We start from the raw sequence: 138,706 nt of genomic DNA, 5'->3' as shown, positions 1-138,706 counted from the left end.
TCAAAAGTGCAGAGAGTAGAGCTATCTGAGGATGGCCATACTTTTCAATCTGTACTGTTTTCCCTGGTTTGTGGGATGTTACCATCCAGACCAGAGTCCCATATCCAGTCCTGGGGGGGAGGGGCACTTCACAGGAGGAAAGGATACCATCAGTTCTCAAGGGACAGACCCTGTTGACACTGAGGAAGGGCACTGGAGACCACTGGAGGCTGCTGCGTGCCACAGGCGTCTGATGTCACTTCTCACAGAACTGCTACCTGCGGCCTCCACACATTCTGTACTATGAATCATCTTTTTCTCTCCAAGTCGGAGTTACACGCAAACCTTTATGTATGTAGATGAACGTGTTGGCTGTGCCTTTTCTAGTGACCTGGGTTCTATAGATTCGTATTACCTAAAGGAAAAGGGGACAGGGAAGACTTCAGGGTCTGGGTTGAGGGTAGTGCAGCAGCCTGGAATTGCTCCTGAAAGAAGAGAGAAAGATGCCCATGGCTAGGAGCCCCGTGGCTGCCCTCTGCTGGCCCTCTCTGAGACTCAAACTGCCTACTCTCAGTCTGATCCATTCCCAGAAAAATTACATCTTAAAATAATGGGGACTGGGAACGCAGCTCAGCTGGTACTTGCTAGGCATGCAGGAAGTCCTGACAGGACCTCAGAAACCCAATGTGGTGATGAGTACCTGAGGCCTCAGCACTCATGAGGTGGAGACAGGAGGATCAGAAGCTTAATGTCATCGTCAGCTACATTGTGAATCCCAGAACAGTCTAGGCTATATGGAACCCTGTCACAGAAGTGTGTGTGTGTGTGTGTGTGTGTGTGTGTGAGAGAGAGAGAGAGAGAGAGAGAGAGAGAGAGAGAGAGAAACAGAGAGACAGAGACAGAAGGACAGACAGACAGAAGGACAGACAGAGAAAGAGAGAGACAGAGACAGAGACAGAGACAGAGAGACAGAGAGAGGTTGAACAATACTTGGTCATTGTTTTGTACGTGGCTATACAGTCTAGATGCAAGACAAAACGGAACCAAGAGGGTTGTGTGCTTTGAGATTCCTTTCAATTCCAGGTTGGTTTAGATTTGGCTAAGAAATAAGGTCTGCATTCTTATTTAAATGAGCAGCTCTGTGTGCTTTGTGGTCTCAGTTCCTTCTGCCCTGCTGGAAGCCACCGCAGCTTGTAGGACCTAGAGCCCTCAGCACACTGGTCCCACACTGCTCAGGGGCCTCAGCACAGCTGCCTCCTCTGCCTCTGCCTCCCGCACTGCTCACGGGGCCTCAGCAGAGACTCAGTGGAGTTCCTCGCTCGGTTCAGAAAGCAGGCCAAGGTCTCCTTACTTCTGGAATCTCTTCCACGTGGAGCACACCGACAGTGATGGTCACTCGCATCATCAATAGGGGATTGCTGCCACCCAGTTTGTGAGTTCTGACCTCATGGGGCTGACTCACACTGGATGGATGCTCTGTAAATGTTTATTTGGTGCATTGGTCTGCCCAAGCTGAGAACCCCAACAAGTGGTGGTGAAGGGTGAATGCATAGATGAGCCTCCAGTTCCCCTCACTACCTCAATAAAACTCCATGGTGGCTCTGTTTCCCTTTAGGCAGCCTTCCTTCACAACTCTAGAGACTATCTCATTGCCTCCAAAGCAGGGGGTAGGGAGGGGGGGGCTAAGATGGACACCCCACCCGCCCACTCTCCTGCAGGTGTCCCTCCTACTTGTTCCTTCTCTCCCACTCTGTGCACCATGCCCCTGCTGTGGAATTTCGCTATGTTAAAGTTAAAACTTCCTTTTTGATTAGACAAAAAAAGGGAGAAGAGCTGTGGGCGTCTTTCTGTATGCTGTGAATGTGTGTTGCTCTGGTCGGTTGATAAATACAATGCTGATTGGCCAGTAGCCAGGCAAGACATATAGGTAGGATAAGAGACGAGAATTCTGGAAAGAGGAAGGCCGAGTCAGGAGACGCCAGCCTGCCGTCCAGGGAGCAGCATGTAATGACACCCAGGTAAAGCCACGGAACACGTGGAGACGTACAGATGAACAGAAATGGGCTGAGTTTAAGTGTAAGAGCTAGTCAGTAGTTAGCCTGAGCTAGTGGCCAAGCAGTTTTAATTAACATAAGCCTCTGTGTGGTTATTTTATAAGCAGCTGCAGTACCGCAGGACCAGGCGGGACACAGAAAAACTTTCAGCTACATGCCCCTGCCTCACGAAAGACTCCGTCCCTTCTACCTCTTTACAACGGGGTGAGGCGGGAAAGCTGAATGTGACAGAATCGAAGGAGCCCGTGCCAGCACCATCTCAGGGGCGACCAGTAAGGTATACACACTGCGCTCATGCAGAAACAGTGGCAGTGGGTATTGCTAGGAATTGGCGGAAGTAGTGCTTTCCCAGGGTGCTCAGTGCATTCTGCCTCAGGCCAGCCTTCCTGCCCTACCACAGCTGCCCAAGAAGGCTGGCTAGGGAGGGGCCGCTGGGGCCCGGTGGCATGTCATCTGCTGAGAGGTCTCACAGGTGTGGCTTACAAGGTATGGAAAACAAAAACTTCAAACCTGGTTAAATGATTTATTAGCAATTCATAGAGCAGCAACCCACCCACCCAGAAGACTAGTAAAGGAGTAAAGGTGCCTGAGGAGCGGAGCCGAGCCGGCCTTGCGCGGCAGAAAGGGCCAGAGAAAGCAGATCACAAGGAACAGAAAGCCAACCAGACATTTCAAAAGTTATAGTCCTGATAGGACTGAAACTGTGCTGGGGCTATAACTCAGCAGAGTGTTTGCCTAGCATGCGCAAAGCCTATGATTCAACCCCCCAGTACCCCATAAACTGGAAGTGGCGGGGCATGCCTGTAATCTCAACATTCAGGGCGGGTGGAGACAGGAGGGTCAGAAGTTCAAGGTCATCCTTTATTATCAATGAGGTCAAGGCCAGCCTGTAACACATGAGACTCCATAAACGTAAACTAGTCTCCTTCCGATTAACTGATTAAACAGTTTCTTGTTTTTAAGAAACTGGCCTAAGTAAGAATAGCTCCATTCTGGTTTGGTCTGGTCAGGATCTCAGTCCTGAAAGTTTGGAGGAGCAGTAGAGTGCTGCCTGCCCTCAGCTACACCATCACCCAGTAACCCCCTGGTCATCTCCCTTCACCCTGGGTTCCCTGGGAGCCTGCTGAATGCCGCTCCCTCCTCCACAGCCACTCTGCCTTAGCCTCCCTGCCTGGCTCCCCCTCTCCCCCAATTGCACCCCGCCTTCTTGCCTTCTCTCAACCTTCTCACATCTCCCTGTGGAAGAAGCATGGCCCCATGCTGGCCTTGCAGACAAAGCATTTCAAACACAACTTGGCTCACTCTCACCCAATCCCTCCCAGCCAGCCTCCGTCTCTACACCAAGCAGCCCTGGGTTGTTGGTTCTGTTCAGGCAGGTCACTTGGCCACCTGCTCCCCCTTCCCATAGCCAGTGGTAGAAATGGGCTAATGGTGAGGCCCCGGCTGCACCACGGGGCAGATGAAGCTACTTCTCCATCCTCGGCATGCGCAGACGCCTCCTGACTCCAGCTTCTCAGAAAGGCCCCAGGGAGACAGGAGTAGCAGCCCTGGCTGCCAGCTGCTCTCTTAATTAAGGAATGCAGGGAGTGGCCCCTTTGAACTCACCTGCTAATTTACTCTAGCACACTCCCCCCTGTGGCTGGGTAATTAATGTGGTGTGAACCAGTGATTAGCCGCATTTCTAGGGAGAACCTGCCTGCCTCGAGACCTTAACCCTTCCTTGCACCTGGGATGAAGCACGTCGTCGTTCTTCAGTCTGCCTTTCTCCACCGTCACATAGCAGAAGGGAAGTTCTCCCCTTTGGGGAGGTTATTTTGGAGGATACTTTCCAAGCCTTACCCACTCTCCCCCTTCTCCCTGTCAGCTGACCGGGAGGAGTATGGGGGGACCCCTGGGGACAACCAACTGTGTCCTCCAAAGGAATTAAGCTCTGGCCCACTTTGCCCTACTTCTGCATCCTGCAAACCACGCTCGCTCGTCTTGGTCTTGCGCACTGCAGAATCACCCCCGCACAATCTGACCACGCTTTCAGGTCATCATCACCTCACGGGAAGCCTGCACTGGGCAGCCCAGGAGACGGAAAAAGTGAAAGAGCTCTGCTCTGTGCCATCACCACGGAGCTTCCAGTCTAGATGAGAACGAGGCCTCTACTCTCCCTCTGCAGCCGTCTGTCTCCTGACTCTGGCCACTTGCAGGCCTGGTTAGCACCTGAACCTCACTGTGGACCGTGGTGAACCCTGGCGGGTGCTCACTGTCAACACTAAGAGGGAGACCCAGTTACTGATCCCCATCCCTCCGGTGAGCACACCGAAGCACGGAAGTTACTTTTCTCGCGGCCTCATGGCCACACTTGGGTGCAAGTCTAACTCTAGAGATTGCTTTCAAAACCACTACCCGCTTCCGGCTTGTACTCTAAGACTCACTCAAACACCCATCCTTCAACCAATGCCCCCTCCCCCGAGCCTTCCACCCACCCAGGCCAGGCCAGGCCTTTGCCCTCCAGCTCCCACAGCATCCTGTGCACACTTCTGGCATTGTTCTTGTTACATTGATTGTAATTAATGGGTTACGCATCCCATCTCCTCCTCTAAACTTCGGACTCCTTAAGGGCAGGGGCTAAGCCTTTCATCTCTGTGTCCCCAGCACCTGGCACCTAAATAGATGCTCAATAAATGCTTGATGAATAGATGACAGAATTGACAAGAGAGCCATGAATGAGTCCCCTCCCTTGGCTTCTCTGTCCGACGGCCAGAAACTTCCAGGTTCCACTGGGAACTGTTCAGCAGACCGCCTATTCTCCTTCAGACATTCCCTTCCTCGTTCAGCCCCTCCTGATTCTCGGACTCCCTTCATCTTCCTCTCCCAGCCTGCTCTGCACAAATGCAGCCCCCTGCCTCCAAGCAGGGCTTCTTATGGTGTTCCTTCAGTCCATCGGTGACAATGCTCACCCAGTACTGTGTTTATTAGGACTAAGATTCCTGGGCCCGTCCCCGCCCACTAAGTCAGCATCCCTGGGAACTCAAGCATTTAACAAGGAGAGCCACGGCTCTCCAGAATATCTGAACCCAGTGTTCAACGTGCGTAATCAGACTCCAATCCCCCCTTCCTCTCTTGCCATTTCGCCTTCCAAAGATGGCCCCTGACTGCCCCCTCATGGTTCCTGGAGCCTGCTTTCACTTTCACACTACAGACTCTTGACCCACTCAATTCTCTCTGTGTGTGTTGAAGGCCCGTCAGAACCGCTGGCATCCTTTGTCTCTTCCCATCTAATTCATGCTCAAAGTCTGCCTGCTCGGGAAACAATCCCTGCCCGGATCCACAGACACCTTCCCCTGCCCCTCATTCAATGCTGACTGCCGGCGTGGCTCATTTGTCTAGGGAAATGCCTGTGTGCCAGCAGCCTCCACTCCTCCTGGCGCGTCTGTTTCTACCGGCAGGGACTCTCTCTCCAGCCTCTCCTGCTCACCATCCCATATGTCTAATTTCTGATTCAGTGATACCAAAGCCTGAGACCCATTTGACTGAGAAGCTAGAGACTATGCAGGGCAACAAACAAGGATCCTCACTCGGGATATTTAGGAATCTTTCTCAAGGGCAGCATCTTAAGAAAACTTCCCTGCTAGGGATAGTACTCGGTGGTAGAACATTCCAGGGGCCTTCCCTTCCATCCCTAGTACCGAGGAAAGAAGGAGGAGCAGGAGGAGAGGAGGAGGAGGAAGTGGAGGAGAAAGAGGAGGAGGAGCAGAAGAAGCAGCTAAATAACTAAAGACAGAGAATAAGAGTGAGGAGAAAGAAACTGTGACAGAAGAGACCTGTGCTCTGTCCCTCTGTGACACCAGCAAGCTGCCTAACATTACATTGGCTTTAAATTCGTTCACCAGGGCTACAAGAAGCTCAGCTCTGAGAAGGGTCCTCAGCCTTACATAAAAGCAAAAGGGGTAACCATGTCTCTCAGCCATTGTTATTTATTAAATAATAAGCAAGTCCAGCATAGAAACAAATACAAGTGTTGCTGTTAAACAGCCTGCAGAAACTATGAAGCTATGGCCAGCAACATGTCAAGGGCATAAGGGAAGGGTAAGTGCACATGGGTACAAAGGCTTGCCACTCTGTTTGTAGTCAGGAAGCCTTGAAGGACAGCCTGGCTGGGTACAGAGCTGGCGGGGATCTGCCAGGGTAGATGGAAGAGGACCCCTGCTTGGGAAGCCGATACAATGTGTGCAAATGTCAAATGGGTGGTTCTAAAGAGAGGTGATCCGGCTGGGATGGCCCGAGAGGAATGGGGATGTGGACAGCCAGCCTGGAGAAGTTGAGGAGCCTCACATGCTAAGCTCAGTGTTTAGTCTTTATCCAACCAGCAGCGGAAGGCTTTCAAAGGGTTTTAAGCAGAGGGGAAGTGATGATCGGAACTGTAGCTCAGAGGATTCTCTGTGGGCAGTGATGATGATTAGGCACAGCCATGGGCAGGGTTGGAAGCAGAGAGGTCTGGTGACCATCTGCAAGGAGCCCATGGGCCGTGTGGGTGTGCTTGTCACCATGCTTTGGCAAGCCACGTGCATGGGAAAGAGGCTGACTTACAAGAATCAGCAGCTCCTGAAAGCCCAGCGAGGCCCAGCCCGGCCTGCAGCCAACTTCCACTTTATTCGGGATGCTTTCACTTTCCAGACATCTCGTTTTGAGTCAAGATTCCTCCTTCTGAACATGGGACTTTCCAGCAGGACCACAGCTCCTTCCGTGCACTCATTTGGCCTGGGATGTCCTGGTCTGTTGAGGGAATCTTCCTTCCGAAGGAGGACGTCCGCCATGTGGTCCCTCTGGGGTCTTCTTCTCTGCGAAGGTAAGTGGAGCAGATGGACAGACAGCCTGTCCTCGGGGATCTGAAAGCCCCTCCCTGGCTGCCCTCACCAGACCTCTAGGCAGCTGCCTCCCAAAACCAAGTAAGGAGCTAAGGAGAAGTGAAGAGTTGAAGCAACCTCTGGGGCAACCTAAAGTTGGGTCTTGGAGGAAATGGGGTAGCGGGTGGCGGCACTAGTGGCGTCTGAGTGCAGGAGACACCATCTACTCTAGGGACCGGAGTGGCTTAAAATGATGGCGGCTTTGAGAGAAGGTTGGGTTCAGGGATGATGGGGATTCTGTCAATACTGACACATGGGGATCCTACAGTCTAGGAAAAGGAGGGGAGGGTAATGCAGAGCAAGGTTCCCTATGCTCTGAGGGATGTTTTCGGCAGCCTGTAGGAATGCTAGGGTCCCTCTCTGTGTCCTGTACAAAGGGAGATGGACACTGGTACAGAGGAGAGGTAACAGAAGGTTAAACATGGTCCCTGTGGGCTTGGAAATAGTCTCCAAACTCTCAGTGGCCCCTTCATCAATCTTCCATCAACAAGTAGCCAACGTGACAAGGTCAGCCGCTGCAGGGCCAGGATGGAGTTCACAGACCCCAAGATACTGTTGTATCCTTTGGGGACTCATAAGAACTAAACAAGAGCTCACTGCCTCTTCAGACCTTCAATTGTTTTTAGAGATGTTCTTACTGGCCACAGAGAATGGTCCAACAGCTCGGAGACAGCCTCCCCGTCTTACTTAGGGGAGGAAGGTGAGAGGGCGAAGGTCACACAGATGATTTGTGGAGAGCCAGGGCATGGGAGAACCTCAGTCTGGACTGACATCTCCAGTTAACACTGAAGCTGTGTCCCGACAGGATGGAGACGGCTGGGCCCAGGGAGGGCGAGGATGTGGATAAAGGCTAGGGTTGTGGCCAGCAGAGCGGCCATCCAGAACGGGTCTCCTTATCCCAACTCGCAGCACTTGGATACATGACACATCAGCCCTCACCCTGCCCTGCATCCCAAAGCCTCCTTCTATGCCAGGCTCGGGGCCAGTCCTCGGCAAACTCGGTGCGATTTCCTGAGCTTCTGAAGTCTGGTATTAAACTGGGGCACTGCAAGTACAGATGAAGACATTTGCTCTTGACCTGAAAGAGTTCACAGCCTGGTGGGAGACGCTGATTCAGAAATAGACAATAATGGGATAGGGGTGCTGATCCCTGATCACTGTGGGAAAACAGAAAGAGTGTCTATGCGCAGCCAGAGATGGCAGAGGTTAGAGGTGATGGTGATACTTCCAGAGGAAGCATGAACAAGGCAGAAAAGGAGTCAAGAGGGGAGTTCAAGAAGGATTGTCTTCCTCATATTTCAAACTCAAAACAGTCCTCAAAAAAACGCAGCACCTTGCTGTCATCTGTCTCTGTCCTTGTTTCAGATCACAATAATGATATGTAATGGATCCCAAAGACCTGGGCAGACTCTGAGTTCTCTCCTTCCCTCTCCGGACCTAATCTAATCCCAGAGTTTGTTAATTACACTATTAATCTCTCTGTCTCATTTCTCCCCATCCGCGTGGTTCCCTTCCTTTATTCAAGTTTCCATCACCTCTCTCTTGCATTAATATAGACGGCCTCCGCCTTCCCCCACCTCCAATGCATTCTCCATGCTTCCTGCCATGGCCACCTTAGGCCTGCACTTCATCGCGTTGCTTTCTCATTTAAAACCTACGTGAGACAACACACACACACACACACACACACACACACACACACACACACACACACACACACACACCCTGCTTCTAAGGATTAGAAGCCGAGAAACCAATGCTGCTTTGTGATACAGCGTGATCCCGCCAACTCTTGGTGCACTGCCCACTTCCCCTCCTGAATCCCTCTCATTTCCCCATGCTCTCTCCCTTGTCCTCCTCCTGTCCCTCAGCCTGTTTCTCCTCTCCACCCCTACTGGAGTAGCCCCTGCTTGACTGGCTGCTTCCTAGTCTTCCTTTGAGTTGTATCTTCTCTGAGGCTGCTCCAGGCTAGGTGAGGACCCCTATTAACCTACCTGGCGTTCAGCCACTTTTTTTTCTCATCATGATAACTTCATTTATTTTAGTGGCTGGCTTGAGGTCTGGTTTCTCCATGAACAGAGACCAGATTCTCTTCCTGTTTTGTTTCCCCAGCCATGACACACTCTACTACTACTGCAACACCCTCAACTCAGTGCAGCTGCTGGGTGGCGGAGGGGCCCTAACTCAATTCTGAGCAACTCAGCTGTTTGCCAGGAGTAGGACTAGACGCCCACACAGGCAGATTCACCGCGGTTTCTGTCCTTACAGTCCTCCTTCCCATCGTGGTTATCGGCGGCGTCCAAGTGCTCAGCAAGGTGGGGGACTCCGTGTTGCTGGCGGCAGAGTGCCCTCCTGGCTTCCAAGTGCGCGAGGCCATCTGGCGATCTCTCTGGCCGTCAGAGGAGCTCCTGGCCACGTTTTTCCGGGGTTCCTTGGAGACGCTGTACCACTCCCGGTTCCTGGGCCGAGTCCAGCTACATGGCAACCTCAGCCTGGAGCTTGGGCCCCTGAAAACTGGAGACAGCGGCAACTTCTCCGTGCTGATGGTGGACACCGCGGGTCAAACCTGGACCCAGACCCTGCATCTCAAGGTGTACGGTAAGTGTGCCCAACACTGGTTCCCTGACTCGCCTCCTGAAAACTACCAGGCAAGCATCTGGAGCCAGGGGAGCTGGGGAGGGCTGGGTCCCAGAAAGGTACGGCCTTTGGCCATGTGGCTAAGTCAGAGAAAAGCGGCTCCCCAGAAGTCACATCTAAAAACCGCTTCCCACACACTTCCCAGGTGAGCACCTCATGAAGCAGCTGGCTTCACCAGCCCACCAGCCTCATCTGTACTCCTTTCGTTCTTTCCTTGGCTCAGCAGGCTGGGACAGGATGCTCACCCACCAGACCGTTGCCTCTTTCCTCATTCGTACAGTGAGCCTTATAACACCTACTGTGTACAATCCCCATCAGGATGAGAGCACAGTGGTGTGTAGGGCAAAGTGGACTGTTGATCCCCTCTAAGGTATCATCAAAGCTTACCGGTGGTTCTATTATTTTATTTACCACAAAAAAAAGGCAAAGGAAAAATGTGGCATATGACATAATTAGTTTTTACTGACAAGTTAAATTCAACTTGAATTATAATTATTATAGGATTTTTGTTCTATATCTCTGTTTTGTTTGGGGGTTTTTGTGTGTTTTTATAGGGGTTTTGTTGTTTTGTTTTGTGGAGGTTTTGTTGTTTTCTTTCTTCTTTTTTTTTATTTCTGTTGGTCTAAAGTTAGCACCAAAGATCCAACCTAGGACTTGTACATATTAAGAACCAACTGTATACCAGGGATCTGGACCACACCCGCCACAGCCTTGTTTTTCCTAAAAGATCTTTTAGTTGGGTGGGTAACTCATGCCTCTAATCCTAGCACTTGGGCATCTGAGGCAGGAGGATTGCTGTGGGTTCAAGGCTAACCCGAGCTGCGTTACTTAGGAGTTAAAAAATAGTCACTATTTTTATTTTATTCCTTAGGGTCCATGGGGTGGGCTTTGCTCCACAATACCAGCATCGTGTGCAGCTGCATTTATCCCTGCAGCTGGAGTGGATGAATTGGCTAAGGATAGGGTGAGGACAGAATGAGCTTGCTCTCTCTCAGTTTCTCTCTCCCTCCCTCCCTCTCTCTCCCTCCCTCTCCCCCCCTCTCTCCCTCCCTCTCACTCTCCCTCCCTCCTTCCTCTCTGTCTCTCTCCTCCACTATCTCCATTCATTTCTGCTGCTCTGCGCCTTTATAACACTCCCATTCACCTCATCTACCTAATGTCTTGAGACCAAAATGTGTGTGGCCCCACACCAGCATTTCAGTGAAAACTCAAAAAATGTAGAAGGTTGCAGAGAGTCCAGATTTAAGAATGGAAAGTGGGGATAGAGGCTGGAAAGAGGAAGCAGGAGAGAGAGGGGCCGGAAGCAAACTGGGAAGGATTCTCAAAGCCCCAGAGACAGCTTTTACCTGCCCTTGGGTGAGCCGTTCAGGATGCTGATGTACAGTTAGAGGGTGCACTTCTAGAAGCATGAGGGCCTGCAGCAAGTTGTCCATCTCAGCAGGCAGAATGCTGGCTGGGCTTCAGCACTGTGTAGCGCCCCCACCCCAGTGCCCCTGTGCAGGGAATGACCTCCACAGCCACCCAGGCCCTGGGAGCCTCTCCTCCACGTCTCGGCTGCTGCACACGTAAAACAAGGACATTGAGTGTGGTAATGCAGGCGGCACCCACACCACTAAGCCCTAAAATGCCTTGTTCTCAGTATCTGAATTACAGATTTTAAGGAAATTGCTGTTTTATTGCTTCCAAATACATAGCGTGATTAGAACTAATTGCAGGAAGCTGCCAAGCAGCCGTCCTTAGGAGCTCGGCTCTGACAATAGATAAGAATGATTTGAATTAGCGGATCGGTTACCAGAAATGTCGATGGGTGTTTCTACTGCGCCTGATCGTGTTTGGAGGCAGCTTGTCCTCTTAAGTGGTGTAAATATCCCCCCTGTAATCTCTGTTTATACTATTAGTATGCCCAGCAAATCATTTCTTTTTTCATATCACAAATCCCACCAGATTGAGCTGGCATTAACGAGGTTTGACTCTGCTTGACTTTGGAATGCTGTCAGAGACTCGGCCCTCCTGTGGCCACCATAATGCTCTCCCACTGGCCCCATTGCTAGAGACGTGGGATTTACTCATCAATCTGTACAGGAATGAGGAGCTGCTGCTTAGGATGCCAGGACACTAATTTGTTAGCAGCCCAGGTATCAAACACCAATTTGCCAGCGCTAGAGCGCTAAGGTTACAGCGATGACAGAGCCCCCCACCCCCCACCCCTCCAGGTTCCTCATTCGCTGCCCTTATGATTATTTTCTTGTTCATCATCATCACGTGTCAGTGTCTGTCTCCTTACACTAAACTGTAGGATCCCCAAGTGCGGCGGGATGTGTGTTCTTACCTGAACTAATAAATACTTGTCATCCCTTGTTGACTGACTGGCACACTGTGAATGGAGGGCTTCAAAAAGACACGAACGGGGTGCCTGGAGAACTCTGAGTCCTACCTGAACTATCGGGGAAGGTGTCACAGTCAAGGCATAAAAAGCAGTGTGTCTGACAGGGCAGGGGCGGGAAGAGGGTGTCTTAAAGGATGCATAGGGGGTCCCTAGGTGGGCAAGAAGGGAAAGAATAGGACCAGGCATGGTGGCACACCCCTGTGACTGCAGCATTCTGACAGTGGAAACGGGAGGATTGTGAGTATGAGGACAAGCCACAGTATAGCCTAAGACCTTCTTTGTTTTTCGAGACAGGGTTTCTCTGTGTAGCTTTGCGCCTTTCCTGGAACTCGCTTTGGAGACCAGGCTGGCCTCGAACTCACAGAGATCCGCCCGCCTGCCTCTGCCTCCCCAGTGCTGAGATTAAAGGCATGCGCCACCACCGCCCGGCACCTAAGACCTTCTTTAGAGGAGGCAGGGAGCATTTATGTGCACAGATGAGCCACATAAAAGCCTGAAATGTATGAAACAGTGCCTCATGTTTAGGAGAACTGCAAACCCGTGGACTAGGTGAGGAAGACCCGCCGAGAGTGTAGCTGAAGGGGTTGGCACGAATCATTTCATAAAAGCTTTGGATACCAAGCTAAAGAATCGGCAACAGGGAGATAAATGAGATGGGAGAGCCAAAGAGGCATGGAAGCATGCATAGAACCCAGACACAGAGCTGTGGACTCCGCCCAGCAGCCCCGTAAGCCACTCTGCTCTGCTGCTCTCACACAGATACGGTGCCCAAGCCCGTGGTTCAAGTGTTCACTGCTGCGACGGAAGAGGTTCAACCCCCCAGTACCTGCCAGGTCTTCTTGTCCTGCTGGGCCCCCAACATCAGTGACATAACCTATAGCTGGCGACGGGAGAGGCTGATGGGCGTTGACGTGGAACCGCACAGCCTTTTCTCAAATGGACAGGTGTTAAGTGTCTCGCTGGGACTGGGCGACAAAGATGTGGCCTACACCTGCATTGCCTCCAACCCTGTCAGCTGGGATACGGCCACAGTCACTCCCTGGGAGAGCTGCCATCATGAAGCAGGTAGGCCAAGGACCCGTAAGCAATGGTTTGGGGATTTTGGTGCATCAAACCCATCTCTGACTCTACCCTCCACATTACAGCCTCTGGGAAGGCCTCCTACAAGGATGTGCTGCTGGTGGTAGTGCCAATCTCAGTGTTCCTGATTCTAGCTGGTCTCTTTGGGGCATGGCACCATGGCCCCTGCTCAGGTAGGAGGAGTCTTACAAGCACAGAACATGGGGGAAGTGGGTGGGAATGCCGGGAAGAAGATGGGGCTAGACTCCTCCCACTTAGATTCAGAGGCCTGCCCCTTTGCATCTCCTGTCTCATATCTTGGCCCTCCCCTCACACTTTGGTCTCCAACCAGACTGAACAATTTGATTTTCCTTCTGTGATTCTTTAAATGAGCTGCTCTCTCAGGTTCCCCGCAGGCCTGTGCACATTATAGTCTCTCTGCCTAGGGCACACTTTCTGTGATTTTTCCCTTTCTGTCTGGCCCTCTCTTGCTGAGTCTTGAAGGTGAGTGTGTTCCCGGAAGCCTTCCCTACCTCCCCCTCTCCATGCCTACCTTCAGTCTGATTAACATCCTTCCTTTAATCGCCTTTGCTTACTCCATCCCGAGGACTAATGACCTGTCTGCTCCTGCTGCCTTCTGAGCCAGCCACACAAAAGCAAAGGTTGGGTCATGATGGGACACACCCAGTGGGTCCCTCAAGCATCATGGCTCCTAAAACAGGAACAGCATTGGTGAATAGTTATTGAGGAAAAGTATTGATGAACCCTACTCACTTCTTGCCAACCATTCTTAAGAAAGGAAGTCCCCAAGAGAAGCCCCACCCCCCACCTCTGGCCAATGGCCACAAGACCAACTTCTACAGAAGAGTGATGAAGAAAACCTGGTCAGATCAGGCTCTAGGCTCTACACACAGATAATTATCCCTGCCCAGATGCCCTGTACCTTGCCCCTGAAGGAGCATCGCAGATGTCACAGGCTTCATGACTGTTTTCCTGCTGAGCTCCCTGCCCTTACGACATTAGTTGTGTCCTGGAAAACCAGGGTCTTACTCTGTGACTAGGCATTAGCTCCAGGAGTGACAGGTATTTGTGTATTTTTCTCAAGGGACAGGAAAGTTGAGGTGGACAGCTTACACTGTACTCCATTTAGGGGTCCTGTCTGTTAGGAAGAGGGTCTGTCCCATACCCCTGGCCCCCCAAGATTTGTAGTAAGAAGGTAGAAACCAAGAAAAGAGCTGTTTTTAAAAAAAACTATTTTATTGAACTATAAATCATCCATTGTACAATTCACCTAGTTAAGGTGTACAATTTAATGGCTTTAAGTTAATCCAGAGCTTTACCTCCCACCCACAAGCAATTTTAGAATATTTCTATCACTTCCCCCAAAAGAAGACTATAACCACTTAGTCAACACTCCTCAACTCCCCTGTGCTTTCCCGAGTCCTAGGCAACCACGCATCTACTCTCCTTATCTAGTCGGGACAGTTCATGTGAATGGAATCCCATCATGTGGTTCTTTGCGATAACCTCCTTTCACGTAACCTAACATCTTAAAGGCTCATAAAAGAACAGCTGTGGCCGCCTGGGATGATGTAAAATCTCCACACAATGTGTCCAGGGGCTGGTCTGAGCCCTGCCACACACATTCTTGTCATTTAACCAGGCAGGCACCACACAGCCCTAACTCATGGTATGGGTGCAGAAGGCATGTAGACGTTAAGAAGAATATCCCGCTCTTAACAGACATCTCCTTTTCCATGGCTTTAGAAAACAAGAAGGGGTGATTGGGTTCAGAATATCCAGTGTTCAGAGCCTGGGGCCAAATATGCTGAGACTCCAACCTTCTGGTCTCCTCCCCAGGGAAAAGGAAAAGGAAGGATGCTGTCACTGACAGGGTGGTTCCAGAGACAGAGAATCCCCTCGTGTAAGATACGCCGCCGTGAGGGACAACATAAACTGGTGCTTGGATCATGACCAGACGCCCTTCCCAGCCACATGATGCTCCACACCCGGAAACTTCCAGGATCCTCAGAACTTCCACAAGTCTCCTGTCTGCCGCTAGAGAACAGCCAAGGAAGCCGTCACCCTCCAGGCAAGGTGGACTAAGAGGGTGCTTCCTCAAGAGCACTGGACATTCTCTAGGATCCACAGAGACATTGTCCTTCTATACTACTGTATAGAGGGAATTATTTAACTATCAAGAGACAGCCTCCAGGCCAGGTCCTGGGCCCTAAGAGATACCAGACATTTGAGCTAACCACTGCCAGCTCCAAGCCCAGCCCCTGGAGTCTGAGATCCTTGTGTTCAAGATGTTACCATAAGCCGGGCGGTGGTGGCGCACGCCTTTAATCCCAGCACTCGGGAGGCAGAGCCAGGTGGATCTCTGTGAGTTCGAGGCCAGCCTGGGCTACCAAGTGAGTCCCAGGAAAGGCGCAAAGCTACACAGAGAAACCCTGTCTCGAAAAAACCAAAAAAAAAAAAAAAAAAAAAAGATGTTACCATAAGAAAAGTTACAGAATAAGGAAAGGTGGAGGGAAGGGAGGGCTTTTCTTTTCTGGCATGAAGGACTTTGGCCATCTGAGTTCAAGGCCCCTCAAAGGTAAACTGAGGTTATGGGTGACGAAGGATAGCTGACATGCCATCTTGGGATGGAAGCCATTTTTCTGGTAGCACCCTATTAATAGACATCTTCATCCCCATTGACTACTCTCATGCCTTCTGCGTGATCTGGGGTGGTATTTGGGGGTCTCTCTGTACATTCTACACAGTTGCCAGAAAGGAAAAACAAACAAACAAAACCCAGAGAGTTTGACCCAGCCAACAGGAAAGCCTTGCACAACGGCAAGAGAAGCCTCTAAGTTCAGGGTGAGTCTGTCCTCCTGAAACTGGGAGAAGGAAGAGCCGTGAGAAGCTACATGGGAGGAAAACTGTGGAGGGGAAGGATGGTGAGACACTTCAGAATCGGCCACATTCATTTTCAGATGCAAGTGTGAGGAGACCCACCTAAGTTCAAGGGGAGAGCCAAGTCCCTACCACTCAACTGTAGGATGGTCAAGGTTGCTGTGACACACACCGTAGAGGATACTGTTATGGCCATCCCTGGAAAATGTATCCTGCCATTGAATGATTCTGTCTTGAAAAAGTCTAGGCTGTCTATTGCTGTTTGGGAAAACAAAGCACTTACTGAGTTAAATTTATCCTGGTGAAGGAGCAGCTACTAAGGTCCATGCTTATTCTCATCCAAATGGAATGGGTTTTATCCTGGGGCCCCGCCCAGACCTTGATAATGGAGAGGAAGGAGGCACGGAGGAAGCAGAGATCATTTTGAATATGTTGCCTGGGTGGCTTCAGTCTCTCCACCCAGGAAGTCAGTCCCGCCCTGGCACCTTCCCTCTTCTCCCCACTGCCGAGACAGCCACTTCACCTGGGACAAATAATGGGCACCATCCACTGGCCGGTGTGCTCACATTACACACCTCCTGTCCACTTACCCTGGATCCCCTCTCGCTGGCCTTTCTCAGAGGTTCCTGGCTTTATCAAATTCTTTCATTCGCCTGCCCTCACCTTTCTTCACTCCCCTTTCCTCCAACTTCCACATGCAGAGTGCACGTGCCCACACGGCCTGGCAGCTTGTGCTGCCCTCCCCTGCCACTTACAGGCATCTTCTCACCAACTCCTGGAAAACCAGCCTGTCTATGAAACAACGTGAAAAGGGAAGCCCAGGCTCTAGGGATGAGCCATGGCGGTTCTGGGGTGATAAAACACACACTGTCCCCCACCTTCCCTCCCTTTATCTCCACAGCCTCACCTCAAATCCAAGCACAGGTCTCATCTTTGTGAGGTGGTTTTTATCTACCTTGTGCAGACAGTGGATTTGCAGGGAGCTGTACCAGGGCCACTTGGAACAGGACATGCTGCTCAAACACACTGCTGCTCCCATCCCCAATGACTCACTTGTCAACTAGTAGACTTATTATCCTAACTCTGGAAAACACAAAGTGCTCGTGGGAGACCAGTCTTATTCTAAGAGACATTGGGAAAGATGCTTCAAAAGTTACACCATCCCAAGTATGAACCGAGCATTCAGCATATGCTGAGAACTCTCTGAGGCCCTGAGGAATCAGTTTCGGATGAGCAAAGCCTTTGCCTTTGTAGAGTCCATGTTCAATGGCATATAAATAAATCGATAAGTATATGGTAGATGCTGAGAGGTTCCGTTTAAAGGATAAGGCAGGCTGGCTTTGTGGTTCAATCTTAGAGACCTGGCTACTTATGGTAGATGCTGAGAGGTTCCATTTAAAGGATAAGGCAGGCTGGCTTTGTGGTTCAAGCTTAGAGACCTGGCTACTTGGAAGGCTGAGGTGGGAGGATGGTAATTCAAGGCCTGCCTGGACTACAGAATAAGTTCAAGGCTAGCCTGGCTGGTTTAGTCAGAAACTTGTCTCAAAACAAAATGCAAAAAGATGGGATGGGGAATATAGGTCAGTGGGAGAGTGCTTCCTGGCATGCATGAGGCTCTGGGTTCAATCTCCAGATCCACAAAAAAAGAAAGGAAGGGAGGGAGGAAGGAAGGAGTGAAGAAAAGCAGAAGGGAAGAAGGGGGGGAGGGGGGAAAAGATGGAGGGAGAGAAGGAAGGAAAGAAGGAAGGAAGGAAGGAAGGAAGGAAGGAAGGAAGGAAGGAAGGAAGGAAAGAAGGAAGGATGGAAGGAGAGGACTCATCGAAACTAAGATGTCATCATGCACTGACAGATGAGTGCTGTCAGCACAGAACAGCAAAGCCCTTAAGTGGAAGCACAGTTCACAGCCAAAAGAGACCAGGTGGCTGGATCCAAACAAGGGAGAAATCAGAGAAGGGAAAGGTCCAGAGATAAGGCCTGGGGCCACCTCATGGAGGACTTCAGGGTCTAAAGAGCAAGAGCCTCTTTTCCTTGGAGCCTGGGTGGCAGAGGGGGCCCCAGAGAGTCAAGGTGTCAGTCTCTTTGGGGGATGTATCTAGCATGTGCGTGCTCAGACCAGAACCCTCTCCAGACTGCCTTTTCTCTTCCTTGTTCTCCTCTTCTTTATCTTCAGTGATAGCATTTGAGCCTATTCTTTTTTTTTTTTTATAAAGGATAAACGTGAGATCTGCTGGGACCACGAGGTCAAGTGACAGAATATTAGAATTTAGCTGAGCATGGTAGCTTACACTTGTAATCCTAGCCCTGGAAAGGCTGAAGCAGAATTGCTGTGACTTTAAGGTCAGCCTAGGCTATCTGGGGAGTACCAAGGCAGCCTGGGCTACAGAGCGAGACGCTGTATCCCAAAACTAACATGAGAGGATGGGGGAGAGTGTAGCACAAGAACCAGTTCGAAGAGAGCTTCATTTCCTCCGTGGAGATATAAATACTCAGTGCTTTAAAGAGGGAGGGGGTGGGGAGAATGGCATCCCCACCAGGTCTTCCTTCCACGTTTATGACACAGTACCTGTGTTAACCAGCTCTTGCTGATCTCTCAGGGAAACAGCTGTCCCTTCCGGGCTTGACCCATCGGCTCCCTGTAGCCGTTCTGCATGCAGCCTGGAAGAAAAGTCCATAAAACTCCAGAATACAACCTCCTTATTGACCCATCGGCTCCCTGTAGCCGTTCTGCATGCAGCCTGAAAGGAAAGTCCGTAAAACTCCAGAATACCACCTCCCTAGGTCTGTGGAAGTGTCGGTTGCTGTCTCGCCTTTGGGCTATGTGTTGGAGACAACCAATGGTCAGGAGCGGCAGGCTGACCGTATGAGTAGGGCTATTCGACTGCACAGCTGGCCCGGCTCCCATTCCAGGAGTCATACTTCTAGGGAGATACAATAAACTTTGAGTGCCCAGAAGAGAATGGCCAGAATGGAGAGAAGTCTAGATGCCCTTATCCTATGAGAAATGACTGAAGAAACTGGTTGTGTTTGGTTTGAAACAAACAAACAAAAACCTCAGATGGATGCAGATATACAAATATTTGAAAAGTTTTAACCTAAGCCCAGACTGTATAACCAGGGTCAGCAGAGCATGTTACCAAGATGCCGATGTTGACCCATGTGAAAAATAGGATATCACAGCGAGGAGGCAGGTTTGTGGTTACTGGGTTCCACTTCTTAGGTGGAAAGCTGAAGCCAAAAAGATGTAATTAGTCAAGGCAAGGTAAAAATTAGTTCTAAAATTGGTTCTCTAAATCAGTTCATCCCCTCACACTGCACTACATCACTGGGAAAGAACTTTCCAATTGATGATGAAATACAGTTATGAAATGAGCTGTTTGAACAAATCTGAGTCAGCAGAAACTGTCTCAGAGCAAGATCTGTCTCAGAGCAAGATCATAGACTAGAGATTGTTCATATTAGGAAGTTGTACCACGAGTGACAAATGCATTGTATGTATATACAAATTTCTGTCTTCCAGGGCCGTGTCAGACCCAGCTAATAGATGCCAACACACTTTTCCCACTGAGTCTAGATGCACTGTTGACATTACCCCTACCAATCAAAGATGATTGCTATGATGAAAACTGTTTGCTATTCCTACCCGCAACAATCTATAGCATCCTCCAATAGTGAGAACTCATTACAATTTAAGGAAAGAATGAATGAATAAGCAATGAGACGGAAGAGGCCAGTGGAAGGGTTCTGCTAAGGAGCTGGAAAGCAGCCATGCTTTGTGGAGGAAAATTAATCTAGCTTCTCTTTTCCTGCCATTTTTCTCAGCGTGTTGCTTGGGGGAAATATCAGCACTGTAAGGAGAAAGTGATGGGAAGTAGTTACACCATTACCAAGAAACACAAACCAGCAATCACACAAACAAGTGAATAATACACGCAGCCATTGAAACCGTCATGTTTTTAGAATGTCTAAGAATAAAAGAGAAACACTGGCATTAGTCAAGATTCTTTGGGTCTGTGCAAAATCAAAAACAGCAACAGGGAAAACAAACCTCTCTGGCCTCAACTAAAGCAAATGAGAAATTCATCGTAAACTCATGGGTCACTCAGAAATCCCAAGAAAATGCTGACCGAACCTGGGGTCTCCATGGAATTATTCTATTATACTTTCTGTACCCCAGTTGCTCACTAAAGTTTCCAAATCAGTAGAGTTAGGTCCACTTAGCTGAAGCCAAGGACTTTTCTTCTGGGACAATGGAAGAGTGGTATGTGACATCTTGTCAATAGTTGGTCTAACAAAATAAAGCTTTAAGGGAAAGCTTGAACAGGAATCTGTATAACAGGAAATGAATCCATCTGATCATTCAATAATGAGCATCTGCCACACAGCAGAGATCTATCAGTTACTAAAAACACATCACAGCCCTGCCCTCCAAGGGCTCAAGACCCCATTGTCAACAACAGCACTGGGACAGACATACAGCCTCCACGGTGAGTTCAAAGCTGTCTCCTGATCTGTCTGACCTCCGTCCCCAGTAAGGGCCAGCCCAGTCCACGGGAGAAATGGCAAATGGCATGTAGATGTAATTCTGAATGGTTTTATTAAACAAGAAACACAGAGCCAAATGCAGAGTTAAAAGCCCCAGAGGTCCGAGAGCAGTAGCCAAGAGCTGAAACCAAGACCACCTTCTTACCACCCGCTGCCACTGCCGTCCTCCTGAGAAAGAGACCTACTTCCTGTGTGTCTGTATTTTTATTGACTTTCTATTCTGTCTTCTCATTGGTTGTAAACCCAACAGCATGGCCTCCTCGTCACTGTCTGTCTATACAGACCTCCAGGTCTCTATGGTTGGTATTGAGATTAAAGGCATGGGTCTCCAAACTGACTGTGTCCTTGAACACACAGACTCTGCCTGTCATGTGATCAGATTAAGGGCATGTGCTACCACTGCCAGACTTCTGCTACAGCTTGCTATTAGCTCTGACCCCCAGGCAACTTTATTTGTTAACATACAAATTAAATCACATTTCAGCACAAATAAAGTGTCACCATGATGGCAACTTTGCCTGGCACAGCTAGCAGGCATGGAAGACTGGGTAGCACTGTGATTTCCTGGGCAGGTCTTCCCAAAGCGAAGGATTCTGTTCAGCTATGTTCCCAGAACAGTGGGACATCACAGGCTGATGGGTGACCTTCAGCTTCCCCTCCAAGTGGGAGGAGAGTGGTGCTGGCGCCAGAGCCACACTTCCAGGGCAGGGTGGTCCTGTGACGTGGGGCTCTTGGACTGAGACACTGTCACACTCTGTCTTGCCTTCAAGCACACACACACACACACACAGCCTTCCGGCTGCACTCTCTTACTAGGGTGACTCAGGGATCTCCATGGTCAGGTAAAGTCAGTGAAACTCAGCCTAACTAGGGAGGCAGTAAGGCAGACGACGCCCCCACCCCACCCCCACCACCGCTGCCAGGGTAACTGCAGGAGCTCAGAGCACCAGGTACTTAACCACAGTGCTGCCAGGGTAACTGAGGAGCTCAGAGCACCAGGTACTTACCACAGTCCTGTCTGTCCATCAGACCCAGGAATACCCAGTCCTACAAGCCATGATCCACTGATCACCTGACCCTCAAATATTGCAGAATCCTCCTGCCTCTTATTGATAACAGTAACTTTACAGCCTAACACCCAGAAAATCCCTAACAGTCCCATCGTCCAACACACCCTCAAACACCACACACACACACACACACACACACACACACACACACACACACTCACACACACACTCCCCACACACATACACAACACAGCCTTGGCTTCTTCCTAAGCGTGAGCACATACATCCCACATGCGGTGACACCTCAACATGAGAAGATAAGACAGGATGTGGACTGACCACAGACCTGGCTACTACAGAGGAAAGGGTAAGAGGTACAGGGGAGAGAATGAGGCTCACAGATTATCTGAGACCTGAAGCCTGGGCAGTCAAGAGAAGATTTATGTCTCATCAATGCGCTCATCTGCCAGAGAATTCTATGTCAAAGGCCAGAGTTACCACCCAGAGCTTCAGCTGAGTTCAGGTAGTGGCTAACTCGGAATTTTGTTCCCTGGAGGCTGTGTCCTAACAGGACAAGTGGAGTGGAATGCCTACCAACCCGTTCCCTATTAGTTACCCCTAGGAGGCCATGCTCAGAAACAATATCAGCCTTCACTTCATCCAGATGGCTACTGCTCGGGCCTGTGCTACTGAGGGCCTTCCGTGGCTCACCTCCACCAGCAAGGAGATAAGGGACACTGCCTGGAGTTCACTCGCCCCCTGAACCGTACTCTGAATCCAAGATCCAGAAAGCCCCTGCTCAAACAAAAATTCTGAGATTTCTTTTGTGGATTCACCCTGCCAAAGTTAAGTAAAACCACCCATATATGTGCCCCTAGGTCTGAAGTTAGCTTTGCGGGAGGGCAATGTAGGTATGCGTGGCTTCCGTGTGTGTGTGTGTGTGTGTGTGTGTGTGTGTGTGTGTGTATGTGTGTGTGTGTGTGTAAAGTCCTCCACCATGATGGATGTAGTTACAGGTAAGAAAATAAAGAGTCTACCCTCAGCCCCAGGACAATGAACTAGTTTTACCTTTACTACTACATGTTGCAGAATATTTGTTTACACTGTATGAAGATATATCACTGTGATTGGCTTAATAAAGAACTGATTGGCCAATAGCTAGGCGAGAGAGAATAGGTGGGATTTCCAGGGGGAGAGAGAACTCTGGGAAGAAGAGAGGCAGGAAGATGCCAGGGAGGCACTGAAGAGCTTGGACATGTGGTACAGAGTAGAGGTAACGAAGCCACATTGTTGAACGTAGATTAATAGAAGCAGATTAAGTTATAAGAGCTAGTGGAACAAGCCTAAGCTAAAGGCCAAGCTTTCATGTCATTATTTGTGGGCTAGTGGTCCTAACAAACAGATATGACTACAATCATGCTTTGATATGAAACTCCAAAGTTTTTCACTCCAAAGGTGGCCTCCCTGGTCACTTTGAAAGAAAAATAATAATAACAATTTCAAGTAACAAAATGTTTATTGTTTAAGAATTTTGTATATGCATGTGATATATTTCGATTAAACTCACCCACATTCCCTTCCCTTCACACCCCCCACATCTTCCCACATCCCCCCTATCACTTTCCCTCCCAATTTCACGTGCTTCTTCTTTTTTTAAACCTACTGAGTCCACGTAGAGCTGCCTATGTATGGTGTAGGGCCATCTCTCAGAGGCCACATCCCTGTAGGAAACTGACTCTCCCTCCCCAAGAAGCCATCAGCTGCCAATAGTTCCTCAGCCAGGAATAGGACTTCATGAGCCCTTCCTTGCTCTGTGCTGGGGTTTTGGCTTGCTTGATCACGTGCAAGGATTGTGCATGCAGGCACAGCCACTGGGAGTCCTGTGCAGCAAGCATGGTTTCTCTGCAGATGTGCGCTACCTTTGGCTCTTAGTCTCCCTGCTCCCTCTTCTGTGATGATCTCTAGCAACAAATGTTAAGAGTGGGCTTCACTTTATCCAGTAACTGATGGAAGCAGATGCAGAGATCCACAGCCAAGCACCAGGCCAAACTCCGGGAGTCCAGTCAAAGAGAGGGAAGAGGGAGTCTATGAGCAAGGGTTGGGGGTGGGGAGTGAAATCTACAGAGACAATGGAACCAAGCTCATAGGTACCCACAAACTCTAGACCGACAGCTGTGGAGCCTGCATGGGACCAGACTAGGCCCTCTGCATGTGGGAGACAGTTGTGTAGCTTGGTCTGTTTGAGGGGCCCCTGACAGTGGGATCAGGATTTATCCCTGGTGCATGAGCTGGCTTTTTGGAACCCATTCCCTATGGGATGCCTTGCTCAGCCTTGATGCAGCAGGGGGGGGGGGGGGTCCTGCCTCAACTAAATGTACCAGGCTTTGTTGACTTACCCTTTTGGAGGAGTGGATGGGGGAGGGGGGGACGGACTGTGGGTGGTATGTAAAATAAAAAAAATTGATAAATAATAAAAAACAAAAACAAACGAACACTTTAAGGACTGTAAGGATATTTTTGGCCACTACTGCCTTTTTAAAAACAAACAAATAAATGGTCTCCATTTCTTCTTTTTTTTGGGGGGGGGGGGTTGGTTTTTCGAGACAGGGTTTCTCTGTGTAGCTTTGCACCTTTCCTGGAACTCACTTGGTAGTCCAGGCTGGCCTAGAACTCACAGAGATCCCACTGCCAGGCCGGTCTCCATTTCTTTAAAAAGAGAGAGGAGGGGGTCTTAAATAGGAGGACCCCCTCCCCTTGGGCTTTTTTTCCTGTCATAATTCCTAGTCACTCTCCATAACTCTAGGCGAAACTCCAGCTTTGACTATGGCTCCTAAAGATGCACAGCAGAAGGCTGTGAGTTCGAACTCGGCACGGCAGACTCCGACGTCCCAGCCCACTGAGCGGTGTGTCTTCCGGATCCATTTTCTCAGCTTGCCTTTAAGGAGTGCCTGCTACAAGCAAGGAACCCTGGGAAGGCGGCTGCCAAGGAGACAAGCCTGCCTCTGCCTCTCACTGCGCTCAGGAAGCAGCAGTCCACCTGGCAGAGACAGGCACGGGGCGAGTCAGCGCAAATGGGTGATTAAAACTGTACTAAGTCTCTGCAGAAGAAAATAACTGAGATCCGAGAAAGTAAGAAAAATACGAGGGAGCAAAATATGGCTGGCAGGAAGGCAACTCCCAAAATGTCTCTCTGAGGAAGGGACGTTTAAGCCACAGCCATCAGAAAGAGTGGGAATCGGTAACAGAGCGGAGTCTAGAAGGCCCGCAAGCTCAGAATCGGCAGGTATGGAGAACACGGAGAGCGTCCGGAAAGGTTTTGATGTGTGTGAAAGTCTAAACTTTAGACTCTAAAGGAAGGTCCCTGTGGCCAGTGGGTAATGAGCAAGAGCGGCCTTGGAAGGAGCTTGTTGCAGAGGCCAGGTCAGGCAGGGTCTGGTAAGACACGGTAAGATTTAAAATTTAATTACAAAGGTAAAAGGAGGCCACTGAAGAGCTTTAAGGAAGGAAGTGACATGATCCGACTTGCATTTTTAAAAGACCCGGCTGGCCCTGGGTGAAGAATGGAGCTAAGAGGGAAATAAAAAGCCTTTCAGACAAAGCCACCGGCGTGATCCTGGCAGGAAGTGACCGCAACCTCGAATAGATGTAGAGCAGTGGTGGGAAAAGCAGATGTATCCAATAAGCATCCAGCCCTAGAATAGACAGGGCATTGTGTCCTTGGTTGAAGGAAGGCCAAGACCACCACAGGGATGTCTGGTCTGAGTAGACATGATGGGTAGATGGGGGTGTCATTCATCAAAACTGGTAATACTGAGAGCTGAGCACATTGTAGGAAAGAGTCAAGAATTCCCTCATCCTTAATTATCAGGGGACAGGAGCTAACAAAAAAATATGAGAAGGATGAAAAATATATTGGGTTGGATCATATGAAAATTGTCATAGATACAAGCAATACAGATGATTTCATAGAATTCAACCTAGTAATTTCAACGTAAGTCAGCCTAAGGAAGAAAAATCCCTCCTCCGCGCTGATTCTTCGCCTACCCAGGATCACAGGGATATGCCTCTAATTGGGTACTTTTTGCACTATAGATCTGCCAGGTTCCTTAGACATTAACTTAAGAATTGAGGTTCATGAGGTATTTTTAAGACAAAAGCACCTCTCAAAGAGCCTTCGGTCCAATCTCATCTAGACCCACAATGTCCTTTCTCCTGGCCTGGGTCCTGCCTTTGCATTTTTGCATTTTCAGGAAAAAAAAAAAAAACATTCAGGACCTGAAATCATAATGATGGAGAGTGCTGGAGCTACCTCAGGAGCTATGAGGAAACATCCTGTGACTCCAACCTACCCACAGAGACTCCTGCAGCCTTTGGGTCCCACATAGACTGTCTGGATGGAGTCCCTGAGAGAAGCCTATCCAAGCAATGGTAGTGACATGGACGGACAAGATCAGACACAGTACTTCACTTACTGCAGAGCATCTGTTTTGGTCCACGCTATGATTGTCCCTCTAAGGTGTCACACAGGCCAGGTCAGGGGCACTACAGTATCTTTTCATGGGGGAGGCATCAAGAATTGCTGTCTCGGGTCAGGAAACTGGGGAACAGAAGGTGCAGAATGCCCTTGCAAGACAGCCGGGAAGCTCACTGATGATCAATCAGTGCCCGGTGCCTGCCTGCTGATGGCTGGCAGCTGGCTGCATACAGCAAGGTTAAAAGTAGGCAGGTCACTAGATGCTCAGTCAACTCTGGGCTAGAGATGTCCTAGACACTTTTGAGGGCTAACAGGCTGTCTGGGGAAGGGGAAGGCAGAGATTCAAGAGTATCCCAAGTATGGGCAGAGGAGGACACTGTGGTCTCTCATGTCCTATTCCTTGACCCTGTAGCTGCCCAGTCATCACTATCCCACAGTGGACATCTTACCCACTCACTACACAGCTTCGTGTTGGAAGGACACACAAACATCCCATTACCAAGTTGTCCCCTTGCCTCGGAGTGCCAGCATGGCCTCGGTGCTGTTTTCAGAACTAGGTCTCATTCCTGGAGGCTGAGTCAGCTGGGTTCTACATACTAAAGCAGGCTCTCCTTATACTGTCTGGGCTGGGAATGTCCAGAGAAAATGCAGAGGAAACTGCAATCCCTCAACCCTGGAGGGATGCAGATTCAGTGGACAGTTTGCAGCCAAAAGAAATAAAGGAACCCAGCTTAGAAGATGGGTCCCCGGCTGGGGTGCACAGCAGCTAAGCCAGACAAACCTTCCCCAGCCCTAGACCCAGGGGCCATAAGGCAAAGGTAACAGCCATCAGCAAACCCCACTCACACCCTCTGTTCCAGACAAGCAAGGCTCTTATCTCTCCGAGAATTCTGACACATTCAAGCACTCTATCCCTTAATCCAGGCACTCCTCCCTAACTTCCAGCCTGACATGCAATCCTTCATCCATCTTGCTTTCCAAGCGAGTGATTCAAGACCCAGCCCTGGCACTCCTACCGTGATCTCACAGCACCAACTCTCCCAGCTCACACAGAACTGAATCAACAGCTACAGGCATCGTTCTATAATTTTTCCAAATGAGCTTAATCGTCTCCCTCAGGAGGCGGGCTGCTCCAGGAAGGATTAGGTCTCAGATGCCGGGCTTGTCACACACATTAAGCACATCCCACAAAGCACGCTTGTTAATTAAGAGGTTACTGTGGGGAGCTAAGGGCAGACGGGTGGACAACACATAACCATTGCCACCTAGTCTCTCCACTGAGTGAGCCTAGGGTCTCAGGCTGGGATGTTCTCCTACTCTGCCTCCCCTTCCAGACACCGCAGTCAATAGTCTGAGCTCAGACAACCCTCTAGAGTCTTCACGAAGCTCTACATTCTGGAGAAGGCTGTTTCTCCCCCTAACTTCTCACCTCCCCAGGGACCGAAGTCAAAGGTTAACTCCTCTTGCTTCAAGCAATCTGTACCCTTATCTCTTTTCTTTCCTAGAAAACAGTATCTGTTGAGTACTTTCTATATGCCTGACATTTATTTATATATTTATTATTGTATAAATTTTATTTATTTATTTATTTATTTATTTATTTATTTATTTATTTATTTATTTATTTGTATATGTGTGCACAGTGGGATGTGCATGTGCCACGGCACACATGTAGAGGTTAGAGGACAGTAATATGGAGTTCGTTCTCTTCTTCCGCCTTTATAAGGGTTCTGGGGATTGAACTGTGATTGCCAGACTTGCAAAGCAAGCCACTTTACCGACTAAGCATGTTCATGCCTGTTTTCGAAGTTTAAGTGCATTTAGTGAATAAAGCAGATAAGAACCCCTGCCTTGCACTTCCTCCTCGTAGAGCTGGAAGGGGGGCAACAAGGGGTGAATCAATTATCAACACTCCCCAGTGAGTGGAACAGTATGTGAGATAGCGTGCCCCCAAAGGCTGCCGATGGTCTGCAAATTAAAGAAAGGGGTGAAGGTTAAGGATGACAAGCATAGGTGGAAGACAGACGCAGTCTTTCACAAGGTGGCCATGATGGACCACACTGGAAAGAACACTGTTGAGAGAGATTTGAAGATGGGAACTTGCACTGGGCAGTCTGGAAGAGCCAAGGGATCAGCCATGGTGAGAATCCCAAGGCGATGCAATGTGGCCAGAGAGGAGAGAGCTGGGGAGTGGCGGTGTCACAGACAGTACGGAAAAGGCCTGGAACAGTTAAGAATTTGGACTCTGTAAAGCCATTTCAGAAGTTTGAGAGAGATGCTCAACTATCAGTCTGGCTCCTCTGTAGATACTAGGCTGTGGTGAACGGGAAGCAAGCAGGGTGATCACCCACACATAGTCCCGCTGAGGTAAGCCAGGCAAGACCTGAGAGGTCTCAGGAACTACAAAGCGACAGAAGATTGGCGGGTTCTAGACTTACTCTGGAGGCAGAACCGGGGTCTCCTATGCAGGGGGAGATGGTGGGGAGCAGACAAGAAAGGAATTAACAGACAGTTGTCATCTGCTGGAAGAGGGAGGTAGCAGGATAGATTTAGAGAAGACTATTGACAGTCTTTGGGGCAACACTGAATTGTCTTAAATAAGCAGAAAGCAAGTGTGGGATCTAGGAGAGACGTCTGGCCCAAGTGAATAAATAAATGTGTGTGTTGTTGGTATGCAAGTCTTAGGTGACTGGGTAGGGAGGTGGAGGATACCAATAGAGAAAACTGCTGACTTCTCTATTCCCCTTTTCAGAGTATATGCTCCATTCCTGGAAAGGCTTAATGTTTACTGAAAAGAAGGAATCAGATTTCCCCACAGGAGCAACGTGATAATAGCAGGTTAGACTCGGAACCAAGGACTAGTTGCTCAATTTTTTATAGCAGTAATCACAGACATGGCATTTCCTCAAGTCTTTCACACATTGTAAATGAGAAGTCTACAAGCTGTACAAGGGAGAACTTTGACAGCCTCTTGGTCATAGAGACAAGATCACTATGACCTAGCTGGTAGACCCGGCCCTTGGGGCATGCCTTGGAAGCCCAGAGTCCTGGTAACAGTTTCCCCACTCATGCACCAGTTCCCAGGTACCTTCCAAAAGGATTTGAGAAAACAAATGAGGCCTTTCTGTTAGTTATTTAGCTGCGTTGTGTTCTTACCCTGCAAGGAAATGTCACGAAACACGACAGAATCCACTTAAAGAGTTTATTAGAGTTAAAGGGACAGAGTGCGCAGGCCTGTGGGAGAGACACGTGCCTGGAGAAGAAGAGGGACTGGGAAACATGGCGCTCCACTTTAAAACCGGCTGGGGGCATGGCCAGGTCACGTCACTACTCCACGTGTGTGCGTAGATCACATGGTCACGTTGCGCGCTTACGTGGCCATGTAACATCACGGATCCTGGTCACGCGGGACGCCAGGTATCCTGGTTACGAGAGACGCTTTGACCCGGAAATGGCTATCCTGACTGGAATTGGCTAGGCAGAAGTGTCCGCCTGGTATATGCAACCGTGGGGGCGTGTTGTGAACCCTTCACTTTCTACTCCACTTTGTGATTATTTGAAAATAATCACAAAGCCTTGACTATTGTCTTTACCAAATCGGGAGAGGAGTCGCTAGCACAAACCATGCACCACACTAATTTTATCCATTCGCTGAGCTCCTACATTCCCAAGGGAATCAATGACGAGAAAGGAGGAGACCAGGCCACACCAACCCCAAGGGAAGCCTGGGTTGGTGGAGCTGGAGAACAACAGGACACTCCCCAAACAGAAAAGGCTAATTGAGTAAACGCTCAGGGTCCCCCTGGTCTAGCAGCAGAGAAAAGGCTGGGATGGAGGGGCCGGGCTAGGCCATCTGCTTCCTGCAAAGCCCGATTGAGAAAGGGGTCAGGGAGAAGGAAGGCGGGGAAGCTTTTACAAGCAGGAAAGCTGCCTTGGCCAAGAGCTGAGGCAAGTCAAGGGCTGGGACTAGAAGAGGCTCAAGGAGGTTTTGGAGACTAGAGTCTCAAGACCATTTGGCATCCTGGTAGGATTGGAGAAAGGCAGGGGCAATCCAGAGAATGCTCAGGAGACTAACCAGAGAAGAAGCAGGGTGAATGGCTGTGTGGAGGCCAAAAGAGACCAGTGCTAAACTGAGTTGATTTTCGGAGGGGCGCGCGGGTGAGGGGGGGGCCGGGAGGGCAGGGAATGCAGGGGCGCGGGGCTGCAGCAGCTGCTAATCTGCATCCACCCTGCCCTGTAGGGAAGGCTCCTCCTTGCTGAAAGCTGTGTGAAGAACCCTCTGGAGGAAGGGGCCACCAGGGAGAGGCTGTCACGCTCAGGGTTACAGTGGGCACTCCAGAGGGCAGCAGCTGTGGCCCTAAGTACTAGGAAGACACACCCCAGTCCCGGGAGGCACCAGAGGCTTCTGGAAGCTGGTCCAGGCCCCTGCTCAGCTTGTGTTTCAGGTACTTCCTGTAATTATCAGTATCGCTGTTATTAATGAGGATTGTTGTCAATATTAGTGGACTGCAAGCCTCACAGGCTAGGCCTGGTCCACCTACTTGGCTACTGACTGTTTGCAGAACTCCTTGTCCCTTCCCTCCAGATGGTGACCTGTCTCTTAAATTCAATCCCCAAACATCCCCCTCTGTGGCGGCATCCCTGCTGAGCCGCACCTGGCCTGGCTCCAGAGAGCAGCACCTCGCCCTAGTCCATCTTTTGTTTAGCAGACAGCTTTTGTGTCCCTTGTTGCCCTCTGTGTGAATCCTGACTCTGGAGTCTCCCAAGGATACAGAGGCCTAGGAGGCTTAGTTCAGGAAACCCGGAAAACCTTGGCACCTGAGAAATCGAGGAATTTGCACTTGGCATTGTATTGTTTGGGAGCTCCTTTCAGGTTGTTTTGAGCATGTGGAAATTAACTGGCTAAACTGTAATGGGGAGAAATAAAAATGCCTGAGGCAAAGGAAAGATGCTCAGTCCTTCGAGGCTGGACTGTGCCGCCCTTCCCCCCACCCCCGCCCCTGCCCCGGCAGCCATGAAAGGCTAGATTCATTCTTTTTTTTTTTTTTTTTTTTTTTTGGTTTTTCGAGACAGGGTTTCTCTGTGTAGCTTTGCGCCTTTCCTGGAACTCACTTGGTAGCCCAGACTGGCCTCGAACTCACAGAGATCCGCCTGCCTCTGCCTCCCGAGTGCTGGGATTAAAGGCGTGCGCCACCACCGCCCGGCTTAGATTCATTCTTAAGATGCCTGAGTCTTCTTTCCATGGATCCGCGTGAACCCACACACCCGTGACATGACCACACAGCGACACCCCTCCCTGAAGTCCTCCAACCACCCCAGCCTTCATCCCAACCCCTCTATGGTTAGGTCCAGGCTTCCAGGTCTGCCTTTGTGTGTGGCACATCAGATACAGAGGGCTCAACCACGTGCTGAGTTCCTACTACATAAGTGTGTGTGTGTGTGTGTGTGTGTGTGTGTGTGTGTGTGTGTGTGTGTGTGTGTAATATGCACAACACATCAGATAACCTTCTCCAGGTTCCATTTAAGAAACTGACACTTTGGAAGCCTACCCACCCACCCAGTTCTGTCCATCTCTAAAAGCACAGGCTCCTTTTGCACGTGTGAACAAGGAAAACTCACAACCCTTCATTACAGTTGTTCTATTCCTTCTCTTTTTCTCCTACCCCCCAAGTCCACACAGGACCCGCCATCACTGACTCAGCCTTGATGAAAACAAGTCCAGGGTTTGACCCCAGTCCTCCTCTGCTTAGCTCTTTGCCTTGGTCCAGAACTTCTGTATCTCTGCTATTGCTCAGTGTCCCGTCCAAAATGGCTGCTAAGGGCAGTGGCCACAGAGGCCCAGCAGGCCATCTTGTCTGCTCCCCACCAGTAGGCACAGTGACCAAAGCCAAAGCTCTCCAGATTTCCCAAAGTCGCCACCTCCCCTGCCCTAAGAACAAAGAGATGCTGATAAAGATTTATATATAAAACCAGGTCACGAGCCAGATTTGACCTTCAAGCTATACTTGCCAAACTGTGATTTAGGTCACACTACCTGAGGTACACGGTAATCCCTTTCTGTTTGACTTCTACAACTTTACAGAAGCAGAGACTGTTGTACAAAAATTAATTTAGCAAAGAAGAACAAGGAACTGGATGGAAGTGGTTTTGTTTTCTCACACCAGGAATACATGAAATCATTGTTTCAGATGGGAAAACAGAGGGCAGGATTTCCCAGGCTCCCACTAAATCAGGGAACAAAGCCAGGGGGAAGACCCCAGGAAGCTTAGGAGACAGATCTAAAGTCTTGATCAGTCATTTTATCCCCAGACAGGCCACAGCCTAACCACAGTAAGTGGGACAGACAGACAGACAGACAGACAGACAGACAGACAGACACACACACACACACACACACACACACACACACACACACAGTGGGGAGGGAAAGAGGAAGAATCAGAGAGAGAGAGAGAGTTTGGCTGGACCTAGACTTGACCTAGGGTAGTAGAAATGCAATGGCCAGCCTGGATGGCCATGGTTACCCTCTGAGGAACAAGCAGGTGATTCATAGGATTCCTCTTCCCCACAGGCTTGAGAATTGACTCTCTGTCTTTCTAAGGGCTGGGGAGGGAAGTCAGAGGGGCTGAGTAAGTGAAGACTCAGAAGCATTTCTAGCAGAGAGGCCCCACCATCAGATGTACCAGAAGGCAAAATTCATGCAAATCTTGTGAATGCCGAATGGAGCTTCTCATGGCTATCAAGAGAGTGGTGTGTGTTACCAAGGAGATGTCGATTACCTACATAATTCTTCAGTGACCCAAAGAACTACAATTCAGTCCTGGCAAGGTTGGGAAGAGGTACAAAAGACAGAATCGGAAAGAAGAATGGAAACAGGTGACTTTGTGCTATCTGAGTCTCTGGGGGAAAGACAGACAGACAACAGTAAGTCAGAACTGTCTTTAAGATTGCCCTTGGAGGCAGCGTGTGCACCTCGCCCGCTGTTTGGCTGGTGTTGCAGTCTAGATTAGTAACCAAAGCCCTGGGTGTTGTGGGCTTGATTTCAGTCTCTGCCAATATTGGGAGAAGGCGGAACCTTTGGAAGGCCAAGTGAGAAGAAGGAAGTTAAGACATTCGGGGCTTGTCCAATCCTTCCCCATGCTTTTGCTCTTTGCTTTCCAGCTCGAAGGAATGAACCTCTTCCTCCAGTGTGCTTTCACAACTATGCGCTGTCTCAACAAAGGCCTAAAGGCGAGGAAGCCAAGCAACCATGAACAGAAATCTCCAAAACTGTGAGTCAAAATCAGCTTTTCCTCTTTCAAAATTCATTATCTCAGGAGTTTGTCATAATGATTCAAAGCTGACTAGCAAGAATGGTGATATGGCCCACCTAAATGTGGCAACCCAGCTACAAATCAAAGCTTCCGTGACCCCCCCCCACACACACTCCAGTCCAGCTCACCCCCAAATCCATATTCAACGTGTATAACCATATGTTCCCTCTTCACACACCAAACAGGTTACAAGCAGAAGAAATGAGAGAAAAAGACCCAGATGGTCTTATAATAAAACCAACTGTTGGAAAAGTAAGTGTCCTTCACCGTACACTTAGAAACGTCCCCTAACTTAACACTTAGACTCACCCTAACAGAAATTGTCACCAGGGCCTCACCACTGCCACTGCTCAAATGACAGCTGAATGTAAAGATGACTCCCCTACTGGGGGGGGGAGGGGTAGGGGAGGATGTCACTAAACACAAACAGTAAGCCACTTGGCTGCCTCAGCCCCTCACCACCTGGCAGGAGGCTGGGCTGGCAGTTCCTCAGAGTGGGAGCCACCTTTTCCTCATTTCATCTTCATCAGTCACCTGCCTTAGGGCGAAAGTGTGCCGGGCACAGCGCCCTGCCGAAAAGCTAACTCTATCTACGAATAAGTCATCTGAAAGGCACCCATCAACACCACCAAGTGGTTGCTGGCTTCTGGAGTTCTCTACTCCCTCCCTGCTTAACTCTCCTCCCCCTTCATCTCCATACACCCCCCCCCCAATGCCCATTCCCCGGTCCCTAGGTAAACAGTCTTGGATTCCCTTTGTCCCAGAACTCATCCTCTCTCATCTGTCTTGCCAAGACTGCCAAGGCAGAATGGACAACGCCGCCACCCCTTGACAAACCCCCAAGCCATCTCAGAGGTTTCCAGGTTATTTACTTCCAAGAAGGATACTCTAAGCCTTATGCATACCTACTTTATGTTGCCCTGGGACGGGAGAAGGAAGATTAGGAATGACCAGTTTCTTCTGAGAAGAGAAACCAGAGAAGAATCTGGGCTCTCGGCTAGCAGGTGGCTGGGGAAAGGCAAGCACAGCTAAGCGGCTTTACTGTGCTGTGAACTTGTGAAGATCCCTCAACCCACTAACACCAGACAGGTGTCCTGGGTGGAACACAACCATGTGGTCCACTAGAGGCAGCTGAGTCGAGATAGGACGCTCTGGGCTCCCCACAAGGAGATCTTGGACAAAGAATAAAAGGTACACACAGTCAATCGAAGAAATTTCCTATGAGATCTTCCCAACCAAAGACTCAAGCTTTGGGAGGCAGTGAGCTGGCATGGAAGGTAGGCAAGAAGGGGGTTGGGACAGTCCTCGTCAGGAATGTTACAGAAGGAATTCAGCTATCAGAGAACAGCCTGGTGTCCTGGAATCAAATACTCCTAGACCAAATCCTGACTTGTTGCCTTTTTTCCCCCTTTGACTCAGATGAGATACGTAATCCCCCTGAATCTCAGTTTCTTTTGGGTATAACAGGAATGATGCACAGCCCCACAGAGCTAAAGTTAAGAAGTAAAATAAAACATTTGAAAGCACCTGGCACTCAGTGGGTGTCTAATAAACTTAACCTTCTCATCAAAGAAAGGCTTGCGCTAGATATCCTCAGGTCTTTCTATGACAGAGTCTGAATGGGTTTAGATCCCTTCCTGGCTGCTGGGAAGGAAGGCATACACCTGAGAGAGATAAAGAAGTTCGGATTAGGTAGATGGATGGAGAAAAGGGGATGCTGAGAATGGTCAGGGACCGTGTAGAGGTCACCTCTAACACCACACACACACACACACACACACACACACACACACACACACTCGTTCCCTCTTCTAGAATAAAAGGGGAAACACAAGTTTGGAAAAGTCCGTTCTGAAGGACCCCAGTTTCCCATGTGCTCTGTGAAGGAATAGGACTAGATGACCTCTTCCAGCTGCAGCCTTCCCTACAGTAAGGGGAAGCAGAGGATTTAGCTAGGAGGCAAGGCAGTGAGGAACAACTTGTCAGGGCTCCCCATCCCACGCCCGCCCAGCCCTCTGAGGAACGCGGGACAGCCACTTGGGTGTCATCTTTAAGCTTCTTTATTGTGCTAACACTGTTGCCTCGGAGCTCAGATCTCACACACAGAACAATCCAGTCCTGACCCCCACCTTCCCAGGGCTGGGGGCCCTCTGCCGTGGCTGGGGACACCTGGCTTGTACCTCTGCGGTTCTGGGATACCGACTGCTTCCCTCCCTTCCTCTCCCTGGAGCCCAGGGGTGAGGGAGGGCTCTGAACTGTCTTCCTCTGTCCCCCGCCCCCTCCTAGTTCAGAGCCACAGGAGGCTCTCTGTCCCCCAGGCATCTCTGAGGGAAATTCCCCTGAACTCTCTGCCACCAAGCGGCCGGTGAGAGCCAGGTCTGCGCCTGCCCGAGCCTGTCCCCAGCTGCGGGCGGAGAGCCCCGAACCGCCTGCCAGCCGGGGCGCAGCCCGGTGCCGCGCGCTCACACTAAGAGGCCGTCCTTGCACGACCGCTGCTCGACCTGGGCACAGTCGGCGCAGCCGGCCGGCTCTGCGCTCTTGACCTTGACGTAGACGGGGGAAGGGCCCGCTTCGCAGGCTGCAGAGGCTGTGCGGGGCACTAGGGCCACGTCCTCGGGGCCGCCGCAGGGCGGAGGCGCGTACTTGCGGCGCAGGGAGCGGCTGACGTTCTGCGTCGGGTACCCCAGGAGATGGGTGACGCGGCTGCCGCGCCCGCTGGCCTTGCACCCGGGCGCCTCGGCGTCCACTCTGGAAAACAACAGGCGGGCGCGTGAGCTGGCTCCTCCACGGCGCGGCGTTGGCACGGCCTGGGCAGAGCTGGGGGCTCTTGGCAACCTCTCATCTCCCGCGCCCCCCTCCACCTGCCCCTCACCTCTCTCTCTCTCAACCTACTCTCCTCTCTGTACATTCCTGGGCCAGCGACCCTGCAGCGCCCCCATGCCACCATCCTCATCCTTCAGACCCGCTCGTCCTCGAGTGTCCCAGCAGCTCACGGCGGGCAGCCTCCGTCAGGCGCCCTCGGTCCCTTTCTAGTGTTTGGCTGGAAAGGGAGTCTTAGTGTCGCTCCTTTCCTTGACCAACCCTCACCCTGCGCTCTGGCAAGCTCTCATCGCCTCCTGGCCCTCGCTCTTCTTTCCCTCTGTCCCCAAGGCATTGCAATCATTAACACTGCTACTCTTGTTCTATTTTTATTTCTAGTTTGCGTCTAATATAAGTTATTCGCACTACCGATGTTACCTCTTCTTAAATAGGCATGTTGCCGGCGCAATACAAGGGGAAGGTAAAAACACACGGTCCCTGCCCTCCAGGAGCTTACAGTCTAGGCCAGGGAGACCGAGGGATGCATAGACGACAGAAAGAAAGGGGAAGGCAGAGAGCAGAGGTGAAGACTGGAAGCGGGGTGGGGGGGGTGGGGAGGGAGACAGAAAAGCCATGCGGCGAGTGGGCAGGTCGACATGCTGCAGTCCCAGCACTCCATGGCGATGGTGGGGCAGGTTTGGGGTGGGGTTCCCAGCCGGCCGATGGCAGACAAGGGTGAAGAGGACAGGGCGCCGGTCCCCCGCCGTGCAGCAGCATGCAGCATGCATCAGGTTTTACCTGATCTCACTAGCCATGTCGCCGCAGGCCCCGCCGCCGACCCCGCCGCCGACCCCGTAGCCGAAGGCACCTCGGGCACCACCAGCCCCGCCGCCTCCGCAGCAGCAGCAGATGAGCCCCCAGATGCCTAGTGCCAGGCAGGCCAGCATGAGCAAAGAGCCCAGCACCGCGCCGACGATCATGCCTACACGCTGGGAGTCTGTGGAGAGAAGGGGAGGCAATCAGGCTTCTGACAGTCTGGCACATGCCAGGGCAAATGTCTGTGGGAAAGAACCCAGGGCCCTGGGAAGTCCAGCGAGGAAGATGTGAGAAGGTAAAGGGTAAGCGAATCTGCAGATGGCTTCCAGCTGCTCTAGACAAAGGCCTAGCCTGAGAGCAGGAGAGGAGAGGCAACCAGCTGAGGCTCCAAAATAAAGTCTAGGTACCCGCATTCCAACCCTCCCAGCCAGGGGACTCTGGAGCTGCTGTACCTACCTGAGACTTTCACTTCCACCACACAGACGCTGTAGCCCACATGGTTGGCCACTGTGCACTGATACAGCCCATCATCATCCGCATTGACACTTTTCAGCACCAGGTCCCCATTGCCCATGCCTGAAATTGGAAGAGCGTCAGAGGGACAGGGAGACAGAGATGCCTGATCTCTGAGAGCTCCTACCCTGCCCAGCCCCTGTGGGATGGAGGATGGAACACCACTCTAAAAAAAACAAGGAAGGTGGATGCAAGCATTCACAAGTCCACTCAAATCTAAACACTTCCCTTGCCGAGACAGAAAGACAGGGAAGGGTCCCTCTCTCAGAAAGAAGACAGAGTCACCTTTAATTCTCTGTGACCTCAGGGAAATACATCCTGAGATGCCTGAGCACTGGCCCCCTTATATTATTCAGCTTCTCCAAATGCTAGAAGGAGCATCCAATCCTCACTTGCCAGTGAATGGTAGTTACTAGTAAGTATTCCTTTTTTTTTTTTTTAACCTGTCACAGAGGTGTTAAGCCACTTACTTGCCTGAGATTTACTACCCATCAGCATCCTAGCCAGGACTCAAGCCCAGCTCTTCCTTGGACCATGTTCTCTCCAAACTAACCATGCTGCTTTTGACTGACATCCCATGTATACCTTTTCTCCTTCCCTCAGTGGCAGCTGCTGGGACATGCCCAGATGAGCAGTCTCTCACAGACTTGGTACCACTGACGAGCCATGGACGTCCCAGCAGGCCCCCTTTCCCGATCCACTACTTATCTTCCCTCCCCCTCGGCTGGGCCCCCTCACCTTGGTTGATGGAGCTGTGGAAAGACTCTTGATAGGAAAGCTCGGAGTGGAAGCTGTGCTGGGAGTGGTAGGACCCGGCTCGGTAGGGGTGGCTGTGCCCACTGATCTTGGCCCACTTGTAGGAGAGGGGCTGAGAGCCCCCATTGGCATAGCACTTCAGTACTACATCGTTGCCCTTGGACATGTGGCCTTCAGTCCAGCACATGGGTACCGCAGGACGTGCTGTAACAAGGCAGGCAGGCGATGATAAACCCAGATCCAGGCGAAAGACGGAGCCAGGCTCACAGCGGCCAACCCGCCCTTGACTCTGAAGCCCGGGTCGTACCTTGGACAGTGACTATGACCTTCCTGGTGGCCATGGTGGTCTTCTTTACCCGACATTCATAGGTTGCTGTGTCAGATACCTGCAGGTTCATGAGGTTGATGGAGGCATCGTACTGGCTGGGGTCTGAGGCTGCAAAGCGTACCCTCTGCTGCAGATGGGGGAGGTTACCATGGCCGATCCTCTTGTCTTGATACGTGAGAAACTGTTAAAAAGAGAGAGAGACAGAGCTGTCAAGACAAACTGAGCCAAGGTGGGTCATGTGGGTTGAGTGGGTAGTTCACTGACCTTCTCTAAGACTCAGTTTTCTCAGCTGAAAAAAATGGGAACGAGTAAGAGCTAATGAGATTAGATATTCTAGACAAATAAAAGGTCAGACCAGCAACTTCTAAAGGCAGGGGCCACACTTAATCTCCCCCTTGATGTGGAGTAGAGGGAGGTGGAATCTGTCTGGCTTGATTCCCAGTTGGACAGCTCTTTTCCCTGTTGCCTTGTTCCCTGAGAGACCTTGGAGGAAGTTCAAAGCCTTGGTTTCCTCCCTGGCCTTCTTCTTTCTCCCTCAGGATGTTGGCTTCCCGTCAGGTTTGACATCACAGAGTATACGGAGGATAGAGGATCCTGTGCCAAACACTTACCACATTCTCCCTATGTGAGGGTTCCGAGTTGACTTGCATCCACTCAATGTCCAGACCATTGGGACCATAGTCCTCAGGATCCAGGATGTAGGGGCAGCCGAGCCTCACATTGTCACCTTCCGCCAGGTACATGACCTCCTGGCCATCCCCGTTGATCCTTACAGCAGACAGCAGTGCTGGGGAAGGGGTAAAGTGGGTGAGAGGATGAGAAGAGCGCTTGAGCAGTCAATCTGGACCACTCTGCTACCTGTCAGCCAGAACTCAGTGGGGCGACTATAGGAATGAGGGGCTGCCCGTGTGTGTGTGTGTGTGTGTGTGTGTGTGTGTGTGTGTGTGTGTGTGTGTGTGTGTATACACTGGGATAAGCAATACTTAATAGTGTTTGTTTATTCATATGGCAGTCTCTGGGCATCCTTGTGAACGTGTGTATATATTCTAGGCTTCTGTAGATGTGCATTTGAATACTGTTTACATACATATAGCTCTTATGTTATATTTATGTGTATACACAATTGTGCATTTGAATGTATGAATATATATGCACAAATGTGCATCATATGTTTGAGTCTTTGTAGCTGCAAAGATATTCTTGCACATGACCATGTAGCATATCTACCTATATATTTACATGATGGTGTAGGCAATTTTGTGTGTGTGTGTGTGTGTGTGTGTATGTGTGTGTGTGTGTGTGTGTGTGTGTGTGAAATATCTGAAGTTGTTAAATGTTCCATTGGAAGAAACAGGCTGTTTAAAAGCTACCTGTATGGGCTGGGTTTGGGCCTTATCTGGGTCAAGTGAAGAGCTCCAGCAAGAAGCAGGAGAGTGGATACAGTGACTCCTGGGATCCTTTTCCATCCTGAAAAGCATAAGACTAGGTATATCTGTGTGTGTGTGTGTGTGTGTGTGTGTGTGTGTGTGTGTGTGTGTGTGTGTGTGTGATGTATGATAATGTATGCTGACTATATAAGTGTTCTAAGTGACAGCATACACTTTTGCCTGACAGTGGGCAGCTGTAACCTAGAGCCTGGCCACATTCATGTGCACGTCTTTGTCTATGGCAGCTTATATATGTAGAATGAACCTTGTATGGCAAAGTGTACCATTGTAGGCTGTGTGTCCTCCTTGTGTGATTGTGTGGCTCCCGTAGAGCTGCTCCCACTCGCTTGCTCCCTTTGGGGCCCCTCCTGCCACTGAGTCAGAGCAGGAGCCCTGAGTTTGGAGCCAGGATCAGGAAGCTTAGGAGGGAGCTCCTCCCCCTCCCTACCCTGAAGCCTCAGGCAAGCTCTAGCCCCAACCGGTTAGACCTAAACAAGAACAAGGGGGGAGTGAGCCCAGGACTCCACCCTAGACACTCAACTCCCTACCTCCACAGTCTCTCCAACACTCCCTCTACAAAGCCCCTCACCAAGCTTCTCTACTGATGGCCGTTTTGAGTAAACTTGCTCTTTGAGGTTCCAGCTCTCTCTCTCTCTCTCTCTCTCTCTCTCTCTCTCTCTCTCTCTCTCTCTCTCTCTCTCTCTCTCTCTCTCTCCCCCCTCTCTCTCACACACACACACACACACACGGGGGGGGGGGGGGGAGAGGTATACACTGTCCTAGGCTAAACAAATAGACACAGGCATGTCCTTTCAAGCCCTCAAAATGTGAATATATGCCATGCAGCTCCCACTTTGTTATACACAGACTATCGGACCTATACGCAGACACACATTCACAGGCAGAGTACACATTAATCTATGACACACCCACTGCACGCTTTGTGGCTTCCTGCGCGTCCGTTCAAGACCAGACATATCTGCAGAAGCCCTGAGTTCTGTGTGTAGCCTGGCTCTGGAGAAGCTGGTAAGGGCCTTGCCTTTCCCTCAACATCTCAAGCCTCACCGGACCTGCCCCTCTAAACCATGGCTAGCCCATCTCATCCGATAGACTCTGAGTTATCCTACAACAGGCAGCCTGGCTTCTGGGACTCTAACGGACCTGGAGATGCCTCCTCCAGCCTTAGGCAAGAGAATACCAGCTCATTCCAGATAAGGATCCTGATGCTATCTGCCAGATCCTGAGGCGGCTAGAGACAAGCCAGGGATGAGCCAGAATTCACCTGAGAGCAGAAGCTCCACCCTGGGAATGAGCCACTGGAAACAGGTGACGACAGGGAGGATTCCCTTTCCCCACGCCACGGATGTCAGACAGACAGAGGGTAAGTATTTAGAGAAAGGGACTTGGGCAGGAGGAATAAGCTGGAAGAGAATGCCTCCACCCTGCGCTAGACTGTCTTGCTTCAATTGTCCCAGGACAAGGAACCTCACCCTAGCTCCTCAGCCTCCTTAGATGCTTTCTCAGCCTCCTCCCTAGGGTTCCAGCCTTTTCGTACCTCCTCCCAGCCCTTGGGAAGTTGTTCCTGGCATATCACCCTGGTTTATCTTGCTGTGGCGCTGGGGAAGGATTTCCAGGGAATGTAAGAGAAGAAGGCAGCTTGCGTGCACGGAGAGAAGAATCAGGATGAAAGTGGTATAGAAAAGAGTCCTAGGCAAGACCTGGGGAGAGAGGGACAGTGGGAAGTCAATGGGGCTGTCCAAGGAACTAGTGATTGTCCCTTATAAAATCACCAGGGCTGGCCACCCTGTATGGGGAATATCACCTCGGCCAAGTGTCTGTTCTCAGCTAGGAAATCTATTCTGAATTTTCAAACTGATTTCAGACTGGAAGAGGAAGAGAGAAGAAAAAAAAAAAAAAGGCAGCTCAGAAAGTATCGGCACAGGAAGCATCCAGCCCACCCACCCTCTGCGCGCGCGCACACACACACACACACACACACACACACACACACACACACACACACGGAGATGCCCCCAACTCTCCTGGGACAGCCAGGGCTTCCTGAGTGGGCACTGCCTGAGAGGCCCTCGGCAGAGGAGGGTGCAGCAGGCATCTTGCCAGAAACGCAGCCATCACACATATGCGCACACACAGGCACGCACATTCCCATCCACAGAAACAGGATGAAACGGTCCCCCTTCTCGGTCTCCTTCCTCATACCCTTCATCTAGACCCCAGGAGGGGCTCCATACTATTTTCAGCAACACTTAATAGAACGTCCCTTGCTGGGACTTGCCCAGGCCCCGGGCAGGCAGCCATGGTATCCAAACCTGTGGACCCTGCCTTCCAGCCATGCCCTAGAGAGCTGAAGGGGGCCCTGGGAGTTTACCATCCATCCTCTCAGCCTCATCCCAGAAGAGGCATCACCTATGGACTCCCACAGCACATGGGGCATGGACCAGAGGCCCTAGGCCTGGGTTCTTACTGCCTATGATGGAAGCATCCCAACATGTGGAGCCCTTTCAAGGCAAACAGCTTTCCTGCCCAATGCTCTGGCTTGGGAGAGCTGACCCTTCCACTGAGAAGAACACACCAACAGTCTGAACGAAACGGATCATTGCCTGGCTCCTCCTCAGCCCCCACCCAGAGCTGCTGCTCACCTGACTCATACCCCACCTGCAATGACCACAACTAGCTCCATATCTCCAAGCAAGCCCTGTCTCCATCTCCCAGCATGGAAACATCACAAAGGGCACTTGCACACATATATGAGCCACTCGAACTGTCAATTAGATCATGAAGATCTATTCCGAGGCCTCTGCACACAGACACTGTCCCAAGCCTTCGGGCACAGGCTGTCCTGGGGAGAAGCTCCTTTGGCAGTATCCGAATCAGTGTCAGCAAAGTGAAGGTAGACAGTCCCTACCGGTGGCTCTTGGACCATCTTTGAGGCTCTTCTGTGAGCCCTTGCTCATCCCTGACCTTCTGGCGTAATACTGGACATCCTTGCCCCTGCCCAGCCCCATACCTGGGCTCAGGCACACGAGTAGTAGATGGAATGCTCCTCGAACTCCCATGTCTCCAGGCTTGGTCTTTCCTCTGCCTGAGCTGGGCTCCAGTGGGCTGGTTGGTGGTGGGTGGATGGGGCAGGTGGAGGGAGGGGGAGCAGAGGGCCCAGACACTGCCCGGGGTGGCAGGAAGGTGCAATGAGTGCCAGGCTAAGGAGCAGCCGGAGTTATTTCTATAGGAGGGAGGGGGCCTGGTCCCCGCCTTGGGGAGGAGCCCAAGTAGCCCTAATTAGCAGGGTGACAGGATGGCCTACCCAGGCATTACCCAGCCCTCACCCAAGCTCTTCCCTGTCCCGAGAGTGGTGCACAGCGACCAGCGGGACTTGTAATTAGGCACCTGTTAAACCTCCATTTCCTCCTGACCAAGTCCTCGGGGCGACAACAGTTGCCCCATTTCGCAGCGTCCACGGAGCTCCGCTCACCACTCATTTGTTGCCTGCTTCCCTGGGGGAAAGAGGAAGGGGAAGCCAGCTTTGGGGAGGAAGGATGGCCAGGATTTGGAGAGTTAACACTGACCAAAGACACCCCAGAGCCTGACATGCTCCCCCATGGCAGACCCAGACTTCCAAGTCCTAACCCTTCCAAGCACCTCTTGCTTTCTGGGGGGGGGGGGGATGTGTGGGTCCTCCAGGTCAGATGTTAAAGAGAGTGCACCAGAGAAGGGATGCTTCTCCCATGTTGGGACCTAGGCCTGGAGAGAAAGCCCAGGGAACAGGGGATACTGGAACGTAGCTTTTCTCTTCCCCTTCAAAGAGAGTGGGGCCTCCTGAGCTGACAAGGGAGAGAAAGGGTGTGTGTAAGAACAGGGTCTTCCCTTGCTACTGCTTCTCCATCCTTGCTGACACAAAGGGCATCCCCAAGTTCCAGGACCCCGGAGAGAGCAGGAGGTGCTATGATGGGTCTAGATCCTACCTACCTCCCACACAAATCTAAATCAGTTTACCAAGGCTCAAAGAAGAAGGAAAGAGGAGTTGGGGCATTTGGGGGGAGTGAGGGACTTTGAAGGGTGAGGGAATGTTTGAGGTGGGCAGGGCAAGAGAGGTGATGTGAGTGTGTGCATCTCTCGCGGGTCTGAAGAAGGTAGGAGAAGGGCTGAGCTCGGCTGTGTGCTTTCTTCGGGGACTTCTTGGGATCTCAGCCGGGCCTTGAAGGTTTGATGCAGGCCCAGTGTTAACAAGGGTCATAATTTCCTAAGAACCAAGACCCTCAAAGCCTGGACTGTCCACTGGGCAACTCAGTCATCAGGGTGACTAAGCCGTCGCAGTTCTAGGCGGTGAGGTAGAAGCTGGGGTGGGAGGGTCTTAGCCAGCAGAAAGGGGAAGGCCAGCTGCTGTTGGCAGATCTATGGGTTCAGAACAGTTCCTTAACCTTCCTTCCCTGGATTCCAGGACCGTCCAACAGGAGGCAAGTCATGGGAAGCCTCATTCTACAGCCTGGCTCCCACAAAGGATCCCAGAACCCTCTCCACAGCTGACCTGGGACTCAGGAAGGGCAGAGGGGGAAGAGTCTTCAGGAGAGTTATGGGGCTCAGGAGGGCTGCCAGGGCCCACCCCCTTGGAAGAATAAGACAGAACAATGAGGAAGCTTAAGGAGTCCACGCGGCTCTGTGTTCCAAAGCCTTTTACCCAACCTGCCAACAATAACAGGTTGCTCGAGGGCCCACCAGATCTACACAGTGGCTGTCCTTACTTCCTTATCTATTTTGAGATTTATGGGGTTGTTCTGAGCCTTCTGGAAAACAGGGGTCATTATCTCCATTCTACGGGTAGGGAAACAGAAGCCGGGAGAAACAAAGATTCAGTTCAGTTGCAGCTACTGGCTGAGTAGGGGACAGGCAGGCATCATGACTCTCAGCCCTGAGTGGTCCAAAACAAGGCTGGATGGACTACTGCCCATCAGAGGAAAGGGTGGAAGGTCAGTGGTGAGTGGAGGGGAAAGCAGGCAGGACCAGGAAGAGAGAGAAGCCAAATAGAAAGGGGTAGAGCCGTGGGTCCACTAAATCGAGGTATATGCTCATTCATTTGAGCTCTGGATTTGAGCTAAGGTGCCGTGACGGCTGCCCCTGGGGTAAAATTGGGGGCTATTTGAAATTATGGATGAGATTGGGGTCAGGTGTGAGGCTTGGATTGAAGTTAAGGTCAGTGTTCAGGTTAGAATGACTGCTAGCTGGGTTGAAATTGATTTAAGATTTGTTACAAACAAGTTTGTATTAAGTTTGGGGTTTAAGTCCAAAGAGTGTGCAGCTGTGGTTAAAAGATGGGTGAAAACGTATGATCAAGAGGGTTCAAGGTAATCAAAAAATGAGAATTTACGGTATAGAAAGATTCCAGCCCCCCCTCCCCCCCCCCCCCACACACACACCCTCCTGTTAAATCCAGGTTTGGCTCCGCTCTGGAAACGTACTAGTGGTACACACTGATATACCCAATATCTGAGGGAGGGATTCAGAAATGCATGAGCCCATATGAAAGAGGATGAAGCAATTTGATCCCACAACAAATGTAACCTCTGAAGTCCTGCTCTACCACCTGCTCACAGCCTAAGGAAGCTTCCAGATGCAGGAAGCTATGAGTAACCAGTGGAGTTCTGTCGCCGAAGGATGAGGCCCATCAGACGGATTTACGGGAGAAGGGATTGTGGAGTTTCAAAGAGGCTGAGGTGGAGGGGTTGAGAAAGAATAAGGACCTATTAATAGATGCTTCTAAAAAAAATACTTTCGAGGGGATCACAGAGGGTTTCTCAGAGCAAGAAAAAACAAAAACAGAGCATCGTGTTTGGTGCCCCTTGACCTACTGGAGCCTAATTGTCACCTGCCTGCAATCTGCAGCCTATAAACAAAGCTGTAGGTGTTCCTGCCCTGTGCCACAGGGGCTTGGGGGCAGGGTGGCAGGGAAAGGGGACCAGGCATAGATCCAGCCTAGCGTTTCCACTTTCTGAGACCGGCCCGCAGCCCTGTGCCTCTCTGGGCCTCCCCCTCAGCAAAGGAAGAAGGCCCCACTCCTGAGAGGCACCCCGCTCTAACTCTTCCCTCGCCTCCCCCTCACCATCTGTCTCCACCCTAAACTAACTGTTTTCACCCTCTACTTCCTTTTCAAACCCCATAAAGGTCCAGGCTGACCTCAGAAAAATCTCGGACTTCTGTGCCAGGAGAGAGGGGCGACAGCACTCACTTCTGTTCTAGGACAGAAATAAAAGATGAAGACCTAGCAAAGAGTGAACAGAGACACCGAGGAATGGAGAAGGCCAGACAGGGATTCAGAGAAGCCAGAGCCAGCTTCTGAGATGGGGTGCAACCCAACCCCAGGTCCCTTTAGAATACAGGCAGCCTGCCCATCTTCCAAAGCTACCTTCTCAGCAATTCCACACAAACTCCTTGCTCTTCTCTTCCTCCCTGACTTGCCCCAGCTCCTCCCCAGGCTCCCTAGGTACACCCTAGGGTGGAGACTACACCTTAACCTGCTTCTAGACCTCCCTCTCTCCCAGCCCCTCTGCCCCTTCTCTACATGCCTCCATGTAGACCTAGAGCTCAGCCCCGAACATCTAGGGAAGAGTTACCCAGCAGAGAAGGTCTCTGAGGAGTTTGGGAGCAGAAGTTAGGACCTACCACAGAGAGACGGTATCCTGTAGGTCTTAAAGCAAGATGGCCGCAGAGAAGCTGGATTCTGGATGCCAAAGGGCTAGAGCAGCTGCTGACTTCCCACCAGATTTCAGTGAAGGTAATAGGGTGAGGGACTACCAGGTGAGGCCGAGGGCAGGGGCTCAGAGATTGTGCTGGTGGCATGAAGGGCTCACTGTAAGTTCTGATATGAAGGGTTAGAGTCAGGTGGGAGAAAAGCAGAGAGGTCTATGTGAGTGCTTCAGTTTGAAAGTGTGGGGGTGGGGCTGGAGACTGCAGTGCAGATGGGGCTTCAAGCACTAGCCTGAAACACACATGACCCACAGATGATCTGGGCCCGTTCCCCAGCTCCGGAGTCTCGGGGCTTCCACTGGCTCACCTCAGCAAGAGGGCAGCTGGGTATACCCAAGTCCCTCCCATCAAGCAGTACCCTAGGGCTGAGCATGGGTCACACAGTCTTCTGAAGGAGTGGCCTGACTCACCACCACTTTCAGCAAGGCTCACGAGCCAAGAGTGGGTGACTGGATGTCATCAACTGAAATTGTCAGGGGGCCAAACAAAGTCAAGAGGGAGCCCCTTGTAAAGAGTCTGTGGAACCCTGCTGACAGAGCTGAGGAAGAACTGAGAAGCCTGAAGATAAAAGTGTCTTTGGGGCCGGGCGTTGGTGGCGCACGCCTTTAATCCCAGCACTCGGGAGGCAGAGCCAGGCGGATCTCTGTAAGTTCGAGGCCAGCCTGGGCTACCAAGTGAGCTCCAGAAAATGCACAAAGCTACACAGAGAAACCCTGTCTCGAAAAAACAAACAAACAAACAAACAAATAAATAAATAAATAAATAAAAAGTGTCTTTGGCTACATCTCCATCCCTCGGACCTCCCTGCACTTCCCTAACTGCTGGACCTCATGCAGAATGTGGAGATAAAGCAAAGGAGAGACACACAGCTCCTCTCCTACAGCATCCCCACTGAGAGACACGGACAAGCTAAGGGACACTAGCCCACGGTGTGATAAAAACGGTGTAATAATTCACAAGGTCCTTCGTGGTGGAAATAATCTTTAAACAGAGATCCAAAAGGTTATTGATGATGTGCCCCTAGAGAGAACTAGAGGACCCCAGAAGTGACCAGAGTTATGTCTCAGTGCTTGGGAAGTAAGCCAGGGTCCTGCCAGACACAATTCAGAAGAATGAAGCCAGGAGTGACAGCTGATGATTATTCTTCGACAGAGGAGATAAGATCCTTGAGAACTAACCCTCTTGGATCCTTCTACTCAATTCCTAAGAGGACTTCGCTGGGATCATAGCCAGGTCCTCAGGATAGATCCTACAACTTAGATTGATTGGCCTGGACCATGTGCCCCTGTGGGTGAAGACAGATTTTGTGATGAATTAATCCCTATGTGTCCAGTGGGACTTTGGCTTTTGGACTTGTAGGAATAAAATTTTCTTTTGCTTCAATGCTTGGATTTTCTGACCACATATCTTCAAAGGGAAGCTGTGGTCCCCCTCAACCCCCAGGGTGGTCCCAGGCCTGTCCTGCACTGAACCACTGCCCAGAGAGGTAGGAGGTGGAGAGAGGCATCAGAAGAAAGCTGGTATCGGGTTCATAGCTCTCCTCACTAAGCCTGACCAGGCAGGCCCTCACTCTGCCCTCCCTGTTTGTTTCCTGTTGCCTGGAAACTGGGATAAAGGAGAGAAGGGCGGGCAGCTCTAGTTCCGCCAGGCCTGGCTGGAGAGGGAAGTGTTAACCGTCAGGACAGCTGTAAGCCCTGCCCAAGGATGAAGAGGAAGCCCCCCCCCCCACCTCCTTCCAGCACTTGCCCCGGAAGCCTCTGCAGAGCCCTGGGTTCCCAGATTGCAGGACCCTTTCTGACATAACGCTCACTGTGCAGAGTGGGGACAGCGGGCTTCGATCTCATAGAGGGGAGAATCTGCGCCTGTTTTGTGGAGTCCCGAAGAGTGAGGCTAGGGCTGTGCATTTGATGCACGGGAAGACGCAGGTGGACTACAGACTGAGCTTTCTGGGCAGCAGAGCCTGCCTGCTCTGGGATGACCCGGTTCCATTAGCAAGTAGGCAGTGGGCATCCTGTCTCTCGGGGGATGCAAGCCAGACTGTCCAGCCGTTTGACTAGGGTTTACCAAGAAGACAGGAACACTGGCAGCTCTCCTAGGTCTCTTCTAGCCTCAGTTCTCATGACATTGTGCTCATTCCCAGTAGCCCAGACATAGACTTTCTCCAGCAGCCATGTAGGAAAAAAAAAAATCACTAACTGGTTTCTCCCAGGCCCTCCCCTCCCCACCTCACCTCCTCTTTCTGGGAGTCTGAGAAAGCCACTGCCTCAACTCCACCACTGTCCCAGCACCAATGCCATCAAAGCCACTGAGACCAAGGCTGTCCTTTCCAAAAGGGATGTAGGTGTGAATGCGGGAGTCTGTACCTCAAGAGGCATAACCCAGCCAGCAGAGACAAGAGCAGGAGCTGTGGTCATTAAAGCAGAGAAGGGGGGTGGGGTGGGGTGACCTATTTAAGGACAGCCAAATCCCTTGAAATTCAGATAGGCCAGGTCACCTTTCTTATCTCCTGGGCTGCATCTCAGTATGTAGAAGGGGACGTGGGTCACTTTTACACAGCAAGGGACCTGAGGTCTCTAGTGAGCAGTCGCCTTTACCACAGGAATATAGCAGGAGGGGTGTGGTGGGAAGAACAGAAAGTGAGGAACTCTCTGTCCCTAAGCCTCCGAGCCTGTGTGCCCAGACGGCTTGTCTGACACTTCAGCGCTTCTTTCTTCTGTCACCTAAACAGATGCCACCTTTACTCACCCCCCCAAAACGTCCCGGGACTTTGAACTCTGAGAGCCCCTTTCATCCGAGCCTATTCAAAGTGCTTTTACTGAGACCAATTAATGCCCAGCTGTGGTCCAAGTCACACAGGGGGATGCTGAAGCTGTCAGGAGCACTGAAGACATCCCAGCACCCCCACTGAGTCAGGGACGACCTGGCTAGGCCACCGGAGCCCTGGCAGCTGAGTCATGCCCAACTGGAGCAGGTGCAAAGGTTCTGAGACCGCCCCCAAGCCACCGCAGAGCATGGTGTAGGCACCCAGGCTCCTGTGGGCAGGTAGGGCATAGAGCCCAGGCAGGAGCTAGGGCACATGTGCCCGGGAGGCAGCTACTTGTTACGTCTAGGAGCCCAGCCCCTAGGTTTCCTAGGTAGGACCAACTCAGTTTGACACTGCAAGGTCTGAAGGATTCCAGAGGCATAAGATGGGTTAAGAAATCCTTGGCGGTTAATAATACCTTTATATGAGACAATGTAAGTATAATATATAAAGCAATCTGAGCCTCGTGTGGTGGCAAATGCCTTTAACCCCAGCACTCAGGAGGAAGAGGCGAGTGAACCTCTGTGAGTTAGAAGTCATCCTGGTCTACCATAGGGAGTTCCAGAATAGCTAGGGCTATGTAGAGAAAGGCTGTCTCCAAAAAGAAAAAAAAAAAATCTGCTACAGCGAAGTTACTAATAGTTTGGGCACTCAAACAAACAAAAAACAACTTTACATCAACAAAGACAACACCAGTACACCTCCTGCTTATCTCCTGATCCCCCCCCCCCAACACTGCTTTGCTTCTCTGCAGCCTCCCAGATAACCTCAAGGCTGATCTGTAGCTGGGGGGCGGGGGGACACGGGGAAATGAAGCTACTTGTGCTTCCGAGCATGAGGTCAGCTGAAGCAGAAAACGCTCAACAAAGGGTCAAGAGCTAACTTTTGGAGGCAAGCCTGAGACTGGCCATCCCTGATTCCTGAGCCCGAGTGCGCCCCTAGAGCCCTCAGAATCCCACCTTTTAGTTCCCCCCTGCACTTCACCCCCATCCTGTAGACTGTACGCGCCCAACTTCCTGCTGGCTTAACCATCGCTGCCACAGACGGACAGATGGAGCCACCAGCTCCCGCCTCAGCCAGGTGACTTTTTAATGGAACTAGCCCCACTGCCCATCATCATCAAGAGGGCTAGAAAGTGGCTGGAGACACAGTTTGGCAGTAGAATGCTTGTCTAGCCTATGTGAGGCCCCCACCATCATTCCCCGGCAATTGAAAAACACCCCACAAGATACGTGATAAAGAGTCGGCAGAAGGTTTATACAAGATGACAATATGGAGCAATCCAAGACCCCAACCGCTCTCAGAACTGTCTCCCTTATAGGAACATGGATCCAGGGGATGAACCGACTGATGCTGGAGGCTACGGATGCTGTGAAGGGTCTCTCACGAATCTTGAGAAAAGAAAGCAAATCTCTCCTCCACATCACGTGGCCCATTCTGACATCTTAAGAAGTTAATGGGTCTGGAGGGGCAATCCTTTGTTTCAGATACTCTCCCAAACCATCTTCATATTCTTAGTTGGTCCTTTCTCTAGAACAGACCTTTTTTTTTTTTTTTTTAGATTTACTTATATATTTCTTATGTTTCTGCCTGTATCAGGAGACAGTGCCAGATCTCATTACAGACGGTTGTGAGCCACCATGTGGTTGCTGGGAGTTGAACTCAGGACCTCTGGAAGAGCAGCCAGTGCTCTTAACCTCTGAGCCATCTCTCCAGCTCCTAGAGACGGACCTTTATCCACATGGCCTAGACCCTGTCCAGTCTGTCTCACGGAGGCCTTGGGCCCCACAAGCCCCGCAGACCTGCATTTCACCAGCAGCAGCTTGGTCAAATGCCAGGCTTGTTTTACAGCTGTGAACCTGGCCCATCTTTCTCTATGTAGACTCGGTAGTTGGTCATGAGTATGGAATTTCCTTCCTCTCTGGCTTGCACTAAAGAGGGGCCCATTCTTTTCAGCTCTGGGAAGGAAGGCCAGTGTAGAACCAGCCAAATACCGAGTACCAAGAACATTTCTGGCTTTCTTGAGAAAGAAATTCCTCTGAAATATATGAGGCTTGTTCTGTGGTCCCTCTGGGTATCATCTGAACAATCAGTGGTGCCAGTGGGTAATGGGTAGCCGTTCCAGCTTTGACCTGGAAGTACCACCCCTTTGAGGCTTCGGTAACTGTCATGCCTACAAGGCGGGGCCTAGAGAGGACCCCTGAAGACCCGAGATCCAGATGGGCCAGCTCTCTTGGTTCCTGGATCCTGGACGATGGAGGTAGACTGAGCAGAGTTCTCCAGAGAACACCGCTGGACTGCGTTACACCCTTCCCAGACCCTGTAATCTATCCCTTCACTTGTAAGTTACCCCACAAAAATAAACCTCCCTTTTAACTACGTGGAGTTGCCTTGATATTTAAACCAATACCAGTGTGCCATCCAGAAGCAGGCCAGAGTCCTTGGTGGCATTACCAATGCTTTCTCTCCTATCCTGGGCTGGGTACCTCATCTTCTAAGGCCTTTATGGAGGAATGTATACACTTCTTTAGGTAAGAGGGCATTGAGTCAGGGGTGCTACAAAAGGAAGGTAAAGAAGTCTTTTCCTTATCCAGTGGAGCTTCCCACCTAGTTGTGTGAAAGCAGTAGTCTTCCAGTTGAGGACAGTGGAGAAGGTGTCTGGGGAAGCCACTGGGTCTGAGGAAGAGGAAACACAGGAAGCAGCTTGTGACTCTCCTTGGGCCCTATGAAAAGAGGACTCTTGCCCCAGGCCCTTGTAAGCTGGCATTGTAAATACCCAGGACACACCCAGCTTCTCTCCTCTCCTCATTGGTACAGGATGCATGGAGGAAGACAAGACTAGACTCTGAATCTGTGGGATGGAGCAAGCTCCTGGGGATGGAGGAGACAGTCACCGCAGCAATGATTTTAGATGGATGGAGAATTATCTCCATCATTAAAAGGTGGTACTCTAGTTCAAAACAGAAGGCTTGATGCCCAAGGGCATTCTACAAATGCTGAGTCCATTCTAAAGGTATATGAAATGGGGTGAAGCTGAGGGGAGACTCAGAAGCGCAAACAAGAAGCTTCCAGAAAAGGGGACCAAGTCTACTGTAAACACTGAGTACCTCGTATTCAGTAAGCACCTGAAGAGTGAATGAGGATGTAGGAGTAGATTGGGACAAGGTAAGGGAAGTTAAACACAGAGGAGGCCCACTCGTGGAATAAGGTGAACCGAGGATAACAGGACCAAGAGTGAGGGTCAGCTGTATGTGGATGAGGAGCTGGGTCTTGGGTGTACCTCCATGGGAATGGGGCAAATGTCTGTGCTGCAGGACTGCCTGGAGTTGAAAGGGTCTAAGCAGGAGAGGCCTGAGCCCAGAGCAGGGAGCCCCGGGCTCATGCACCGCCCCCTCCATACATGTGGTCTGAGTCACAGTTAGGAGCCCAGGATAAGTCAGTCTCAGCAATTCGTGCCCCTCCCTCTCCAGCTCTGCCTCAAGCAGCCCTCAACAGAAGCATACCTTTAACTCGGCCTCAGTGCCCCCAAATTCCTATGAACTGGTCACAGGACCAGAAGAGAGACAAGAATGTGCTGAAAACGGACAGACCATATGATTACGAAAAGGCCAGGTGCCCCCTCACGCCCCCCCCCACCATCAAAAAAAAAAAAAAAAAAGAATCTCACTGTTTAGGAGAGAAGACCCCACCTGAGCAACATCCTGTTCCAGAGCCTGAGTGTCAGGCCAGCCCACATTCAGGTCCCCTATGGTTTATTTGGATGCACCTTCAATGGCGCACCAGAATCCCCAAACTCACAGTAGTAAAGCTGAGCTGTTCCTTAGAAGAATAGAATAGTTTTAATCTGTAACTATGAAATGTCTAGATTAGCAGCAACTGTGGATGCCCCCAGGGACGAGGCAAAATCTGTGCCCCCCACCAAAGACCACAGAGGCTCCCCTTCAGTTCACAGAAGTGGTTGGCAGGATGTTGGCTTTGCGCTCAGCTTCGATGCAGTATTTCTCAGGAAGGCCAGTCGCTCTGCCGGGAGAAAGACGGGGCATGTGTAAGTAGGGTAGTTACCAAAGGTGTGACAGGAGAAAGCGTGCCCTGGGCCTCCACAACCTGGGGCCCTGTACCCCAACCTATGCCTACCATGTACCCACCAAGCATATTCCAGTCGAGGTCCTAAAACCCTGCCAAGGAGTTGCCAGTGAGCCAACAAGACCCAGTTCCAGAACTCCTTCTGCTGGAGACCCTTCAGAGGGGCAAGCCTCCTGCGGGAAGCCCTCCCGCTAAACACCTCCCGTCCACGGCTCCTCCTTCCCCTACCACGGCTTTTCCAGCCTGATGTGCCACCTCTTTTGGGGAAGAGGAGAGGAGCGGAGAAAGGAAGGAACCGGGGCGGCGCGCACCTCAGCTCGTCCAGCTTTTGTTTCTTGATGTCCTCGATGCGTTCACGGCGCTTCTGGGCTTCCTCCTTGAGGCGCCGGCCCTCTTCGAAGGTGGAGAGCCGGTTCTGCACCTGCTTCTGCTGGTTCTCACGCACCTGCCGCCGGAGCTCATTGGCGTGCTGGAGGCGGTCCGCCGCCTTCTTCTCCTGCTCCAGCCTCTCCTTCTCGATCTGCTCTCTCTGAGCCCTGGGGAAGGGACGAACGGAAGCGATTGGCCGAGCTCTTGGGTGACCCTTCTTCAGTGGTCCACAGCCATCCAACCTCCAGGCCTCAGAGACCAGAGTAAAAGCGCCTACTGTGTGCTTTCCTCTCACCTGCCAGAACCAGGTCCGTTGTCACAGATCACAGGGCTGAAATTATTAATAATTTCTAAAATGGTTTTTTTTTTCATTTTACTTTATGTGGATGGGTGTTTAGAGGGCATGTGTGTTTGGGCACCACATCTATGCCTGATGCCCTCAGAGACCAAAAGAGGGCATTGGATTCCCTGGGACTGGAGTAACAGATGATTATGAGCTGCCATATGGGTGATGGGAACTGATCCTGGATCCTCTGGAAGAGCATCCAGTGCTCTCATCTGCTGGGACATCTCTTCGGCCCTTAGCATTTTTAAACAAGAATCCCTACCATGTATGTGTACTCTGTAAACCACATAGCTAGGTCCCACAACCAGGGTTTCACCCAACGAGAGCTCTCCCAACTCTTCCTGCTAATGATGCAACTAACTCCTCTCGGCCTGATCTAAACGATCTTCCTTCCTTTCCTCTCTGACGGTAATGATGTCGTCGACAAAACCAAGCAAGAACAAGGAAACAGCATCTGTATGTTAGCTCTACTTCAGTTGCTGGAAGAAGGCAAGAACTCAGTCAGGCATCTCTCTGTCCCCTTACTGACCGATGTCTTCACATTCCTTCTCCGGATGTCTTCCACAAAGATACTACGTAGACCCTAACTAATATCAGGGAGGACATCTCTAATGGCATCCAGAGCAGCTCGAATGTATTTACACCTTGAAGAAATTCGGTCAGAGGCCATCTTCTCAATACAATCAAACCCAAACTGTAGAACTATCTTAGGCAGGGATTTCTCATCTGCTTTTCTCCCACAGGCTCCCTTATACCAAAACAAAGATTCCCCTCCCACCGCCAAAGGCCATCTCTTCACTGTCTGACAAAATCCACCCCCACATGGGGCACCCTCTCACGTCCTAACAGCTCCTCCAGCCATGCAATGTCCCCCCCAAATCCCACACCTCTACCCTTCTATAGAGCCTTTCCCAGCACACAGGAAGGGAACTGCTGGTCTCCACGCCCCTCTGTAACTAGACACCGAATGCCCCGCCGCCGCCCACAGGGATCTGGGGCGGGGAATGTACTCTCCAGGCTTATCATCACTGCCCTGTAAGCAGATGAGTTTCCTAGTGTTTCACGACCATCTAAGTGAAGGAGTAAGTGTGGAAAAGGGAGAGCTGGACGTATCACTAGAGAGCTGCTAGGATGGTGGGCAGTTGAAAATCCAAATGAGGAAGGATTCGGTCAACTTTCTTTGTCAACGCGACTAGACCGTAGACTCACCTAGAAGAAACACCCCCTGGACATATCTGTGAGGGGGTTTCCAGAGAGATTTAACTGAGGGGGCGGGGAGATGCGCCCTGAATTTGGGCAGCACCATCTGTGGACTGGGGGCCTGGAGTAGAAAATTCTAGTGGAGTAAGGAAGCTGAGTACCAGCATCCTTCTCTGTCCGCAACCCGCCTTGTACGTTTTGTTTTGTGTTCCGAGACAGGGTTTCTCTGTGCAGCCCTGGCTGTCCTGGAACTCACTCTAAACCAGGCTGACCTCGAACTCGAAGAGATCTGCCTGCCTCTGCCTCCCAAGTGCTGGGATTAAAGGCTCTCGCCACCACGCCTGGCTTTCTGTCTGCTTCTTGACTATGGATGCTATGCGACCAGTCAGTCACCTTGCTGCCATGACTTTCCCTGCCGTGATGGACTGTCTCCCCTCAAACCGTGAGCCCAAACAAGCCCTTCCTCAAATCACTTTCGCTGGATAATTTGTCACGGACACTAAGAAAAGTAACTAATACACCGGTCATAGCACAGAGTGAAGGCAGTAGCTGTGGATAAGGACTGGACGTTAGAATCACCTACAAGATTTCAAAAGCTACTTGCCCCAGGGTGTTTAAGCCACAACCTGTTGGGGGGGGCAAACCTGAATGTCCATATGTTTTCAAGATGTCCTGATTTAGCTCTCTCTGCTCAGTCAACAGCCTAAAAGTTCAAGACCTTCTACCCAGAAGCAGCAAGTCCATATGCAGGCCGTACTGGAGGTCACGCTTTTGAAGTAAGAAAACATCAATTGCTGGCTGTGGCCGAGACACTCTGGGAGTAAAGACGGCTGTCAATGGAGGTCACATGGATTGGAGACACCAGGTCTAGATGCTAAGCTAGGGCAGCAGGTGAAGTTAGACTTCTCCAAAGGGCTGGACACACGTTAATAGCCGGCTAGTGTGCACGCTTCAGGCAAACAGAGAAAAGCGGAGTCAAGTGGGTCAGCAGCAGAAGTAGGACTTGGAATTCATCCCATTAATATTTATTAGTGCCTGCCGAAGGCTCACAGCTGTCCAAGGGCATGGAGGCAGGGAGGAGGGGGAGACATCTGGAAGGCAATCTGGAGCCCAGGGGCAGGCTCGGGGGGGGGGGGGGGCGGATTTAGGAGGCTGTCTCCATTACCAGGTGTTCACTGACCACAGCACAACCACAGCAGGAGAGCCGAAAGGCATCATAGCCAGTGGGAACAAGCAGGGGCAAGATTCTGTGCAAGTCCAGGAATCCGGTTCTGGCAGGAGAGAGGTTGCACAGCTCTGCCTCCACTAGGGGCGCAGGAGAGCCTGGCCTGGCTTGCTCCTGACTGAGACGGTGCCAAGAAGGAGGAAGGACCCAGAGCCCAGCCTCGAGATGACGGAGTGCTGATCAGCCTTGCTTCGTCTGAGCATAACTTCTATAATTTCACATTCTCCAAATGCGAATTGTATTTGGTTTGTTGCCTTACTGTTTTTTTTTTTTTTTAATCCTTATTTTACAGAGGTGGAAACAAAGCAAAAAGGGACTTGTTCCCAGTCAGATTGGGTCTGGCAGTTTGGCAGATCTGACTGGGAGAAAACAGAACTGAGAAGGAAGCCGGCTGCTCTGAGGGAGGGGTCAGAAGGGTGAGCAGCATAGGTCCTGGGCTTTTGTGTATATGCTGGAATCGTCATTGAGCCCAAACAACAAAAAATAAAGCTAAGGGCTGCCAAGCAGCCAGGAGATGACTGTAGATGAGGTCCAGCCAGCCAGGAATCTCTGAAAACCTTCCTAGGGAGCAGGCAAGAACCGTGTTCGCTCACAACGAGCTTGATGATACCCAGAGTCTGGAACACATGTTCTTTAGCAGCTACGAGTCGGGTCAGTGGCAAAGACACCCTCAGAGTGGGTGACACACTTTAGTGACACAACCCTTGGTGTCTGGAGACCCTCTGTCTCCCCTGGGTTTCTCCTGCTTCAGTTTCCCTAGGCTGCAGAGGGATGTGGGGTCTAGGTGGAGGCAGACCAGACCAGATGTATACCTTTATTTACATCTTTACTGATTCGGGATAAATAGCCCTTAGTTCCTTAAACACTTCCAGATGCTATTTTCCAATTCTCGAATCATAAAATGTCTGGCTCGAATGGCTTTGAAATATTTCAGCCATCCATCTAGTCAGAATGATTGCGGCAACATGATCAAGATGGATGTCCGCATGCCCGTTCACATGGCAGAAAGCCTCCTCTCCATCCAACACACACCATCCCCTGGGCACACTGTTCTCCTTCCCCAACTTTATCCACACAGGGAAAGGAAGCTAAGGGTCTCCGGGCCCCTCCTACCGAAGGATCCTCTCGAACTCATCTCGGTCCCGCTGCACCTGGACCGCCAGCGTGTGTTCCTTGAAAGCCACCTGATCCAACCGGCTTTTGCGCAGTTTTTCCTCGGTCTCCATCTTCTTCTGCGCGTTTTCCTTTTCCTTTCGGCGCCATTCTCGATCGGCGACCTCCTGGTTGCGCTTGGCCCGCAAGGCATCCTGAGAAAGCAGGCCGTGGGATGAGGGGGACAGGGACGGGACCAACGATGAGGGTACAAAAGAAGGAGGTAAACCACCGGCTTACAGACATCAGTCTGCTCCGAGAAGCGCCATGGATTTCTCTGGCACCCGGTATTGCCAAAAGAAGAAATAGAACCCTGGCATAAATCTTTGGGGCCAGAATATTTCCTGAGGGGGGTCACCTTGTCCTGTCTCTCTGCTCTTTACTCTTTCCCAGTTCCTTAAGCACCTCCAGGCACTCCTAGAATTGCTTCTAATTTTAAAAACTGCTAATGATAGAGGTGCCGAATTTTTCTCTAGTGACATGTTTCATTGGTCAGTTAAGGCTGAAAATTCTTTGTGTAGCAGTCAAAAACTTTCTCCAGAACCTAAGTGCATACTTCTGCTCTCCCGCTGCCACTACGGACAATGGGGACAGGTCCACCCTTCCTCCAGAGTGCATCCCATCATTAAATGACATTTGTCTGCGGTTAGATTTGGAGGCCACTTTACCGGCTGTCAAGGAATGGCTACTGGAGTGGGAGGGACCAAGGAAAGCCAAGAGGAGGAGGAAGTGGATACCTGCTCTGCTCGGTAATCCTGGGCCTTCTCCTGCATGGCCCTCAAGCGGGCAATCTCCTTCTCTTTCTCCCTCCGGATTCTTTCCTGCTCAGCCTCAAACTCTGCCTCTCGAGCCTGCCAGGAAAAAAAAAGGGGGGGCGGGGGAGCTCATGGCAATCCACAGGGCTGCAGCTTTGCACAGAGAAACAGTCTCCACAGCGGAACACTGCTTCCAGCATCTCCCCGACCATTTCCTCACTCCATCTAAGATGGGGGAGGGGAAGGGATCTTAGCAACGCACAAAGGTAAAGACTAGCGTTTGTAGAAAGCGTTATCTTAGAGAGCCCAGGCAGCATCTCAAGGGACAGACACTGGGGTTGCTGAAACTGATTCGAAGGCAGGGATCCTGAGACAGGCTTTTGGACTCCCTCCCTCACAGTGCAGATAATTTCGAGTTGCAAGACCACCGGAGCCAAACAACAACTGCCAGTCTTTAAGATGCAGCAGGTGGAGATTGTCTCATTATTCCCCCCGCCCCAGGGCAAACTGCCAGCCAAGCTTTGGGCAATCCCACAGTGCGTAGCATAGTTCACCTCAAGAGTGAACCAACAAAACATGTTCCTTTTACCACTTCTGTAAAAGAACGGAAGTGCGTGTCCCCAAAGCTTCTCTGCCGCTGCTTCTAGAGCAGTCAAGTGACCACAAGCACCTGTGGGGTGACACTCAGCGGCTGTTCCCTAAGCACTGTCCCTTATCCCTCATTATTCTACCTGCCTAGGATGCCAAGAAGCTCAGGGAGTTGCCTGCTTGGGAGTCACGATCCCCACCCCCACCCCCAACCCCCCCACCCCCGGGGTCAGGCTGATTCCTCTGCCTCATTTTTGCCCTGGATGGCAGGGTAGAACATTCTAGATGCTTCCACAACCCCTCTCTGCCTTTAGTCCCGAAAGAGCAGTGCCCAGAGGACTGGTCACACGTTCTGAAAACACACCACAGAGAAGTAAGATGTGTCTACTGTCGTTATAGAACTCCAAATTTGCAGAAGAGACTCAATCCACATGTGAAGAAATCATTTTTTTTTCTGCCACTTTAAGTCTGTCTTCCTATTTTTACATAAATCCACATTCACTCTAAACTGAAGTTGGTTTTTGTTTGTTTGGTTGGTTTTTGTTTTGTTTTGTTTTTTGTCCTCCACTCCCCCACATGCCCCAATCATTCCATCATTCAATTTTTGTCCCAGAATGAATCCATACATTGGAGAGCTCTATCGACCCATAGCTATCTACAGATACTGCTTCCTGGGAGACGACTCTTTTTAGTACCCAATACCAGATGTCCTATATAAGAGTTTAAAAAGAATGCATGGAGAAGCTGCTCTTGGTTTCTAGGGAATTCAAACCTTGAGGAATTCACAGAAACTTCACTTTTACCAATCATTTTAGTTTTCTTTTGCTGCATGTGACCCTGATCCCAACTTTTAAATGAAAGTACTAATGAAAAATAATGGCACCCTGCGGGGGGTGTCTCTGAAGCTATACACTCTCATTGAACAAGTTATCTGACCATGAAAGAAAAAGAAGCCAGGCCTGTGTATTTTAGAATGAAGACATGGCTGTCTTCTGCTAGAGTGCTCAGGTCTATTACGGACATGTCACTCCTGGACACAGGTCCCAGCATCAGACACTAAGACACTAAGTCCCTACCATCTTCTTCTTGGTGAATTCCATCACCATCTGGTCTGCCAGCTTCTCCTGTGCCAACCGCTCAGCTTTCTGTCTCTGGTTTTCTTCGTTGATACGTTTAATTTCAGCTTGCATCTTCAGCTTTTCCTGATGCCTTCGTTCCAGATCCTGCCAGGAAACGGAAGAGAGCCTCAGAGTAGAAGGCGGCAGGACCAAAAGCTGCCGGCGTGTTGGTATGGAGAGACACTGAGGCAGGAGGCAGTCCAGCTGCCGTCCCCAGCCCGGATTAAAGCTGTCCTGCGAGGACCATCAATAAGCAACTTTGCTATCCAATAGCCCCTTCATCCAACTCAACCTGGTGAGGGCCCCCTGACTGACACTGTTATCTCTCTGTGCTCTCTGGAAACAGAGGCTCTTAAAGTTCTCTCCCTCTTACCATGCTGAAGTACACCCCTCTGACCTCAGGAGCTATACCACCCTCCAGCTTTCAATGCCTTTCTCCTATAGAAACTCAAATTTGAGATTTCATTCAGCAATGATGATTTAAAAAATAAATAAATAAACGTTGTTCAAATTGAGTAATTTCCACTCACTCGGCATTTATTAGAGGCTGTTTCCCAAGTCCTGAAAGGCAGGGCTTTGCATAGATGAAAATCTGAGGTCCAGTGTTTAATTGGCTTCCCCAAGGCCACACAGCTGGTAAACCTCTCTGCCTAAATTAACATGTCTGCCCGCTCTGGAAATCTTACTGGATTGTTTCAGCTTTCAGTTGTCTCCTTTGCTGAGTTTTTTTTGCACTTGAGGCTGGTGCCACACCTTTGGGAAATGATCAATCACACCTCCCTTTCATTCTGTCCCTGATAGAGACGGGCACCTTGAGACAATCCCCTCCCTCCCTCAACAACATGTAGCCTAGTGTGAGGAAGACAGCAAATACCCAATAAACCATGGCTAAACAAAGACCAAAGCAAGTAGTATGTGAGGGCATGGTCGGGGCGGGGCAGGGCGGGGCGGGTGTTTAGACACAGAGCCATGGAAAGCAGAGTGTCAATTGGAGTCTCAAGATCTTTTATAAAGAGAAAGTCTACATTTTTTTCCCACCCCAAGCCTCCAAACTCAGGTACTTTCAAGCCAGGTCCATCTTTTTGTAAAGACCATAACCCTAGCTGGCCTAGGACTCCCATAGAGGAGGCTGGCCTCGAACTCACAGAGATCACCTGCCTTTGCCTCAGGAGTGCTCGTATTAAAGGCGTGGCCCACCACACCCGGCATGTTCTTGAGTCACATGCAGAGACTCTGGAATCTTGCGCGGCTGGCTGCCCGTCACTTCCAGCGGATGCCAGGCTCTGTTTCAGCCCTCTCCCCACCCACTCACTCAGCTTCCCGAGCTGCTTCCGGGCTCCGTTTCTTCAAAAGCTGCACCTCCCCAAAGCCTAGCAGCTTCTCCGAAGCCCAGCTTGGGCTGCCCTCAGCCTCCCCTAGGGCTGCTCTCTGCCAAGTTAGCAGCTGCCCAGTTTAGGGTTTCCCTACTCCAGGAGGCTTCCTGGCCTGGTCCCCACAGCAGCTCTGTGGGTCCCAGGCTTCCCTCACTCTCTCCTGACTCTCATACACTGCTTCTTTCCTCACACCACTCTTCCCTTCTACCCCCTCCAGCTCTCACACACACACCCTTCTCCATCTCTTCCTTTCCAACTTCTCACCAGTTTCAGGACTCTCGTTGATAGCCCAGGCATTATTCACACTGACCCCCATAGCTGAACAAGCTGTCGCTGCTGATCTAGGGCAGTTATATAATCGTGTATTTATTTGCTCTGTTGCCTGTGTATTTACTCTTTGCTTTGTGGTTTCTGCTGGCTCGTCTGACTTCCAAGGAACCAAAGGGACTTTCCCTGTTGCCTGTCATCAAAGCCCTTCCACGCAACCTAGAAAAACTCCCTTGACTCTTCTCCATCTTGCTAACACGGTGGAAAGAGCTGTCCTGCTCCCCGAGGTGCTGACAAGCAGCCCTGTGGCCTGTGAGGTGCAGGGTTCTACCTTAAACTTGCCTAATAATACTTCCTGGAGACGTGGGAGTGTCTTTTAGAAGGATATCCAAAGGACAGTGACACATTGGTGTGACCGTGTTGACTCACTGACTGCTGGGACTTCCCAGCGAGCCCACCAATTCCCAACTCTCTGCGATCTGGCTGAACTGTCTAGTCTTTGTTTCCCACCTCATTCCCTGCATATTTTCCCCAGACCTCTCTATCCTGACTCTTTCCCACACTTCTCCCCCAAGCCAGGATCCTAGCTGGGTGTGTCTGTCTTCTTGGTCTCCTTTGCAAGCAGTTCACAAGGCTGCAAGACCCCTCTTCTCCCCCGAGAGATCTGCAACCTACTGTTCACACTAGTCCTTATACTGTAGGTGCTCTAAGAACCTGCTAATGGGACCCTTAACGGTCCCCAGTCACTCACCAGCACCTAGTGTAGCAGTTGATAATGCTCAATCATCCATACACATGGGGCAGTGGGCAGAGACACAAAAATAAAAAACGATGTGTTCCATGATTTAAATGGCACCATGAAAAAAAGAATCAGGTACAGGAATGCTGTTGGATAAGAGGAATAATTTCTGGTGTTCTATAGCACAGCAGGATAATTACAGTCAACAATAATCAACTGTACATTTGAAAATACTAGTAGAAAAGATTCTGAGTGTTCCCGATACAAAGAAATATCGACTATCTGAAGTGGATAGTCACATCACCCTGATCTGACCATTACACATCCTACATATAGAACTGTCGCACTGTAGACCACAAACATGCACAATTACTAGGTGTTAGTTAAAAATAAAAATATATAAACGGAGCGATGGTGGCACACGCCTTTAATCCCAGCACTCGGGAGGCAGAGGCAGGCAGATCTCTGAGTTCGAGGCCAGCCTGGTCTACAGAGTGAGTTCCAGGACAGGCTCCAAAGCTACACAGAGAAATCCTGTCTCGAAAAAACAAATATATTAAAGAAACAAATTAATCGGGCTGGAGAGATGGCTCAGAGGTTAAGAGCACCGACTGCTCTTCCAGAGGTCCTGAGTTCAATTCCCAACACCCACATGGTGGCTGATAACCATCTGTAATGAGATCTGGCGCCCTCTTCTGTATACATAATAAAAAAGAGAAAGAAAGAAATGAATCAACAAATGAGAGAATCCTTCTAGATCAAAACAGACTACAAAGGCTTAACCAAATGCAGCATGTGAGCTGTATTTAGAAACTGGTTTGGAAAAAGAAATATAGTTGAAAATACTTTTCTGTACCAATTAAAGAAAACTGAATATAGGTTAATACTGGGTGATGTTATGGGGTCTTTGGAAGACTTTTTGATGGAGGCTATGTAAGAGGGCCCTTGTTCTTCAGAGATGCAGGGTGAAGTACATAGTAGAAAATTGTCAAGATGTCTAGAGCCAAACATAATTTCATCAACTATTAAGGTAAATGGTTAGTCATTAAACCAAAGTGAAGTGCTGATGGATATGGTTACAATTCTTTCAACTTTTGTGTGAAGTTTTTGAAATTTAAAAAAAGAGGGGGGGCAAAGGGGTGAATATGATCCAAACACATTGTACAAAATTGTCAAAGGACTAATCAAACTTGAATGTGTGTGTTCTCAAATGCTTGCTACAGGGCTGGAGAGATGGCTCCGTGGATAAAGTGTTTGCCACACAAGCGTGGGGACCGTGAGGCCGGGAGTTTAGGTCCCGGAAATCTTGTAAATGCTGAGTGGGTATGGTGGTCCATTTGTTATTATAGCCTGAGAAGGCAGAGAAAGATCCCCAGAGCAAAGTGGCCAGCAAGACAAGGCTTGACTGAGAGCCGTCTCAGTGAATGAGGCAGAAAAGCAATGGAGGATGATTCCTGATGTCAACCTGGGGCTTCCCATGTGCATGTGTGCACACACACAAACATGTGTGTCCGTCACATGCAAAAGCATGCATACCTACAGCCATAGGTACATATATGTCTTTGCTACATGCTTCATGTACTGCAACAGACCATCTAAGGCAAATAAAAGACCATCTTAGACTTTATAAAGTTTGCACAGGTGTGTCATCGGGTGTTTTATTTTGTTTTGTTTTTGTTTTTGTTTTGTTTCCTCATTAAATGCTCCTACTAAATTTATCTAAGCTAACAGGGATAAAAGGTTTGGCTTCACAACACAATTAATGACAATGGGATATTGTGTACTGTGAATGAGACAACAGCAGGGAGTGGGAAACCAGAGCATTACTGTTCATCTGTGGAGGGTATAATTTCCCTCAGCAACCGAGGAAAAGACTGTAAAACATCCCTGTGTTGACTTGTGCAAAGCATGCAAACCATATATTTCCTTTATGTGTCTGTTCACATCGATATGCCGGTCTCAGACCCCAAGTCCCCGGGAGGCAAGGACAATATTTATCCAAATCACAGCTCATCCCCAGCATGATGCCATGGCCAAACAAATGTTTCAGACAGCAATTAAGAAGTTGATGGTGGCAATGTTGTGAAACGAATGCGTGCCTTGTCAGAGGGAAGAAAAAAAAAAATCACTCCATACCCTAAGCTGGGGTAAGGAGCTTGGAGGGCTTTGCTGGTGCTGAAACTCAGCATGGCCCGGTAGCCTGTTACCTGCAAATCTTCCTCCTGGAGCCGCTCCAGATAGGCCAGCATCTGCTCCTTCTCCTGTTCACGGTGCTCTGCAAGCAGGGAGCGCTCCTCCTCGTTCTTCTTGATCTGGTCCACGATCTGCCGCTTTCCCCTGGGAGAAAACAGGACCAGAGTGGCTCTGAAATCAAGAGTCCATCAAGTTTCCACCCCCACTTCTACCCAAGTCGTTGGGAGTTTTCTCGGGCATCATTTGACAAATGTCCCTCTGGCTTGCTTATGCTTCCTGCACCCAGACTAAAGTCCTTCCCTCGAGTGTCCTGGATCATAAACCCCGTTTGCTGTGTCCTATTTCCAGGGTACCCCTGCCTGAGATTCCTCTTTTTTTATTTTATTTTTATTTTTTTTAATCTGTCTGCCCAGGAGTTACCCTACATCTTAATCCACCTTCTCCCTTCTGGTGTTTAACAAGCTTTTGGAATCCAGCTTTCTCCCCAACTCTTCTAATGAGGTGGGAGGACATCTTCCTTGCCCAGCTTCACAGAGCTTTGTAGATTTTCAAAGTCCAGGATCTCTAATTTCTTCAGTGCTTCTCTTCTATTATCTCCCAACCTGACACTCATGCCTACTCTGCCCACTGTCTTTTTTGTGTACGTGACTTACGCTGAAGACTCTCAGCGGCTGAAAGACAGGGCTGAACCCTGAGTTCCCCACTCAGCAAAGCCCTCTTTTCCACCGTAAATACAGGGCTACTGGCTCTACAATCAGTGCTCCCTGCCAAGTGACCCCAGGGTGCTGTAGGCATATCAGTGAACTTGGAGGCATCTAGAGCCTATGGCATGAGTAAAGGCTGCAGGAATGAGAGAAGACAAGGCAAAGATGTGAATCAAGAAGAAATGTTCAACTCATATTCAGATGCTGAATGCTTCTTACGACAGATGAAGTAAGGAGGGGCAGAGAGAGTTGCCTGGAAAGCGGGTTTGAACTCAATCTGCATAAAGATCGGGTCAGGACGCCAGAGCTGCCTAATGAGGCAGAGCTTTCATTTGTAGATGTTGGGAGAGGAGTGTAGAGTGGACGGACAGGAGGCACTGAGCACGGGCACTGAACTGGAATCTACAGAGAAGCAGCTGCTACCATCTTGTAAATAAGCTTCACGGGTTGTATGATTCCCCTGCATCATTCTGTAAGGGATGAGACACACTGGAGCCTCGCCGCCATGTGTTCTTCCCTCTTTGCTAGGCTACCTGGACTTGAAGATACGTGGACAGGACTCAGGGAGGGGAAACGCCAAACCCACACCTCTACCTACCGCAGTCTTTCCTCCTTCCTCTTCTTTTCCCGATCCTTCTGCCTTTGAAGGGATTTCTGCCGATCTACTTCCATCATCTGATCCAACCGCTTCTCCTCTGCGTCCAGTTCCTTTTGTATCTGTTGCTTCTCCAGGATCTGGGCATCCCGGATGGCGTGGCACTTGGCGTTCAGAATAATCTAGGGAATGGAGAAAAAGACTGTGGCACTAGGCTTTGGGGGGAATAAGGTTAAGGAAGGGGGTGTTATCAGTGTGTGGAAAATTAAGGGGGAAGAAACGGGAGCAGAATACAACATGCTGGAGATGTGCAGGGTCCGTCACGAGTTCAAAGAAAAAGAGCAATTTTTCCCACTCACTCCTTAACACAGCATAGCTCAAATATTTACTGGGTTCTTATGAGGCACTAAGGTTTATTCAAGGAGAGACAGCCTCACTCAGTATTGTAGAGTTTGAGAGGTAATGGATCAGCCTTCCGAAATAGGATGAAAAACCATGATATCGTATTCACCTGCATAACACACACAAAGTCTCCGTGAGTCTTTAGAGTTGCCCAGTTCCTTCACAGGGACTCAGGAACACCACGTTATGCTTACGGGAGCCAAGATGTTTGAGCAGAAATCAAACCACTGGATTTTTTTTTAATCGAGAAGAACCCAACATGACATAAAAGAAATGAAAAACCATGGTGCCACCTTCATTAAGAACCAGAAAGTAAGAGCTTCGGGAAATAATAAAAGCAGGTACAAGTGGAGATTTACTTAAGAGATGGAAATCGGAGATGAAGGGGTTGGGGAGTCAGCATTTTTCATTTGGTCAATAAGGGAGCCACACGCAAATGAATTACAGAAAAGAATTGCAAATGAGTCCCTGATCTTTATGCTCCCTGCTAAAAGAAGTACTCTTGGGCTCTATTGTCTCCGCCACCATCCAGGGCCAGACTTGAACAAACAGGATTAAAAACAAAATCGAGATCCTTATCAGTCACAGTTCACAAAGGCTGTCTTATATCTTGGCTTCCTTAATACTGTCAATAATTCTGCTAAATAGTGTTGGCATCGCTATGGACTCCATGAGGCTCAGGGAGGGCAAGGGACTTGCTCTAGTCATCCAGCAAGCAGGTCAGTCCTCCTCCTCCTCCTCCTCATGCCCGGCCCCGCCCACAGCAGTCCCTCACCTTGTCCAGTGCCTGAGTAAGAGCCAAGAGGGAGTGGCAGGGAGCCCTCAAATAAAAGGAAGAGACTCACCTGGCTCATTTCCTTGAGCTCCTCCTCCTGCTCCATGCGAAGCTTGCTAGCTCTTTGCAGAAGGTTCTGGGCCCGATCCCTGGCCACCTCCTCCAGGTCACTCAGTTTCTTGTTGTTGTTCCAGGCCATTTCCTTCTGCTTCATGATCTTCTTGCGGATCGTCACTGCTTCCTAAGGGACACCAGCCTGGATTGGTGGGGGGGGTCGTTCCCTGTGCACTTGTCTGCCACAGGCAACCTGGGAAGATTTCTCCTCAGTCCATTGCTATATCAGAGCAGAGAGGTTTCACAGCCGGGCTTTCTCCCAGTGGCCCACATATCCCTCCCATATCTCAGTGACGGCCTTCCAGTTTTCATTGCCCAACATTTTTCTATTAAATGCACACACACACACACACACACACACACACACACACACACACACACACACACACCTTATCTCAGCATGCCTTAACTGAGTTTACCCCCTCTGGTACGAGAAGCTGGCTTCCCCACCACACTTTTCTGTCCTGCCGCCCAGCCACCAAGGACAAGGCTGTGAAGGTGAGTTACCAAGATGGCTTCCTTCTCCTTCTTGAAGGCTTGCTCTCTGGCCTCCAACTCTTCTTTGGTCAGGACTTGGGATGCCCATTTGATGCGCTCAAACTCCTCAGGGCTGATGATTAGGGATTCCCCAGAGGGGTCCTCTGTGGGAACACTGACACAGAAACAACCAGGGTTAGGGAGGAGAGCAGGCTCCGAGCTCCCAGGCTCTCTTCTCCTCCCCACGCTATGCTGAGGCAGAAGAGTCTGCAACGTCATGGACCACTGGAGTGAAGGGTTTCAGGTGAGAGGCAAGTGATGCTGCAGATTGGAAAAAAAAAAAAAAAGACATTTTACATCTTTCTCTCCATGATCGATCTCATAGGCTGCATTCTCTGTGTAACTGTCCATGAGTCTACCTTGTGTTTATGTCTGTCCACTCTGCCCCCAAGCATTTTCTTCTGAGCCCCACCACACTCTGACTCCGTTTCACTGCCCACATCAGGACCAATGGTGCAAGGCCTGTTTCAAGCTTCTTCAGGATGGGGCACTATCTGAACTACATCAGTGACCTTAATCTCTGCCCCGGTACTTGGTACTTAGCACTCAAAATAAAGCTGTTGAACTGAACTTTAAAAACAGATTATTCCCGACGCATTAAAAAAGTATAAGGGAATGCGAGACAAGGTTGAAATGGATGCTGGTGGGAAATCTAAATATCCCTGTCCATCCAGCCTAGATAGAAGCTTTGAACCCTACATATTAATTAAAAACTCTGATCGACAGCTGCTGGAGACATGTCTCTTGAACTCTCCTTGTAGCTACCCAACGCATTCAACAAACCTATAGCTAATTATAATGATTAGAAACAAATAACATACATTAAGGATGGGGGAGGGAGTAGTTGAGAGGTGGGAATAAAGCTGCTTCTGGGCGAGGCGATTTAACAGGTGCATGGCAATAAGACGCAGATGATCTGAGACAGGAAGTGAAATCTCATCTAATAAAACTCGTGGGGGGTGTTCAAGAAGTGGATTTACATATTAGTCAAGGTCTTATACTGCCCCAAGTGGTGTGGCCCCAACCACACAACCAAGGGTACAAAGTGACCAAGAGCAACCTGGATCCACGACAGTGGATCTGAAATACCACCAATGTGTCTGCAGAGAGACCATTCCAAGAAGTAGCACCCCTCAGGTTACTGCCCATGTCGGGCTGTCAGATACCCAGGCTGGCCAGCCTCAGCTTAAAAAAAAAAAAAAAAAAAAAAAAAAAAAGCTGTACTCAAGTCCAGCTCCTGCTCCTGCACTGGGATCCAGCTGTGTCTCTTCAGCTTAAGCCATGAGTCAAGGGCTTCAGATTCTGGGAACTTACGTCATTCGTCATTCAGCAGTGGAGCCAGGGTGGTAGGAATGTGTAGAGAGCGTGGAGCACAGAACATGAGTGCTAAGCCACCAAAACACAGCGCTGGCTCCTGGCACTTGGCTGACTGAGCTCAGCATGCACCCTTAGGAGGAGCCCAGTGGCACTGCTCCAGTCGGGAAGGAAAGCTGAGCTAATGCCCCCCGAGGACCCTGGAGAGCCCCTGTGAGTTTCCTCTGATAGCCATGGAGTCTGGGAAGGAGCCAGAGGGTTAATTAGGCATCTGGTCAGTTTCCCTTTGCTTTGGATTCTTGCTGTAGCCCAAAAGGAAGTGACTCATCTGGTTCACTTCCCTTCACCGAGTGCACTACTGAGGGCTTAGAAGCATTGACCGCCTACCTTTTAGAGCCCAAAGCTCATCCTAAGAAAGGGAGGAGAGAGAAACTCTGGAGGGCAGTGTAATGGTCAACTACAAAGGGAGAAGAGAAAGGCCAAGATGGAGAGGAAAAACTCAGAGACAAAATGGGGACATATTGGTTCTTTTCTCTTTCAAGTGTAGAATTTAGGCGTGCCTGCGTGCGTGCGTGCCTGCGTGCGTGCGTGCAGTCATGGAAATAGAGAGAGGACTGTAAGAAGGAGGAAGAGAGTTAAATAGGAGAAGGGAACTAGAGAGGATATTGGGATATATGTGTCATGATAGCAGAAAGGGACCATTTGGAGGAAGAAGGGGACCATAAAGAAGGGAAGAGGGAGGCTAGGGAAGGAACTGGGGAAAGGACACTAAGAACAAAGTATATAGATATAAGAAAATGTCACAATGAAACCCATTTCTGTGAACATTCACCGAAAAAAGATTTTTTTAAAAAAATCTATACAGGTAAACAAAACCAAACCAAAGGTGAGAGAGGAGAGGAGAGAACAGGAAAGCAGTTGAGTTTGGCGGCCTGGATGGCCATGATCTCCCCGTCACCCTGTACGAAGGCGGGAACCCAGAACTGTGCCCTGGGGACTCACATGAGTTCTCGGACCATGTCTCGGGTGATGAGCTGGATTGTCTCTGGCTTGTGGTCCAAGCCCAGAGCAGTGAGCGTTTTCCGGACAGCGTGTTTATCGCGGAGCACCACGATAGGGCTGTCACTCTTGCCCTGGGGTGGAGGCTATGAGATCGGAAAGGAAGACTTAGAAGCTGGTCAGTCCACTTCCCCCAGATCCATCCCTATCCTCAGGCAGGTGTAGCTTCCCTGGGGCTTCCACCCCATCCAGCCGTGGGGGGGTGGAGGGGGGTGGGGGAAGGGGGCTGGCTCTGGTATAGAGTGCTGAACACCAAGAATGGCTAGGGCATTGTAGTGCCTTTTATTCTCAGGCAAGCATTCCTCCTGAGAATGCCAGAGACCGTGCCAAGAGGTGGGGGGGGAGAGGGGGTGACAGTGTATATCCATCCCTATGTTAAAACCGTGTACAGGCTGAGCTCCAGGAGTCCAGTCAGAGAAAAGGAAGTGGGATTCTATGAGCAAGGAGCATTAAGGTCTTGATGGGGAAACCTACAGAGACAACCAAACCAAACTAGTGGGAACTCATGAACTTTAGACCAACAGCTGTGGAGCCTGCATGGAACTGGACTAGGCCCTCTACAAATGCAAGACAGTCGTGTAGCTTGATCTGTTTAAGGGGCCCCCTGGCAGTAGGATCAGAATCTGTCCTTGGCACATGAGCTGGCTTTTTGGAGCCCACTACCTATAGTGGGACACCTTGTACAGCCTTGAGGCAGGGGGTGGGGCTTGAACCTGCTTCTACTGAATATGCCAGGCTCTGCTGATTCCCCATGGGAGGCCTTACCTTTTTATAGGCGAGAATGGGGGCGGAGGGGAGTGGAAAGGAGGCTGGAGGGGTGGGAGGAGGGAAGAGGGGGTCTGTGATTGGTATGTAAAATGAATAAAAAAAATTTCTTAATAAAAAAAAATTGGTAGCTGGGCAGTGGTGGCGCACGCCTTTAATCCCAGCACTCGGGAGGCAGAGCCAGGAGGATCTCTGTGAGTTCGAGGCCAGCCTGGGCTACCAAGTGAGTTCCAGGAAAGCGCAAAGCTACATAGAGAAACCCTGTCTCGAAAAACCAAAAAAAAAAAAAAAAAAAAATGGTGTGTAGGTTATCTCTTCGTGAACATTTTTGGTCTTATGAAATTCTTCGAACACACTGTGAGTTTGAAGCAATACATGTTACAGATTAATTTACCCTTTAGTATTAGTAATTTTTAATCCTTTCTAAAGATTAATGGTCAAAAAAAGCCATATTGAGGGAGTTAAGCATAGCTAGGTAGCCTAAAAGGAACCTACCTTTAAAATCTAAAAGTGGTTGGGCCAAGCCTGGTGGCACACACCTTTGATCCCAGCAATTGGGAGGCAGAGGCAGGAGGACAGCTAGTTTGAAGCCAGCCTAGGCTACATAGGAAGACTCTTAGCAAAAAAAAAAAAAAAAAAAGGGGGGGGGGCGGAATGTGGTTAAGGAGGTCACTGAGGATTTAGCAAAATGAACACAGATTAGGCGTGTGGTATTTTTAGATTTTTCCAACGGTGAAAGAGGTATCAAGAAAACACAATCACCCATTTCAGGGAATTTCTAGGCACAAGAAAATGTTGGTGCCATAAATGCAGAAACTGACACCTGCCTGGTGACTGGGGGTTGGGGGGGTTGGGGGGGGTGGCTTTGACTGGTTCACTCGGCACCGTCCCCTGAACACTGCTGCCACCTGCCGTTCATCTCTGCTTCCGGAGGGCATGACTGAGTCAGGCCACAGGCCACTTCTGCCCCCTACCGCCCACTTCCTGGACTCTCATCTACCCATGAGGCCAAAGACCTTGGGCCAGGACAGGACTAATCCTGGAGCACTTGGCCATTTCCCACCCTCCTTTTTGACTAGAAAATTCCATAAGGACCTTTCTCTTCAGAAAGAGTCTCTCGGTGTAATTATAAAATCGCAACCTTTTGATTCTTGACTTCACCAGTGGGGAAAACATGCAGAGTGGGAGATCTTCCGAGGGGCCCTCTAGACAGCCCTCTTCCATGCACAGTGAGAGACCAATGAGGAGCAGCGACAGACACCAGCTCTCTACTCCCAGCCCACCTACGCTTCCAAAAGTGTCGCCTCTTTCTCCTCTCTGCTCTTTCTCTCTCTTCCTCCCTCCCTCTCTGTCTGACTCTCCAAGTCTCACTCTTTCCCCACCCCGCCCCACCCCCTTCTCATCGACCATCACAGGCACCAAAATGTGTTCCAAACAACTCTCTGCCTCTCCTTTTCGGCACTCCGGGGATTGTCATTGTCCCAGTCTGGGTCAGTCTTGCTGACCCTCCCCAAGCTAAGTGACTGTGTTAGTCCAGCGCCTGGAAGTTGAAAAGGGGGAGGCTGTTTGTGCTGTTTTGTACTTTTCAGGGGTGAGGAACCAGGCACCCCTGTTTTAGAACACACTAGATGTTGGAGCTGTACAGCAGCTATACAGCTAGGGTCTAGGAACTTCCCCTTTTTCCATGGCATGAAGTCTCAGTGATGTGACAAGTACAAGCTTCATCCTAAGCAACGCTGGTCTAGGCCACTGCTGTCCAGGAGTGGCTACCCATGGGGGACAGGAGCGGGCGGGGGGGGGGGTCTGCAGATGATTAGTTACCTTGACACCTCCAAAAAGGCTCTCATCTACCTCAGAGTTCATGGCTTTGGTCCGATAGCGGGTCCTGTTCCGTGACCTGTTGGAAGCAGTGGAAGCGGAGCTCGAGGCATCCCCTGTGCTTAGCGGCTGCAGGAAGAGACAGAAGGGATTGGGCATCAGTACCCAGTGACATCTAGACCACAGGCCGCAAACATTTCTCTGGCTTATGCTGAAAGCTAGAGGGTGACCCTGTGGGAAAAACCTCTTGCACAAAGTGTCTGTGTGGGCCCTGGAATGTAGGGCCACAGCATCCCCGTGGGGAGGGATCTCTTGACGAGACGTATTAGCTCTACAAAAGACTGTTTCTGTAGTCTTGGAAGCTGATAAAGCCAAGTCAGGCACAAGGTACCGATGCAAGAATGGAGGAAAGGATGGCGAGAGGAACAGAGTAACACTGCACCCCATCGCCTGCCCAGGTGTGGGTTCCCACAAGAATGGCCCCGGGAGGCCTCTGTGCCTGAGAATACAGTGTCCTCTTCAACACCCATCTTCTCAGCCCCGCTCTAGGGCCCCCTTCCCTGAGGACATACCGCAAAAGGAAATAAAGATTGTAGAAACTCATCTGGGCCACAGCTCAGCACGTGACGGATGACAAACTTCAGGTAGTGTATGAGCAATGATAACCAGCTCCAATCAGACAAAATAACCCAAGTGTAATACACACAATACTATTTGCTGTGCCAATGGCTTCTGATCGCTTCCTATGTTTGGCAGATCCTCCCTCTAATGACTGGGAGAGACAAGGCTCATTCCCAACAACAAAAGCTGAAAACATCATGTCTTTGCCTTCCCAGTCAAGCAGGGGGTCTAAGCTGGGCCAATAAGATGCCCCCGACCTGACGGCGACTGGGGAACCGGTGATGTAAGACACAGAACAAGAGGAGCCTTTCTGACACGGATGGCAAGAGCAGCCACACTCGGCATCAGGGGCAACACTGATAAGGATACCCACCCGCATGCAAAGCCAGCAGCACCGGGGCGCATGCGCCAGATCAGTGCTCGGTTTGGAGTTTGGCCTCGGTTACAGCTGAAGAGGCACCCTCTGTTCCTATTTTCCAAATCAGCTTCCCTGCTGGTGCAAAAAATCAGTGGGCTTTCCTAAATCCTCTCAGGGTGTTCCACCCTACTGAAATAAGAGTTCTGGTTCTGCTGCTTACCGCCGAGAACCCGGCTAATCACAACCTCCCGTCCCAGCGGTCAGTTCAGCTGCAGCTTGGCCCAGAGAGTAGATATCGACGTCCAGGAAGCCGCTTCCGCAAGGGCTTTTGGATAACGGCGGCCTTAATCTAAAGCTGATTCATACATTGCTTTGGAGGAGCCCACGCCCGCCCGTCTCGACAGAGCTCTGTAAGCCGAGATATCTCGGGGAAATGGTCTAGACACATTGGGTCCCTCCAAGTCTGGACATCAGCAGCCACCGGGGGATGGAGTAAAGAGAGACGTGGACCTCGCATTCCAGGCCGCTGAACACCGAACAGTGTTTTACAAGCTCTCGGTGATCTGCCGTGACCAACCAGACTTCCTTCCAGCCCCTGTAGTGCCTATGTGAGGTTTTTACACTTAACTGGGCAATGATTCTCCAGCTGGCTCTTAACCAAACAATGAGAACTGCTGGGTGTGCCTTTCCCTTGCTACCTGGCACAGCCAGCCTAGGCTTACAGACCGAGCCTCCTTTACATCTTCAGACAGCCCCAAGACAGCAGAGCAGACAAGTCTGGATTTATTAAAAGGTAAATATGGCAGCCCCCAATGACGTCTATAAAAGCAGCCTCGGATGGGTTGTTAAATGGCGGCGATGAGCAAATGCTCCCCTTTCCGTTGGAAATAGAATAAGAGGAAAGGAACCGAAATTTCAGTAGACAGCGTTGAGGCTAAGCATGGCAGGGGGGGTGGAGGGGTGAGATGGGAAGATAACAAAGGGCAGAGTTTGAGTTCTCTACATGATTAAGGAAAAAGTGCAGGGCCTGGCACACAGTAGGAACCCAGCTTACGTGTGATACAAAACAAGGAATGAAATTAAACAAAGTGACCTTGCAAGGAGTCTAGACCAGACTGAGATGAGTGTCTCTGAGGAACGAATGTCTGACTCCAAGTCACTCCGCCGTTCCATGTTTTCCAGATCACGTACGCGGTCTGCACCGAGGATAATAATGTATATGGAAGGGCTTCGGAGTACAGATGGAAAGCATTATTATTGTTTTCGAATCTGTTTTCCTGTTTCTTTTCAAGGGCTCCTGTGTGTGGCATTGTGCAGCAGACTACAGGTCCCTCGAGGCGGAGACTGTCTTCTCTTTCCTGTGTCCTTGGTACCCAGGTTGGAGGAAGTCACCGCAGGAAACAATCCCCTGCCTGAACCGAGAAGTCGGAACAGAGGGAGGAAAAGCAAATGACCACAGAAAAACAGCCGCTGTGCAGGCCAGGGGGAAGCGATGAGCACTAGCGTTGGGTATCTAAGAAAACCTCACTGGAAAACTGCTGACTGTGAAAGCCACAAACCCTACCCCAGGGCTAGAATAACCAATTTTGCCAAGAGTAACAAGAAGAACTAGGGAGGTCACTGTGTAAACACACTAGAAAGAAAGAAAAAAAAAATGAAGAACCAAGCAGAAATGGAAAGTCGGATCCCTCCGGATCAGAGGCAGTAGCCAAGTGGTCCTCTTAGGAGGTAAAGGGCTGGATTTATTTCTTGCGTGACCAAATAAATATCCTCACGATGCTGAGCGGAGGCTAGCCAGCGGCTGCCTGCCCCTGCTTGGAAGGAGACCGTGTGGGAAGGAAAAGCGGCTTTCTCCAGCTTACCGACAGCTGAGGAGGCAGGCACAATAAGGAAGACCAAGATTGATCAGGGACCGATAAACATGCAAGCCCCGCATTAATATGCTTATCTTGGTGACCCAGCTGCCCCCTTCTCTTTATACGCCGTCTCATCCCAGGAGCATGAGAGTCTGTGCCAAACAAGGTTACTCTAACAGAGATGCTGAGGCAGAAAGATGAAGTCAAATGGGTAGAGACGAAATAGGGAAATCTCCCTAATATACAAAGTTTTTAAGAAAACATGTCATTTTTCAGTAGAAGAGGGAGGAGGATGTGAAGGGAATGGGGTGTGTATATGTGTGTGTGAAATGACTAAAATTCATTACATAACTATATAAAACTGTCAAAAATTTTTTGAAGAAAAAATATATTCTAACAAATATATGAATGCTCCTGTAGAAATGCTGATAGAGAGGGCTGGCTTAATTGCAAAATGTGTATTGCACAAAAGCGTGAGGACCTGAGTTTGGATCTCTGGCACTCACATAAAAGCTGAGCACAGCAGCGCACATCCACGATTCTTACCCCCCCCACCCCCCCATCCCCCCACCCCCCCACCCCCTGCCACCCCACATTTCAGGTGAGTATTACCATCTGAAGCTGTTCCTTATATTAACTTTATGCAATGAATAGATAACCATGTTATGACCAAGAAACAATAAAATAATAACAATAACAGTAAACTCTTTCTAGTTGAAAACAAAGTACAACTACGGGGCTGGTACCTGACTCTGAGGGCAGGAGAGTGCAGCCCCTAAAAACGAACTCAATTCTCTTTATCTAGATGGCAGGAGCTAGGGCATTTGGCTTAAATGCAACAATGCTAGCAGGGACTGGAATAGGTCGGTGTGGCATTTCCCTGATGTACGTCCAACACCTGTCAATCGAACAAAGACAAAGGCATGTCCGTTCTCAGATGCCCTTTCTACTCTGAGATCTAATTCCTCTTACACATGGAGTCAACACAGGCTGACAAAGTCAGACTTCAGATTTTTGGCCTGGTGTACTTCCTTTTCCATAGACTTGGCTACTAAGAAAGGAGGGATTCCCGCACACCAGGCCCCTTGCCTTCCACTCCAATGGACCCAGCTGGTTGTCCTCTTTCTAAATGGACCAGATTGCCTGTCTGTGGCGGATCGCCTAAACATTACAGCAGAGTTGGTACAGAGGCTCCTGCCCCTCCCTCTAGAGGATGCTATTAATCGTTTTCTTTTGAAGTGATTTAATAGCCTGTCTATGATCCTCCCCGCCACCACCTCTTCTCATTCTTCCATGCTCTCAAAAAAGCTTGTGAGGAGCACTATCAACACACACACACACACACACACACACACACACACACACACACACACAGACATGCACATCTGGCTTGCTGAGGATTACTTAAACCCACTATCTCTCCAACATGTCTATATACCCATTCCTATACAAAGGATTTTATAAGGGTCGAATAACTTAGCCAGACCCTTGTCCTGAGTGGTCTTTGGGTGGAAGTCTCTGGGCTTGGGATCTATGCAGCCCACAAATCTAGCTAGTCCAGTTGCAACTTTCTGATTCATGAGTGCTTGGGAAAAGGATGCTTTTGAAACAGGAGAGATGAGCTGACATCTAGCACTTGTCCTTAGATACCAGGCATGGTGCCAAGTCAACACACACACACACACACACACACACACACACACACACACTGCTGTGTTGAGGGGAGACAATCAGAGAAATGTACAACTGGAAGGGATTCTTATCACTACACTTCAAGCTGGGAACTTGAAGACTTCTTTCATAATTAACCAGCTTCTGAAATCCACTAAACCCCACAAAAGCAAGGCAGCCTCTGAGCCTAAAGTGTGTCCACAAATACAACCCAATTACCCCCTTTAGCCACCCAGCTCGCCAGACATTCTAAGTAAGTCCCAGTAACTGTATGCTCCAACACCTGTCCACAGCCTCCCCTAACCTCTCAGAACCAACACACTCAGGTCCAGGCTTTCATGGCTCCTACCAGGTCTTGCTGATTTTCTCAGTCTATGACCATGGCAGTCCACCCCAGCTCAAGGAATCTCAGGACTCTCCAACTTACCCCAATCATTCCCCGGGACTTTGTAAACCTGAGATCCTCCTCATTCATTCGTTCGTCCATCCATCCATCCATCCATCCATCCATCCATCCATCCATCCATCCATCCATTCACAAATGCTTATGGCATGCCCACTGAATGATCCTAAGTCACCCCCACACAATTGAGAACCGAGGGTTCTTCTAGAACATTAGGTGCTTTTCCCATGATCACCCTGCTGGTTAACTGCATAGCGGGTCGTCGACCCCATCATCTGGCCTTCTTACCGGTGCTTTTCTCCACATCACATCCCACAACCCAAGAGGACCCAGCCCAATGGGATGGGAAAAGGTGCAGCACATCCCCCATTCAACCCTACCCGAGGTTGCCAATCAGTACTAAGTCTTTTGAATCCGCCTCTGGACTTCCTTTACTGCGTTTCCACAGTGGTCCGGTCCTCACTCCCATAACTTCCTGTCCTCCCCAGCCTCTCAGAGAAAAGCCCAGTTTGCCCCCTCAGAGCCCCAATCCACTTCAGGACTCAGGAGCTATAGCTACCCAGAGCCTCACCATCTCTGCCACGGCTTCGGCTGCAAGCGCCTCCACTGGCTCCGCGGGAGATGACGCGTTACCATAGCAACCAAGAACTGCGCCGTCCGCGCTTTAGCCCCGCCCCATACCCCGCCCCTCCCAGTTCCTGGGGCAGTCACAAGGTAGTTTAGAAGCAGGAACCCTTCCCTCAAGCTTTTCCCGCCCTACAGTGGAGCAGGAACAAGGCTCTTGAAGGTTGAGCCCCTTGGATATGCCCCTGACGTCCACTTTGGCTTTGACTTAATTTAAGTCAGGCTCAAACTTTAAAAGGCCTACTTTCCATGGGCCCAGGAGGGCTCCACTATCAAGGAGCCCAGGAGCCAGGCCCCAGTCGCGGTTTTCCCTCACAGACCCTTCCACCCACCCTAGGTTACCATGGTTACTGCTCCGGGTTTCCAGGAGGAGCCAAACCAAACCTGATGAGAGTTCAGGCTGCAGAGAAGCAGGCAGCATTAAACCAAACAAATTTCACAGTAGGAGGGAGTCTGACTAGACCAAAGAGCGAGCTAGCCCCGAAGACGTGTATGTGTATGTCTCACAAGCTGTAGCTCTGAGATCTGGGGGAGTTCATTGAAAAGACAGGGAATCTGAGACAGGAAGTTCAAAAATCAGGCTGGGCAGCATAGCAAGCTCCATCTCAATGAATAAGTAAATAAACGAAAAATATAAGTCCTACCTAAATGACGTCAAAATCCACGGCTCCAGCTTAGGGGAACCTGCCTTTCACCTACTGTAAATGTTTTCAGGAGCTTTAAGATTCACCCAGTTTGGCCTTGGTCCCCCATGCCTCCCCATCTGCAGGACAGAACTGAGCAGACCTGGGATCCTGCATGCCCCACTCCTCACAAAATCTCCCACCAACCAGGTGAAGCTTTTTTGGATTTTTTTTTCCTTTCTTTCTTTCTTTCTTTCTTTCTTTCTTTCTTTCTTTCTTTCTTTCTTTCTTTCTTTCTTTCTTTCTTTCTTTCTTTCTCAGAGGTGTATTGCTCCTGCTGCTGCTCCTGCTGCTCCTGCTGCTGCTGCTTAATCCAGAAAGCTAGAGTTCATTCCCCAGATTCCTCCACTCTTATCTCCTTTGGAATCCAATTCCTAACCACACCTCTCGGAGGTAAGTATTAGCCCGGTAACCAAAGATGGAGAAGTGAGGCCAAGAGAGGCAACGGCAAAACAAGACACGTGTGCTTTTCACAACTCAGCCTGCCGTGCTACAGGAAAGGGGTAAAGGCGGGGAGGAATGGCTGACAGAATGCACTGCAGGGAAATCACTCCCCAGTGTCTGAATGTAGCTCACAGTTAACAGCGCCTTGCTCCAGGGCCTGCTGCTCGCATGAGGCACCCTAAGGCTCATAGCAAAGCCCTGAGCAATATGTCTGCTTCATCACGTATTTGTGCGACGTAAGTTGATTTAAAGAAACATTTGCTCTGGGTCTAGTGACACATGTTGGTGTGGTTTCCATCACTTGCGTGTCCAGTTAAGACTCTTCTAGAATAGGAAAGCTTCCTGGAACGCTCATCCCACCAGGCTACTAAGTCAACTCACTGGACTTCCAGGCAGCAACTTTATCAGCCATATTCTCCATATGACTGTGCCGTGATGCCTGATGGCTAAAGGATTCGAAAAGGGAGGGAAAACAAGGTTGGGAATGAACAAAGCCAGAAGCCAGTCTGTGGAAAAAATATTCCTCTAGCCATCAATGCCGTAAAGCTCTAAGTGGGCATGGGAAGCTGGATCATTGGATAAAAACGTGTGCCACTCAAGCCTGAAGCCCCAGATTTCAGATCTGGAAAACCCACATAGCTGCCTGATGGGTATGGCGGGTATGACAGTCCCAAATCCCAGGAAGCAGAGATGGGGTCCCAGAGCAATCTGGCTTCCTAGGTTAACAGAATCAGCAAGCTCTGGGTATAAGTGAGAGCTCTTGCTTCGATATATAAGGTGGAGAGCCAATGAGGAGGACACCCAACACCAGCCTCCAGGCTCTGCATGCATGCACACTCATGCAATGTATCTGAACACATATGCAAGCACACATACACACATGCTTGCACACCATGCGTACACCACATACAAGTAAGACTAGGACAAAATGTTAAGTGGGGTTTCCATCTGCATTCATGCTTAGCAAACACTGAAGTTCTCTGTGTCCGGAAAGATACACAGCGATGAAACATACATAGTTATATGTACATCGTATGGTTCATCAGAGAAAAGCTGCCCCAGGGCGCCCAAACTGGTTGGCTACTTGCATTTCTCCTTCGCTGATACTTTCTCTTTGCATTTCTTTATTACAGTCCCTGAAAGGCAAGTCACCCGAATTTTCCTAAGCACAATGACGCAGTCTTCTCATTTGAAAGCTATCCAGGTCCTGTGTTTTAGTTTTCCACTGCCGCTATAACAAATCACCACGAATTTAGGAGCTTAAATAAACACGAATTTATTACAGTTTAGGGGTCTGATGTGGGTTTCACTGGGCTAAAATTAAAGTGTCAGCGGGGATGCGTTCTTCCTAGAGGTGCCGGCGTTTCTAAGGCTGCCCCCTTTCCTTGGCTCATGAACCCTTCCACTATCCACAAAGGCAACACTGTTGACTGTCTCTGGCAGTTCTGCAACAGTTACATCCCCCTCTGCTGGGAAATGTTCTCTGATATTTTTCAGGACTCTGTGCACCCAGAAGAGTGAAGGTCACCCCTCACCTCAGGCTCCCTGACTTAATCATTTCTGATAAAAACCACTTTTGCCACGTAAGGTGAGTATTCACAAGTTCTGGAGATGAAGAGGTGGACGTTCGGGCAGTGTGCTGGAAGGGTGTGCTTCATGCAGCCTACCACACTATGAAGCATAACAAGGGTATTTTAAGGGCTCTGTGACGTATTTTCTTCTCAATTTTTTGAACACTTTTCTTACTTATTATTTTTATGTGCATGTATATAATGATAATTGTTGGTGCATCACATGCCTGCAGTACCCCTTGGGGGCCAGAAGATGGCGTTGGATCCCCTGGAATTGGAGTTACAGAGAGTTAGGATGTACCCTGTGGGTGCTGGGAATCAAACCTGGGTCCTCAGGAAGAGCAGTCAGTGCTCCTAACCACAGATCCATCTTTCCATACCCTGCACTATATTTTCAAAGATTTGAAGTAATAAATAAATAAAATTTATTGAAAATGCTAAAACATGGACTATGCTGCTTTGAAGTCCATTTTAATGTATTTATGATTTTATTTGGAGCTTCTTTTTATTGAAAATATTTTTTCCATACAATATATTCTGATCACAGCTTCCCCTCCCTTCTCTCCTCCCAGATCTTCTCCACTTCCTGAACCAACCTTCCAACGCCACACCTTTCTCTCTCTCTTTAGAAAACAAATGAATAAAATAAACAAATAAAACAAAAAAGGAAGAAAGAAAAAGCATGAGAAACATATATGCATGCAGATACACACACACACACCAAATAAATAAATAAGTACAAACACAAAAATCACTCTGGCAATAGTGGCACATGCTTTTATTCCCATCACTCAGGAGGCAGAGGTAGGCACAGGCAGACCTCTGTGAGTTTGAGGCCATCCTCAAAGGGAGTTCCAGAACAGCCAGGATTGTTACACAGAGAAACCCTGTTTCAAAACAACAACAACAAAAAATCAGAAACCATAATATACAAGCAAAAGACCAGTAAGGAGGTAAAATGTCCAAACAAAGCAATATGAGACAAAAAAATAATGCCATTGAGTTCATTTTGTGATGGCCATCTACTGCTGGGCATGGGGCCTGGCCTTACTAGTGGCCTGTATGCCCAGTGAGACTCCACTGGGAAAACTAATGGTTCCTTTATGAGTGGTTGTCAACTGGAGATAGCTTCTTGGTTAGGGATGGGAACTCATGTCCACTTCTTCCATTTGGCCTGGACCTGTGCAGGCCCCATGTTGACTGCCTTCATGGGTTTGTGTGTGCGTCAGTCCTGTTGTGTCTGGAAGACGGTTTCCTCAGTGTGAGTTCATAGGTGCGTCAGTCCCGCTGTGTCTGGAAGACACTGCTCCTTGGTGTCATCCATCACCTCTGACCCTTACAATCTTTCAACCTCCTCTTCTGCATAGTTCCCTGTGCCCTAAGGGGAAGGGGCTGATGAGGCTATTCCATTTTGGACTGCTATTTTTGTTTATTTATATACTTGTCACACACACACACACACACACACACACACACACGTAGGGGCGTGGGTGGGGTGGGGTGGTGTAATTCTCCTGTCTCTGCCTTCCATCTCCATGTAAGAGTGCCATGAATACCAATGGGGGCTACGACATCCAGGGATCAAGCTCAGGTCGGTCCAGCTTTTACAGCAAGTACTTTTACCCACTGAGCAATCTCCTTAAACTGAGGATCAAACTCAGGGCCTCAGGCATCCCAGGAAAGTGCTCTACCACTGACCTACATCCTAGATGCCTATTTTTGGAAATGTCAATCATGCAAGTCAAATTTAAAAGATTTCTGATTTGGATATATATGGGCAATATATTTCCTTCTTATGACTTTAAGTGTATGTGTTGAAAGACATTAAATTAACTTCAAATGGACAGCTCACGAAACATATAGAAGAAAAAAAAAGCCATGAAATCAGTAGGAATTACTTTGGAATTGAGGAGCAAATTAAAACAATTTTTAAATTGTACCACAAGAAAGGTGATTCTAAAAGAGGAACAGATGAAATTTGAAGGAATAAGAAGACTAAATTTAGGGTGTGTAGTAATCCACTTAACAAGACGAAGAAAATGGCACCAACATTGGGAGAATGTTAAATTCCTTGTTGATTTAATATAAAGCATTGGCAATGATAGAGAATGCATGAAACCCATATTAGCACAGCAAGAGGAGGACCAGCCACAATCTGATTAATGAGAGTCATCAATTCAAAGAACACTTAAGATGAATTACTGAACAATGCACTGAAATCCTACAACTCCTACAAGAAAGAAATTTAGTACAAATTTCCCCAAATTTGACAACAACAATAACATCCGACATGATTTTGCCTACAACAAATGGTGAAGTGGAACATCCTAATCTATCAATAATAATAAAAATGTTGATCAATCCACATCCCAGGAAAGACTGGGTTGTCTTACTCAGGTTATAATGATCAAGTGAAGAGACTGAGGGGTGGGGAGTGGAAGGCCCTTCACAAAGCATATCACTCCTCTTGGGGTGGAGATTTTTGTGACATTTTCCACAATGCCTAAAGGTTATAATTATTCCAGCGTTGTTTATTATTCCAAGTGTTTGTTTCTGTATCTAATTTTGGATTAATAACTTCGTATTGCTTATCTCAACTGGAGCTTCCAAAACTACATAAGCTTCAGGCCTCACAAAACCAAGTACTCTTTTTTTTTTTCTTTTTTTCTTTTCTTTCTCAGCAAAACTTGGCTCAAAAGCACAGCAGTATCCTACCCTTATCGAGTAAGGCTTCACGTGATTGCCTCCCTCCCCCAACCCTGCCCACTCATCCCCTCAATACCCTTTTCTGTCTTCTTCCAGCTATTTCTACGTTTACATCTTTGGAGTCCTTTTCCTTCTACCCCTCCCCCCCACCACCCCCCCACCACCCCCCTAAGCAATCCTTTCTTCACTCTCCTCTGCTCATGTCCTCACTGTCCAGCAAGCCCAGTGGTGAGAGCGGTGAGGAGGGTTAAAAAGCCAAGGAGCTAGAAGAAGAGGGAGGGTACCGCTGCCCTGCTCAACCCTGACCCCGCCTCCTGCTGCCTAACCCTTCCTCCCAGGGCACCACTCCCAGGGAAGTCCCAGAATAAGGCCTAGGTCGCCAGCCAGGGGTCAGGATCCAGGAGAAGCGCGGAGGCCAGGGGCTGGAGCACACAGCCTGCCAGTTCTGGTTTGGACTTGGCCCTGGAACAGCCGTCTCATCCCTTGGAGCCTTGAAGGGTGCCTGGCCAGTCACCCTGCTGGCCCTTGAGATGCTCCCCACACTGGCTGAGGCAGGAGACATAGGAAGTTTGACTCCATGATGAATAAGCATAGTTAGCTGGAGGAGCCTGGGAGACATGGCCCAGCAGGGCTATTAAAATAAAGTCTGGCTTCTCACTTAAGCGTATCTCCTGTCTAAGAGCAATGGGAAGGGAGACTGATTCTCTGCTACTCCTTGTCTTCCCCTTCCTCTGGCCCCTCTGAAATGAAGTGGGGAAGCTGGCGTCCCCCCACTAGCATGACACACTCTAAAGCTAGGTGAGAAAGGAAATGGGATGGGATAGCTGGGCATGGGCCGAGAATGTGAAGGGACTCCGCATTCCTGTAGAGGGGTTTGTGTTCCTTGCATATGGCTCTCTGGCATTGTCTTTCTGATCTTCTATACTCAGACCTGGGAGTTCTTGAGTCCAGGAGTCCCCTCTATTCCCTGGGCCTGTCCCATCCCTTTCGACAGCCTTTGCTTCCATTTTAGGGGTATCCATTTTCTCCCCAGTAAAGCTCTTTTTCCTAAGTCTGGTTCCCAGCCAAAATTCCATTTTGGAGGGCCAGAAGGAGCTCCCCCATGCTGTGTCCCCTGGGAGAACAGAATGGAAAAGGACAGCAATGACTTGAGAGTCTCCCAAGGCTTGACCCTGGCCTGGGCCTGTTTTCCTCCTGGGAAAGAATAATAGCCCCCACCCCGGGGAGGAGGGGAGGTATGAAGATAAGACCATGCTCAAAATCAGTCTGCAGTATTTTCTTCCTCCCAGCCATGTGGGGTGGGGGGTGGGGTGGGGAGGGGGACTCGTGTCCTTAGTGTAGTACAAACATCAGGACCCAGGAATGGATCTTACCCTCTCTACTAAGCTGCATGAAGCCTGAGAGCTGCGTCACCATCCCCTTTCCCGGAACACTTAAATTCTCCAAACCACCCTAAATTCTTTTGAAATCAAAGTAAGGCTCAAAACATAAATAAATGCTTAAACGCGCACGAATTACTTTACTTAAATTGCTAACTGCTTTCCATCTGTCTGCAAAACTCCCTTTCTCTTTCCTGTTCTTAACGACCGCCCAAGAGACCCAGCCGAGGCAGGGAGAGAGGAGAGCCTGAAACGCAGGAAGCAATCTGGAACCAAACAGAGAGAACAGAAGAGCATAGGACTGTGGGGGCAGGGATGTCAGTGTCAGGGGTGGAAGTAGGGACCACTGGGGGTCCTTGGGGCTGGAGACTTTGGGTCTAGAGAAGAGAGAGAGAGGGGAGCAGACGCCAAAGGGGAGGATGAAAGAAGAGTCGAGACATCAGAGTCAGGACAGAGAGAGACCCTTGTTAGTTACCACCACCCTCCCCTACATCACCATTTGGCGGGTACCTCCCAGGCCACAGAGAAAGACATTAATTAAACTGTGCCCCTACCCACCCCTCCCTGGCTTCTTGAACTTCACAGCGCCACCCCCCTACCCATCCAGCACTTGGGCCAATGTTCCCTTGGTGTCCTGGACATGCCTGGCACCAGCTTCCCTCCTACGTGACCAGCACACAGCCCTGGACTGGATGGCGGATGCTGAGATAAGGCCAAGGAGGGGGAGAAAAAAAAAAAACCACCAAAGCCAGGAAGTTGCACAGGCTGGTTCCCCTGGCAACCCCACCACAGTCACCAAACAGAGCTAGGGTTGAGGGGGTAGGACAGCTGTTCCTGGCTCAGGCCAGCGCTCTTCCAAGACCTCTGTTTTCTTGTTAGAGAAACTTTTTCCAGTCTTCTGGGATATACGGACTGAAAATTAAGGAGGAGTCCATTTGATTTAATCTCCACCCAGGTTCTGGGTCTATAGCTCTAGTAAGTCGGCTGGAATCTGCGTTTCTCACTGGCGTCCCATTGAGTCCCAAGCTGGAGTGTGAGGATATCACTTAGAGAACGGGATGTGTTCAGCAAGGTGGAGCTCCTGGTGATCGATCGGAGAATCCACCATCCTGTGTTCCCTAAGGTCTATAGCCAGCCCCAGCTCCAAGGATGCTTGGCTTTCAACATCAACTGATGGCCAGGCGTCTAGAAACCTGGGTTCTAGTTCATGCATCACAGTTCAAAATCCTGAACTCTGAGCTCCTTCTGGCTGTAACGCTTTTTGGTTCTGAGAACCAGGAGCCAAGGGAAGATATGTAATGTATGCTTCCTGCTCTGGGGAACGGTAGGACTCCAGGCAAATCACTCACACTCCCTAAGTTTTGGTTTTTCTGTTCTCTCCAAAGGATATGAAAATATTAAAGCCTTACCAGGAGGTGACAAACCTCTCTGGGATCAATAAACATCCAAGTGTCTTGAAAGCACAGTCTCGGTGGTCGCTGGGGTTTCTGTCGCTGGAGGTAAAAATGGGGCTATCTGAGGGAGGTCTAAGAAGGTCAGGCTGCCTTGAGCAGGAAACCTGCAGAAGCAGGATCCAGGGGCTGCGCCTCAGGCGCTCTTGTCGGATTCCTCTCCAAAGCAGCCAGCTCTCCATTTGACTGGAGAGGTGGCTGGTGCAGAGCTGAACTTCCTGTACCTCTTGCCAAGCCTGACCTCCCTCTCCCTTCCTCCTCTATGGCCCTGGCCTCCACTCACAGGAAAACCACAGCCCGAGCCAGCTGCAGGCTGAACCCTTCTTCAGGGTCAGTCATTTCACAGGGGAACCCCACAACGGGGTGAGCACTAGCTTGGACTTCTGCTATCTAGAGTTCAGGTTTCAGTCGGTCTATTAGTTTGGCTGGGCGAGTCACTGTTACTCTGTGAGCTTACGTGTCCTGCTCTGTGAAATGGGGAAGATTCATATTTTGTGTTGGTGCCCTCTCCTCGTGGACTTCTCATCCCAGCAACAGCTAGCACATGAGTTATTGGAGCCAAACAATGTCTTTCTTAACCCTTTCAGGAGATTGCTTGTCTTGTTAATGGCAGAGCCCTCACCCCCAGAATGCAACGGGTGCCACAACTTTGAAAAGATGTTCAAGGACTACTATTTGTAATAATGAAAGAATAAATCCAAAACATAGAGTTCCTAGCATAGCGCATAGCAAAAATGATGGTCACTATCATCGCCTTCACCATCGTCACGCTTCTATCACACACGGAGCCATATTTCCCTACTAGAAAACCAACTGAAAAGTCAGATTCTAGCCAAAGGGGAGGACAGTAGAATGACAGCCCAGGTGTCTGATGGAATGCTTCTATCACCTCTCCACACCCACTTCAGGTTCTAGTGATGTTAGGCTGTCTGCCCGTGCCGATCCCTGGTTCTCACTCGTACGCCTCTTTGTCTGTGTCCATCCCAAAGAAAAGCCTAACCCCTCTCCACCCACAGACACTTGACCTCTGACCACAAAGTCAGTGACTGTTCATTATCTCAAAAGTCTCCCTAGTAGGCTCCCATATTTCCTTGGGCAGATGGGAGGGGGGCAGATAATTCTTGATATAGGTGACCTCTGATCCCCATGGCATTCAGGAATTCTCCAGGGTGTTGAGGAGTTGACAAGAGAGTCCTCCCATAGAGTCCTGCATACATTCCTCAAAGGCATGTGTCACTGGCTTCAGTAATCATCACGGCTCACATCTGTATGTTACCTCCCTTCAGGAGCACACAGTCTTTGAGCAAAGAGGTCATGTATCAATAATTTACCCTGTAAGGTCTGAAATAGAAACTCAGTAAGTGCAGTAAGTGTTGAAAACCACACACATGGAAAAAAAAAGGGGGGGGGTTGTGTATCTGAGCATTTCCGGGCAGAACTGCCCATTTTTCTTCCATTAGGAAATGAGATTTGTCCTATTTATTGAAGACATTCCTTCTGACCCTTGAGAGATTCCAGAGGCTAATAACCTTTAGAGGCAAGAGTATCATTTTTCCTTGTCTAACCTAAATTTCTCTAGATGCAACTTTAGGGCATTTTTCTGTAATCCTCCTCCCCGGCCACTGGGACTAAAACCTACTTCTTTGCAAAGAGACAGTTACTAATTCACGCTTTTAGCCTTTCTTCAACAAATTTAATCCCGGTCTCTCTATTGTCTCCTTCCCTAGGGTCCTATTTCCCAGCCCTCTCCCTGTTCCACTGCTCCTTGGGCCCTTTGCCAAGTTCTCAAACAGCAAAAGGCGCAGGAATGGTGCCTATTGTTCTCCCTGGTGGACAAACACACAGATGCCTACGCACGCACGCACGCACGCACGCATGCAGGACCAACACCTCTGTCTACCTGCCACCCTCCACCCTGGGCAGACAGGCACTCACAGGTGCTCTCTTCACACAGATTCATCTCTCCCACCTGGGGCCCCTAAGCCTTGGTCTGGCCGTCCTCACACACCTGAGTACACACACTCACACAGGGACAGCACAGACCTTCGATTTTTCACACCGGCAAGCCAAACTGGGTGGAGCTTCTGAAACCCTCCTCCTCCTCCCTGCTGCCCTTCTCTAATCCTCCCTTCTATTGGCCACCAAGGGCCACGCCTACTTTTTCTACGCCTCCCCAGTGATTTTCCGCTTCATGGATGAAGGCAGAGTAAATGAAGGAAAGTTGACTCTGCCCTCTTCTTCCGGTGCGCCTCCCACTCCCCATCCCCCCCCCCATCTCAAGTCATCACTCTGCCTTCCATTTGCACACATACACTACCCTCCATCCACTTCGCAGCTTCTCTGGCAGTAGGGAGTGTGAAGCTTCTTGGGGTTTTGCTTCGTGAAAATTAGCGCAGGGGAAGTATGGGAGCTGACAGTGGGGCTTGGTTCCATCTCAGGTCTGATGGGAGGCAGAGTGGCTGTGCCCCTGGGCTGGCTGGGCACTAGCTTACCGGGCAAGGGGATTTGAGAGCAAGCAGGTGGTATGACAGTCGTTCGTTTATTCAGCCAGCAAATATTTACCCAGCACCTGTGGCACCTCTCGGCATCAACAAAACCGATAAAACCCTGCCTCTGCGCAGTGTGGATTCTATGGGCGGAGGCTGGAAATGAGTAAGTTAAACACATTGGCTCTCCGACCATCATAAATGGCAGCAGGAAAGGAGGAGGGATGCAGGCCGAGGCGGTGTGCAGTTTTAAGTAGGGTGCTCAGGAATGGCGCTATTGGAGCAAAGCTTTGAGGAGACAAAAGGGTAAACCGCGCAGAGACCTCCAAGGAGGCTGTTTTAGGTGGCTGGACTCTTCCTGCAGTATCAGTTACAAAATACATACAGAAAGCCACAAAGGACGGGTGCTAGGAGATGACAGGCAGAGGGGACATTGTACAAAGGAGCTGTTTCTCCTGGCATCGGGGTTGGGACCCATTCTGGGCTCCAGGGCTTGAAAGGGTGCCAGGAAAAACTAGAAGAGCCAAATCAGGAGGGAAACTGGCCTCAGCGGGGAACCAAAAGCTAAAAAGCAAACAGAAAATGATACAAGATCTTAAGATGCTAGTCCCCAAAGGGTTTTTGTCTTAGTTTGCTGTCTGTGGCTGTAATAAAGACATCAGGACCAAAGCATCTTGGTGAGAAAAGGATTTATTTGTTTCACATGTCCATAGTCCCAGTCCATTGGGGGAAGTCAAGACAGGAACCCCAGGCAGGCACCTGGAGGCAGGAACTGAAGCAGAGGCCATACACAGGGGAACACTGCTTACTGGCTTGCTGTTCATGGCTTGGTCAGTCTGCTTTTTGTTATCTCCCAGGACCACTTTCCCACTGTGGGAAACACACACACACACACACACACACACACACACACACACACACACACACAAATCCAACCTAACCAGGACGGAGTTGAATGTCTACTGAGATGAAGAGATATTGAGATTCTTCTCCCAAGCTTGGCAATTGGAGATCATAGCCAGAAGAAAAATGAGCATCTCTTGGACCCCACTGGTGACTGCCTTGGAAATGTTACTCTAGAGTGAGACAGGGCCAGCTGAAGCTTCTTTGATCATATTCAGCAGTACTGTGGTGATGGGCTGTAGCACCAATGGGCATCAGCAACCTCCCAGTCCTCTGTGCACACAAAGCCTACCTTTGATCCCATATCCCTTCATTTCTTAGGCCTTTACAAGCATTCACCACATAAGTCCTTTCCATTCTGGGCTTGCACAATCTTCACAGGAGCCTCAGGAAAGATCATCCTCTCTGGTTTACAGAATGAGGAACAGTATCCTATTACCCCATTTTACATTCATTCCCCAGTCCCTCCACACCCCCATTTGTGGCTGAGCCCGTAACAGCACAGGCTGACTTAGGTAGGGCTCAGCCAGGTTGACTTAGTGCTCAAATACTTGCTCCTTCATGTGACCGCTAGGTGGCCTGGGCTAAGCTTCTTGCCCTTTGTGAGACCCAGGGGGTAGAATGGGGGAAGTAACAAGGTAACATCCACCTCCTGGACTTCTTTAAGAATCTCCTGGGACCAGACAGTGTTAGTGCTGAGGCATATCACGTCCCAGAAAACTGCAGTGTGTTGACAACAGTTTGTAGCTCTAAATAGTTAAATCAGGGGAAGGATGTTTAAAAAAAAAAAAAAAAAAATCAGTGAATTCAGTATTTTCTCTGCAATGACATCACTCTCGCAGGCTGGTAGTCCATAAAGCCTCTCTGAAGGAGAGATAAAGGAGCGCCGGCTAACCCCCTGGAGATTTACACAGAGGCTGCAGCCTGTCTTATCTGTGCCACATCCCTGAGAGTGCAGCAGGCAAGAAAATGCTATCTCTTCCATAGTGAGGTGTCAGGATAAGGCAGAAAGCCATGGGGCTGACTGACGGCTATAAACTACGGCATGGTGTCTGGCACACAGTAGGTGTTTCTAGGAAGAGACAGACAACAGTGAGGCAGGGAGGGAGCAGGAGACAAAGTTCTTTGGTTACAAACTGCTGCATTAGCCGAGTCTCAGGCACAGTGCTGTGGCTTTCTGCTCTGCAAGAGATGGGTGGTATCAAAGCAGGAAAAGGGAGACAGACATTAGAGACCACGGCCCTGGGACTGGCTAGTGAGGGTGGGCAGGGGTCAGGCATTAGCTGACCTAGAGTCCCTCAGGTTCCCCATGGGAAGACACGGAGTCAGCATAGGAAGCCTTGAAAGGATGGGAGGCCTACAGGCTGCGAGCACTCATTCCTGGGTGGGGCTGGGGACAGAGTAACCCCCAAGTTGATTCTTATCCAAGGCCAAAATCTAAAGGAAAGCTGCCTCGAGGCTGTTCCTGGAATGCAGCTCACAGGTGCTTGGGGTCAGTGGATAAGGCATCTCCACAGCCGCTAACTCATTCCTGCTCATTTCCCAGCCACTGTGACCCCCCACACACACCTTCAGCCCCCCACGCTGGAATAGCCTACTCCAACATGGGCCATCTTGCCCCCTGTCTGCCTCAAGGGCCTCCTGTTTGGTTAGGCCTGTACTTGTCAAGACTCAGCCAGGAGCAGCAGGTCACCTGCCCAATCCACTGAGGAATAAAGTTCTTCCATCCTACAAACGCAGCTTACATAAACTGCATTAAGGCTCCTATCCCAAGTGAGGTCCTGTCCTTTCTTCATCCCAACCTGTCCTCCCCCAAACCAAATGACAGAGAGGATGGGGACGAAAACAAAGACAGGGCTCAGCCCTGCAACCTTTCAACTCTGCCCCCCCTCCCCCCCCTCCTTGCCTGGTATGACCACCCCACCCCACCCCACCCCACCCCACCCCGCCCCGCCAAAGTGGGCACAGTGGCCCCAGACACAGCCTGACTCCATCCAAAAAAGAATGAGATTCTTTATTGAAAATCAGCCAACTTGTGTTCCTCAAGCCCCCAGACCATGGTGGGCAGCTCTTCCATCTCTGTCTCGGCTGCTCCACCCACCCCTTAGCCACAGTGAGAGGAATGGAAAATAAGAAGCCGAAATGGCCTCTGTATGGGAAAGCTGCCCAGATGTGTGCTAAGTACAGCCCAGCGGTGGCTGGAGTGACAGCCGCAGGCTCCTCCCTATAAATTAAATCCCTGCAGCCGCAGCTGTACGAGAGGCACGGGGCAGCATCTTAGACTCCGGGCCAAGGAATGGACTGAAAGTACAGAGGTCAGGGAGAGAGAGGCGCACTGGGGGGAAGGAGGCTTTGGTCCCAGGGGAAACGTTGGTCCAGTTTTGACAGCGGTGGGGAAGGAATGTATTAGTAAGCCCAGAAAGAAAGAGGCAATCATCGGGCACTGCCAGAGGTGGCAAGATAGGTTGGACCCTACCCTGGCAGAGGGGAGCTTAGAGATCCAGGGGCTCTCAGGGAATGTCACTGCTAAAACTTATATATACATATATATTAACCATTCATGGAGGGCAGGGGCAGGGGGGATGTCTGATCAGAGGATCTGGCGTGGCATCCCATAGCCGGTCATGCCTGCCTGAGATGCTCCACGGTTGGTGCCCATCTGAAGCCCAATCACATTCTTGCCCTCTTGCAACTGGTTGTCTGAGAAGTTCCGAGGGTTCTCCTTGGATTTCCTGGGTAGAGAGGACGTACTAGTTAGGAGGCAGTCAGAGGCCAGCCACCCCAGTAAGTTCTCTGAACATGTACGCTGATATGCACTCTGCCTTTAAGACCTCTGGGCTGGCTAGAAGCATCTCTTTGTCTCTCCAGAAGGACAGTCATTGCCGCCACCGCCACCATACCTCCTCCCACCTTCCAGAGTTCTAAAGGTGCTTTGTAATGACTGGTTCTAGGGCGACATCACTTATTTTCTGCAGACAGGAATGGGCAGGAATACTGTCCCAGCAGGGTCCCATCACTATCCCACAGATACTTACTTAGGAAACCAGTTGGGATCCCCAGAGAACAGCCCATCATCCCTGGCTACCGCCAGCCCACCCAGGTTCATTAGCGTCCGCTGCACGCAAGCCATGTTCTTTCCTGGAAGAAAAAACGATTACGTTGCCTGAGTGGAAATACGGTACCAGATGCCAAGATTCCACCTGTCTATGAGCTTGGCATCTAAACTCTTTAATTCATTGTTCCCACCCTAACCTGCAGTATGGCCCATCCTCCATCACACACACACACACACACACACACACACACACACACACACACACACACACACTTGTCCTCAGGAAACCCACCACTTATCCTTTTTCTTTGGTAAAGATGGCCCATCCTAACCCCTAGTCTCCTGGGTAACAGCCCTGGGCCCTGGCCCACCTTCCCAGAGATCCACAGTTTGAAAGATGTCAGTGGTGTTAATGCCGTAGCGCTCAGCGGCCTGCAGGAACTGAGAGATCTGCTCCATCTGCTTAAAGGCCATAGTAGAGGCCTGAATCTTCTTTACTGGGGCCTGCCCCTCAGGGTATAGTGAATTAATGAGCTCACACAGCACCTGGAAGAGATGAGAGGACATGCCGATTGAAGATCAGAGCACCAAAGACAGTGAACCAGAGAGGTCCCTTCCCATGGTGAAGGCCTCAAGGTCCCCTCCTGCCTCTGAACCCAGAGGAAGAGCAAGTGTTTAGTCTTTCCTTGCTACTCCGGAATCACTGCCCGGAGTTCACCTTCACACCCTCTTTCCAAACAGCTGTTCTACCGGTACCCATGAGCTTCTGTTGCAAGAGGGACATCCACCTTGACCTTTACTCTGGAGAGGCAGGAAAGCATGGGGGCTCTAACAGCCTCCAGGGAGATATTCAGGATGATGACACACGTGGGTCTGTACTCCCCATTTCTCCCCTTCTTGGGGGCAAACCGTCTCTGACGCCCCGGCATCGGCCCCGCTCTCCCTGCGTCTCCCGCTTAGCTCTCACCGTGCCATCCTTGAGCCAGTTCTGGAAGTTCTCACGCCCGGGCTGGGGCCGGCCTACATCCTTGCGGCACTGAGTTGTAATCCACTGGATCAGGATCTGCTCCAGATCCGCATCGTATTGCTTCTCAATCTTCTGCTGCACCTCTCGGCTCAGGCCGTAGGAAGGTCCCCGGTTGGCCATTCTGACAGCTGTGGTGACGGTGAAGAGCTGTGGAGAGGATATAACCAGGGCCCACGGTCAACATTTTACAATACACTGGGCGCCCGTAAAGGGCCAGAGAGCTGGCACAGCAGGGCTCTGAAGTCTGGCCGGAATGAGGCTACACAGATACTAAACTTCACTTGAAGGAACGGTTCTACGTCTACAATGAAGCCTAGGACCCGCTGGAACAGAGGATAGGGTCAATGCTTAGGTTCGGCTCTTCATTGGGAGCGTGAAACTCGACACATGTAAACAGGTCCGTCTAGCCTCCAGCCCTGCTCTTTAGAGCCTCAGGAAACGATTCAGGAAACAAGAACACAGAGCCTATGGGAGAGCTATGCCAAGAGTGGGAGTGAGCGGGACCACCTTCCCCTAACCGCTAGGGTTTTAACTGAGCAGCTGCTGTCTGTAGTAGGGACTGTAGGAGAGAATGAAGCCCTTGGTCCTGTACTACTCAGTGCCATCAAGGGGACAGAGGGAGGGAAGGTGACCGTGTACACCATTACACAATGAATACCAAGCTGCAGGGTTCAGATCACGCGACAGGGACTAAGAAGCGCAGAGGGAGACCAACGCAGTCTGGGTGGGCATGCTGGAAAAGGTAGGCCCACGGTTGAGCCGGCAAAGGGAATTTCCTGTGAGAAACCTAGCAGTAAGAAAAAAAACAAACCAATTCTCCTAGGCATCGTGGTAGACAGACTAACCCCTTCCTCTCACCATCGAAGGTGTCCGTATACTAATTCCCAGAACTGGGAGATATATCACCTTACATAGTTTTAAAAAAAAAAAAAAGCGTGAAGGGGGTAGGGGGGAGCGTTTGGAGACAGAGTGATTACCAAGTATCAGCCGGGTGGACCCAGCATCGTCGAAAGAGGTCTCATTCTCAGTCAGTGAAAAAGGCAGGCAGAATGAGAGGAGAAAGGTGAAGGAAGGGTGTGGATCATTCAGGGTCATGAATCAAGCAAAGCCCCTGGAAGCCAGAGAAGCAAAGGAAATGCACTCTCCCCAAGCTCCCCAGCCCCACCAGCACCTGGACCTCTGCCAGTGAGACCTCCCCCCCCCACACCCCCGGGTCTCTAGAACCATCAGAGCGGCCCGTGTGTCGCTAAGTTTATAGTTTGTTACAGCAGAAAGGGGAAATTAATCCAGAGCCTTGGGCCTTGTTTTCAGGGAAACCTGGAGAGAGAAAAGAACAGTATACACAGCTGGGTTTGACTTTCCTTGAGGACCTTGGTTAGGAAGAACCGGTAGCTTCTGACCACAGGCCTGAGTTGGCAGCCTTTCACTTCGGGCAGCCTGCCCCACCCACCACTTTACTGACAGGTTCCCCACCCAGGAACCTGGGGAGTTAAGTCCTGGAGATGCTGCAGATGCGCAGGGGAGCCAGGAACAGAGGAGGGGCCCTGTCCCTCACTGGCTACTCCAGCCCCTGCGTAGGGGTCCTCCTCTCTAGTTGGAAATAGAGCTGGATGTCTCTGACATTTCAAAAACTGGTATCCCCAGGACAAGAGCCTCCATTCAGAGAGAGGCAGGGAGCCCACATCTGGCTGCAAGCCAGGTCAGACTTAAGGGATGAAGTCATTCTGGTTCCTTCTCTCATGCACCCCAGGTTAAATACTCCCACCACCCCCACAATGGCCTCTGGCGCTCGGCCAAAATACAAGAAGCCAGGCCGTCTCCAATAATGTCCTAAGTCTGGGCAGAGAGGTTGTGTGCCGGGTCAGGCCCCTCCCCCACCCTTCAACATGGCTGCCCCTTCCTACCCTGGGTTATCCAGCTGCCACATTTCCGGCAGGAACCCCCACCCCCCACCCCCATAAATCAGCTATTTTTAAACTTCATTAGGAGACCTCCCCCCAGCCAGCCAGACCAGATAAATGTCAGGCTGTGTCCCGACCCACATCACATCGCAGGCCACACACACACCATCGGCTTGATGAAGGCAGGTAGAGGGAGTGGAGAAGCTGAGGCCTGGGCAGAAAGGGGGGCAGCATCCTCGCCCTCTCTAGTCCAGCTGCAGTTACTCAGTTCCCAGTCTATACAAGCGTAGTGTTGTGACTAGAAGACAGGCTGGGAAAGGGAGGGGGCTAAAGAAGGCTCCTATCACAAGCAAGCCTCCTCTCCCTGCCCGATGTCTGGACCTCTCTTCTGGAAACAGCTTTACGCTTGTCACTTGGGGGCTGCTCCCAAGGAGCCGATGGGCCTGAAGCCCGGGCACCAGGGTTAAGAAGGAGTCCAAAGACAGACCCTTCCAGTGTCCCCGCCCCCCCCAGATCTACCTCCCCGACAGGTGAATACTGAGGGTTCCTCCCCTGGCTCTGAAGCCCGCACACAGCTGCTGGCGAGGTTGTCAGCCGCCAGCTGCAGTGTCTCTGTGCCAGCCACTCTGGGGCCACGACCCTGGAACCCCAAAGTGGCAGAGCCATGGGGCGGAGTTCTCAGACCAGGCTCTCCCAGCCAGGCCCGGCTGGCTGGCCGGCTGGCCGGCAGCTGTGTGTGTCTCTCTCTCTACCCCCTCAGGCAGGCAGGCAGCTGATGGGTTGTGGCTGCTGCAGCTGGAGAGACCCACCCTAGTTACACCCAGGAGACCCACCCCGGCCCTCCCTCAGAGAAAGAGAAAATAGCAAGTCTCCTTCTGGGGTGGGCTACAGACATCTGTCCAGCTGCAACACAGGTGTGGGAGATGCCCAGAACTGGGTATCCCAAGGGAGGACAACAGCTGGGCACGGCCTACAGGGTGGGCTGGCAGTGGCGAACTCCAGAGCCGACTGCAGCCCTGGGAACAATCCTCACTCAGGCCTACAAGGTTACAGTAACTGGGAGAGGAGGAGAGGCCAGAAAAGGCCTTCCAACCCCTTGCTCCACCCAAACCGCCGCCCGCCGCCGCCGCCGCGGGCAGCTTACCTCACCCCATTTGGTGGCGTCAATGCTGAAGGCAAGGGGAACACCGAGCTGGGAAGGGTCGGACTTTAGAATTCTTGACTGAGTGTTTACTGGGAAGATGAGGGGACTCTCCTCTCATCGTGCGGATGGAACACAGGGAACTTCCCAACTCACATGTGAGTTGAGACTGTTCAGAAACAGAAATGCCACATGGGTAGGCAGAAGGCCAGGGGTAGTAGCACACTGTGGTTAAGGGGATGCCTTAGAGAAGACCCTCCCCCCCCACCAGGGGGCAGCCCCCTCACCACCTAGAGTCCCCAGCAGAAGAGAAAGCTCCACAAACAGGAAGCCGCAAGGCCTGCTCAGGAGGAGGGGGAGGGGTGGAGGCCGTTGCCATGACTTCTGTGTACCAAACATAAGAATGGAGGCAGGGTGGGGGCCCCCCCAGGCAGGAACACCCACTCCACACAGACTTGGGTGGAGGCTCTAGGCAAAGGGGCATGAGGGATCCTAGCAGTTCTCTGGGTATAGCCGGGCTCAAAGAAGCCGCTTTGGAGGACCTGGAAGGCCTATGCAGTTTGTGAGTAGAGAAGCTGAATCAAAGTCTAGAAGAGACGTTTCTGAGCTAGAAAGCCCACACCTTGGCAATCTGGAAGGGCAAGGCGATGGTTCGAAGACAGACTAGCGGCCCATCCCCTGGGGGCTGTCATAGACAGTAAAGGCATGGGTGCGCAAGGGGATTGCAAGGACAAAGACTATTTGCTGGCTCTGGAACGACAGCACCCTGCTCACCCGTCCCAACCTTGCCGGGCAGTCGGAGGTGCACCCTGAACTGCAGGAGAAAGTGGGAGGGGCTTGGAAATGAGGCGCTGTCCCTGACTACAGCTCTGAACTGGAGGACGAGGGGAGCCCGTCCAGCCACAGGTCTCCCACACTGCACCTCCACTTTCCATCGCCGCTGCCTCTGCGCCGCTGATACCAAGTGTCCCAGTACCTCTCTGGTATGAACATAGGGAGGTCTGCAGAGCCCAGCAAGGAGGCAATCTACTTCCGGTCTGCAGGTCCAGCCCCTTCAGCCGCCGCCCCCACCCCCACGGCCACACCCTGGGCCGTTACTGCGGATGAGTCACCCACCGCCCTCCCGCCACTGGGGTGACGCAGGTCTGGGCAGCCCGCCCGCCCGCCCGCGGCAACCACCAGCTTTCCCAGCAGCAGGGGGCACGGGAGGGGGCAGCGGGGCTCAGGCTAGGGTAGGAGAGCTTGGACAGCAGCCAACCCCTCCAGACAGGACACATCCGAGAGCAGTCAGGGCTGCAGCCCCGAGATGTCCGAGGTCAAAGGCACTCCAGGAGAGGGATAGGGTTTCACAGAAGACCAGGCCACTGTGCAAGTAACGCACCGAGACCCGTGACCCCCAGGTAGTGAACCCGAGTACCCAGAAAAGCCAACTAGCAGGAGAGGGAGCAAAAGGGCGGTCTCCAGGGCCCAGAAGGCAGGTAGTGCCCACACGTGCTCCTGGACCAGGAAGTGAAAGGGTCGCACGGTAAATTCAGGGATTGCAGACGCGCACCGGGGCGCGCGCCAGAATCCCATTCTCGCCGCCAGCCTGAGAACGTGGGACTCCCTCCTTCCTTCTCCCCCAAGAACTCGACGCTGGAGCGGACTGCTGGGGCTTGGGACTTTTTGGGGGAGACTTTGGGTCGGGACGGACGCCCCGTCTATGCACCCGCAAAGCTCGCCTTACTTAATTGCCCAACAATGCAGAGTCAAGGCTTGGGAACCGGACCTGACAGCACGGGGCGGAGCGCCCAGTTAGGACCCTTGGCGGCGGCCAGTCTACAACCCCCACGCTTCCTGGAGCTACACTCAAGTGCTGGCCTCTAGCTCTCTACAGACCACACACACATACCCCCCCCACCCACCCCTTCCCCTTCCCCGGTCCCTCAGTCCTGCTCACCGTCCAAGCGGGCTGGGCAAGTGCACACACGCACGTCAGGGGCTGCAGTGGCGAGTGGAGCTCAAGACCCGGCCGGGCTTAGAGTTTTCTGGAGGGTCCCGCCTCAGACGGGGCGGACCAGGGGCGGGGCAAGAGCCGAGAAGGTTTAAAGGCGCAGCCTTGTGGAATGCTGGAGCGCTTAAGATAGGTGGTCAGTGGGCAGGAATTGGGGTTAAAGGACCTAATGAGTCAGTTCTCGGCGCCGCTGCAAAGGTCTCCATCCATGAGAACTCAGCCTCCACTCAACAGCCATAGACTTGTAATCCAGTAGGAAACTTTCTACCTAGGTTAGCTCACGATTGCAGGCTTAAAAACTGGCAAGGTGAATGGAGGTACACGAAGAGCCTTCCCCCAGGATTGAGTAGGGTGTGACAGGACGGGGGCCTGCAGGCCGGGACAGCACCCCCACGTGGTTCTGCTCGCCATTTAACTTCAAGCCTGGGCAAAAACTAACAGTGAGGTCACTCCTTGCCCAGGGCCCAAGGGGTGTGGTCGGGGTTGGGACCTGGGGTTCAGACCTGGCTTCTCTCTCTCCCTGCCTTCCATCTCCTGTTTAATAACCCGACATTTCTCCTTAAATCTTGGAGAGATCAGAAGGGGAAGGGCTTCGTGGAGGAAGCTGGCAGGCATTTTTCGGCCTCTTTGGGTGGAGAGCAATAGTTTAGAGGTGTCCAGAACACCTACTACTTTTTTTTTCAGGCTTCAATTAATGGAGTCCCCACTTAAAAACCCACCAGTGTTCTTTCTTTCTTCACATTATGGGGGAGTCCCCTGTTGAGCCTGATATTTAAAAACAACAACAGCCAGTTCCACAGTGACCTTTGGGGTTTTCTATTCCACAGAGTCCCCACTCAGACCTATAGAACGTCCTTTCGGGGCCCCAGGCCTTTTCGGGTGCTCCTCCACCTGGAAGCTTTTCCCGTCCTTCACTGGCACCTCACCTGCTCCGCCTGTTACCTGCTGTGTGGCTTTCGCTCACTTATAAAAGGCGGCCTTATGCTTTAGTTGCCCAGTCTACAAAATAAACTCAAAGCTGCGGAGACTTAAACCGCACCCGGAAAGAGCATAGAGCAGCGCTCGGCACACAGGGAATGATGTCAGTCTTCGGCGAGGGTCCCAGGAAGTCCCACCCACACGTTATAAGTACTCACTAAATGTTGACGCAAACTGAACTCTTTGTGCCCGCGTGATAACCCGCTTACGGCTTTATCACGGAACTTAGTATGCTGTAAATGTTTGTCTGCCTCACTGACCAGAAAGAACTCCCCAAGGACAAAAGCATAATCTCCGTGAGTTCTGTATTTTCTCATGGCTTCATAGCCTAACAGCAAATCTCTGCTAGCTGGCCCTACCAGGCACCCAACCACTATTTTTCAAATGATTGTTGAATGTGTCTCATTCCCAATCTTCTCTGTACAGGTCCAGAGGAATTCTTCACCTCTCTTAGACACAAAGATAGGTAACAGAGAAATGTTTTTCAGACTTTTATTCGCCAGTTTAAAAAAAAAAAACCTGCACCCACACTATAAACACCACACACACACACACACACACACACACACACACACACACACACGCACGCACGCACAGTTCAACCCCTAGACTCAACTAAAGAGTCAATACATTCGTTCTACATCAAGCCCACTCAAGCCTACCACCAGGCCACCATCAGGGTCTATGCCCGCACAGAGCGGTAGGGGCAGCGCCCAGGCTCGGAGCCCGAGTCTTGGCCTCCTTGGCAGATCCATATGCCTTTCTTTCCTAGGCTCCCACTAAGTGTGTTCACAGCAGAGTAGCCTGTTCAGGGTAGGAGATGGACTGTTGATAGGCCGCCGGTAGCCGGGCCCTGGTAGCATCCCTGCGGCGGCGGAAGGCTAGAAATTCCTCCCGAAGGGCAGCACAGCGGGCCTCGGGGCCGGGGGCATGGGCTGTGCTCAGGAGACAGCTCTCCGAGTCTGGAGTCTTCACACCTTCAAAGGAAAGGCAGGACAGCGCGGGGAGAGCCATGGTTGGTGACTCACTGGGTGAAGGGCCCAGGCCTGAGGCTCCAAAGGGCCTTTGCATGCAGTGAGCCTAGGGAGCAGGAGACACTCCCAGAGCAGGGAGACTCGGGAATTTGACTGGGAAACAGATGGACTCACCTCCGGAACATGGGAGGGTGAGTGTGGGGCCCCCGGGGCCAGCCAGGAAGTTCACATTACCTAACTCTGGCTCAAGTTCGGGTCGGGACCGAGCGCCGGCCAAGCCCAGGTGCCAAGTCTCCTGTAGCTCCATGTCCCCGGGGAATTCTGAGTCCCATTCATAGTTCTCATCCACAGAAGTGTTCCTCCTATTAGAAAGGACAGGTAGAAAGTGTGTGAGCAGAGGAACAGAGGGCATCCAGCAGAGTATGAACCTGGGGTCCTCTAAACCAGATTGAGCTTCCTGGACCTCGGCGGAGCTTCTAAGAGAAGGAGTCTTCTGGTCTCAGAGTGGGAATAGAACATGGAAGGTGAAGAGCATTTGGGGCGGGGGTGGGGAGTGGGTGGGGGGGAGTAGAGGGCATCCGGAATGATAGGGCAGGATGGAGGGCCAGGGCGAGAATGGGTAGGTATTGCCTTTACCTTTTGCTGACGGTCACTACATGCTCCCTTCGGGGCCACCTCTCAGGGCCACTGGCCCAGCTGCTGGTGTCTCCTGGAGCTGGGCTGAGGTAGCTTCCCCCCGCAGAGGGGGCTGTGGAGGGGGGGCGCAGGAAGGAAGCACTTCCTCTCCCACTGCTCTGGCTGGTGAGGCTGCCACGAGGGGCAGCGGGGAGAAGCCCCGGCAGCATCCGCTCCCGCTCCCGCTCCCTCCGTGTCCAGTCAGTCAGAGCCGTGTAAGGGGGCTCTGAGGGGGCCCCGACCCCCAGCAGCGCCCCGGGAAGCGCTGCCCTGAGGTTTGCAGGAGGAGAGTCTGGTGGCGGGAGGAAAGCTGAGGGGGCACAGGGCTGAGGATCCATGAAGTCGGGAGGTGGAGCAGGCGTGGGTTCCTCGAGAGGCGGCCAGTCCCCGTCTACATTCATCTCCCGGAAGAAGGGTAGGCTCAGGTACTGCAGCAGGGGACCCGGACCTGGTAGAGGGGCCGCAGGAGGCGGTCCCACGGGGCTGATGTCTGCAATGCAGAGGGGCTGGGGGACCCCACGGGGGCTGCTACTGCTACAGTCGAAGGACTGGGCCAGGCGTTTGGCTGAGTTCTGAGGTTCTGCCCGCTCCAGACATAGCCTTTCCTGTGGAGGGGCCACAGTGGGTCCCATCACAAAGCGGCCATCTGGACCCCGGCAAATGGGCTCCAGTGGCAAGTGTCCCCGACCAATTGGAGAATCCGGGTGGGGGCTAGGAGGCCGGGCAGGCTCCCCCCAGAGCAGACTCTGGCGTAGGCTGGGGACGGGGGAGCCCTGGAGCTTCAACTTGGTCACGCTGTCAGGGCTGTCTGAGCCAGGAACAGAGCTGGGGAAGGACAGAAGATCAGGGTCTGGCCTTGCAAGGTCTGTTGCACAAACCGAGCAGAGCTAGGGAGAGCGAACCAGGACAGGGCCAGGTGGTGGGGGCAGAAGGAAGAGAAACAGCGTGAGACTAGTCCCCAAGCCAGGGACAGCACACGCCTGGTCTCACTTCCCTCTAATTTTAACTCCTTCGGAAGGTACAATGGGAAGCAATAGGAAGCCAGAGAGGTAAAGGACTTACTGTGGGCCTGACTTCCTAGGTGAGGAGAAGATCAGCGGTGGATCTGTGAGGACATGAGAGCAGGAGGTGATCCAGGTAAATTTCTGCCCAAGCTCCAGGGATGCAACCCTCAACCACATTCCCATCCTACTGGGAAAAGGGTAGGTAAGGGCCAGGTACCAGACTGGAAGGATGCCGCACCAGGACCATGTGAAGAGGGAGAGGCTGTTCTCCCGGGAAGAAGCAGTCGGTGGATGGGCAACCCCTTCAAGTGGCCAAGCAGTATACTTAGGACCCCAGTGATGAGGGCAGAGGGGTGAGGGCAGCCTAGGGAAGAGAGGGAAGGCACCTACCCTGGCGCAGACGTTTTCTGTGACGACGGGCCGCCCTGCGCCGATTCATGAGGCAGGCAGCCAGGATGCTCACGAGGACTGCCACGCCCAAGAAGCAGACCCCACCCACAACACCAGCCAATACGGGCTGGGGCAGGAGACCGGGCAGCTGTGTTCGGGAAGGGTACACTTCCAGGCCTGGGCAAGGGGGACAGGAAAGAGGGCCGGTCGGTCGGTGGACTGGGGATCCCCGCGTAACCCCCCGCGACCTTCCCTCCCACTGGGTTCTCACCAGAAGTGGAGATGTTGGCTACGTTGCTGGGATCACTGACATAGTTATCAGCAAAGGCCACGAGGCGGAACTCATAGAGCACGTCCTGAGGATTAGAGGTGGAGGGCCATGGAGCGGATCAGGGCCAGCACTGCCCACCACAGTCCCTTTTGTGAAGACTGTAGTCGGGAGGTAAGAATGAGGTGGGACAGGGGAGGTGAAAATGGCCAAGTCAGGGTGAGAAGACGGGGGTTAGGAAAGAAGAGTGTGACACCGTCAAAGTCCCTAGGGGAACCTTCCCTCTCTCTCTCCTGGCTCCGGCACACACCTTGATGAGGCCAGGCACCAGCAGCTGGATTTCTGTGCCTGCCACGGCTTGGTCCAGTATCTCCCAGCCTTGGGAGCCTTGCCGTCCTTCCAGGACATAGCCATCCAGTCTCTTAGGGATGAGTTCTGGGGGATCCCAGTGCAGGAGTACCCCCCGGGGTGTCCGCACGGCCACCAAACCTCTAGGAGGGGACAGGGGAGGTGGCATCTCTGTTGGAGGAAGCCTAGTGGCAGCTGGTGTGGTAGGAAGCCCTGGATGGGACAGACAGACAAATGAGGGATTAGAGTCTCAGAGTTCCTTCATCCTGTCCCTCCCCTGGCCTTCCCCAACTCTTAAGTACCCACACATTCTGCCAGAGCCTTTCTGTACCCTCTCTGGACGGCAAGCTGCCCAGCGCCTCTGCCCTGTCCCCACTCCAGGTCTTCCCATCCATTTCTGTGCCGTGCAGCGTTGGGGACCTCTTACCTTCCGGTATAGACAGGACAATCTCGCTGAAAGGCCCACTGCCCAGCTTATTCTGAGCAAGGACACTGAACTGGTATTGAGTATGGGGTTGCAGTCCTGGCACTAGAAGGTGTGTCGCCCCCATAGGCACAGCCAGCGATACCCAGTCATGGTGGGCTCGGTCAGGACGCTTGGCCCTGGGGAACACAGGGAAATCTCATCAGCAAGGATGATCGGGATGGTGTAGGGGTCCAGAGAGCCGGCCTCACCCCTCTGCTCAACCACCAAAGTCTCAGGGACCTCGGCCCCGCAAGGTCAAGAATCTATGACAATAAGGCGGCAGAGCTAGCACGTGGCTAGACACAGAGGGATGGAAGGAAGGGCAGAGGGTCGGGTAGATCCAGGGTGGAGTCAGGGACAGGTCACTCACAGTGGGGTATACCAGACACTGAATCTCTGCAGATAGCCACCATCAAAGCCAGGCTCCCAAGAGACATTGGCACCCTTGGGTAAAGGTACCACAGACACATTGGTGACGACATGGGGGCTGGTGCCTGGGTAGGGGGAATGGAGGGAGGGATGATGATCAGGACCCTGAAGTAGGGTAAGTAAAGAGTACATCGCAGGTTCTGTCCTCCGCCCATTATCCTGGGAGGGGATCCCGTACCCACAGGTCCCCACCTATACCTCCCAACACCAATACTCCCATCTCCTGTTTCCCCCAGCCCCAGCCCGCTCCCAGGCCACTAACCGAGCACATAGACATTGGTAGAAGTGACCACATGGGCCACAGCGTTGCTGGCACTGCATTCCCACCGTCCATGGGCCTCCTTGGTCAGGGGTCGGAGGATGAGGCTGCCGTTGCTGTCCACCTGGGCCTGACCCTGCAGCCCCCGGCCCACCTAGAGAACCACTGGTCAGCCCTGAGGATACATGCAGCCACCCCTCACCAAGGGGGCCACTCATCCCTCCAGGTAACTTGTTCCTTCCCTCCCCACATTGCCTCTGACAGCCTGTACCTTCACACATCCTCCTTCCCCCTCCAAAACAAACAACAACCCGAGGAACAATAAGGCATGGACCCAGGTAGAGCCGAGTCAGGATTCAGGAGCCTTACCTTGGCCCAAGAGACAAGAGGAGGAGGGTCTCCTTGAGCGGAGCAGGGGATGAGTAACTCTCGCCCGACTTCTTGGAAATACTCTTCCTTGGGTTGGTCTATAAAAGCCGGGGGAGCCTGCAGGCCAGATCTGGATTTGGAGGGGCCTCTTTCACAGCCCCTCTTTCATCTCTCGGCTTGGGTGTCCCCCATCCCCAGACCCTTGTCACACTGTCTCAGTCTCTAACTCATTCTCCCTCTCTCAGTCCTGTGTCTTTGCTCCCAACAGGTAGGTCTTCAGGGCAATGGTGGCTGAGGCAGGACTCTCTGAGATAGATGAGTCTCTACAGACCATCCTCCTTGTCTTCTCTCTTCTCTCCCTCCCCCCCCCCCCACTCTCTCCCCTTTCCTCCGTTTCCTGTGGAACTCCAGCAAGGGAGGCAGAAGGATTGAGATCAGACAGACATATCTCATTTTCTGAATGTGTACGTGATTGATGTCCCACTGCCCAGTTTCATCCCTGCGTGTTGTGCTGGCTGTTGCTATGGCCACCACAAGAAACAGACTTAGGAGCCCCTCCCATACCTGTCTGCCTGACTCCACCCTCTTAACATGGTTTAGAACGCCTATCCAGCCACCTAGCCACACCACAGCAGGTTTGCTGGGGGCCTCACCTTGAGCAGCACTCGGGTCACGGAAGACGGCCCAGCAGTACCAAGACTGTTGTAGGGAGTACAGGAGTATTCCCCCAAGGCATCCTCATTCCCAAGAGCAATGATGAGTGAGCCCTCTGGGCCCTGTGACCAGCCCGGGAACTAGAGGGCAGAGGAAATGACAAGTAGAGAGAGAAGTCAACGAGGCCAAGTCAGGGTGAAGAGAGGCAACCCAAGTGAGGAGGAGATACAGGAAATTCTCTTGTAGAAAGTCAACCCATCAACTCTGGGTCTTGGCCTGACCCTCTCTCTGGACTGTAGACCTCCACCTCTCTCTCTCCTGTCAAGGGGCTATTATCGATGGGTGTGAGACTGAGAGATTTCCCTAGAGTTGAGTCACGCGAGGTTCCCTGCCTGCTGTCCTCCCAGCACGGCGTTGCTAAATTCTGCATCTCCTACCCCAAATCCTCTTCTATAAGAAAGCTCCCCGCCCCCACTCCCCCCCAGATAAAGTGTGACCCCTCACTCTCCGTATCTAAATACTTGTCCGTCATTCTGGTCTGAGTACGACGGCCTATCTGTCTTCCGGTCCTCTCTAGCTCAGACTTCATAACCCCTCACCTGGACTAGCTCATCTGTTTCACAGCCTTCCAGCTGCCCCTCCTAACTCCGACTCAGAGTCCTGATACCACAACGCCACTGCCAAAACCCACCGCTGCTATTGCCTTAAGATTTTTGTAAACTTTCAACAAAAATTCACCGAACGCTACACCTGGAAAAGCCCTGAAGACGCTATGATGAAAAGACGCAAGGCCTCAAGGAATTTATAGTCTCCTCAGACAAACAAAAGATCTCAATCAGCTTGGAATGAGGTCATATGAAGTTGGCACGCAGTTTTCCCTTTAGGACCCAACCTGTCTTTCCAGCCTTTTCTACACCCACTCAAGTCCCTACAGGTGCTCACTGCCGCTCTCACCTCACCCGCACGATTCATCCTTTCATCAACCCACGACACCATACCCTGCCTCTGCGAAGTGGTTTCTGCGTCGAATGACTGCCCACTCTGCAAGATCTAACCCCAGAGTCCCAGGATTTGTGGCTGATCTCTCCTCAACCAGACCTAGAAGCAAAGCCTTGTTCCTTCTCTGGCCCTGCCAGCAGAGCCTCTGTTCCAGTTCCATCCTCCAGGCCATGCTCTAAGGATGGATACGTCTTCGTTACACCCCCACAGCCACCACCTAACCACGGTATCTGGTAAGAAGCACATTTCCTAACCACAGCACTGCATTACACTCAGCCACCCACTGCGGCTGGCCGTCTGACTATAACAACAACACCTAGCCCAGACCTTCCTTCCCGTGTCCTAAGTCTGTACCTTGTCCAGCTGCAAGGCCTGCCCATCTTTGGTCCAGGTGACAAAGAGCAGTGGGGGGTCAGCACGAACTGGACACTGGATCACCCCCCGCATGCCAATGGGCAGAGGTGTCTCGGGAGGCATGGCTGTCACCTGTGCTGGGTCTGGAAGAATGCAGAGACAAGTTGGAGGACAAGGTTTTGGGTCTGTCTCTGGGGGTAGCAGGCTGCAGGGGTGGGGTGGGGGGGTGGAAGTGGGAGCTCAGACTTACAGAGCACAGTGAGATAGGCAGAAGCGGAGGGTGGATGCGGAAAGCCATTGCTGGGCACACAGGTATAGTGGCCAGCGTCGTCAGGCTGAGTGGCCTGTAGCCACAGGCTTCCATCTACCAGGATCCGCACGCGAGACTGTAGGCGGCTGCAATGTGGCATGTGTGAGGAGGAACTCAGGCCTTGCCCAGACGAGGGGTCCCTCAGATACTACTCATCCGTTCCCTGACTCCGCTACCCAAGAGGTAGGTTACCCTACCTAATGTGGAAGACATTAATGCCATCCTGGAACCAGCTGTAGGTGAGGTTAGCGGGGTATGCCTCAGCCTGGCAGGCCAAAGAAACATCCTGGGAGGCATTGACCGTACTGTTGATGGGGGGCACCACGATGACAGGAGGTCCTGTGGGAAGTAAAGGCAGAAAGATGTCCTCAGCGCATGGTCTTCCCAGAACCCTCGGGGCTCTTCTGGCTCTGCCCTTTGTAACCTGCGGCACATTACTACGGGGCCTTGAGGGCCTGAGGCGGAAGATGTGATAAAAAAAAAAAAATCCTCTACCAGAGGCTGCTCTCTTTTCCAAGTCTTCCTTGTTTCACAAGAAGTGACAAGTGGCCCTATTTATTCTATTTCCTTCTGCTTGGAAACCGTATGTGAAGGACGGTCATTTTTGACTCTGTTCATTTACTCTTTCAGTCCCTGACACATCCCTGTCCCCCACACAGGTCCCATATGTCACCAAAGATGCTGTAGCAATGCCAGGATCTAGATTCCCCTGGCATCTCATCACTAATGGCTATTTATGCAGAAAGGACCTCACTGGCTCACAAAAAAACTTTCACCTCAGTGCCGGCCCATAACCCCCACCTGGCCACCCATTTTTCTATAGGTCAACCTCATCAGGAAGTCCCTGATGAACTTCATCATATGTCCCCATGCCAGGCTGCTTCCTTGTCCCTAGTGAATCCCAGGTCCCGAGTACCATTTCCTAGGGTCTAACCCAGCCACACACCTTCTGCAAACCTGTCTCTAGGTACCATACCCCCCCCATTGCCTTCTCCATCCCTGGACCCCAATGCACAGCCAGTTAGGGTCAGTAACCAGTGGGAAGTGACCTAGGTACACCCACGGAGCACCTGCCACAGGCTACACTGATCTCCTGGCGCTCTGCTTGCTTATCTCTCAGAGCCCTCGTAAGAACCAGTGTGGTTAGAATTATCTCTCTGCTTTGGCAGATGAAGAAGTGACGTTTCGGAGGCAGACACGTTACGAGGTAAACTGGCCCGAGGTCAAAAAGGGAGGCGAGACTTCTTCTACTTGGGCCTTCCGGATGCCAGGGTGTCTCTGTCCTTTAACTGTTACCCAGCCCTGCTCTGGTCAAGTACCAAGGACAATGACACTCCAGTGGTTCACAGATTAACCTGTTTCCCCTCCAGGACACCGGGTGCTAGGAAGTCAGAGTCCAACCTCACACAGCTCTTAGCCTCCCCTCCCCAAGGCAAGAGCTAAGCGCCAGTGACCACGTGCCACTTTCTGTGCCCGTCCAGGTGCCGAGAGGTAGGCACGAGCCTTTTTTTTTTTTTTGAGATGACACAACCAGGACCCGGGAGAGTCCCGGGGTTCGTGGCTTAACACTAGCGCCCATGTCCTTTCCGCTGCCATACACTGCTGCACACTAAACCGCCCATGTCTCCATCCTTTCTCTCACCCTACGGGCCCCTTCCTCAGATAGAAGCCTCCTCCCCATCTTCCGCGTGCTTCCCCAACACAGGTCCTGTCTTCTCACACGGGTGGCCCGGGTCCCCAACCCTCCCACCCAAGAGCACCTAGCACCAGCAGTTGTGTGGTATGGGTGACGCTGCCCTCGGTGCTGGAGGCTCGGCAGGTGTAGTCTCCAGCGCTGCCTCGCTCCACCCGGCGGATCCAGAGCGTCCCGTTCTGCACCTAAGTTAAGGAGTCTTTAAGAAAAGGGCCCTTCCTGTTTGGGCAGCCTCAGACCCTGCACTTCCAGGGTTGGCCAGCAGAGGGAGGCAGCACCCCAGGCTCAGGGAAGCCCAGGGAAAGCCCCTCCCCCGACCCATCTCCCCGCGGAGCGCTTCTGCTCCCCTCTCCTGCCCTCTCAATTCTGCCCGCCCACTCCAGGGGGGGCCCAACTCACTTGCACCTGACCCTGGCCCTTGCCAAGGTCCTGTCCTCGGAATTTCCAAGTCACATAAGGCTGGGGGCTGCCCCGGGCCACACAGCGCAAGGTAACAGCCTCCAGTTCCTTCACTTCCAGGACTAAGGGAGGGGTCTCCAGGAGCTGAGGGGGCGCTGTGAGGGAAAGAGGCCTCAGGGGCTGCCAGAAAGGCGATCAGCCCACAAAGCAGTGTTCAAGAGCCAGGGAGACCTCATCTCCCAGCTGCAGCCTGCCCAGGTACATGGGAATCCTAGCCCAGGGTCACCTGCCTGCTGTACACGGGACCATCCCAACACTGGCTGCATGTCCAGAGCAAGCGCCCAGGGAAATCTGGGAATCAGGAGGTGTGGGTCTTAGACTCATCTCTGCCACCCATTGGTGGCACAAACTGCCTCTCTACCTGATTCTCCACCTCAGTTTCACCTATGAAGTGGGAATGGTTACAGCTGTCTCCCTTCTAGTGACGAGGAAGAAACAAGGTCCCGGATGGAAAGTGCTATGCATGCACGGGTGAGCTGCATCACTCAGGACCCAATACACCAGGAGTGGAAGTTCCTGACTCGGAGCCTAGAGGCCGACTGGATTTTATTTGAAGAACTCAGAGGGTGGGAGGAAGGGCAGGGGTAGGAGGCAAACACTAGATGAGCAAACCTAGTGAGCAGATGCCGGGATGGGGAGGGCATCAGCGCTGCACTGGGATACAAATGCAGCTCCCTTCTCTCCTTCACTACCAGGGCTCCCGTCATTCCCCTCCCCCTCTCCCCCCCCCCACCACACCACCTGCCCCCCTGCTTCATACAATTGACTGTCAGGTGCACCCAGGAGCCGTTGGCAAAATCCTGTTCAGGGCTGTGTTGGTCCAGGAAGAGCACACGGCACTCGTACCAACCCTGGTCTTCCACCCGGAGCCCCTCAATCTGGAGAGATGCTCCTGTCTGCAGTCGGACTCGCCCTGTGAGGAGGGAAGTCCTGAATCAAGGGGGATGAATGAAGGAACTCTGCAGGAGGCCCCCCACCCCACCCCCAGGCCTGGTCACACAGGCCATTCCCAGAGGTGGAGAATAGCCTAAGCCTGTTATCCAAGAGTGAGGGTCTGCAGAGGGACCAATAGGATTGAGGTCACTGAGGGCAGATTGCTATGTTCAATCCTTCCGACTGTGCCTGCCTTTCAATAGATAGCTGAGATCCAGAGCAGAAAAAGTCAAGGCATAGTAAGTGGACAAAATGCTCCCCTCAAATACGCCAGACTTCCCAGACTGTTAGGGGAAGGAGTGAAGAGCCAGCGTTTGGTGGTCCTCTCTGGACTTCTACAAGATTCACCATCCCTGGCATCCTTTATAAGACTAAGATATAAGTCCTCTGGGGGTACTCCTGCTTTTAGAGGACTGTGTCCCTGGAATCCCCAGCAGTCTTTGGGGCCCTCCCAGGGACCCAGACCTCGCCTGCCAAAGCCCGTAATCCCTCAGAGCTATTATCAGCGGCCTAAGCGCCTTAGAGTGGCCAGAGTCCAGCCCAGCCAGGCCACAGTGTCAGCAGCCCTTCGCCACACATCCCATCCCCTCTGTGCCCCAGCTGACTGACCACATGCAGCCCCACAAAGCCCCACACCCCAGCACAAAAGGACACCTCATTCCCGCCAGGTCAGCATTCACAGCACACCACCCGGCCGACTGAGATGCCCACCCCACCCCTCAGCACCCTCCTCTGAGGGAACCCTGCACCCTGAGAGCATTACAAGTCCCCTAGCATGTGAGAAAGGCACATGCTTGGCAGCCCAAAACAGCCAGGCATGAGTCCAGCTCAGCTGGAGGCTCCTTTGGGCAAGTTACGCCGTGACCTGTCCATTTCAGTTTCCTCATCAGTAAAAAAAAAAGAGAGAGAGAGAAAGGGAAAAACTGGGATGAGGTGGAAGGCCAGAGATGAAGCAGGGGAGGTACAGAGCACCTGGCATCACTGGATGCTCAAATAAAGGCTGTTAAATAAATGAATCAGATGCACATTTGAGCCGGGCAGTGGTGGCGCATGCCTTTAATCCCAACACTCGGGAGGCAGAAGCAGGCAGATCTCTGTGAGTTTGAGGCCAGCCTGGGCTGGGCTACAGAGTGAGCTCTAGAAAAGGCTCCAAAACTACACAGAGAAACCCTGTCTCGAAACCCCCCACCACCACCACCAAAAAAAAAAAGATGCATATTTGCATTTGAAATCAGAAGTCTACACTCAATCCTGGGCCCGTCCCGCATCTGATAACGTATCACCTCCCTTTCCTCTTCCACATCAGTGAACTGTACCACCATGCACCAAGTTGCCCTCTGGGGAAGACTGGCACTACCTGGATTCCTCCACCACCCCCTGCCATGTAGTTATTCATTACATCTCCCAAACCCTACCTCCTAAGCACTAGTATTTCCCTCTCTGCCACCTTCCACCTCAAAGTCTGCAGTGTGTCTCTCCCCGGATTGTCCAGCTGCTCCATCCCACCTACACTTAACCAGTTGCCCATGCTCACTTGACCTTTGCTGTGAACAGATAGAATTGTCTAAAATTCACAGGATGGGCAAATGTAGCTCCCAGGTGGTGCTTTCAGAGTTCTGCCTAGCCTAACCCTCCCCATCAGTAGCAATCCTGAAGCTGCTGGGGTACCCACCCCCTCCAAGCTGCTTCCACTCTGCTCCTAGGGCGGCCTCTCTGAGGTAGACACTCAGCCTGCTTGCCCTGGGTTGCCACTGGAGAAATGACAGCCATAGGATTGAGGGTGGGTAGTGGACCTTTCTTCTTCTAACAGTTGGCCCCTGGGTGTGTGGATTCTTTAGACTGGGTGGACCTTCATATAGGTCTAGGTGTAGAATCCCCACCCAGAAGATAAAAATGGGCCTAGCAGGTAAATATTTAACATAAGAATACAGTACCCTTCCTCATACCTAAAAGGTTCCTGTCACTCTAATCTGACAGGCCACTGAGCCCAGCAGACCCCAGACTGCAGCTTCCTACACACACACACACCTCACCCCCCCCCCCCCCCCGCATCATAGAACTTCTCATTATGGTAATCACTGAGCTCCTGAGCAAAGGAAGAAAGACTAAGCATTGAATATGAGCCGTGTAATATTAGACAGTCACCATATTTAATCCGCCCCAAAAAATCCATTATTGATGAAGGAACTAATGTTAAACTTCTTCCCAAAACTGCATAGCTATTAGGAGATCAAGCCAGGTCTCCCAAAGTCAGTGCACTTTCCAGTGAACACCGACATCAGAATCAAATAATGTTCAGGACACTGAGCATAATCTCTGACTTCACTTAAGAAATGTTACCGGCTAATGGCTAACAGTCCTGGTGCCAGTTAACCAGATTATTCAGTGCAGCATGTTGTACAAACTCACCTCCCTAGGAGGTCCAGACTGCTGGGCTGCAGTGTTTCGGAACGAGAAGGTGACCAGAGTGGCAGTCCTATCACTTCCTGTCCCCCGGGCCCACTTCCTCCTCTCGGCCTGCCCTCCACCTGCATGGCCAAACCTAATGGACTTCAGATCTGCCTACATACAGAGTCTGAGAAGGACAGAGTCTGCTCTCCTGGGGTCCGCAAAGGCAAGAAACCCACACTAGATTTAAGCATGAACATGGACAAGTGTATGCTCACTCCGAAGCTCAGAGCACAGCAGTGACCATGCCCACACACGGCACTATGAAGCCAGAGGCATAAGGAAGCGTTCTGGGAAGATGCATCGAAGGCAGACAGCTTGGAAGGATCAAAGGCAGGAAGGGGGGATTATTAGAGTGAGCTTGGGCCTTCTAGATGGACAGTCAGAGTTGATTTATCGAGCAATCCAGTCTAGTCATAAAACACAAAGTCCCTTCTGCTCTGCTGGGCATCCCTGAAACACAGCCCCAAAGTCAACGGACTGATTCAGGCTTAGTCTAACATCCATCCCAGGAAACCTAAGTCCAGATCGCCTTTCCCCAATTCCTGGTCAGTTTCACACCACCCAGGTGCTACGCTAAATACTTTAAATACAGTAGCTAACTTAATTAGTCCTAGATCATTTTATACTGCCTTTTACTACTTCTGTGCTAGTTTATACATCTAGGTTTCCTCTACTCCACAGCTTCCAGAGCCCTCCAAAACCAGCTTTCCCTTCAGCGTGGCTCCCAGAGCTACCATCTCTCGTGATTGCTCCCACACTCTAGGCCACCAGCCTCATGCAGTCCCAGGCCATCTCCCCTCCACTTGCCCACAGGGTTTATGACAGAACAGCATTGTCCTCAGCAACCTCCACCTCCCGTTGCTTAGCAACCGCAATTGTGAGTCCCCCAGCACAAAGGCGGAGAGGCCCTCCTTCTGAACTGTGAAGCCATAAAGGGTTAATGGGCTCAGAGGCCTCCCTCTGGGGTCTTCACCAGAGCAGGACCCATGGGGCTCCAGGCCACTCAGGGGCAAGAGTGGGAACAAAGGGAAGAGGGAAACCCAAAGGCTGGCGACACCCAGTCCTTAGAGCTGGAGAAAACCCACAGGTAGACCGGGGAGCCAGCCATGTCCTGGCTTCTCTGCCTAGGGGCCCAAAGACAATGCAAGACTAACTGCAGCAAAGGCAGGTGGAGTCCCAGGGAAAGCCCTGCCCACCTCGCCTCCACTCCCCCCTGCCTCGCCTCCGCCTGGCAATAATTTGAATTTGTCCAGCCTCAGCCCTGCAGCCAAAGGCCCCCCGGGCACAGACAGGCACAGACAGGGAGGCTGCCTGGGCCTGCTGTTTCTCTCTGCTTGTGCTAATTGAGGCCCACTTTCTCCAAGTCCCCAAGGCTTGTGTAGACACACACACACACACTCCCAGCTAGGCTGTTTGCCAATAACTGCCCCCAGTTTGAAAATAAACTCTCCGGCAGGCACCTGCCAGCGCCTCCTCCCCCCTCAGCTCAGCCAGCCAGTGACAAGAGCCCAGCCAATCCCAGGATTTCCCTCAGGATTCAAACCAAAGACAGAAAAGGTACCCCATCAGCATCTCTCCAGGTGGCCTTTTCTGGGTTTCACTCCGGCAAAGGAAGCACCAAGGTTCGCTCTGCTCTTGCCCAGCAGCCCAGACCCATCCCTTAGGGCCTCCTACAGATTCTCTGACACCTTACTCAGATTGGGGCTCCATCCAGGATCAGGAACATGCTGGGGTGCAGGAAAGAGGTCTTCTTCTACTGGGAGGTCTACACAGTCCACCTCCACCGGAGCCTCCAGAAGCGACCCAGCCAATCCCATCTCTGCCTAGACTTTCGGGGGAACTGAACTGGATCCTCCCCCAGCGACCCCCGGTCTGTGTTCATGTTCTCTGCTACTCAATCAGACGATGATGAAGATGACGACGACGCTCCTCATACCCAAAGAGCTCGCATCCCTACCCACTCTGCGGACCCTTCAGCCCACTCCCTAAAAGCCTGGAGCCTCCACACCGGCATTTTGGACAGCAGGGAAGGGGAAGACACGGAGCAGCAGGTAGCAGACCCAGAGACCGGCACAGGGTTAAGTGGGGGGAAACTACAGAAGATCAAGATGGAGTCTGGAAGGTTGCATGAAATGAGGATCGAACAATTAGCAAGTCAGGATGGAAACCTGGAACAGGGCCGCAGGATCTCCCGTGCAAGACGCCACACATAGCTAAAAGAAGGAGCAAGGCTCTAACGTGTGCATGCATCGTGTATAAACAAACGGATCCTTCGATGAATTAGCACTACCGGGGAGCAGGGCCATGCTTGCTAAGCAGGTGGGGCAGCAGAGCGGGAGATGCGATTGGAGAGGGCCCAGAGCAGCCCTACTCAGCCCACCTGTGCTGGTGGCACTCGCCCCTCCCACTTACGGACAACTCTTACCCACGTAATCAGGGTCAATTCGGGGAGAGTAGAGGCCGAACTGGATGAAGATGGGAAGCAGGAATCCAAAGCGCAGCCACTCGATCACATGCAGAGGGGGGCGGCCAGCTGGAGGCAGCAAGTCACAGCCCAGAACTGCACTCTCCCCAGCCCGGCCCACCACAGAGACCACCTCAGGCTTCTTTCGACCTACGTGGTGGGTAGGACGAGGGAACAGCAAGGGATCATAATGAGATATGGGAGGGGGAGGCTCCATCAACATCTCCCTATAGTCTCCTTAAGACTTCGCGTGACAGGAGGGACCCCCCAACCTCTCTGAGCCAGCCCCAGCTAGCCAATCTCCTATTCTCACATTCTCACAGATAACCCCCTCGGTGGTGAACAGTCACATCCCAGGGTAACAGAGGTGACGATCCCCGGGGGGTCTGGCTCACCGTCAGCCCCCTGGCTGATGACCAGGCTGAGGATGGTCAGACTGAGACACCAAATCATAGCCCAGCTGGCCTGCTCACCCGGCCCCTCCTATCCACAGGAGCCCAGATGGAGGGGCCGGAAGGATGTCCACTGCCCAGCAATCCCAGAGAGCATCAGTCGTTCTGATCCGCCTCAGGCAACCGGTTTCAGCTCTCGCTCTTCCAGTTAATGCCTAGCTCCTGCAACACCCGAGGGAGCTGTTCCAGTCTGGAGAGCCACCAGATCTAAATGCAAGATATAAGGCAACATACAGAGTTGGTCAGTGGAGGAGACCAGAAGAAAGCCCTGTTTGAGCAAGGTGCGGGGAAGAAAGAAGAGGACGTAGAGGAAAGGAAGGGACTAGCACGGAAACCAGAGATCTTTTGGGTAGTACCGCTGGGGATCAACTCCGGGGCCTCATTCCTGCCAAACTCTAACACAGCTGTGCTCCTAGCTCCCAAACTAGAGATCCTGAAGCCCTGGGATTAAGCTAGGGTATGAACACTAGAGAACAAGAGAGTGCTGTTGGGCTGAGACTACACAGGTAAGGGAATAGATCCCAGGAAAAGCAAAGGAATTCTGGGAATGCCTGGAAGGGGATACAATGTTCTCAGCAAAGTAAGCAAAGAGAACTCACACAGGAGGAAAAGGATTTATCAGGGAAGTCCTGGAGATGAGGACCATCCTGCCTAGCCTCCTCATCATGCTTTCCTTTCTCCCGATGCCAACAAGGTCACAGACTACATGATAAGACCATTACTCACCACCACCACCACCACCACCCCGCGTGGCCAATAAGGATCCTAAGGATCCTGCCCAGAAGCAGACAGCTACTCTAGAGCAAATCTCAGACAGAATCTAACCCCTTACCCTGTAGAGAGTGCCCCCACAGAGCGCCCACACCCAATTCCTCACCCCACTTCCCATCCTCTGTGCTAAGCCCTGGAGCCTGGAGCCATTCCCTGCTCAGTCAACACTGCTTGCCATCCCCACCTGCTGAAGAATGGGAGGTGGGAGACGGAGGCAGCATCCTCCAGGTCTGGGCAGATCCAGGCCTGGCAGCTGCAGCCACTTTCAAACCGCTGCCAGAGAGCCCTCCCTCTGCCAGACACCCGACTTGGTGCCTCGCCCTAATCACTCCCACACACTCCTCTCTAGCACCCTGGGGGTGCCAGGATTTGCCAGGCCCACCATTCCCAAACCCTAGAGGCATGCTCTGAGAGAAACCAAAAATGCTTTCGAGTCCCTACCATACACACAACGAACCCTGGAGCATGGAAGGCAGGCACTCTTAACAGTACCAACTCCTCCTCAGTGTCTAAGGGAGTCACAAAGGATCAAAGGGCCCTGACCTGGGCCTGGCAAACCCAAGTGGACTCTGCTCTGAAGCCTCCACCCTCTTCTTGGCCTCACACAATTCAGCACTGTCTGTAAAATGCCCTCCATGGGGCAGTATCATTCCTGCCTCTGCGAAGCACCGGTTTGCCTGACTCCTGGTAATTCCCTTGCCTCCTGCTGCACCCAGCCAGCTCTCCTGGACTTCCCTGGAAAACCTTCGAATTGTACCATATAGAAGCCATTCTCTTCTGGCTCTACCAGGAATCTTGTGGCCAAGGCATCCTCAGAATTTATCCTACTTTTCCTGGAACCTTTCCAGCTCCTACTCCCCATCCATCCTCCGTCCTTTGCACCTCCCCATCCAGCACTCCTTCATTTCTTCCAGGACTCCCATCCCAGCCATACACTTTTCACAGTGTCTGCAAAATTCCAGTTTCTCACACCTGATCTCCAATTACAGCAGGTCCTCGCTTCGAAGCACCCCTGGCTGGCCTCCTCCAGAATTCCCACTTGCCCTCCCCCCCTTTCCCCACCCTGCTCTCCCGGGAATCCCCCACCCCCCAATCCTCCAGGACGCAGCCCACAATACACTTCTCATGGTCTACCACAACAACAATTCTCTTTTCCCTCGCATTCTCTGGCTCCTGGAGCGCCTTCCTTTTGGAACCCGCCAAGAACTCCCCTGTATTACCTCCTACACTCTTCCAGATCTCTGGGAAGCCCCACTCACCCATCAATAATTCCACTTCGCTCCCAGAACTACCCTGGTTCTGCTTCCCCGGATAATTTCACTTCTCTCTGAAGCTCTCCCGCTCCCCCTTGGTCCCCAGAACTCCTCACTGCTCCCCATGTCCCCGCCAGCACCCCATTTCTACGCCCCAGGACACCCCCACCCTCACCTGCTCTGCACCGCACAGCTCTGCTCTCGCAGCCACACAATAGGGGGCGGACCCGCCTCCCCGCCTCAGATGCCCCGAGCGCCTCCCGTCGCCCTGGAGACCGCCAATCCCCCTCCCGCGGCGTCCAATTGGAGCCAACAGAGGCCGGGCAAGGCGGGCGGGACCCCCGCGCCTCCTGGGAGTTGTAGTTTAGAGACAGAAGGACGCGGTCGCACGTGGGCTCCAGTCGCCCCCTCGTGGAGCTCTGTACAACTAAGCGTGGGAAGGCTGATCGCCGCTTCCCGCCTCGAGTCAGAGGGGCGACTGGGTCAGACAGACCGGTGGACCAAGAGCCGCAGGAGCCTACCCCCTTTGCAGGATGCTTGCATGCCCTCCTTCCTTTATAACTTACCTGTGGCCTTCTCCTCTTTCCGAACAAGCGTGCCACAAAGGAGGCATCGAAGGTTGAAATCTGAGCCAGGGGCAGGAGCACCTGGTGGAGAGCACGATTCCCCGCCCCCTCCCTGGGGATCCACCCAAGTCCCGGACCCATCTGATCTCCTATCTTTATCCCCACCCCCACCCATTTCCTCTCGCTGGACTGGAAATACCTGTCTGTATTGGCTAGCTCCCAGCTTTTGCCCAGGCGCCTCCCGTGTGAGTGTGTGTGTGTGTGTGTGTGTGTGTGTGTGTGTGTGTGTGTGTGTGTCTGTGTGTGTGTGTCTGTGTGTGTGTGTGTCTCTGTGTGTGTGTGTCTGTGTGTGTGTGTGTCTGTGTGTGTGTGTGTCTCTGTGTGTGTGTGTCTGTGTGTGTGTGTGTGTGTCTGTGTCTTGCAGAAGGCTAAGCTGCTAGTTTGGGGCTGCCGGGCGCCTCCCGTGTGTGTGTGTGTGTGTGTGTGTGTGTGTGTGTGTGTGTGTGTGTGTGTGTGTGTCTTGCAGAAGGCTAAGCTGCTAGTTTGGGGCTGCCGGGGCAGCTTCAGGCACCAACGACCTAGAGAAATAAGCCCGGGGGAAGAAATGACGGGCACCCTGACAACGGAGATTGAAAGAGAAAGAATGGAATATCTGATCCTTCACTGAACCCCTTGCAGGGTGCCAAGCCCTGGGTTAGATGCACGTTTTTCATTGCAACTGTAATCTGCACTGAAACTCCTGAGAAGCGAGTGCAGCTCCTTTTGACTAGTGGGAAAACAGCGGCTGGACCACACGGAGAAACTTGCCCAAGAGTTGCCATCTAGGCACGTTCAAGGTCCAGCCTGGATCACGGAACCCCACCCCTTGGACATTTCACCCACAGGCAGAAATGTACCTGCCCTCAGAAAATGGTACCTCTCAGCTTGGCGCTGCTCTGGGGGTGCCGGCTTGCTATTTGCTCTCCCACCAGGCCCAGGCAACTCGGTCCAGGTACTACTTCCCAGTGAGCTCCTCTGGAAACCCTCCCAGAAAGCAACATACTGTCCTCACCACACTCTGACTGGGGTTGAACTCCCACTCAGTGTATCCCGCCTGTAGTTAATGGAATCCAGGTCAGAACAGACCCCGGGGAAAGATTGTAAGCACACCCGAATCACCGTCAGACCACCCCCTATAGTGGATCCAGATCTGATCCCATTGCTGTGGTTGGCCTTCCATCAGTAGTAAGTCCGGAGAGCGGGAACAGTCTTCCAGGTGTAAGTGCCTGAGTGTTTTGAGCCACTGGAGGGGGAGGAGAGCGGGGAGCGGGCCGAAAAAGGAGGCTGCAGCAGAAACGTGGTTTTTCCCACCACCCCAACAAGGGCCCAGAACTAGTGGCTTTGCCCCTCGTTTGCACAGTAGGCTGCCCTAACAGTTGACCAGGTGACATCATGACAGTGAAAAGAGCAGGGACATAACGGTAGACTACGCGATCAAAAGAGGAAGTCTTTGATTTCCTGGTTCCTTACCAATTAATTGTAAGGCACTGGCCCCACCTCTGGTCCAAGAGTTTCATTTCTGCAGTCTATGGTGGTTTCTGATAGATACACTACTCACTCTCATGTGGATGTTAAGATACTTTTTTTGTAAAAATGAGATTTTACACGGTTTTCAAATTAAGTTTATATGTTCATGCTTTTCCCGAAAGCTTGGTTTGTTATTTTTAATTATTATTGTCATTTTTGTCTGATTGATATATCTTACGTGTTTGTTTTGTTTTGTTTTTGTAAGAAAGGGAACCGAGACCTATGACTTGTTCCCTCCTTACTCCAGAAGTGAAGTTGATTTTTTTTTTAAAGTAATCCCTAAAGGTCAAAACTAAAGATTTTACCCCGACTTGTCCTTGGGCCATACTAATCACTCCTCTGGAAAATTTTATTCAGCTAACCAGGACTGCATCTAATGTATCAGCTAGCTTGTTTATTTCAATTTCTGGGTGAGAATATCAGAAAATGGTGAACCTGGGGAGCCTGTGGACAGCGTGTCCATGAGTCCTGGACCTCTCACCTTTTAGAACATGCCTCTCCAGCCTGTTTTCTCACATACCCTTTTGTCACAGTGTGTGGTGGCATGGCAGTCCCTAGTCACTATGATCCTTCACTTATGAGCATCTTGGTGTGTATTTTCTGTCTGGCTTGAATGTCCATTCCCCAGATTGCATGAGCCTATTTCAAATAATGAATAAGATTATGGTAATGTGCCGCCAGGCTACTCGCCTGCCTGGCTTCCGAGGGTACACTCTCTGCGAAGTTTAAGTCTTCCTTCTCTAGGCTGTTTTGGACTTTCCTCTGTTCGGAGATTGGCTCTGAGAAGAAGGGACTCTGCCAACTCCGGGAGATCCCTGGACCTGCCACACAGGGAGTGTTGACTTCTCTGTTTGCTTTCTGTATGCCAGCTCCAAAAGACAAAAGAAATGAACTGTCCCTCTCTGTGAAAAAATGGACTCCAGGTGGTTCGCCCAGGCAGGCGGCACCTTATGGCGGCACCTCCTATGACAGGCATGGAAAGTGTCAGGAGTTGGGGCTACAGACCTTTTTTGAAGACAGGACTATCTGGCACCTAAAGGAGGCCCAGTCTCTGTAGGAGATCCAGGAAGCCACACCTACGTCTTCCTTTCAAGTATGTGTTTTTTTGTGGAACTGAACTGAGGCTCAGTGGATGTTGGGTAAACACAGGATCCCAGGCCAGGGGAAAGTGCTGGAGTAAAACCTAGGTCTCCCAAGATCTCACCCAGTTCCCTCTTTGGCACATCCTATGTCACCTGCACCAAGTCATTTGTTACTTACACCTGTCCTGCTGATTAAGTGGCTTCTCTTGCACCCCCTCCTCCCCTGAACCCTGGCAGTTACCTAAGTAAAACACCCAAGATCGAATTTGGGGAAAATGGTATGATAGGCACATCAGACCTGGGGCTATGGAAAGAGCAAGAGTAGGGAGCCCTACATTGACCAAATATTCCAATCAAAATGCCTAAAACAGAAACCTAGAAGAAAAAAACAAATAGGCCGGGTGGTGGTGGCACACGCCTTTAATCCCAGCACTCGGGAGGCAGAGGCAGGCAGATCTCTGTGAGTTCAAGGCCAGTCTGGGCTACAGAGTGAGTTCCAGGAAAGGCACAAAGCTACACAGAGAAACCCTGTCTCAAAAGAAAAAAAAAGAAAGAAAGAAAGAAGAAAAAAAGAAAACAAACGAAAAACTCAGGAAGGCCTCAAAATCAACTTAGGGTTTCTTTGTGTAACCCCTGACTGTCCTGGAACTTGATTTGTAGACCAGGCTGGCCTCGAACTCAGAGATTCACCTGCCTCTACCTCCCAAGTGCTGGTATTAAAGGCATGTGCCACCACACCTAACTAAACAAAGTCAACCTTAAACAAAAGTCAAGGGTACAAGATCTTAGTAATTGATCCAGAGAGTGGTCACTCCTATGAGGTGAGCGGCAGGGCTCAGAGCAGGGTATCAGGGAGATAATGGAGGTCACCAGTCTCAACTATAACCCAGAGAAGGACTGAGCCAGGGGTCTCTGCCACCTCCTTGTGGGACAGCTTCTATGTAGGCTTGGTACACTGGGTAGAAGAGTTATGTGAAGTTGTCTGTCAGAACAAGGATGGGGTAGGAGAGCGAGGAGTCTTAGGCATAACAGTTATGAACTAAATGAACTGCCGTCACACATTTAGTTAGGTGAGGGAGCCTTTCGTGTAGTTTATTGTAAGACTTAGGTGGGTGAAGAATGGGATGCCTGTAGTGAAAACAAACACTTCACTCTCATGGGGTCTTCAGACTCATTTTCCTGCCCAGAGGCAAGCCTGAGAAGGGGCGTGGGCTTCAGTGAAGACACCTGGACAGGTAGGGAAAGTGAGCAACAGGTTTTTCCCTGGGCTGCCCAGCACCCACAGAATTGCCAGTCAAGCACAGCTCTTCCAGAAGGTGGGGACTGACTTTATTGCCAGATGGCGTCTCTCGGGGAATATGGCCCTTTCAGGTGTTCAACAGTGATCCTCCCACCTGTCCCCCAGATGATTTCCCTGGAGGCTAAGAGGAGACAAAGCTCAGAACAGGGGTCTCCAGGGGCCCATCAGACTGGACTAGGGCCAGGCTTCCCCTTCTTCCTCAGTTTGATTCGGTTTCTCTTGAGTTTCCTCACCCTCGCCATCTCATAGTTTTTCTGGGCTCGGAAGACACAGAGTCCCACAGCCAGAATTACCAAGAGTAAGAGAAGGAGCAAGCCCTTGGCCAGGAGGCAGAACACTGAAGACTTCTCAGAATAGCCAGGCTCTGGGATAGGAAGAAAGGAAAAGAGTTCATTAGAAGAATGGTAAGTTGAGAGGGCAGTCATCTATCTAGTGTCATAGAAAGGCTCTCCAGTTAATAATCAGCTCATCTCTTATACCAAATGCCTCTAGAAATACCTATTCTGTGCACAGAACTGGTATCTGGCCCTCAGTCTCAAGCCAAGTGCCGAAGAATCCTCTGGAAATCCGGAGCAATTGATAATAAAGGCAGGGTCCCTCCCTGGTCCAATGGCAAGCCTCTACAGAATAGTGTTATGTTCTAGGGTCCCTGGTATTCTCCTTAGGAGCCTCAGGCAGGAGGGGAGGTGGCGTCCTGAGGCACAGGACTTGCACAAGCTCAGGCATTGTCTCTTGGGTTCTGGTACCTGCACAGAAGGACCCGACAGGGATGAGACGGGAAGTGGAGTAGCTGACGGGGTTGCTGACCCTACAAGTATAGGAAAGGGCTTCGTCACCAGGCCTCCAAGATGTACTGACAACAGAGCCTTCGTGAGGAGTGTCAGTGCTGTCCTGAGATGAAAGCCAGCTGTAGGTCACATCCATGTCCGCCCTCTCTACGGAGCACCTCAGGGATATGTTACAGGCACCTTCCTCAGAAATCTTAAAGTTCACAGTGATGTGGGGCCTTGACAGTCGCCCTAAAAGAGAAAAAAAACATGAAGACCCACTGAACAGTCTGAAGTTGGGTCTGTTTTCCTAAGTCTCTCAAGTCTTGGGTATTCTTGCCATCTTGAGAGGCCCTTTACTCAAAATAAACAAACAAACAAACAAATAAATAAATAAATAAATAAATAAATAAGCAAAACCAGATAAAACAACAATATAATTTGTGGTTGCAGGGCCACAGAATATCTGCTTAGACAGATATACACCAGTGGTTCCTTGTTACTTCACTCTTAGTTTATACACCTCCTTCCCCTAGATCCTCTTTGGTCTCACTGATTGTACAAAACATTACCACCCTCCCAAAGACATTTACATTTTAATCGCCTCTCCAAGATCCTAAGTAGACTCAATGTGGCAGGTAGAGAGAAGAAATGTTGGTTCAGGTGGGGGAGGAAATGATTAGTAACCCTCAAATCACACAGGGGGATAAAGGGCTCAAGAGCTATTTATCTAGAGGATGCAGTCTCCTGGGTGAGAAAAGGGCCCTTAGATGCCCTATTCACAGTCCTCATCTCTCTCACTGCTTTGGGAACCTCTGTGGAAACAGTCTCAGTCCTAACGCCTCCTTCTTCTAGCCCCCTCTCCCTGTGGCTGAAGCTCAGACACTGGAACAGAGCACACTAGAGGCAGTCTGCCTTCCAGGTCCAGCCTCTTAAAGCCTACCCCAGTTCCTGAGCATCCATGCCAAGCTCAGGAAAGCCAGAATAATAGGAGCCTAAACTCACGGTAGACATGGAGATTGTAAGACTTCGTGATAGAGAGCTGGGATGTCTTCAAGTTAACTTTGGCTTGGTAAAAGTCAGAGTCCTCCCAGGTCAGATTGCTGATACGCAGAGAGTAGCTGGACTCTGGGATGCCCACTCGACCTCGGTAGCGAGGATCCATCACAGTGATGTTGGCTGGCTGGCCCTCTTCCCCCGGTGCCACTACGGCGAGGTTTTTTCGAGAGGACCAGATGATGTCCTTAACCTCTTCACTGGATGGTATTTCCAGAGAAAGGATGATAGACTCTTGAAGGACTGCAATCACTTCCTCAGGGTCCTCCTCATCTCCCGAAAACCCTTTGGCTGAAAAGAGATGTATGTAGCCCAGTTGATATCTCTGGGAGGCCAAGGCTAGCTAGCATGGTAGCTATGGCTCCTCCTCATCAAAGCACCTTCTCTGCTCAGTGTGACTCTTTAGCTACCTCTTGTAGTTCTAAATTTCCATTGTACCCTGAGTTGGTCAGGGAGGGTCCCCATTTATTGCTCCGCCATCCAACGTTTTCCTTCTTCTTTGTCCTTCTGGAACTGCAACCCCATCCAGATCCTTCTCTCTTATCCTGCTCTGAGGCCGTCCTCCATCCCTTGGAGAGCGGAATGGAAGTTCCTCAAAACTAGCCTGGGATCCAGCTTTATCACTCCTGGGGACGTACTTGACACAAATCAAGTCCACATACTGCAGTGATGTGGTGGCGCATCCGCGTTTATTGCAGAGCGAGTTACAATGGCCAAGCTATAGAATCAGCCTCGGTGCCCATCCACAGGAGGGCTGACATATTCTCTCTAAAGAAAGGGTCTTGCTAGCCCAAGACCAGGTAGAACAGAGGCATACCAAGATAATCTCATGCAGCACTAGGCAACCACTCACCTTCCCGAAGCAGCAGAAGGAGTGACCAGAGAAAGGCCCCCATATCAGCAGCTCCTGCCTGGGAAGAGTGATGTGGTCAGCTCCCCAGGTCGTGGAAACACAAGCTGGGAAGGGACTCCTATAAGAGGAATGACTGACTGATATTGACGGGAAGCCGAGAGGGAAATACTTCTCACTTCAACTTCCTCTGTCCACATTTAAGCTCCTCCCTGGCCCTCATGGAAAGACGTTTCTCCCCAGCCCAACAGTCAGATGATTTATCTACTGACTCAGATTGCCCATCCCCTAAACTCAGTTCAAATCTCACTTCCTAATAAAGACTTTCTATCTCCAACTCTCTGTATGTCCAGATCCCATAGAAATCAAATATGCACGTACCAGCCTGCTCTCGGCCCTCAGCAAGCTCTCCCCACCACCTTAGTATTTCCTGCGTTGCTGTGATTTTTATCTCCCCTGAGAGTCTATATTTTATTTCCTCTGTATGTTTCACTGTTCCTGGCCCCTGTTAAATGCACATTCGTGGCATTAGAATACATGAGTGAGGGAAGTCTTTCCGTTTAAAGCTATTTGTATTCCCATTTGTGATGCTATTTGGGGGTGAGGGGTTGATCTCTTTTTTTTTTTTAAGAAACTGTCTTCCATCCACCTTTCTCTTCTGCTCAAGTGTCTGTAAAAACAGTTTATGACCACTCAGTGGTGATTCCCTCTGATTCGGCAGTGAGGGCTGCAGACAAGTCCCCAGTGGCGGTCTGGACATTCCAGGCTCCACTAAGGAACAGCTGGATGGGCCCAGAGGCCACACGCACATCTGCAGTCTGCCACCTCCCATCTGAGAGCAGGGGACGCAGGGGCAGGTACAGCCCATTCACCCTGACAGTCCTTCTTGGCCACAGCCTTTTTAGCCCACTTGCTCTTCCTTCCCAGTCTTAGGATCTCGATAGAAACAGGGATCAGGCATGACCAGACGAGCACCATTGGTGCTCACCAGAGATGGTACCACACACGTGCAGAACGTCCCAAGTCAGCATGCACCAAATAGGATTCACTGAGTGAGCAGCCTCGTTTGTGGCTTGGAATGACAATGTCAGCACTACAGAGGAGATTCTGGGTTACACAGAGCAGTAGTAGGCAGGTTGACACAAGACACCCCTGTGAGGGGCTGGTGGTCCGCTCTGGGATTAGTCACCACCAGAAGGCATCCTGGAGTCCTCTTAGACCTGGCTAGTGGAAGTCCTAGGAGTGAGGTGCCAGCATCTGGAGTGACTCCAGTGGCGACCGCAACTTCAGCACGGCTGGCTGGCCCAGGGGTTCCTGGAGGAGATGACATCTGCAGGGTCCTCAATGGCCGTGATGGCTGGAGCTGTCAACAGCAGCTTCTCCCGGGTCCTCCTCACACTTTTGATGTAAACGCCATCACTGTGCCTTTTGCAGAGGTACCGTCCCATCTGGAAGTCAAGGTTGGTGCCACCTGAGTGGGTTCCTACTGCAAGGAATTCGAGGACATCCTCCCTCTCCACTTGCAGGATCTCAAGGGCTCCAGATACTGTGTGAGTTCCCCTATAAACTGTAATGTGAATTGAGAGAAACATCACCTAGACCCCTGCCTAGGCAGCAGGGAAAGGCTGATTCTCTTTCAAAATACTGTTTCAGGCCAGGCATAATGGAACACATCTTTTAATACCAACACTCAGAAGGCAGAGGCAGGTGGATTTCTCCGAGTTCCAGGTCACCCTGGTCTACATAGTGAGTTCCAGGCCAGCCGGAGCGACATATTGAGACCCTGTCTCAAAAAGAAAATAACAATAACAGCAACAATAATTTTAAAAAAGAGTTTCGGTTAGAGTTGTTAATGTCATAGAAAGATTTAAAATCATTCAATTATCAATGTTGATCAAAGATATAGAGAAAATCAGATTTGAGAAGAGATTGTAGAGAATTAAGGTTAAAAAAAAAAATCATACTCTGGAAAACCCCACACACCACACCACACGGTGGGAGCGGGCAGAACCCAGCCAACCACGGGTCAGGGGCAGTCTAAGCCCTGGCCCCCCACCAGACTCCAGAGAAACCCACACCCCACACCATGCAGCCGATGGCCCTGGGTGGCTGGCACTATAATGATCTCTTTCTGATGAGAAAGCACGGCCCAGCACAGCACTAGGGCGACCAGTGTGGGATGGGGAGACCTACACACAGGCCTGGGGCTGTCTGCTCCAGGCTACAGGAAGAAAACTCGGGCCCACTTGATACCTCGCTGCCCCAGCCAGATGGGCACATTAGTGTGAGCAGAGGTATGGTATGGTGGTTTTATACGAGAGAGAAAGAGACAGAATGGTTTCAGGTCCTGTGGACAGAGGCAAATTTGAAAAGATGAGGGAGGAAGGGAGTGAGCTGAGCCCCCCGTTCCCACCCATCAACATCTAAGGAGGAGGGAGAGTTGACTCTGAGGTAACAGGAGTGGGAGAGCTGTCCCTACCCCCTACAAGCTGCATCACTCGGGAGAGCAGGCCCTGCACTTCACCAGGGCAGCACCATCGAGCCAACTCTGTTAACACGGCTGTGAGTGAGGCAGCCCCGACGTTGTGAGCATGGGAGAGTTCTCTCTCCATTTCTCATCTGTCTTGTGGTGACATGGGCAGGGGAACGATGCCCTGCCCCTGTGGTCGTAAGTGTGGGAGACCCATCCCTGACCCCACCAGCTGCAACGCTCCGGAGAGCGGGCCCTGCACCTTGCCAAGGCAGCCAGCACAAGAGAGCCAACCTTGTCAGAGCAAGTGTGGGTGAGCCAGCCCCGAAATTGTGAGCGTGGGAGAGCTGTCCCCATTACCCGCCTGTCTGGTGGTGGCATGAGCAGAGGAAATGTGCCCTCCTCCACCCTGCCCATCAACATCGGGCGGGGGTAGGGTGGGGTGGGGGGAGCTGGCTCTGTGGTCGTAAGTGTGGGAGAGCCCAACCCTGTTAGTGCAGGTGTGGGTGAGCCAGCCCCAAAGTTGTAAGAGTGGGAGAACTGTCCCCACTCCACATCTGGCAGACCAACCCTACAGCTGCCCAGGCCCAGATCCAAGGTTATGACCTGGCCCGCCCCATCGTCTACCCCATCTGTGAACTGCTGGAGTCCATGAAGGGATCTGACCTGCAGACCCAAAACTGCAGGATCTCCACAACACAGGGCAACAACAGGATATCCAGGAGGAGCTCTATGATAGTGTAGTAGAAACCAGAGACCTCGAACCAGACCAATGACTCTTTGCAATGGACACTTGCAAGGAAAGCTGTATGGACAAAGGGGTTTACAGCGTGACTCACAGTGTCACACTGCAGCTTCCATGTAGTATAGCTTATTTTTCCCCCTTTTAAATCTTTTTTTCCTTGTTTTCTCTTAAATTTTGTTTTATTTGAGGTGTGTGCAGGGGCAGAGGGTGGATGCAAAGGAACAGGGAAATGAATAGGATCAAGATACATGATGTAAAAGACACATAGAATAAATTAATTAATTAGCTAATTAATTAATTTATTTATTTATTCTATGTGTCTTTTACATTAATTAGTTAGTTAATTAATTAAAAGAAAAACATAGGCTGGAAAAGGAACGCCTACATGCACTCTTCGTAGTGTGATGGATTGATTAGCTTTACATGTCTACTTGACACAACTTAGAATCACTTGGGAAAAGAGTCTCCATGAGGGATGGTCTACACTGAGTTGGCCTGTGGGTGTGTCTCTGGAGTTGATTGATGTGGGAAGATCCAGCCCACTGTAGTCTAGTGTAGTCCTGAACTGCGTAAGAGGCAGGCATAAGCAAAGAAGCAAGCATGCATGTATTCGTTTCTCTCTGCTCTTGTTAATCTGAAGTGACTGACTGTCTCAGGCTCCTAATACTGTTTTCCCTGCTTTGATAGACTGTAACCTGGAATCATGAGCCAAAATAAACAGTTTTCCTCTAAGCTGCTTTTAGGGTATTTTATCACAATAATAGAAATGAAACTATAAGTAGAAATGTAAACTTATTGGGTTACTATGCAGATCAGTATGAAGGTTCTTTTAAAACACTAAAAACAGAGCTATCATATGATATAGCATTGCTGGGTAGTATACTCAAAAGAATCTAAGTCAGCATACTGCAGTGATCCTACACATTCAAGGTTACTGTGACAGCAGTCACAGTAGCTGTGACGGAATCCACCTAAGTGCCCATCAACAGGTATGAATGGATAAAGCCAGTGTGATATGTATACACCACAAGTTTTATTCATCTATAAGCAATGAAGTTATGTCATTTGTAGGAAAGGAAACGGAACCAGATGTAATCATGCTGAACAAAAGAATCCATGGGTTGTTGTTGTTTTTTTTTTTCCTCTCATATGCAGAATCTAGATTTTTGAAAACATGAAAGAGAAAGGAAGACTACTTAAGAACAGAAAAGAGAGACTTGAGTGGGGGTGTGGAGACACAAGAAACCATAACAGAGAGTAAGTACAGAGTGTGTTAGATGCACATATGAAAGCATTACAGGGAAGCCCGTTATGCTGTAGAATATATACTGATTAAGAAGTTAAAAAAGAAAAGATTTGGGGCTGGAGAGATGGCTCAGTGGTTAAGAGCACATATTGTTCTTGCAGAGGACCTGAGTTTGATTCTCAGCACTCACATCAGGCAGCTCACAACTGCCTGTAACTCCAGCCTCAAGTGAACTGATACCCCTCTGACCTCCTCCTTCTGCACACACACACACACACACACAAGCAAGCACATACACACATACACATGTACACACACAACACTATAATTGAAATTTTAAAAATAGTTTAAAAGAAAGAAGAAAAGAAAAAAAAGAGATAAGCTTTGGTTGTAAGGAGGCAATGGATTATGTCATATAGCTTTCATTCCCTGTATTCAAGCTAAGACTGGACAGTCACTGGTTCAGATGGTCTACAGCATCTCTGACACCAGATGGATCCTCAAACTGGATATAACCTTTAAGTTTCTACCAGTGCTCAATTCAATAAGCCATGACAAGGAAGCAAAAAGGTATTTCATGACTGTCTTAGTTTGGTTTGTTGGGTTTTTTTTGCTGTGAAGAGACACCATGTCCATGGCAACTCTAATAAAGGAAACATTTAATTCGGTTGGCTTGCTTACAGTTTCAGAAGTTCAGTCCTTTATCATCATGACAGGGAGCCTGGCAATGTGCAGACATGGTGCTGGCTACATTTTGATCAGAAGGCAACAAGAAGTCGACTGATACACTGGGCAGTGTCCTAAACACAGGAAACCTCAAAGCCATCCCCCACAGTGACACACTTCCTCCAAAAAGGCCACACCTCCTAATAGTGCCACTTCCTATGAGATTATGGGGGGGGGGCAATTACAGTCAAATTACCACAATAACCAAGGAAGGAAGGAAGGAAAGGCAGGGAGAGAGAGAGAGAGAGAGAGAGAGAGAGAGAGAGAGAGAGAGAGAGAGGGAGGGAGGGAGGGAGGGGGAGAGGGAGGGGGAGAGGGAGAGGGAGAGGGAGAGGGAGAGGGAGAGGGAGAGAGAGAGAGAGAGAGAGAGAGAGAGAGAGAGAGAGAGAGAGAGATGAAAGAGCCTCCAACAAGCCAGGTTGAAGTCAGGAGGATTGAGGAAAAACTCTCAAAGAGAAAAGATACCGAGGATAAGACCTCAAGGATGAGAAAGGTCTGCTAAGTGAAGGAGAGAAAGTACTAGTCCTTGTGCTTCAGATCATGAGTGCCAAGCCTCTTTGATCTGGATTTTCTATAAATACAGGTCAGGCTTTAACTTGAGCCTGGAAGTTTTTTTTTAAATCAGACTTCCCATCTATTTAAAAAGAAACTAGATCCAGCAATCCCAACTACTTGATCTGTATCCAAAGGAAATTAAATCAATTATGTTGATGATCTAGCTGCAGTCCCATGTGTACTGGGGTATTAATCACAACAGCCAAGAGAAGGAAACAACCCAAGTATCCATCAGTGGATGGATGGATAAGGGAAACGTGGTACATATACATGATGGGGTACTATTTGACCTTAAAAAAAAAAAAAATCCGTCTTGCTAAGTGGAACAAGGCAGCCACAGAAAGTCAAATGCCACATGATCTCACATCTTTAAAACTTGAACCCATAGAAGTAGAGAGTAGAGTGGTTGTTTCTAGGGGTTGGAGATCAGGTCAGCTTGGGAGACAATGGTCATAGGACACAAAGTTTCAGATGGACAGAAGGAATAAATTCAACATGTCTACTGTACAGCATGATCTACTGTACATATACACTAACATATAGTATTCTCAGAAATAGCTGATAATAAATTGTGTGTTCATAGCACAAAAAGTTATTTGAGGCAGTTAACACTGTGTTAATTAATTTGATTTAGTCATTCCACAGACACACATATACATGCTTCAAAGCAACATGTCATACATTATAAATGTATACAAAATTTTAACCAGTTTTTTTTTAAACAACTACAAAAAATTAAAAATAAAATTAAAGCAAGATAAAAAAGAAAACAAGGTCATGTGTACAATGTTCAGGGTTTAAAGAGTGCAAGTGTTGGAATCAAGAATAAACGAGGCTTCCTGGGGAGAAAATGCCTGTGAAATGCAATGGAGGAGAAAGCCAAACCAAGTTGGGAGAATGTTGTGGTGGTATTGTGTTCCCCAAAATATTGTGTACCCTAATAAACTTATCTGGGGTCAGAGAACAGAAAAACCACTAGATACTTAGGATAGGCAGTGGTAGCACACACCTTTAATCCTAGCATTCCAGAGGCAGAAAGCCAAGTGTTCAAGGATACAGCCAAGCATGTTGACTCATCACGCCTTTAATCCCAGAAAGCCAGCCTTTAATCCCAGGGAGTGGTGGTAGAAAGCAGAAAGGTATATAAGGCATGAGGACCAGAAACTAGAAGCATTTGGCTGGTTAAGCATGTGGCTGGTTAAGCTTTTAGGTTTTGAGCAGCACAGTTCATCTGAGAGCCATTCGGATATGAGGACACAGAGGCTTCCAGTCTGAGGAAACAAGACCAGCTGAGAAGTCGGCCAGGTGAGGAAGCTGTGGCTTGTTCTGTCTCTCTGACCTTCCAGTTCACCCCAATACCTGGCTCTGGGTTTGATTTTATTAATAAGGACTTATAAGATTCCTGCTACCGAGTGTGGTACCATGATGTAGGTATCTCAAACTGCTAACTCACCAGGAGCGCTGGCTCAGTGTGGCCCAGGAGAGGATGCCTCTGTCGGGCAGGATGTCCCAAGAGCTAGGTCTTGTACAAGAGTGTCAGGTACCAAGGCCCACCAAGTGTGCAGTCCTGGGGCTGCCCTAGAAATGGTGGAGCTCGGAGGATGGCAGCTGGAGACTGTCAGCTCCTAACACTCCTGGCAGATGAAGAAAAGTTTTCTCTCGAAGGGAGAGCAAAAGGCTATCTCCATTGCTGCTACAGCGAGCGTGCTGATAGCCAGAGACGGCTGGCCTCACATTTATCGAACATGCCCCCACAAACATAAACAGTCCATTGCATCTTCGGAAAGAGAAAAATGATTGCTATCTTCATTCCTCACTGAGCTCTTCCAGTCCCCTGTGGAGAGAGTCAGTCCTCTGCATGATTTTCAAAGAACTGTTGCTTCAGCTCATGGATTGTGATCCAAATGGGGCTCCCTTGCTTTCTCTCACAGCCCTTTTAATCTTATTCATATCTGCAGTCTACTCCTGCCCTAGCTGAGAACTTTGCCCTTAATCTCTGGTCTCAGCTCAGAAATGAGTTCTTACCCCACGTGATAAATCAAAACTCCAAACCTAACTTACAGCGAAATAATCTCTACCATTAGCGTGGGCACACAATGGGGGAGGGAGGTCCCATACCACTCACCCTCAGCTCACCAGCACACCTGCTCTTTCCTCCTTGGTATTCCCAGCAGTCTCCCATGGCTCATAAGTCCCTCTGCAGACAGATGAGGGAGTGGGGTGACAAATTGTTCTTCTCTGACTGAGTAACTTTGTACTTTGTGTCCTGGGAGATGGTAAAAGGGACTATTTCTGTTAAAGCGTTCTCATGGTTAAGACATGGTTAGGGTTAGGGTCAGGGGCATCTCTCTTCTGGATGGTCCTTCATAATTCCTTCCTTCATCCCTAGACATCTGGAACATACCTCCCTGCATAACACACAGACACACAGACACAGACACAGACACAGACACACACACACACACACACACACACACACACACACACACACACCTTCAAGTGCTCCTACTATACTGCTCCCTGGGTAACCAAGAAGGCTATGTCTCATTCATTGGTTGGCTACAGTAAATATTACTTCCGTGATAGATTCCAGGATCTACAGTGTAGTATCATGCTTCTAGCTCCCTAGTTGGAGTCAGACCCTAGTCCATGATCAATTTTAACTTTCCTGGGCCTATCTTGGGCTACTTTCCAAACTAACGATCATATCCAAAGATGTTGCTTTTTCAATTGCCCTCTCTCTCCATGGATGAGGGATTCTAGGAGCAATGATGCGGGTTCTTCTTAACTTCCACTGTTATTCTGCAAGGGGAGATCTGACCTCCCTCACACTGCCTTTGATCTCCTGGCATCTGTCACATTGTCAGTTCAGGGCAGCCAAGCAGGAAGAGATCCACTCCAACATCTTGTTTATACCATGCACTTAAGGTTTTCTGCACTGAGTCTCTCTGGCGCCGGATTTCTATCCCAGACAGGTTTTATGATTAAGCCCATCTTCCCTACCTTACTTGCTGAAGTTTTCATCCTGGGTATGTTCTGCTTTTCTGTTGCTTTGGTTTTACTGCAGCAAAGAGAGGTTAACTCAACCTAAGCAAGGTGGTATCTTAGAAGCAGAGGGTGGGTGTGTAAACCAGTTAATGGAGTACTGGGTGAATGTCTCCGCCTCCTTGACCTTCCATGAGACAATTCTGAGGCTTGTTCCCAATGAGTCTTTTTTTTTTTTTTTTTGGTTTTTCAAGACAGGGTTTCACTGTGTAGCTTTGCAACATTCCTGGAACTCCCTTTGGAGACCAGGCTGGCTTCAAATTCATAGAGATCTGCCTGTCTCTGCCTCCGGAGTGCTGGGATTAAAGGCATGTGCCACCACCACCTGGCCCCAATGATTCTTAAAAGTGATGGAGCCCTCATTGTCCACATCAGCAGGCATCTTTGACACACCCTTGGCTGGCTTTTCTTTATCTCATTTTCCTCATTCCTTCTTGGATCACCACCCCCAGAAATATTTCTTTCACCCAGGTTATTTTTGAAGGCTGTATTTTAAGGAGGAAACAGTATTTTTGTAATTTTCTCATCAATATGGCCAAATACTGGAAAAGAAGCAACCTTAAGAGGAAGACTTTATCTTGCTTTACAATTCAAGGAGATATAGTTCATCTTGTCGAGGAAACACATGACAGTGAGTAGCTCCATGGTAGACCAGGAAGCAGAAAGAGATAGCTTTCTCTTTTTCATTCAGACCAGGACCCCAACTCAAGGCGATGATATTGTCCATATGTAGGACGGCTCTTACCTCCTCAGTTAATCTTTTAAAAAATGCTCAAAACAGACATGTGCAAAGGTGTTCCTTACTGTTGCCAAGCTGACAATCAAAATCTGCCACCACAACACACTAAGATATTATTACACATGATAATGGACTCAGCCCATTAAGGTTTAGATAGCCTCTCTCTTCTATCTGGTTCTTTATAAGCAAATAAGTCCATGAAGAATAAATTTCCCCATTCTAATTCTTATATAAAGTCTTGGGAGGAAGGAGAAGTGAAAAGTTGATCTTTTGATCTAGAAAGTTCTTTTTGAATCAGAAAGATGAGGAGCCACATGGCAGAGCCATGGTCCTGGAGGAACTATTAGTAAGTTCCGAGTAACTCATCCTCCTCTGAAGATGAGGCATGTTGGTGGCCCCCATGCATCCTCCATGGTGGGGGTGGCCTGTGCACTTTTTCTTGTGTTCTGTGTCCTTTTTCTTGCTCCTTTTTAAGTGTCCATGCTAAAAGGGCAATTATCTAATTGAACCATGAAGGTGGCTGGAGCCAAATAAAATGATCTTCAAATTGCTGAAGTGCACCCAGAGGGGTCATTGTGAACCAGAGGAGAAGAGAACTTTCCTGCAGAGGAACTAGGATGAGCCATCATGGAGGTGCGGGAGAGGTCAGAGCACACTGAGACACAAAGACCATCTAGAACAGGGAAACCAAAAAAGGCAGACAGAAAGGAGGTTAAGCTAAGGCTAAGAGTGGAGAAACAGTTCTACATGGGAACCGGAGCGATTCTCTTAAGTTTTCAGGGACTGGATGGGTCCCATTGACACTGAAAAGAATTTCAGGACTAGGCAGCATGGTAAGGCTGGAAATGCTATCAAAGATACTGTGATGTAGTGATATAGGCTTAGTCACGAAGGTTAAGAGGAAGAGAGGGCCTCGAAAAGGTTGACACACTGAGAGCGAGTTTATGGGCATATGCTTCCTAATGCAGTGACAGAAAGTTTATAGTTTATGCACGTGTGGGTATGGGCTTCTCCAAGAGGCCTTGTACAGACCTGACCGAGAGCTTATGAGTCATCCCCTCTCAAGCTTACTTTTGATGAGGAAAAGAAATAAGTGAAGAGAAAAGAGAAAGCGTAGTGTACCAAGAACGCTTATCAGTGGCGACCGGAGAAAGGTAACTGTTTACAAATGTTGAGGGAGCAGCCAGGAAGGAGAGATATGAAGATAGAGACTAAGGGCAGGTAAGGAATGGAGTAAGGCTTCTCCTCCACCCACTCCTCACCCAGAAGGTTGCAGGGAGATTACATCCAGAGCCCAGGAAAAAGGAACCCATCTCAGATCACAAGATGGCCCTCCCTTAAAATCAGAAAGAACGGGCAGAGATGTGGAAAGGTTCGCATTTGTCAAGAAAGCAAGGGGTCAACCTTGGCTTTATTGAGTGATCAGTGCACCAGACAACGGGGAAAGCCATACAGCTGGAACTAAACTGCTCGGCTTCTTCCTTTGCAGAACAGGATTCTCACACATGCACTCTAAAGTTGATGGAACGCCTGAAAATCACTTAGCATCGAGTTTGGCCTATGATGAGGTCTCAATGGATGTGAGCTGTGGTGGTTACCACATAAGGCTGCCATTATGAAGACCAGGGCCCTCATTAACCAGCAAGTGTCTGTGACTATTGAAAAGAAGATGCCGGAATCTCTAAGATAAGGAAGACAAGCCAAAGCACCCATAAGCCCTCTTATGGCACACCGCACAGCTCGGCGCCATGTTTCCTGTGCCAGCAACTTCCTGTTCACCAGACTGGTCTTTAAGCAAACAGTCATGTCACGCCTGAGGCTGTTCCTCCAGCTACACCTCTGAACAATGAAGTCCTTGTCTCATCCACATTACATATCCCAGAATCCCAAAGTGGCTCCCTCGACTTATCTATGTCCTCTGATCCCCTTACGTTAGTTGCTCTTATTAATAAAGTGCAGACTTTGTCCCACCTGCTTTGGAGTCACACCGAGAGATGGTTAAAATGCTGGTGGTGCCATTGGCCCTACTTCACACCCGCTGAATCAGGATGAAGGTATGGAGGATGGAGCTTAGGAACACCATCACCCCCCATCACACAAGGTCACCACGTGAGTCTGCTGTAAACTGGAAGGAAAGCCTGTGAGAGCAGAGAGGAAGCTCCCTAGCCAAGTGATGTCTTTTGTCTCCAGTCACAAAAGGTTTGTTTCCCCTGAGCAAAGCCATGAAATAACACTGTCCGTTTTCTTCTGGGACTGGGCTCTGGGGAGCAGGAGAGGGGTTCTGCCAGCTTCTAGCCTGTGCTCCTGGGCTTTCCATAGAACGGCCTCACAGACTGCAGCGGGGCCGTGGGTCCCAGGCCTGAGAACTCTTCTTTTATCTCTCCACACACGGGGGCCCAGAGGCAGGGTTTGTTGGCAAGTAGCTTGCTTCAGAGAACATAAAAATAAAAATTAAAAAAAAAAAAAAAAAAGAAGAATCTACTTAGCTGGCCCAACCTCTTATCTTACAAATTAAAACCAAATCCACAAGTCCAGGATGTAGACAACTTCAAATCCACAAAATTTAATGCAAAGTTGGGACCAAAATCAGGGTTTTTAAAAAAGTATTATTTGCCTTATTATTTTTTTTCTTTTTAAAAAAACTGTTTTGGTTAGCATACAAAGTAACAGCTTTCTTCATAGCATCTCACTACATACTTCCTTCTCAGTGTTTCTCCTTCCTAACTTCCTTCTCCCACTGGTTTCTCCCCTAAATAATCCCCCACTTCATTTTCCAACCACATAAATCCATTACTCTATTTCCCACCTCAACTAAAATCCCTCCCTCCTCTCTCATGACACCCTTTCCAGTTTTGTGGCACACATGCACACATGCACAGACACACACACACACACACACTCACACACATACACACAGAAATTTTGAATTTAGGCTCTCCATATAAGAGAAAACATGAAGTGTTTTTGTCTTCCTGAGTCTAGCTTATTTTGCCTAACAATCTCCAACTTCTGTCCACTTTTTTGCAAATGTCACCATTTCCTCTTTGTTCACAGTTATATAAAATTCCATTGCATATATGTACCACATTCTCTTTATGCACCCATCTGTTGATGAATAGCTACGTTAGTTTCTACTTCCTGGCTGGCCATTGTGAAGAGTGTGCCAACAAGCTTGTATTGTGCAAGTATTTCTATGATTCGTAGACTCCAGTTCCTTTGAGTAGACACCCAAGAATGCTAGTATGGTGGTTCTATTTTCAGTTTTTTGAGGAATCATCACACTGATTTCCATAATGATTGCAACAGTTTACATTCTTGTCAGTGGGGAAAAGGGTTCCTCTTCTCCTACCACCTCACCAGCATCTGATGTCATTTGTCTTGATGATCACCATTCTGATCTGGGTGAGATGAAAAGTCTTCTGGTATCTTGCTGGTGTGATATTACTTGATTAAATGGTCTTGCAGTATAACAGGGCCAAATCTAGAGATGTTCTGGAACATAGAAAGTACTTAGTGACTGTCGTTACTACACTGGTGTCATTATTAATTACTGTATGCAGTCGTTTGTTTCTATTGATTTGTATTTGAGACTGGAGGTGCACACAGCAAGCGTTAGGAAACAGAGAGGGATGAGGAGAGCTGGCTGGCCACCCAGAGAGCTTTTGCACATGCTGACAGTTTTCTTAGTTAACTCAGTACCGCTCAGGCTCCAAGTGTTTGCAGTAAACTGTCACTATCCTAGAAGTGATCAGAATCTGTAATCACTCTTCATTTTATCAGAACTGTCATCACCTGACATGAGATCAGCTATTTATCCTGCGAATATTT

General features: G+C 50.7%; 6 protein-coding genes, 3 long non-coding RNA genes and 1 pseudogene across 21 annotated transcripts; 4 read left to right on the top strand and 6 right to left on the bottom strand.

Moving 5' to 3' along the window:
• Positions 1-6,091: 6,091 nt before the first annotated feature.
• Positions 6,092-15,503, top strand: Slamf8 (SLAM family member 8). 2 transcript variants are annotated; one of them, XM_006990566.4, is made up of 5 exons: positions 6,099-6,870; positions 9,197-9,526; positions 12,711-13,016; positions 13,097-13,204; positions 14,871-15,502. In XM_006990566.4, exons 1-5 carry the CDS (start codon positions 6,357-6,359, stop codon positions 14,936-14,938), a joined length of 1,326 nt encoding a protein of 441 aa, XP_006990628.2. In that variant the 5' UTR covers positions 6,099-6,356; the 3' UTR covers positions 14,939-15,502. The 2 variants fall into 2 exon arrangements, with proteins under 2 accessions (XP_076404113.1, XP_006990628.2); XM_076547998.1 differs by lacking the exon at positions 13,097-13,204 and having other exon boundaries at positions 6,092-6,870; positions 14,871-15,503.
• Positions 15,504-35,594: 20,091 nt separating this feature from the next.
• Positions 35,595-43,086, bottom strand: Vsig8 (V-set and immunoglobulin domain containing 8). The gene is made up of 7 exons (XM_006990567.3): positions 42,918-43,086; positions 39,074-39,249; positions 38,442-38,643; positions 38,117-38,338; positions 37,322-37,441; positions 36,848-37,046; positions 35,595-35,998 (listed from the first exon to the last, which is right to left on the bottom strand). Exons 1-7 carry the CDS (start codon positions 42,964-42,966, stop codon positions 35,713-35,715), a joined length of 1,254 nt encoding a protein of 417 aa, XP_006990629.1. The 5' UTR covers positions 42,967-43,086; the 3' UTR covers positions 35,595-35,712.
• A 10,182-nt stretch (positions 43,087-53,268) lies between these two features.
• Cfap45 (cilia and flagella associated protein 45) lies at positions 53,269-86,878 on the bottom strand. 7 transcript variants are annotated; one of them, XM_042258641.2, is made up of 13 exons: positions 78,420-78,451; positions 76,521-76,672; positions 72,943-73,068; positions 70,300-70,442; positions 67,954-68,098; positions 67,403-67,573; positions 66,159-66,337; positions 64,871-65,000; positions 60,243-60,389; positions 58,561-58,674; positions 57,785-57,978; positions 53,843-54,067; positions 53,269-53,468 (listed from the first exon to the last, which is right to left on the bottom strand). In XM_042258641.2, exons 3-13 carry the CDS (start codon positions 72,982-72,984, stop codon positions 53,390-53,392), a joined length of 1,569 nt encoding a protein of 522 aa, XP_042114575.1. In that variant the 5' UTR covers positions 72,985-73,068; positions 76,521-76,672; positions 78,420-78,451; the 3' UTR covers positions 53,269-53,389. The 7 variants fall into 7 exon arrangements, with proteins under 7 accessions (XP_042114575.1, XP_076404108.1, XP_076404110.1 ...); XM_076547993.1 differs by lacking the exons at positions 76,521-76,672; positions 78,420-78,451 and adding an exon at positions 86,665-86,878; XM_076547995.1 differs by lacking the exons at positions 76,521-76,672; positions 78,420-78,451 and adding an exon at positions 79,117-79,245.
• On the top strand, positions 73,828-75,701 carry LOC143267829 (uncharacterized). Its single transcript, XR_013043403.1, has 2 exons — positions 73,828-74,711; positions 75,211-75,701. It is a non-coding gene; the product is annotated as an uncharacterized LOC143267829 (long non-coding RNA).
• On the top strand, positions 79,339-81,885 carry LOC121821353 (uncharacterized). 2 transcript variants are annotated; one of them, XR_013043402.1, is made up of 3 exons: positions 79,339-79,548; positions 81,097-81,187; positions 81,743-81,885. It is a non-coding gene; the product is annotated as an uncharacterized LOC121821353 (long non-coding RNA). The 2 variants fall into 2 exon arrangements; XR_013043401.1 differs by having other exon boundaries at positions 80,733-81,187.
• Positions 86,879-92,084: 5,206 nt separating the features above from the next.
• Tagln2 (transgelin 2) lies at positions 92,085-99,316 on the bottom strand. Of its 2 annotated transcripts, XM_006990570.4 has the most exons (6): positions 97,507-97,560; positions 97,223-97,388; positions 94,118-94,324; positions 93,522-93,696; positions 93,131-93,233; positions 92,085-92,827 (listed from the first exon to the last, which is right to left on the bottom strand). In XM_006990570.4, exons 3-6 carry the CDS (start codon positions 94,295-94,297, stop codon positions 92,686-92,688), a joined length of 600 nt encoding a protein of 199 aa, XP_006990632.1. In that variant the 5' UTR covers positions 94,298-94,324; positions 97,223-97,388; positions 97,507-97,560; the 3' UTR covers positions 92,085-92,685. The 2 variants fall into 2 exon arrangements, with proteins under 2 accessions (XP_006990632.1, XP_006990631.1); XM_006990569.4 differs by lacking the exons at positions 97,223-97,388; positions 97,507-97,560 and adding an exon at positions 99,159-99,316.
• Positions 99,317-100,675: 1,359 nt separating this feature from the next.
• Positions 100,676-118,437, bottom strand: Igsf9 (immunoglobulin superfamily member 9). Of its 4 annotated transcripts, none has more exons than XM_016008928.3 (21): positions 118,341-118,437; positions 116,085-116,348; positions 115,651-115,839; positions 110,602-110,754; positions 109,782-109,936; positions 109,450-109,567; positions 107,887-108,028; positions 107,630-107,775; positions 107,380-107,522; positions 106,026-106,166; positions 105,373-105,489; positions 105,007-105,157; positions 104,686-104,809; positions 104,277-104,452; positions 103,812-104,062; positions 103,505-103,589; positions 103,234-103,410; positions 102,902-102,944; positions 101,801-102,664; positions 101,399-101,526; positions 100,676-101,167 (listed from the first exon to the last, which is right to left on the bottom strand). In XM_016008928.3, exons 2-21 carry the CDS (start codon positions 116,140-116,142, stop codon positions 100,980-100,982), a joined length of 3,549 nt encoding a protein of 1,182 aa, XP_015864414.1. In that variant the 5' UTR covers positions 116,143-116,348; positions 118,341-118,437; the 3' UTR covers positions 100,676-100,979. The 4 variants fall into 4 exon arrangements, with proteins under 4 accessions (XP_015864414.1, XP_015864415.1, XP_076404105.1 ...); XM_016008929.3 differs by lacking the exon at positions 118,341-118,437 and adding an exon at positions 118,172-118,326; XM_076547990.1 differs by lacking the exon at positions 118,341-118,437 and adding an exon at positions 118,172-118,326 and having other exon boundaries at positions 104,686-104,813; positions 105,011-105,157.
• LOC121821352 (uncharacterized) lies at positions 103,363-107,258 on the top strand. The gene is made up of 4 exons (XR_013043400.1): positions 103,363-103,675; positions 104,231-104,569; positions 104,981-105,229; positions 106,604-107,258. It is a non-coding gene; the product is annotated as an uncharacterized LOC121821352 (long non-coding RNA).
• Positions 118,438-122,424: 3,987 nt separating the features above from the next.
• Positions 122,425-125,554, bottom strand: Slamf9 (SLAM family member 9). The gene is made up of 4 exons (XM_006990574.4): positions 125,356-125,554; positions 124,452-124,793; positions 123,426-123,698; positions 122,425-123,043 (listed from the first exon to the last, which is right to left on the bottom strand). The coding sequence occupies exons 1-4, from the start codon at positions 125,396-125,398 to the stop codon at positions 122,844-122,846; spliced, it is 858 nt and encodes a 285-aa protein (XP_006990636.1). The 5' UTR covers positions 125,399-125,554; the 3' UTR covers positions 122,425-122,843.
• A 569-nt stretch (positions 125,555-126,123) lies between these two features.
• LOC143267746 (small ribosomal subunit protein uS2 pseudogene) lies at positions 126,124-127,081 on the bottom strand (annotated as a pseudogene).
• Between the last annotated feature and the right edge of the window lie 11,625 nt (positions 127,082-138,706).

The sequence above is a fragment of the Peromyscus maniculatus genome, chromosome 11 (genome assembly GCF_049852395.1).
Source record: "Peromyscus maniculatus bairdii isolate BWxNUB_F1_BW_parent chromosome 11, HU_Pman_BW_mat_3.1, whole genome shotgun sequence".
Lineage (NCBI taxonomy): Eukaryota > Metazoa > Chordata > Mammalia > Rodentia > Cricetidae > Peromyscus > Peromyscus maniculatus.
This window is presented reverse-complemented; position numbering and strand designations above follow the sequence as displayed.

What these genes read in the sequence shown, in the direction of transcription:
- Slamf8 (XM_006990566.4), top strand. Translation starts at nt 6,357, where the DNA reads ATGCTAAGCTCAGTGTTTAGTCTTTATCCAACCAGCAGCGGAAGGCTT. An exon ending in CCTGCATCTCAAGGTGTACG is followed by an intron (nt 9,527 to 12,710) that starts GTAAGTGTGCCC and finishes GCTCTCACACAG; the next exon opens with ATACGGTGCCCAAGCCCGTG. An exon ending in GCACCATGGCCCCTGCTCAG is followed by an intron (nt 13,205 to 14,870) that starts GTAGGAGGAGTC and finishes TCTCCTCCCCAG; the next exon opens with GGAAAAGGAAAAGGAAGGAT.
- Vsig8 (XM_006990567.3), bottom strand. Translation starts at nt 42,966, where the DNA reads ATGGGAGTTCGAGGAGCATTCCATCTACTACTCGTGTGCCTGAGCCCA. An exon ending in CCTCACATAGGGAGAATGTG is followed by an intron (nt 38,644 to 39,073) that starts GTAAGTGTTTGG and finishes TCTTTTTAACAG; the next exon opens with TTTCTCACGTATCAAGACAA. An exon ending in GACATGGCTAGTGAGATCAG is followed by an intron (nt 35,999 to 36,847) that starts GTAAAACCTGAT and finishes GTTGTTTTCCAG; the next exon opens with AGTGGACGCCGAGGCGCCCG.
- Cfap45 (XM_076547993.1), bottom strand. Translation starts at nt 86,700, where the DNA reads ATGTTTATTGATCCCAGAGAGGTTTGTCACCTCCTG. An exon ending in AGCTCAAGGAAATGAGCCAG is followed by an intron (nt 66,338 to 67,402) that starts GTGAGTCTCTTC and finishes TCCATTCCCTAG; the next exon opens with ATTATTCTGAACGCCAAGTG. An exon ending in AGGAAGGAGGAAAGACTGCG is followed by an intron (nt 65,001 to 66,158) that starts GTAGGTAGAGGT and finishes GTTTTCTCCCAG; the next exon opens with GGGAAAGCGGCAGATCGTGG.
- Tagln2 (XM_006990569.4), bottom strand. Translation starts at nt 94,297, where the DNA reads ATGGCCAACCGGGGACCTTCCTACGGCCTGAGCCGAGAGGTGCAGCAG. An exon ending in AACTGTGGATCTCTGGGAAG is followed by an intron (nt 93,234 to 93,521) that starts GTGGGCCAGGGC and finishes TTTTTCTTCCAG; the next exon opens with GAAAGAACATGGCTTGCGTG. An exon ending in GATCCCAACTGGTTTCCTAA is followed by an intron (nt 92,828 to 93,130) that starts GTAAGTATCTGT and finishes CTCTCTACCCAG; the next exon opens with GAAATCCAAGGAGAACCCTC.
- Igsf9 (XM_016008928.3), bottom strand. Translation starts at nt 116,142, where the DNA reads ATGATTTGGTGTCTCAGTCTGACCATCCTCAGCCTGGTCATCAGCCAG. An exon ending in AGGGCCAGGGTCAGGTGCAA is followed by an intron (nt 109,568 to 109,781) that starts GTGAGTTGGGCC and finishes TCCTTAACTTAG; the next exon opens with GTGCAGAACGGGACGCTCTG. An exon ending in CCTAGGAAGTCAGGCCCACA is followed by an intron (nt 102,665 to 102,901) that starts GTAAGTCCTTTA and finishes GTCCTTCCCCAG; the next exon opens with CTCTGTTCCTGGCTCAGACA.
- Slamf9 (XM_006990574.4), bottom strand. Translation starts at nt 125,398, where the DNA reads ATGGGGGCCTTTCTCTGGTCACTCCTTCTGCTGCTTCGGGAAG. An exon ending in TTACAATCTCCATGTCTACC is followed by an intron (nt 123,699 to 124,451) that starts GTGAGTTTAGGC and finishes TTTCTCTTTTAG; the next exon opens with GGCGACTGTCAAGGCCCCAC. An exon ending in TGTCGGGTCCTTCTGTGCAG is followed by an intron (nt 123,044 to 123,425) that starts GTACCAGAACCC and finishes TTCCTATCCCAG; the next exon opens with AGCCTGGCTATTCTGAGAAG.